Source organism: Fringilla coelebs (genome assembly GCF_963513975.1).
Source record: "Fringilla coelebs genome assembly, chromosome: 26".
NCBI lineage: Eukaryota > Metazoa > Chordata > Aves > Passeriformes > Fringillidae > Fringilla > Fringilla coelebs.
The window spans coordinates 2,716,746-2,860,491 of NC_140052.1; the positions used below are offsets into that span (position 1 = coordinate 2,716,746).

General features: G+C 48.4%; 1 protein-coding gene across 1 annotated transcript; it reads right to left on the reverse strand.

The window, feature by feature from the left end:
* Nucleotides 1-2,872: 2,872 nt before the first annotated feature.
* UNC5D (unc-5 netrin receptor D) lies at nt 2,873-115,390 on the reverse strand (the record flags this gene model as incomplete). Its single annotated transcript, XM_084221806.1, has 16 exons — nt 2,873-3,074; nt 5,214-5,392; nt 7,098-7,262; nt 9,872-10,021; nt 13,558-13,785; nt 14,653-14,821; nt 17,142-17,226; nt 19,675-20,052; nt 22,834-23,019; nt 34,359-34,523; nt 35,436-35,603; nt 36,555-36,735; nt 56,288-56,391; nt 62,154-62,297; nt 71,464-71,682; nt 115,312-115,390. The coding sequence occupies 16 exons, from the start codon at nt 115,388-115,390 to the stop codon at nt 2,873-2,875; spliced, it is 2,802 nt and encodes a 933-aa protein (XP_084077932.1).
* Nucleotides 115,391-143,746: the final 28,356 nt, after the last annotated feature.

The following is a 143,746-nucleotide window of genomic DNA, read 5'->3' on the forward strand; positions in this document are numbered from 1 at the left end:
GGACATTTATTCCCTTTCAGGACACGACCTCCACGGGACTGTGGGTGGAACTGGGATTCTGGGGCAGGGCTTGGTCCCTCTGAGCGGGGTGTGCTGCACTGGGAGCGTCTGCAGAGCCCCAGGGCTGGACAGAACCCGGCGCTCCCCGAGGAAAGGCAGCAGGGGCTGAGCCCACGCGGCTCCTGGGGCTCCCCTGGGCCGTGGGGCAGCTCCCGGGGAGCAGAGCAGGAGGATGCAGCTCCTTTTTATCCCAATTTCCCAAAGCCTCCCTTTTATCCCAATTTCCAGCCACATTTCCCGTCTCTCCTGTTGGGAAGGATGAAAGTTTGACCAGAAATTCTCACAGATACATATGTTTAGCAGAAATATTTTTAAATGTATAATCTGAAGAAGGAATAGAGATGGAAGCAAGTTTTGATAGAGAAGAAAAGAATTGCTGAGCCAGTCTGACTGGGTAACCAAGGAGGCAAAGGGTGTGTGAGTTAGAAGGGGTTTTATGGCTCAGAGCAAAGGGTAAACCCAGCCCAAACAAGATGTTTTTACCAAGCAGGAAGAGAGCACAGGCAAACAAGGCAGCAAATGTGGCAAGGAGAAAAAAGGTCTCAGAATTTTCCACTGCAAGAAAACTGAAAAACAACTTCTAGATTAATGTACTGACTGTTAGTGATTGGAGAGCAGTAACATGAATATGGTAATTATAGCAGCTATGATGGGCTATAGGTAAAAGTTAAGGTATAGATTGGTTCTACTGCATTAAGATGCTCAGCAAAGAAAAGTAAATAATGCATTTGTAGCCAAAATTAAAGGGTCTCCAGGCCTGCCTGCAGCTGGAGCTGACAGCTGTGGGCACAGCTCAGTCACCCACAACCCTGGACTGCTGTAACCTCTTGGATGGAATAAACTCCATTTTTATCAACTGTATTTTGAAGAGCAGCCTGCAGTCCCACATCTCTCATTCAGGCTCTTACACCTGCCCCACCAGCTGAGGCACTTGAGAGGTTCAGCCTTCCCAGAACACCTGATCCCAAAGATTTCCCTCTATGTCTAACCCAGGAATCCCCTGCAGCACCTGGGGCACAGGAGCAGAGCAGCTCCGGGGCGCTGAGAACAAATCCCTGCTGCAGGCAGAGCGGGGCTGGTTTCCCCGACAACGGCAGCTCGCAGACTCTGCTTCTTCCCCGGGTGCCATCATCCCTTGTTTTGTTTTTTTTCCTAATGCCTGACATTTTGTCCAACCGAGAACAGGTTTCTGGAGGAGGACTGGCAGTCAGTGGAGATGGAACTGGAGGAGCATGTGCTGCTGAAAGCAGTGACAGCTTGCAGCCGGTATTTCTGTCTGCCCCGAAACCTGTGCCAGGAGCCTCCTGCCAGGCTGCAGGAGATGCTGAGCTGCAGGAAAGGTTTGCACTGGGCTCAGCATTTCCAAGTCTCAGGATTTCCAAGTCTCAGCCTATTCCTGAGCTGGGCAGGCAGTGACATGGGTGATTTCAGAGCAGCAGGGGCAAGGACAGAGCTGGTGCTGCTGTTGTTGATCTCGTTGTTGTTGTTGTTGTTCAGATTTTCACACTGCAGTCCTGGGTGGAGGAACAGCCCCAGGCTGGACCTGCCCTGCTCTCAGCCCCACACGAGGCTAAAACAGCCCCCAGACCCTTGGTTTGTATTTCCTGCATTTCCACAAAGCTCCCAAAGCCTCATTTCTGTCCCTGTTTCTCCTGCCTGTGCCCTGGCAGCCCCACGGGCTGAGGAGCACCTCGGCTGTGGTGAAGGATGGGAGTGAAAAGAATGGTCAAAAATAATGGTGACATTACCAGCTCCACCAGGCCCTCACTCACAGTGACAGCTCTTTTTTGGTTTGGTTGAGGTCATAAATCATATTTGCATGGAATGGGTAAAAAACGAGGAGAATTCTCCACTTACATCCTGATTTTTGGGGTAAATGCAATTTGTAACTAAACCAAGGGAACACAGCCAGCTCTGGACCCTGTGAAATTCCCAAATTGTGCAACAAAATCCAGGCCAGTGTTGGCAGTGCCGTGTGGGGTTTGTGGTTTCCATCTGAAACCAAACCAAAATGAAGCTGTGCTGATTGCCTTCACCTTCAGCTCAGCCACAGAGAATGAAGTAACAAAAATAAATGTCTCAACTTGCTAAAATAGGGCTGGAAATTTCCCGTGTGTTATTTGGTTATTTAAATCCACCCCCAAAGACAGTTTTTTGACTAAGAAAGTTTGCAGACGTAGAAAATTAGAAAATTCCTCTGGCGTGTGCACACCCCCCGGTCTCAGGGAGAAGGGGTTTGTTCTGGAATTTTGGTAACAGAGCAGGCAGCAAAGCTCTGCAGCAAATGTACATTCATTAAGGGGCTGAATTTTTAAAACAAATTATTTGGAATACACACGATATGAAATAATGATGAGATCTTCTAATTCCTCAAACATCTGAACAGGATAAGGCCAAATTTTCAGTTTTCCTGTAGCAGACATAAAGTGACAACGTGATGAGATTTTTAAACCACTCTCGAAGCGAGAAACCTTTTAACCAGGACCAACCTCCAGTGGCTCGAAATATCCAACGTTATTTGTTGATTTTCACTCGGCAGTACATGAACATGACTGTTCCTAAATACAGAATAACATTTCCCTCTTATGGCTCTGTGTCTCTCTCCCTCCTTCCCCGGCACTGACACCAGTGCAGGCTTGTCTGGGGCACCAAAAGATGGATTTTAAGTGGAGGAGGACAGGGAGGAGCTCGTTTTCCTCATCACCAGAGGGTTTTTAGCTTCTGCTCCTCGCGCTGCCGCTGATGTGGGGTCAGTTCCATCCCTGCAAACCCTGCTGGGCTCAGGGCCGTGTGTCCTGGCAGGACAGAGGGACTAAAGCCCCTTCCTGCTGCAGGGGAATTCGGGCTCCTCCAGCTCGGGCTCTGGCACCTCGGAGAGCTGGGAGTGTGTCCTGCCAATCTCCTCCAGGGCACAGGCCAGCGAGTCCAGGTCCCCGTCGTGCTGGTGCCGCGCCTCCCACAGGTCCAGGATGACGGCGGAGGGGCTGCTCTGGGTGGCAAAGAAGGAGAGATTCCTGCAGGGAAAAAGGGAAAATGGGTGAGGAAGAGGGAGAGATTCCTGCAGGGAAAAAAGGGAAAATGGGGTGAGGAAGAGGAGAGATTCCTGCAGGGAAAAGGGAAAATGGGTGAGGAAGAGGAGAGATTCCTGAAGGGAAAAAGGGAAAATGGGTGAGGAAGAGGAGAGATTCCTGAAGGGAAAAAGGGAAAATGGGTGAGGAAGGAGGAGGGATTCCTGCAGGGAAAGGAGAGATTCCTGCAGGGAAAGGAGGAAAAAAGGGGTGAGGAAGGAGAGATTCCTGCAGGGGGAAAAGGGATAAGGAAGAAGGAGAGATTCCTGCAGGGAAAAGAGGAGAAAAGGAGAGATTCTTGCAGGGAAAAAGGGATGAGGAAGAAGGAGAGATTCCTGCAGGGAAAAAGGGAAAATGGGTGAGGAAGAAGGAGAGATTCCTGCAGGGAAAGGAGAGATTCCTGCAGGGAAAGGAGGAAAAAAGGGGTGAGGAAGAAGGAGAGATTCCTGCAGGGAAAAAGGGAAAATGGGGTGAGGAAGAAGGAGAGATTTCTGCAGGGAAAAGGGAAAATGGGGTGAGGAAGAAGGAGAGATTTCTGCAGGGAAAAAGGGAAAAAGGAGAGATTCCTGCAGGGAAAGGAGGGAAAAATGGGGTGAGGAAGAAGGAGAGATTCCTGCAGGGGAAAAGGGAAAATGGGGCGAGGAAGAAGGAGAGATTCCTGCAGGGAAAAGAGGAAAAAAGGAGAGATTCCTGCAGGGGAAAAGGGAAAAAAGGGGTGAGGAAGAAGGAGAGATTCCTGCAGGGAAAAAGGGAAAATGGGTGAGGAAGGAGGAGAGATTCCTGCAGGGGGAAAAGGGGTGAGGAAGAAGGAGAGATTCCTGCAGGGAAAAAGGGAAAATGGGGTGAGGAAGAAGGAGAGATTCCTGCAGGGAAAAGAGGAGAAAAGGAGAGATTCTTGCAGGGAAAAAGGGATGAGGAAGAAGGAGAGATTCCTGCAGGGAAAGGAGGAAAAAAGGAGAGATTCCTGCAGGGAAAAAGGGAAAAATGGGGTGAGGAAGAAGGAGAGATTCCTGCAGGGAAGGGAGGGAAAAGGGGTGAGAAGCAGCCTCGCTGCAGCTGTGCCCTATGCCAAACATGATCCACATGTTTGGAAAATAAAACCCCTCCAGGGGAGCTGGGGGGATGAGCTGAGGAGCCCCAGGGTGTGGCACTGCCCAGGCTGGCACAGGGACAGTGACCACGAGCCCAGGGTGTGGCACAGGGACAGTGACCACGAGCCCAGGGTGTGGCTCAGGGACAGTGACCACGAGCCCAGGTGTCCCCAGGCCCAGCAGTGCTGCCCCTGGGATGGGCAAACAAATCCCTTCTGGGAATCATCACTGGGAAATACAGCAAGGATGTGACAGGGAGGAATTTACAGCAGCTGATGCTTGGGTTGTGCAAAGACACAACACCTTTTATCTGTGATTTTCTGTTTTGCTAATGTGCTGGTTTTAGGACCCTGCAGGGGTGATTTGCACAGGATTTGGTAAAACAAAGTGTTTATCCAAAACTCTTTTTCCTTTGGCTCAGATGGGGTTTATTGAGGCTCCCACACAAAGCAGGAAGCCAATGGAAAGTTACTTTGCTTGATTTAAGCATTCCTCTGCTCTCCTGGGAACGCATTTATAGAGTTTGTGACAATCAGAAAATATTTTTGTGAGGAAGCTGCCTCCGCCAATTTAATTTAGCCAAGCAGAAAAAGCAAAGTAAGAAGTAAATTGGTTTTTACAGCATCTTTCAGTTTTAATAATCATAATATTATTACTCCTAACAGTAGAGCATGACTGTCTCTTTTAAAGATGTCTTTCCCTTAAAAGAAAAGAATCTGCAGGATTCATTTTGGAATAGGAAAGAGAGAGAGAGCCAAGGGGATTTATCTGGGGGAACGTGCAGCCTCCTGAGGGCTCTGAACAACTCTTCAATGATGGACAAAATCCTGCAGCCTCGGATTCGTGAGAAGGACGAGGAGCTGAAACCAGGAGCGAGCCCCACTCGGCCCCTCATTCCCACCCACACCAGCAGCAAACCAAGCAACCAACAGCCCCTGAGCGGCCCCAAACCCCTCTCCAGGTGCCAGGCGCCGTGCCAGGGCGCTGCCATCACCTGCTGATGCTGTTCTTCTGGGCCAGCAGCTGCCAGTCCTTGCCCTTGGCGCCGGGCGCGTCGAAGGTGGCGCAGATGCGCTGCCGGATGGAGCGCGGGATCTTGAAGGCCTTGGGGCCCAGCTGGGCGGGGAAGGCGCTGTCCTCCTGGCCAAAGAAGGGGATGTTTTCTCTCTCAGCCTGCAGGGAAAGTAGAAACAGCCCTCAGGTTGCTTGAGCTGACAATAGAAAATGGCTGAGAGGTGATTTTGTGAGTTGTGAAAGAGCACCTAGAAGGTGTTGCAGTGTTGCTTCACCGTCATGAGGACTTGTGCATAAAAATCTTTAAAATGCTGATTTTCCCTTCCATGAGTTTTCTTTTTTGGTTATTTTTGTGTTGCAGAGCAGCGCTGGGTTTCTAAATCTTTAATTGCTTAAACCCAAAACATGGGTGCACAAATTCGCGTTTGTTTCTTTCTTTCTTTGGGTTTTCCTAAACACCTGAATTCCTTAAGCACCTCAGCTCTCCCAGACTATCTGGAATCCAGAGAGGATCTGGCCCCTCTTTTCCTGTGGAATCCTTGCGTAACAGAGTCAAATTTCAGTGCATTACTCATCCGAGAGTGACACAGCATCAATATTAACCAGCAGCAACGGCGCAGCCTCCATCCACCATTGGTGACAGGTCCCCAGGGCCAGCCAGGCTCGGCACCCGGCGCTGCAGCTCTGCCCTGGGCTCTGCTCAGGATGCAGAGCAGGAGGAGCTGCTGCCCTGCACGTGTGAGATAAGCACAGCGACCCCGGCGCTGCGGGGATTGTCGCGCACGGAGCGGCTCCGGGGGGGAGTTGTCACTCACAGATTTATTTTGCAGTCAAATTATCCTCCCTCTTCAATCACTGCTGGAGATAGGCATGAGAAAGCCTTCCACAGCAGTAAATCTGCTTGAAGCAGAACGGGAACATGCTCTGGGGACTTGTGTACAGGCAGGGCCCTTAAAAACACAGCAGAGAGGGAGAGCGAGGCAGCAGCAACACGGGCTGGAGACACAGAGAGTGACAGAGGGGTTTTATGAAATAACAATAAAGGAGCAGAAAACAGTTCTGAGGAGTTTTTACACAGGATGATGTTTGTGTGATCTTGTCCAGCTGCTGAACTCCCTGCTCAGAGCCTTTATGGGTGTAGAGCTCTAATCCAGATGTATGAATCTGGATTAATCAACAAAGATGCTCAATAATCCAAAAAAAATGCAGCTGCTGAAGTTCTCATGGCTGTGGGACAGATCAGCAGCTTGCTCAGCTGTAGGTCTGATTTCTTTTAGCCATGAGCAGGGCTCAGTCCCCACAAGACACAGTTTGCACCCCTGTCCCCAACCCTCAGTGCTCTGCAAGGGCTTCTTGCTAGGAAACTGCAGCTGCCAACGCAAACAATAAATTATTAAATTATTGATAAATTATTGTTGGTGCTGCCGAGTCTCTGTGCCTTGATTTCTGCTGGAAATGGGATCTGCGAGGCTGTAAAGACTGCTTCCAGCTTTGAGCAAAAACTGCAGGAGGGAAGGACAAAACTGGGGAGGGAACCGCTGGGCAGAGAGGTGGTGCCCCCTCCCTGGAAGGGTCCAAGGGGTGGGATGGTGCAAGGTGACCCTGCCCATGGCAGGGGTGGCACTGGGTGGGCTTTAAGGCCCTTCCAACCCACCACAACCCAACTCAACCCACCCCAACCCAATTCAACCCAACTCAACTCAACTCAACTCAACTTAACCCAACTCAACCCAACCCAATGCAACTCAACCCAACCCAACTCAACCCAACCCAACTCAACCCAACCCAACCCACCCCACCCCACCCCCCAATTCTGTTCCATGACCACCCTGCCCCACAGACCAGGGGGTGCTGGTGGCCGTACCTCGAGGACGGAGGTCTGGACGTGCAGCAGCTGCTCATGGCCCTGCAGCTGCCTGACGCACACAGTGCAGCACAGCTGGGTGGTGGCGGGGCTGAAGCGCTCCAGGGAGAAGGCGCCGAGCAGGGGCCGGGGGCTGCCGCGCCACACGCGGGAGAATGGCACCTCCTGTGGGACAGGGACACGTCAGGGACGGGGGGCACGGCTGGGGGGACACCCCCAGTGCTGCTCTGCGGGGCTGGGCTCGGTGATGGCCCCTCCAGCTCCGAGCAAAGCCAGAAAATGAGGATTGAGTTGATGGAACTGAGGTGTGGCAGTGACCGAGAGCTCAGAGGAACAAGTAACGGGAGACTGTTAAAAAAGATGCTTAAAGAGACTTCAAAAATATTCATTTCACTTCCTCCCTCCTGCCAGGATCAGGATTCCTCTCTGTGTCTCCTTGGAATCACTTTGTAACCAGAATGCAAGGAGAGAAACTTCACACTGAGAACTGCCAGCCTTCCCTTCTCCATCCCAAAGGAACTTCCTACCAAAAACTACCCTGGCCTTGCCAGCCTTCCTTTCTCCATCCCAAAGGAACTTCCCACCAGAACTTCCCTGGCCCTGCCAGCCTTCCCTTCTCCATCCCAAAGGAACTTCCCACCAGGAACTGCCCTGGCCCTTCCCTCCTGCCCCCATCTCCCTGCCTGTCCCCTGTCCCAGGCTGGATCCCAAGCTGGGAGCAGCAGCAGTAGTAAGATGCTCCCAATGATAAAGGAAACATTAGAAAAGTGTTAGAAGTGGAGCAGCTGTAATTAGATTTTTTTCAGGGTGATGATCTCTGCTTTCACTCGGAGTGGAAGAATCACTCAGCTGAAAGGAGTTGTGTGAAACAAAGCAGAGCAGCAAGGAGTGCTGGAACAATGAGTGGTTGGAGTATTCCAGAGATGCTTTCAGCTCCACTCTGCGTTTATAATTAAGCTCCTTGCAGACAGAGGGGCTGTAAATCATCTCATGGCCCCAGGCAGAGCTGGATCCTCCAGGAGATGCAGGATGGGAGGCGGATTTGAGCAGCCAGAGGTGCCTGCCCAGCTCCTGCCATGCCCATCCCTGCTCTGCCCGCACCACCCACAGCTCGCAGGGATCCCCGGCGGGAAGGGAGCCAAGCCCAGGCCAGGACAAACCCAGGCTCCGAGCAGGATCTGCAGGAATCCTGGTGCCACCTGCCACCAGCTGCCTTCCAGCAGCTCCTCACTGTGATTTATTCATCTGCTCGGCCTCTCTGAGGCCTCATTTCCATAAATCCTCCTCCCCCCGCTGCCCGGGGAGGCTCTGCTGCTGGACCAGAGACATTCCTGGAACAGGCTGTGTTCAGTTGTTCCTGCCAGGCAGCACAAGCAGCTGCTCTCACAGGGTGGGACGTAGGAGAGGAGCCCAGGGAACACTGGAAGAAACTCCACGTGCAAAAATAGATCCTTTTCTCTATAAAGAGGCTGGAAGCAAACCAGAGCTGTCACCAGACTTTTCACTGCGAGGGAAGCACCGAGCCAGGGGAGGTTCTGCAGCTCCTCTGAGGAACAGGGATTGTGTTTCTGAGCTGGCCAAGGCTTCCCAGTTACACCAGTTACAAAATGTGAATTTTCCTCTGGGTCAGGGCAGCCCTGGGTCAGCCCATTCTGGCAGCAGAGGTTTGGCACAGGCTGTTTTCCAGCCCTGAGCTCCTGCTCTGATCAGGCTCTAAGTGGCACTTGGAGGTTGAATTCCACTTATTCTTCGTGTTTGGAGAAGGGATTAGGAGACAATAAAATAATGGAAGTGTGGAGCTCTATAATCTGCTGAGGGCAGAAGTGAATTTGTTGCATTAAGAGGAGACTCCTCTGATTTGATTTTCTTTTGGGCACACACTGGGACATCCTAACCCTCCTTGGTTTGGCTTTTAAAATACAGGTGAGTGAGAAGAACAATCAAAACACCACAAAGCTCTTCGTCCTAAGAAGCTGAAAAGGATTAATTTATTTAATTTCTTAAGCTGTAGCCTGAATTATCCCCACGAGGGATAATTGGGGATTGCTCTGGCTCTGGGTCTGTGTTTATAACTTTCAGAGCCCATTACCCTCTTATGTTTTATGTTTTGGGGAATGTGGCAACACATTTAAAACAGGGTTTTTGCCAAAATTCTGGAGGATGCAAAACTGTGTCTCTGCTTCTGGGAGAAGGGAAATTGTACATTCTAATTGAGTGCTGTATTTAAAAACCAGCCCACTCCATGTGCCAGCACATTCCTTAGGATTTCCAGTCATCAAAATCCGTGGAAATTCTTCTTTTGTTTTGATTTTTTTCCTTTTTGGTTTTCAACAGCCTCTCTAATTAATGGAGAAGAGAAAAACCAATTTGCTGCTCTTCAGTTCTAATGCTTGCTCTCTGCGTGCTGTGATTTGAACTCATGGTTACATTTAAATGTCAGTTTTAGCCATATTTCCATAGTTGTAGCAAAACTGCAATGACAGATATTAGAAACATCTTGAGGAGTGGTTAAGTTTGAGCAGGAATATTTGCCTTCTGTTGGAGGCAACTGAAATGGGGGAAGGCACAAGCATTTCTGTCAAATGACAAATTTACAGCATTCTGGTGTAAACGAAATCTGTGTTTGTCAGAACCAAAAGGCAACATGTTTTTGTTAAATGCTCGGGGGGGTTTAAAGCTTTTTAAATAAAAGGAACCTTGGTTCATTTGGATTTCATTTGGGTTTGATTTGGGCTCTCCTGCAGTGCAGAGGGAAGCCCTGAAATGCCAGGTACCTGACAGGCAGTGAAGGGTTTGATTCTCCACAGGAAGGGAGGCACGTCCAGCACGGAGATCTGGAGGCTGCAGGTGTTGCCTTTAAAATGCAGAAGTTTGGGTTCCTCCAGCAATTGTCCCCCTTGGAGCCTTTCATCCGAAACCACTTCCTGCAAGGGAGGAGGAGAGAATATTTCCAGCATCAGGAACAAACCCCAAATCCAGTGAGAATCCCTCTCTGTGGGGGTCCCAGGATCCCCCACAGCGTTGAATGCACGGTGGAATCTCTCTCGATGGTATTTATAATATAAACATTTATATTGGTAACTATTTGATATTTCCCAGAAGGCTGGGTTTGGGCACTGCCAGCCCCATTTCTGGAAGGATAATGCTGGTTGGATGCTGAATGTTTGGCTGTCTGCATCCTCCAACACCCTCAGTGCAGCCCAGCACAGCTGGGCTCCAGAGCAGCTTTGCTGGGAAACTTCTCTGAGGGCTTTTCAGAGCCCTCAAATGCTTCAGGTGAAATCATTCCCTTCCATTTCCCACCTCTGGGGCCCTTCCAGAATCACTGAACAGGACCCCGAGCAGCGTGAAGGGCAGACTCTGGGCAGGGGTTTGCACTACAGCCCTCCAGAGCTCTGTTCCAAGAGAAATTTTGAAGTAATTCCGTGAATTTAAAACATAATGGCAAAAAAAAAAAATCACCCCTGCCGGTACTTAAGCAATGTTTATTCCTGTGCTGCTGCAGTAAAAACACCAGTGAGGGAGAAAAGGTTGCAAAAGTCTTTAAATATCAGCAGGCGAGCAGTGCTTCCAAATTACCTTTCTCAATCCACATAAATTATATCAAATGTGTGTCCATCGAAGGGGTTTAGTGCTTGTCAGGACCAAAGTCGTGGTTAGAGGAGCTCCTGGAATCACTATGACCTTCTGCAAATTCAATGCTCCAGCTCTCTGAAATTGCACTAATGGATTTCTATTATAAACCAATTTTTTCCAGGCATTTGGGTTGGTTTAACCCCTGGTGGTGTTCCAGAGTGCAAGGCAAGGTGTATTTATTCCATCACCATCTGCATGGCAGCTGGCTCCTGTTCAGGGGCAGTTTTCCTTATCTCTTCCACACCCTGAAACCTCTGAAATTCCCCATATTTCATCCAAAACCAAAATTCCCCATATTTTATCCAAAAATCTCTGTAATTCCCTATATTTTATCCATAAACCTCTGTAATTTGCTATGTTTTATCCAAAAACCTCTGAAATTCCACATATTTCATCCAAAACCAAAATTCCCTAGATTTTATCCAAAAGTCTCCAAAATTCTCCATATTTTACCCAAAAACCTCTGAATTTCCCCATATTTTACCCAAAACCTCTGTAATTTGCCATATTATATCCAAAAACCTCTGAAATTCCCCATATTTCATCCAAAACAGAAATTCCCTATATTTTATCCAAAAATCTCTGAAATTCTCCATATTTTATCCAAATACCTCTGAAATTCCCCATTTTTTATCCAAAACCCTCTGAAATTCCCCATTTTTTCTCCAAAAACCTCTGAAATCCCCCATATTTTCTCCAAAAACCTCTGAAATTCCCCATATTTTGTCCAGAAACCTCTGAAATTCCACATATTTCATCCAAACCAGAAATTCCTCATATTTTATCCAAAAATCTCCAAAATTCTCCATATTTTATCTAAAAACCTCTGAATTTCCCCATATCATCTCCAAAACCCTCTGTAATTCCCTATATTTTATCCAAAAACCTCTGAAATTCCCCATATTTCATCCAAAACTGAAATTCCCCATTTTTTATCCAAAACCCTCTGAAATTCCCCATTTTTTCTCCAAAAACCTCTGAAATCCCCCATATTTTCTCCAAAAACCTCTGAAATTCCCCATATTTTGTCCAGAAACCTCTGAAATTCCACATATTTCATCCAAAACAGAAATTCCCTATATTTTATCCAAAAATCTCTGAAATTCTCCATATTTTATCCAAATACCTCTGAAATTCCCCATTTTTTATCCAAAACCCTCTGAAATTCCCCATATTTTGTCCAGAAACCTCTGAAATTCCACATATTTCATCCAAACCAGAAATTCCCTATATTTTATCCAAAAATATCTGAAATTCTCCATATTTTATCCAAAAACCTCTAAATTTCCCCATATCATCTCCAAAACCCTCTGTAATTCCTCATATTTTCTCCAAAAACCTCTGGAATTCCCCATATTTCATCCGAAACTGAAATTCCCCATTTTTAATCCAAAACCCTCTGAAATTCCCCATATTTCATCCGAAAACCTCTGGAATTTGCCACATTTTATCAAAAAAACCTCTGTAATTCCCCGTGCTCCTCATATTTCCTTGCTTTTAGGCCCGCATCACTCCACGAACGCAGGATTGTCTCACTATCCACACACACCCTGCTCGCTCCTGGCAAGGCAGGGAACTGGTAATTATTCTTCTGATCATTTCCTCCAGACTCATCAGGAAGACACCGGTACCCACTAATTGTCTAAGTGTTATAAAGAGGATAATTAGGCAGCCATTGTGAGCCTCTAACAATCCTTTTGGTGCCTTGGCTTTTATTAGCAGCACAGAGGAGGCAGCAGCTCCACTCAGAGCCCTCTTCCCATCCCTGTGCCCCAGCAAGGGGAAGGAAAAAATTTCATCTCACAACTGTTTGCATTTCAGATCCCCAAAGAACAGCATTTTATCCAAAAACCTCTGAAATTCCCCATATTTCATCCAAAAACCTCTGAAATTCCCCATATTTCATCCAAAAACCTCTGTAATTCCCCATATTATACCCAAAAACCTCTGTAACTCCCTGTATTTTATCCAAAAAACTCTGTAATTTGCCATATTTTATCGAAAAACCTCTGAAATTCCCCCCCAAAAACCTCTGAAATTCCCCATATTTTATCCAAAAACATCAGAAACCCCCATATTATATCCAAAAACCTCTGTAACTCCCTGTATTTTATCTAAAAACCTCTGTAATTTGCCATATTCTATCCAAAAATCTCTGTAATTCCCCATATTTCATCCAAAACCTCTGTAATTTGCCATATTTTATCCAGAAACCTCTGAAATTCCCCTCATTTCACCCAAAAACCTCTGTAGTTTGCCATATTCTATCCAAAAACCTCTGAAATTCCCCATATTCTATCCAAAAACCTCAGAAATTCCCCATATTTTATCCAAAAACCTCAGAAATTCCCCATATTTTATCCAAAAAACCTCTCTAACTCCCCATATTTTATCCAAAAACCTCTGAAATTCCTTTTATTTTGAGCTCCTGAGTGTACCAAAAGCCAGAGAATGTCATTGTTGTGTCCTGGAACACAGTGCAGGAAAATCATTCTCGTCCCAAGTGCCACGTGGGGATTTGGCCTTTTTTTTGGTTTTTTTTTCCAAGAGGAAATGCAGGATAATTGAATTTTTGTAAACCCAGGTCTGAGAATGTGGCAAAAAAAAAAAAAAGAGAGAGCAAAACAAGAGAGTTTGGCTGCCCTAGAGCTCTGAGTGTAAATCCACAACTGCAGGGGAATTGGAGGGATTTATTCAAATAAAAGCAAGTGCTTCAAAAAAAAATCCAGTATTCTCACTGGGTTAAGGCTGGGGACAAAAGGAGCAAAAGGGTTTAAAATGGGAAAACCAAGCAAGGCCAGAGGAGCAAAGTGAAGGCATTTACCTGGAATGCACAAGGGGTGTTATCCACACAATAAACCCTCAGATTGTAATCCAGAGAATTGCAAGACAGGCAGCCAAAAACGGCGACTTTCAGCTGTCGAACGGCGCAGTCTGAGATGGGTTCCCCAATTAGGGCATAAGTTCCAAAGCTGTTTAAGAGAATGTGACAGGCATAAGGATCCAACAGGCAGTAGCAAGAAGTAGTTTCCTCTTCCACAGACATCACTTCCTGCAAAACGAAATTCGGGTTTAAAGAGAATAAAGCGAAGCGGAATCAATAGGCCTCGACAATAGGAGTCATGGCATTAATTCTTTATTTTTATTTGTGTAGAGGGTTGCTGGGAGCCACTCTGGGGGAAGGGGAGAAGGGGGACTGCTTCCCTGAGTAAATATTCCCAGTTTAGCCCTGAGTCAGCAGGAGGATTTATGGCCATGCCCTGCACAGAGCTCGCTGTGTACATACAATAATAATGATGATGCCTAAGCAATTTTAGCAGCTTTTTTCAAGTGCTCTTGACTTTCTGGCTAATTTTTCCCCTCAGTGTCAAGTTAAAAAATTACCTTGAAGGTTAAAGTCAATAAGCAAACCTTGAACAATGGCTGGGCTTTGACTTCCTTCCAGAACACCCATTACAGCCACATTTCCTTTCCTCAGAAACTCCCTCTGCTCTGCCTCTGCTGCTCAGTCCTGCCCTGTGCCCCTCTGCCTCTGTCCTGTGCCCCTCTGTCCGTCTGTCCCTGTGTCCCAGGGTGTGACCCAGGCTGTCTGAGGCCAGCACTGCCGGAGCTGCCCAAGGGCTGAGTAAATGTGAATCATGAAAATGGGACTGGGAATGGTTGGAAACACAGCAAAACCCAGGCGGGGCTCAGAGAGGGACAGGACAGAAGGACAGACTGCAGCCAGGGCATCTATTGTAGCCATAAATTCTGCACATCTTTGGGTGAAACACCCAAAACAAATCCCGCTGCTCCTTCACAAAACACAAAATCGATTTTGCCGCGATTGCTTCTCCCAGGCGTCTCTCTGTGTCTACCCCCGCCAGAACCTCTGCACCACCAAGCCTTAACCCAATTCCATGGATGGGGCTGGGCTTACCTCCCACTTGCCCTGCTGGGTCCTCCTCTTGAGGTGGATGCTCCAGTGCTGGGGGTCGGCGTGGGCGCAGTGTGGGATGCTCAGGGCGCAGGGGGTGCTGACGGCCAGCTCGGGGGGCCCGCAGCTCACCTCGGGCCCCAGCAGCACCTCGGGGCCCTCCGGCTCCAGGCTTGGGGCAGCAAAGACAAGAGTGGCTGTCAGGGGTGAGAATTCACTGAAAAGAGTTCAAATCCAAGCACCTCCCTCATCTGCCTCCGAGTCTCTACGGTCAGGATGACCCTGAGGTGTTATAGAAAATCTCTTTTCCCAGCCTGGCAGCTGGAGAAGAGGACAGGAATTCCTTGGCTCTCGTTCTCAAGATTGTTCATTTTCTCTTTATTCCATTCTTTCTCTGCCCTGCTGAGCTCTGTCCAGCAGGTCGGGTTGTGGCACAGGCCCTGCCCTTGGGGTGCTGTTGGCTTTTTACACTAAGAACTGCCTGTACTTTATTTACAATAATTTCCCAATGCCCATCACCTGTGTCAGACAGTCTGTCTCTGCTCTAAACCAACCCAGAAGTGTCACCAGCCCAGCAGAAGGTGGAGGAGGAGGAGGAGGAGGAGGAGAAGGAGGAGGAGAAGGAGAAGGAGAAGGAGAAGGAGAAGGAGAAGGAGAAGGAGAAGGAGAAGGAGAAGGAGAAGGAGAAGGAGAAGGAGAAGGAGAAGGAGAAGGAGAAGGAGAAGGAGAAGGAGAAGGAGAAGGAGAAGGAGAAGGAGAAGAAGGAGAAGAAGGAGAAGAAGGAGAAGAAGGAGAAGAAGGAGAAGAAGGAGAAGAAGGACAGGACATGCCCAAATTCCTCCATCTCGCCTCTTGAACCCCCATTCTAAATCCCCAAAATTCTACTTTTTCACCCTGTGACAAATTCACTGTCATTCTACTCAAACTCGTGTGGCTTGTAACTCCTCACACAGAGTTGGGAATTGTTTCCATGGGCTAAAATCACAGGCTCAGGTGTTTGTGACTCTGTGCCGAGGTCTCTGAGCCCCCTGCCAGGGTCTGGAGTCCTCCAGGGCAGCCAGAGGAATGTCCTGGGTTCATTTCTGCTCATTTCTGCTCGTTTCACAAGGAAGCAGCAGCTGGAGATGCAACAAACCCATCAGACCCCATCTAACTCCAATCAGAGGCCGGTCAGTTTAGGACTCTGGTATTTAAAACACATTTCAATTTGTTTAACCCAAATCCAGCCCTGAAATTGCTCTGTGCCAGCCAGCCCAGCTCCGAGCACCAGCTGCTCCCGTCCCCACCGTGCTCTGCCTTCAAACGCTGCCATCAACAATATTTTCACAGGAGCGAAGATAAAACAAATTATGGCTTAAAAAACACAGGCTCATAAATTCTCCCAGATTGAGTGTGATCTCCCTGCTTTGAAAACCCATTTGTATTCTGCAGGAGGAGGGAGCTCAGTGACTTCTACAGAACCAGGGACAGGGCTGTGCTTGGAATTGGGGCTGGGCCAGGTGGAGCCGTGGCTGTGGCTCTGGGACAGGTCCCACCTGAGCTCCAGGGATTCACCTGGGCTCAGTTAATGGCTGCATCCTCTGCCTGCTGCCTTCCAGAGATGTGGAATCGTCTTCTCTTCTCTCCCTTTCCAACAAACTGGAGCCACCCCCACCCCAACGTGTTTTCTGTATCTCTTGGAATAAATCCCCAGGCAGGAGCGGTGCCAGAGTGGAGGAGAATCCCTTGGACACTGAACCAGCAATTGGAACCTCTTGCCCTGCTGGTTTTGTTGCTGTTTGGTTGTGTTTTAATCCATTTGGGTGGTGTGATCCCCATGATTGCCTTCCAAATCACTGGGCCTGCAGTTCCCTCTTCAAAGGAAAGCAAATGGTGTTTGCAAGGTGAAAAATGAGAGGAGGAACCTCAACCAAGGCAAAAATTAGGGAAAGGACCTCAACCAAGATAAAAAAATAGAAGATACAAGAATAAAAGCAGGATAGAAAAAGGGGAAAAGCTCAAGGTGCCTTGGGTACCCATGCAGTGCCCGTGCTGACCCCCTGACGTGGAGCTGTAGCTGTGAGTGCCCAGAAATGCCCTTTCCAACCAGCATTCCTGCTCAAGAGAGGCTGGAATGTCCCAAGGCTCCCCTCAGTCTGTGTGTACAAGTGTTGGTGAGAGGGAGACTGCAGGGGAGGAAAAAAAAGACACAACAGGGGAACAAAAAAAGGGCCAATTCCGTTTTTCCCTTTCTCAAGTGCCACGATAACAAATTCTGCTGAAGCCTCGGTGCTTCCAAGTGTCTGTAGGATTCTAAAAAAAAAATCAAAGCACCCCCAGAGCCCGAGGTGCTGAGCTGCTCCTGAGCAGGGAGAGGAGCAGCAGGCACAAGGATTCCACGGGAGCAGCACTCCAAGGGGATTTTTGTGTCCCTCTGGGGTGACAGCAGGGTGGGGACCCCAGCAGTGGGGACAGGAGTGGCTCCTGCAGAGCCATGATCCCGAATCTCTCACCTGGACTCCTTCTGGGTGATGGCCAGGTAGATTTCCCAGGAGCTCTCCTCGGGAATGGCCCCGTGTGGAATCAGCAGACTGACCCCTGGAAAAGAGCAAGGGCAGGGCTGACCCCAGGGAAGGGCTGGGCTGCCAGGGACAGGGAGCAGGGGATGTTCCTCTGCGTTCCTGCTCCTCATGGCAACCTCACCAGATGACAGGAACATCAACTGTCCAAGGAAATAAAGCTGCTGCTTTCCCATCAAAGGAAAAGACATTTCCCAAAAAGCCTCTTGGAGGCTCTTTCCTTTTTGAAATCACACCTGGTCATTGTGGGATCCCAGGGAATCTCCCCATGGAGAGGGGGATCATCCCTTTGTCCCCCTCATCCCTGTTCCCCAGTGATCCCATCCTCCTTGCACACCATCAGAAGGTAACAGGGCAGTTTTCCACTGGGTACCACTGCAATTAAACTGCTTTATCTCAGGAGAGGGGGGATGTGTTTGGCACCTGCCACACGATGCAGAGCCTTGGTGAGGCACCGACTCGATCACCCTGGAATTTACAACTGCTTGGCACAGCTGATCTTACATAAAGGCAGCAAGAATTACATAAATTGCAAGTGGACCAAATACATATTTTAATAATCTAATTGATGGGGCTATCATTACATAAAGTAGCTAAATATACAGTATGAGGGAATTCTTAATTCATGCCTTAACTCCGTGCCTCTGCAATGTTCCTTCCTCAGCACAAAACCAGGCTGTGGAGAAATGAAAACATTCCCCACGTTGTGCATGCCTGGGCTGTCACTGTTATCAATCCTCTCTAAACACAAGCCACGTTTTTTATGGTAACCTTTAAAGCACCCGTTTTGTGGGACATGAAGGATAAAGCTCTAAATCATCCAGTTCAACCAGAGAGCAGCAGATAATCCTGGAGCCACTGCTCAAACGAAAACAGAGCTGAATTTAAAGTGAATAAATATCACTGGAGTTGAAGGGTGATAACACCTGGCTGGCAGTATCTGGCTTTTTGTGCTGCTTTTGGGGGAGAGAAAATACCCAGGCTAAGGGCTGGGATTTGGGGTGATGCAAGCACAGCCCCGGGGTGCAGCTGCAGGGCTGTGACCCTGCCAGGCTCTGATCTGCTGCTCAGCCCCTTCCACAAACAACCCTGAGGTCCGAAACACGCCCCACAAAGGTCACAAAACTCCAAAAGCATCAAAAGCAGAGGGAGCCACAAAGCAGAGGGAGCATCCCAGCCCCCAGCCTGGGACAGGGGCCCTGCTTTGGGAATCTGGGGAGCTTTTTGCTCCAAGAAATGGGGAAAAGAGGCAGGCAGGAGGAGCCTGGTGGGCAGTGGGGCTGTCCCCAGGCCTGGCTGCTGTCCCTGTGTCCCCCCCATGGGGCAGGGGTGTGGGGCTGGAGCTGGTGCTGGAACGTGAGATCCTTACGTAAGAGCCAGCACCGACCCTTCCCGGGGAGCCTCTCCTCTGGAGCAGCATCCAAGCAAGGCACAGCTTTGATTAATGTGACTTTCATGCTGAAGACATCAAGAGAGGCAGTAATTTAAAACAGTTCAAATAGGCATAATGCCTCTTCAGTCCTCAGCCCAGGCTTCCCTCTGATCGCTCGTGTCCTGTGTGGGCAACGTGCCCTACTTCCAAAATTTGCATTAACGGGGCCCCTACTTCTTCTTTCTTGGAGAAAAAAAATTAAATTTTAATTTTTTTCTTTAAATTTAGTTATAAAACACTACATCAGGCAGCCTAAGCTCAAATTCCTCTCTGTGCTTTGCCGAGCAAGGAGCCACCTGTTGTGTTGTGATTTCAGGGTTTACCTCAGAACCTCGGGTCCCTCCCTGATAATTCCCTGCCAGGTGTGTCAGTCCCCTCTCCTTTCCCCTCCCAGCACTGTCTGTCAGTCCTGGCATTCCAGAAGTGATTGGCAGGTTCAAAGGATGCCCTCTACCCCCGGGGGCACTGGGCCATCCAGGTGTCCTCTGTCCCTTGAGCCCTCCCCTCCTGTCCCTGGCTGGTGGCTCCTGCCCCTTCCCTGCCCTCTCCCGGGGTTAAAGGAGCAGCAGCCACGGGCTCAGGAGTTCTGCTGGAGCTGCTGTGGGTTCAGAGGCTGTGGGCCAGAATAAAGCTCTGGATCCAAACCCTCCAGCAGAACCCACTCCTTTCCTTCCCCATGGCCCCAAAGCTTCTCCACAGAGGGAATCCTGAGGAGCGACCCCTGCACGGGAGGAAGCTCCATCCCAGCCCCAGCAGAGCTCCTGCACGCCTGGACTGGTGCCCACGTGCCCAGGGCAGCACCCAGCCAGCCCAAAGTGTCCCTGGGGTGAAACACCACCCAGCCATGGCCAAAAGTGTCCCTGGGGTGAAACACCACCCAGCCATGGCCAAAAGTGTCCCTGGGGTGAAACACCACCCAGCCATGGCCAAAAGTGTCCCTGGGGTGAAACCACAGTTTGGTTCAGCACCAAGGCCAGCCAAGCTCAGGCACGTCCCATCCCCGATATTTTTGCGATTTTTCCGCCTGCCACCCACCTGTGTTGGGGACCACCAGGCGGCCCCCCAGGTGCCCAAACAGGGCTGTGCTCCTCAGCTCGCTGCTGCTGGAGATGGAGGCCAGGTTCTGGATGAACATGGCCTTGTTCCTGGCCTGCAGCGTCCCGAAGGGCCTGGGGCTGCCGTGGGGGAAGGTGCCGGGGTGCGCCTTGCCGTGGTACTCGGCCCTCTCGGTGACGCCCAGGGACACCATGAAGGAGCTCTGCACCTTGACCTTGATGTCGGCCAGGGGGTTGAACAGGGAGGACTCGGTCATCAGCTCCTTGTCCAGGGGGTCCTGCAGGCAGATGGGGCCGCTGTAGGTCCTGCTGACCGTCAGCTCGGGCTGCAGGGACGAGTTCAGGAGCAGGGAGTTACCTGTGGGGACAGCGGCAGGGGTGGACGGTGAGAGACATGGGGGATCTGTGCTTCCAAACCAGCTGTGGGGCTGCTGGGGGATAAAACCAGCACTGGGAGAGAAAAGAAACAATGGGAAGGATTCCACTGATGGGTGAATGGAAAAATATATTTGCTTTTACAAATAAACTTCAGGGTTGCTGATAAATGAAATTAGGCATTGAGAGATGATAGAAACAATGGGGAATAAAAACCCCTAAATTCAGTAAAAATTAAAAATGAAAAGGGAGGGTTATACATTAGAGGGAAATGTTTGGGATCAGGTGTTCTGGGGAGTCTGAGCCTCTCAAGTACCTCAGAAATGGGGAAAACCCTCTAAATTCTGTAAAACTTAAAAATGAAAAGGGAGGGTTATGCATTAGAGGGGAATCTTTGGGATCAGGTGTTCTGGGGAGTCTGAACCTCTCAAGTACCTCAGAAATGGGGAAAGAGAGAAGGGAAATGTGGCTGGAAATTGGGATAAAAGGGAGGGTGGATCCTCCAAAACTTGGAGAGACCCCAGGGGATGCCCCATGGCCTCTGCCTTGATTGGAATAAAGTCAAAGGACTCCTCTGCCTCCTGTTTGGACATAAACCTCACATTTTCCTAACAAGGGCACACCTCAGCAACCCTCCCCCATCCCCTCTGCGACCCTCCCCGAGCTCTCAGAGCCCAAAATCCCCGTTTGATTTTGCAAACATGAAGTGTCAGACCTTGTCCCAGTTCCTCCCAAAACACCGGGCCAGTCAGAGAGCAGAGCTGCTGCCAAGATCTGACACTTGGCGTTTGCCACGCCTCAGGCAGCTCCAGAGCAAAGGAATAATCCAAGGAGGAGCCTCCTTTGGTTTGGATTCAGTCCTTGTGTTTGCCCTTTTGCCTCTCTTGTTGTTTTTTTTCCCTGCATTAAACCCCACTGGGTGACAACATCTTCCTGCAGACCTTTTAAACGCAAACCCACAACTTCATGCCTGAGGGAAACTGGGCTGAAAAGGAGGTGGGACAAGAGTGAAACAGGGAAAGACACCACAATTATTCATTTTGAGGTGTTTTACCTCAAAAAACACTCTGAAAAATGAGGAGTGCATGGATTTAGTCCTCTGGCTGTTGGTTTTGTGGTGGGGTCTTTTTCTTTGCTTGTTTAGTTGGGTATTTTCAGAGCCTCCAGAGTGAAAGGTTTTAAGCATTAAGCCAAGCAAACAATTCCCCAGACTCAAAACAAGATTCAGACTGAACCACAAAGGAAAACGTTCTTGTTTGAGACAGTCATTGAGATTTACACAGCCCTAATTAAAGGTTTGGATTTAGAAATGGATGAATGAACTTCCTTCAAACGTCCTTGTCTGCCAAGCCCTTTTGCCAATTTCTTGCAAGTCATGCTTGGTGAGGAACGTCTCCAGGAAATAAAGAAAGTGTAAAAACAACCCCACAAAACCCCCCCCCAAACAAACTCTGCAACATATTTTCCCTTTTCTGCAGAGAGAACAGAGACATGGGGACACTTTCACACCCAGCCCACGCTCCCACCCACCCACAATCAGGCAGGTCTGAGGTAGAATGGCAGCACAGAATCAATAAACATCCTGCTCCCATCCCCGCTCCTCTCCCTCCCCACCTTCCTGCTCAGAGGGAATAACATTCCTGGAAACCCCAGCGCTGCTTTTAGCAAAGGTTTTGTCCATATTTCATGGCACTGGTGGTGTTTTCTAGAGCTTTAGGGGTCCAGTTTTACACACATCGATTTCCCTCCGTGCCTGTGTTACAGCAGGTTACAAAACACTTCCAGCTGGGGGTCTGGGATTATCAGGAAAAGAATAATTCCTTTTATTGGAGTGAAGGAAAGCTCTGTCACTGAGAGCAGGAGGAGCTCCAGCTGTGCTCTGATTTGGTTGCTTGGCTTTAATTTGAGCTTTTCCTAAATCAGTGTTGGAGCTGGGGATTTTGGAAGGGACTTGGGGATTTTGGATGCTGGACAGCACTCCTGGAGCATCTGGAGCATGGCCAAGGGGGATCCTGTGTTTGTGGGATGGAGCAGAGCCAATTCCAGGTCCCTGTCCCTGGCTGCCCCAAAGCCCCTCCCCAAACACAGGTGAGCCTGAGCAGCAGGAGCTGCTCTGATTTGGTTGCTTTAATTTGAACTTTTCCTAAATCAGTGTTGGAGCTGGGGATTTTGGAAGGGACATGGGGATTTTGGATGCTGGACAGCACTCCTGGAGCATCTGGAGTGTGGCCAAGGGGGATCCTCGATTAGTGGGACAGAGTAGAGCCAATTCCAGGTCCCTGTCCCTGACTTCCCCAAACCCCCTCCCCAAACACAGGTGAGCCTGAGCAGCAGGAGCTGCTCTGAATTGATTGCTTTAATTTGAACTTTTCCAAATCAGTGTTGGAGCTGGGGATTTTGGAAGGGATTTGGGGATTTTGGATGCTGGACAGCACTCCTGGAGCATCTGGAGTGTGGCCAAGGGGGATCCTGTGTTTGTGGGATGGAGCAGAGCCAATTCCAGGTCCCTGTCCCACTCATCCCTGCTCCCCAGTGATCCCATCCTCCTTGCACACCACCAGAAGGTAACGGGGCAGTTTTCCACTGGGTACCACCACAATTAAACTGCTTTATCTCGCTCTCAGGAGAGGGGGGATGTGTTTGGCATCTGCCACACGCTGCAGAGCCCTGGTGAGGCACCGACTCCATCCAACCCCCTCCCCAAACGCAGGCGAGCCTGAGCCGCGGGAGCTCTGCAGAGAAGAAAGGAAATCGCCGCACTAACCTTGTCTGACTGTTTTAAAATTAAAAGTCTGGAAGCCTCCCGTGAGTGCAGAGGAATCAATGACATCCACGCCGTACTCACTCTGACTGCGCCGGTACAGGGTCACCCCCAGCGCCAGCACGGCCACCGCCAGCACCGCCGCCGCCAGCCCCGAGTACAGCGCCACGTCCGCGCCGCGCTCCACGTCTGCGGAGAGAGCGGGGTCAGCGACAGCGCACAGGGGACAGGGGACATGGCGGGGACAAGAGCTGGGTCAGGGACAGCGCACAGGGGGACAGGGGACATGGGGGGGGATGTGGGGGACAAGAGCTGGGTCAGGGACAGCAGACAGGGGGACATGGGGGATGTGGGGGACAAGAGCTGGTTCAGGGACAGCGGACAGGGGACAGGGGACATGGGGGATGTGGGGGATGTGGGGGATGTGGGGGACAAGAGCTGGGTCAGGGACAGCGGACAGCGGACGGGGACATGGGGGATGTGGGGGACAAGAGCTGGGTCAGGGACAGCGGACGGGGGATGGGGACATGGGTGATGTGGGGGACAAGAGCTGGGTCAGGGACAGGAGATATGGGGACATGGGGACATGGGGGATGTGGGGGACAAGAGCTGGGTCAGGGACAGGAGATAGGGGGACGTGGGGACATGGGGGATGTGGGGGATGTGGGGGACAAGAGCTGGGTCAGGGACAGCAGACATGGGGACATGGGGGATGTGGGGGGATGTGGGGGACATGGGGGATGTGGGGGACAAGAGCTGTGTTGGGGACATGGGGGATGTGGGGACATGGGGACATGGGGGATGTGGGGGGAGGTGGGGGATGTGGGGGATGTGGGGGACAAGAGCTGTGTAAGGGACAGGGATATGGGACAGGGGGTCATGGGGATGTGGGGGACAAGAGCTGTGTCAGGGACAGGAGATATGGGGACATGGGGGATGTGGGGGGATGTGGGGGGATGTGGGGACATGGGGCATGTAGGGGACAAGAACTACGTCAGGGACACCAGGACATGGGGACATGGGGGATGTGGAGGATGTGGGGGGACAAGAGCTGTGTCAGGGACAGGGGATATGGGGACATGGGGGACATGGGGGATGTGGAGACATGGGCACACAGGGCATGTGGGGTATGTGGGGTGACAAGAGCTGTGTCGGGGACAGGGGAACCAAGGTGGAGCTGGGCACAGGAGCAGGGGCAGCGCTGGACAACGAGGGCTGAGAGGGTGAGAGGAATTCCCAATGGAGCCCCCCAAAGTGGAGAGCCTGTCTGGGTTTGGGATTGGGTCACCCCAAACTGGAGAGGGTTTGGGATTGGGTCACCCCAAACTGGAGAAGGTTTGGAATTGGGTAACCCCAAAGTGGAGAGCCTGTTTGGGCTCAGGGATGGTTCACCCCAAACTGGAGAGCCTGTCTGGGTTTGGGGAGAAGGAAGTGACTGCTGTGACAGGATTACCCCAAATGCATCCTGCAATATTCCATAAATATCCCATCCCTCTCTCCTCCATCTGCGGGGAATCGTGCGCCATGGAATTCAATCCCTTGGCGTGTCCCCTTGGGGGGTTTCCTGAATTCCCAGCTCCAGGGTGGAGGGAGGGAGCTCAGAGCCCACCCTGGGCAGGGTCTGGGTCCTGCTGGGGGATTGGCAGAGCCCCAGGAACAGAAACTGGATTTGTTCATGGCCAACGAGAGCAACAAAAACCAACTGGGAAATGCAGAGTGCTCCGTGTCAGCGAATGAGCTGCACTGCACAGAAATGGGGTGGAAAGTTAAAATCAGCGTTTAATAAACAGCCAATTACAGAAATTACTTAATTACTGCTTGGGAGGAGGCTTCTGTTGCGCTTTTCTGCTGAAAGTCAGAGAATTTCATTTTAGCTGAGTTTTGAAAACGAACGAGAAACTTCAGAGTGTTGAGATGAAAGGGACAAGCACCTCTGGGCAGCATTTCCTTGGCTCAACGCTTCCTTACCAAAAAGAAGTGTTTGAAAAGTGCCACCAGCCCCAGCTGGATGTCCTGGGAAGGGGCTGGGTGCTCACAGCCCCCTCCCAGCAGGGAAATGGCAGCACCAGGACCCCCCAGTCCCCAAACCCCACTCCACGTGCTGGGACTGAATTTCAGCTCCAATCAAAAGTAAAATCAAAAGTTTGGTTCAAACATCCTTGACAGAAAATATCTCTCATCCCCACCTGCTCCCAGTCAGCCCCAACCACGAGATTCCAGCACCCACTCAACCCAAAAGAGATGTTTGGGTTTCAGTTCTGCCAGCACCAGAACCACTGAACCAAGAAAGCGCTCCTGCAAATATTTCTGCTGTGTTTTCAAGTAATCTGCGAATAAAGAATGGTTCTGCTTTTAACTCATTCCCAACTTGCTGGGAAGGAAAAAGAAAAATCACAATATTTGCCTGGAAATATCAGCTATGGGTAGGAATCCACCTTCTGTGGCAGGCCAGGAAACCACACTAAGCAAACTTGTAAGGTTACAAAACTCAACTTCCTAGAACAATTCACAATTCCATTGCCACACTGTTCCACCAAATCAACCACTAAAAGAGAAAAGTTTGGGGTTTTTTTTCCCTGAAACCCTTTTTTCCCTTTTTTTCCCCATGAGATCCCCTCTTAAAAAATGCCATAAAGAGAATTTTAAGCTCAGTTAGGATTGCAGAGGGCGAGATACTGGCTGACAACGTAACAAGGGGACAGGCCAGACAGAAAAAGCAAAGAAAAAGGGGTCAAAAAGACAAACTGGAAACATCTCAGGTGGGACCAAAACCCCCCAAAACCCCCCAAAACCCCACTCCCCCAGCCCTGTTTTGTTCCCCAGCACCAGGTGCAGAAAGGGAAGCACAGACAATAATTACATTTCTATTTCTTCCAATTTCCTATTCCCAAGCTGCTTTGTTGTTACAGGGAATTAATTACGAATTGCCATTGTCGAGTTAATTTCTGTGGGTAATTAGAGCAGCGAATGAGGCAGGAGGAGGGAGGGGATGGATCTCCAGGAACAATTGGGGGGTTTCCCTTCCCAGGGAGAGCTGGTGGGTTTTGCACCACAAAACATCTGTAACTCTTCCCTTTGGATCGCTGCTTTAAAAAAGGAAAGTGCTGAAAAGGGGAATTCTCCCTCCTGCCCTGCTGGGATGATAAATGATCCAGTCTGAGAGAGGCAGAAATGTCCTGGCAGGAAAAGCAAAGGGGAGGATCCTGGAGCTCTCCTGCCCCCCTCCTCAGGTGCTCTGTACCTGCCAGTTCTGTCCCTAAATCCCCTCAGGTGCTTCAGCATCTCCTTTTCCATCGATTCCCATGCCAGGCAATTCCCCTTCCCCACTTTTACACCGTTTCACATGGCTTAAAGATGAGAGGGAGGGCTCGAAATCCAGAAAAGTGGGAGCGGTTGGACTCGAGCAAAACCCTTCTGAGGAGAAGAATTCTCTTTTCATTGACTCTGAACAATCTCCAGGGCTTGAATTGGAGCCTGGTCTATAAATCTGATGATTAAAACCTCCTGAGGGTCCTTCCCTGGAATGAGCTGGTGGTTGCTGCGTTCCCAGAGCTGCCCCACTGCCAGGAAAACCCTCCCAAACCTCAGGGGAGCAGAGCTCAGAGGATCCTCCTCAGGGTTTAGCGGGGTTTTAAACAGCTTTATGTTTAAAGGGCAAACCCAGAGCGGCTCAGTATTCCTTGAATTATTCCCATGGAGCAACTCCATGAGAAAGGAGCCTTTCTTTTGGGATTTTGGTGTTTCTTTACAAACAACCTGTATGAAAAATCCTTTCCTTAGGATTTTTCCTCCTGAGAAGCTGAGAGGCCTCAGGAACAAAATGATTGTTTGCTGCTGTGGGATGCAACAGGCGGGTCTGGGATTGGTCTCATGTGGTTGTTTCTAATTTATGGCCAATCCCAGCCCGGCTGTGTCAGTCCAAACCTTTGTCATTCATTCCTTTTCTATTCTTAGCCAGCCTTCTGATGAAATCCTTTCTTCTATTCTTTTAGTACAGTTTTAATATAATATATATCATAAAATAATAAATCAGCTTTCTAAACATGGAGTCAACTTTCTCATCTCTTCCCTCATCCTGGGAGCCCTGTGATCACCATCACAACAACCACTGGTTTTTGGTTTTGTTTTTTTTTAAGTAATTTTTACCTCTTTACCTTCTTTTCTTTTCTTTTGGAGAATTCCTTCCACAGGAGATTAGAAATTAAGGGAAGGAGGAAGGAGTGGGAAATCTGGGGGAGCAGGGTGAGGTTCTGCCTTTTTTTTTTTTCCCCCCAGAAAGGAACAAAGTGGAAAGCAACCAAACAAACCAGAAAAGCAAACATTTATAGTCCACCAATTATTCCTTAACGAGCTGTGTCCTCCCGGCCCAGGGGCGGGAGGGACCCTGGCAGGCACCACAAATTTTATCCCTTTCTGCTCCAGGATCCATGTTTGTGGTAATTGCAGCCCATTTTTCACTCCACCTCCTGCCACTGTTACACAACATTTATTGAAAGCACATTTGATGGTAATGAAGTTTCTATTAACTATGATTAAGTTTCATAAAGCACCTGAAGATAATTTAAGATGTGCAGGAGCAGAAAGTGAAACATTTGGTTTAGTGCATTAGGAGAGGTAATTGATTAAATTATCTCATTTCCAAGGAGAGCCTGGCAGGAGCTGTGCAGGGCCCACCTCCCCAGCTCCAGCAGGGAGGGGAGAGCTGGGCAGGAGATCCCAGAGGCTCTTCCCAGGGGTGGGTTCCTCCCAGGGATGGGTTCTTCCCCATCCCTCCCAGAGTCTCTTCTCAGGTTCTTCCCATCCCTCCCAGAGGTTTTTCCCAGGTTCCTCCCAGGTTCTTCCCATCCCTCCCAGAGGTTCCTCCCAGCTTCTTCCCCATCCCTCTCAGAGGTTCTTCCCAGGTTCTTCCCATCCCTCTCCGAGGTTCTTCCCAGGTTCTTCCCATCGCTCCCAGAGGTTCTTCCCAGGTTCTTCCCCATCACTCCCACAGGTTCCTCCCAGGTTCTTCCCATCCCTCTCAGAGGTTCCTCTCAGGTTCTCCCCAGGTTCTTCCCCATCCCTCCCAGAGCTTCTTCCCATCACTCCCAGAAGTTCTCTGCAGGTTCTTCAAATCACTCCCACAGGTTCTTCCCAGGTTTTTCCCCATCCCTCCCAGATGTTCTTCCCAGGTTCTTCCCATCCCTCTCAGAGGTTCTTCCCAGGTTCTTCCTATCACTCCCAGAAGTTCTTCCTAGGTTCTTCCCCATCCCTTCCAGAGGTTCTTCCCAGGTTCTTCCCCATCCCTCTCAGAGGTTCCTCCCAGGTTCTTCCCCATCCCTCCCACAGCCCCAAGTCCTTCTCCTCGCTCTTGGAGCACAAGGATCACCAGTCAGGGGCTCGGGGAAGAGATCCTTCAGTGGAACAGGCTGTCCCTCAGTGATCTTCATCCCTGGCTCTGATTTTGAATCCTGGAGCAGCTCCTGCTCCGTGAGCTCTGTGTCCCTGCCCTGCTGGAACTTCTGCTGCTCACAGAGACCCCGAGGTGTGTCACAAAGTCTCCTTTCCCAGCCCAGCAGTGGAAGAAGGAGTCAGAACTTTTCTATTCTCATTCTCAAGGTTGGTTATTGTTTCTTATCTATAAAATTCTTTCTCTGGCCTGATGAGGTCCATTCAGCAGGTAAGCAGGGTTAAATTCCTGCTGGTGTCCCACCCTGCAATGCCCTACAGCCCTTTCAAGGGGTAAATTCCTGCTGATGTCCAGCCCTGGCACAACTCAGGGCCCTTTCCAGGGGTAAATTCCTGCTGATGTCCCACCCTGGCACAGCTCAGGGCCCTTTCCAGGGTTAAATTCCTGCTGATGTCCAGCCCTGCAATGCCTTAGAGCCCTTTCCAGGGTTAAATTCCTGCTGATGTCCCACCCTGGCAATGCCCTACAGCCCTTTCCAGGGTTAAATTCCTGCTGATGTCCCTCCCTGGCACAGTTCAGGGCTGTCCCCTCTCCTCCTGGCCCTGTCCCCCTGCTCTCCTGCCCTGTTGGGTGCAGGACAGAGCAGCCCTGAGCTGATGCCAGGCACAGAAACACCCTCCAGGTGAGACAGGAGGGAGCCCAGCAGGGCCAGAGCCAGCAGCAGAACCAGATCTGCACCAGGAACCCCAAACTCTTGCAGAAATTCCTTTTTTTTGCCGATTCCAGAGGTTGATCCCGAGCTGAGCATGCCCTGAGCCAGGGGTCCCTGTCAGAAATAAACCTTGGCTCCTCCTTAGCTCCTGAACAAATAACCCAAACAGCAGAAAAGATGAGGGAAATCATATTTACAAGAAAAAAAAAAAAAAAAAAGGACTTTGGGATTTTTTTTCATGAGGAGGTTTTTTATCTGAGAGGGAGAGAGAGAGAAAGTTGCACTTAATAAATTTACATGGAGCATATCTATCTCTTATATTGCTTCTGTCTCACTCTATAAATGAAACATTTTCTCCTCGTTTGCTGACAATATGAATATTTTATGCCGTCCATGTTTTTCTCTTCATCTTCTCTTTTTTTCTTCTTTTTTTTTTTTTCCCCTAAATCCCTCTCAGGAAGTTCCTTTGCAGCAATTTCTCACTTGGTTAATTCAGGTTATTTGTTGGCTCTATTGGATGCTGTTGTTTATTTACACCTCAGCAAGAAGGAAGTTCAATACCTCGCAGTGGATCATTGGCAAAGAGACTCGGGTCAGAATTAATGATTCCTTTGTGTGTTTGATGGATGGGAAAGCTGGTGACAGGCACTGAAATTGGTTACAAGCTATAAAAATGCCCAGTTCATTCACATTTTTGCACCCAATCTCTGTGTGTACACGAAGACACACATCCATGTGCCCCCCAGCAGATGGAAATATGGGATAATATGGGATAAAAGGGGTTTTCTATGGGACTGCAGCTCCCAAAAATGAGCCTGCTCTGCCTCCCTCATGCCAAGCCCTTGAGTCACCATTTATAACCTAAAACCTGCCAAAGCAATCCCTAAAATTGGGAGACTCAGGTGGATTATGAGGCTCCTTCTCTTCATTTTAATGTTTGTGAGGATGCTCAGTTTAGAAATAACCCAGAACATCATTGGATTTTTGGCTCCTCACCCAAAACCTGGTGGGATGAGGTTTTTATTTCCCTGCCCAAGACTGGCTTTGCTTTTGCAGGAAAACCAGGCACAAAAAGACCTGGAGAGGAGGGTGAGACCGGAGCCTGCAGTGGAGCAAACCCTTCCCTGCTGCTGGCAGGGGCTGTCTGCAGAGGGAAAAGCATTTCCCATGGAAATGGAGATTCCTGGATCCAGGGGCCTCCTGGCAACAGCAGCAGCGCTGCTTGGGAAGTGGAAAACAAAATGATTCGTGATTGTGCTGTGATTATTCGGGGTCCATCAGGGAAAACATGTTTGCAGGTCAGTCTTTGTGGCCCTGCTTGTTTGTTTTGGTTTTGGGCACTGGGAGAAGGAATCAATAGGTTTTGAAGTCGGGAGAAATAGCTTTAAAGCAAATAGATAAAAGTAAAACAAAAAGCTCTCAGAAAAAAAAAAAAAGAAAGAAAAAAAAACCCAAATATTTCTTTTATTAAGCAAAGAAAAAGCTTTCACCTCTGCAGGAAAGAGAGAAATCCAGCCTGGCAAAGCATCCAACTGGGAATCCTGGCAGGGAATAAACACTGGGAGAACAAACACACAGGAGAGCAGGGAGGTGCTGGAACTGTCTGGGGCCAAAGTGACCTTTGCATCCCAGGAAATCCATCAGGCAGCCCTGGAAACCTTTCATCCCTGTCAAACCCCACCTGAATCTTCCTCCCTAAGTCTGGATCTACACAAGAGCTGCAAGTCCCAGGAGAAAGAAGAAATTCCCTGAAGGAAAAGTTCTTCCAGCTGCTTCTCAGCAAGGGCTGGACCACTGGGATCCTCCCAGGAAATCCATCAGGCAGCCCTGGAAACCTTGCATCCCTGTCAAACCCCACCTGGATCTTCCTCCTGCATCCAAGTCTGGATCTACACAAGAGCTGCAAGTCCCAGGAGAAATTCCCTGAGGGAAAAGCTCTTCCAGCTGCTCTGGGATCTCCCTCTGTGGTGTCGTGGGGTTATTCCCCAACTCTGCAGTCAGGGAATGAACAAAGAAGCCCAGAGCTGATCCATGTTATCCCTGCTCCATTCTCTCCCAGGGATCAGGGTTTTCCTCCCTGGCACCCTCCATTCCCGTCCTCCCCTTCAGCTCAGCCCTTATTTGTTAACCAAAGGAACGTTGCTATTTTTGCCTCACAGAGGGAGCAAAGTTAACGAGTTGTGCCTGATAAAAAACCTCCAAGAGATTGGTTTGCTGTGGCTCAGGGCTGCATTTCCTGCACAATTCCCCACGGGATGGGAAGCAGAGCAGGAAAGGCACAGACTGGAAGATGAGCAGGGGAGGAGAGATTTATTTAAAAAAAAAAAAATAGGCTAATTGCATCAATTCCTGTTAGCTGAGAAAGCAATTGCAGCCCTAAAAACAACGAGGACACAGGGACAGCTCGGGCCATGGAGGAGGGAGAGGATCACACCTGAGGGACAGGGTCACACCTGAGGGACAGATCACACCTGAAGGACAGGTCACACCTGAGGGACAGGGTCACACCTGAGGGACAGATCACACCTGAGGGACAGATCACACCTGAGGGACAGGATCACACCTGAAGGACAGGATCACACCTGAGGGACAGGGTCACACCTGAGGGACAGATCACACCTGAGGGACAGATCACACCTGAGGGACAGGATCACACCTGGAGGGACAGATCACACCTAAGAGACAGGATCACACCTGAGGGACAGATCACACCTGAAGGACAGGATCACACCTGGAGGGACAGATCACACCTGAAGGACAGGATCACACCTGAGGGACAGGGTCACACCTGAGGGACAGATCACACCTGAGGGACAGATCACACCTGAAGGGACAGGATCACACCTGGAGGGACAGATCACACCTGAAGGGACAGGATCACACCTGAGGGACAGATCACACCTAAGAGACAGGATCACACCTGGAGGGACAGATCACACCTGGAGGGACAGGATCACACCTGAGGGACAGATCACACCTGAAGGAGAGGATCACACCTGAGGGACAGATCACACCTGGAGGGAGAGGATCACACCTGAGGGACAGGATCACACCTGGAGGGACAGATCACACCTGGAGGGACAGGGTCACACCTGAGGGACAGATCACACCTGAGGGACAGGATCAATCTGGAGGGACAGATCACACCTGGAGGGACAGGGTCACACCTGAGGGACAGGATCAACCTGCAGGGAGAGGATCACACCTGGAGGGACAGGATCACACCTGAGGGACAGATCACACCTGAGGGACAGGATCAACCTGCAGGGAGAGGATCACACCTGAGGGACAGATCACACCTGAGGGACAGGATCAGACCTGAAGGACAGGATCACACCTGAGGGACAGATCACACCTGAGGGAGGGGATCAACCTGGAGGGACAGGATCACATCTGAGGGACAAATCACACCTGGAGGGACAGGATCAGACCTGAGGGACACCAGGATGGATTTGGGATTGAGCCTGGGCAGGGACAGGAATTCATCATTGTCAGGGAGGAGAGGCACCCCAGGAAACATCCCAGGATCAGCACAGTCCTCAAGAGCTGAGTGAATGGCACTGCTCCCAGACCCTCTCTGCTTATTCTTTCTTAAAACACAAGGAAGGAAAAAAAAAAAATTAAATTACATTTCTGTCCTTGGATACCTTGGAGCTGTTCTGTAGCCCTGGGAATTTTAAGTGCTGGGATCCACAGCCAGAGTGCTGAGTGTTCCCTTCCTCCAAACCCCAGCAAAATCTGATTGAAGCTCTCAGCTCAGGTATCTCTGAAGCCTGAATAAATACACAGGATGCTCTCTGCCACTGGGAAAGTATTAAAATCCCAGGGCAAAAAAAAAAAAAGAGAGTTCATTTTGTTTATAAGGGAAAAGGCAATGCAGAACCACAGAAACAAGGACAGAGGGCTGGTTAAACACAGCATTACAGAAAACAGACACATCCTTGTTTACATCTCCCAGCCCTGGCACTCCTGATGGCTCCCAGGGCTGCTGTTCCACCTGACGAGGTGACAGCCCCTCCACAGGGACAGGGGAGGGCTCAGGGCAGGGATAAACTCACAAATTCCTCCCGTCTGCGGAGCCTGCGCGGCTCTGGGCTGCTCTGCCCAGCTCCCCGTGCTGGGGAGGGACAGCAGCAGCTTCCCAGTGCCAGATGCTTCCCAGACACTGGTGAAGGGCAAAGCCTTTCCCAGGGAGCTGCAGACCTGCCTGGGTTTAGCTCCTGCTGAAGGCAGCAGAAGGAACAAACTCCGACCTTGACCAGCGCCCGCGCCCGCATCTCTCCGGGGGGCTTTGCAAGGAAAGGCTGAGGAGCACATTTGGTGATGGAGGTTGGAGTTCCACCCTGCAAAGCCCCTGGATTTGGGATTTTAGCATCACCTGATCATTCACGGGCAGAGAACGAGCAACACAAATCCTGGAAAATTTCAAACTCTGCACGGAAAACTGGAAAACCGCGTCTGTTGTGTTGTGGTTTCAAGGTTTGCCTCAGAACCTCGGGTCCCTCCCTGATAATTCCATCCCAGGTGTGTCAGTCCCCTCTCCATTCCCCTCCCAGCACTGTCTGTCAGTCCTGGCATTCCAGAAGTGATTGGCAGGTTCAAAGGATGCCCTCTGCCCCCGGGGGCACTGGGCCATCCAGGTGTCCTCTGTCCCTTGAGCCCTCCCCTCCTGTCCCTGGCTGGTGGCTCCCTGCCCCTTCCCTGCCCTCTCCCGGGGTTAAAGGAGCAGCAGCCACGGGCTCAGGAGTTCTGCTGGAGCTGCTGTGGGTTCAGAGGCTGTGGGCCAGAATAAAGCTCTGGATCCAAACCCTCCAGCAGAACCCACTCCTTTCCTTCCCCATGGCCCCAAAGCTTCTCCACAGAGGGAACCCTGAGGAGCGGCCCCTGCACGGGAGGAAGCTCCATCCCAGCCCCAGCAGAGCTCCTGCACGCCTGGACTTGTGCCCACGTGCCCAGGGCAGCACCCAGCCAGCCCAAAGTGTCCCTGGGGTGAAACACCACCCAGCCATGGCCAAAAGTGTCCCTGGGGTGAAACACCACCCAGCCATGGCCAAAAGTGTCCCTGGGGTGAAACACCACCCAGCCATGGCCAAAAGTGTCTGTGGGGTGAAACACCACCCAGCCATGGCCAAAAGTGTCCCTGGGGTGAAACACCACCCAGCCATGGCCAAAAGTGTCTGTGGGGTGAAACACCACCCAGCCATGGCCAAAAGTGTCCCTGGGGTGAAACACCACAGTGCTGCTGTTTGGTTCAGCACCAAGTGCCAGACAAGCTCAGGCACATCCCATATGGCAATATTGGTGATTATTCCAATACCCGTCCATTTTCACTCCCATTTTCACGGGAGTAGCTCAGACACAGCAGCCCCATCCACACTCCCTGTCCTTCAGCCCACCCCCCAGGCCATCCCAGAGCCCGTGGCAGCTCACCTTGGATGCAGAGCCCCTCGGTGCAGTTCTCGGACTCCTGGCTCAGCCCCTCGCAGTGCTTGCCGCCGTTGCGGGGCGCGGGCGCGGCGCACTCCCGCACGCGCAGGTGCTCGCACTCGGGGCTGCACACCGACCACTCGCTCCACGCCTCCCAGCTGCCGTCCACTGCCCGGGGGAAACACAGTCAGCACCTCCTGCAGCAGCGCTTGTTTCGTCTCCCCTCGCCATGACTCCGTGTCTAATACACTCCTCAGCAAACTTTCGCGGGATAAATAATGGTTTTAACGAAGTTCTCAGCTCAGGTTTCCGTGTTTCTCTTTCTGGTGCTGTTAACATCAGCTCCCCCTCGCTGCACTAACCCCAGATCCCCACACAAGTCTCTGATTTCTCCCTCTGAGCCCTGAGCTGTCCTGGCAGGGTTTTGGGGGTGCCAGGTGAGAGGAAGAGTGGATTTGTGTTTCCAAACCAGCTGTGGGGCTGCTGGGAGATAAAACCAGCACTGGGAGAAAAAAGAAACAATGGGAAGGATTCCACTGATGGATGAATGGAAAAAGAGATTTGGTTTTACAAATAAACTTTTGCTGATGAATGAAATTGGACATTGAGAGATGAAAGTAACAATGGGGAAGAAAAACCCCTAAATTCAGTAAGAATTAAAAATGAAAAGGGAGGGTTATACATTGGAGGAGAATCTTTGGGATCAGGTGTTCTGGGGAGTCTGAACCTCTCAAGTACCTCAGGAATGGGGAAAGAGAGAAGGGAAATGTGGCTGGAAATTGGGATAAAAAGGGAGGGTGGATCCTCCAAAAATCTGAGAGACCCCAGGGGATGCCCCACGGCCTCTGCCCTGATTGGAATGAAGTCAAAGAACTCCTCTGTCTCCTGTTTGGACATAACCCTCTGGTGTTTGTGGGTTAATTTTCCTAGCACAGTAAGATCCAGCCTGCCCACAGGTGCCTGGCTCTGCACCCACACCCACACCCCCACCAGGCTGGGCCAAACACGGCCGCATTTCCCATTCCCTTCCCAACTCCCTGCTGCTGCAGCCCCTGAGGCCCTCCCTGGGCAGGCACTCACCGGGGCAGAGGGAGGTGCAGGTGATTTTCTGCACGGACATGCCCTCGCAGAAGGCTCCCCCGTTGAGGGGCGCGGGGTTGGTGCAGGTGCGCGAGCGTTTCTGCCAGCCCCGGCCGCAGCGCGCGTTGCAGCTGGACCACTCCGTCCACGAGGACCAGCCCCCGTTCACTGCAAAACACCAACACGGGGGGCTGAGGGGCTGGGGGGCTGTGCCAGAGCCCCCCAGAACCAAACCCAAACCCACTCCAGCAGGAAGGGCTTGGCTGGGCGTAGCAGTTGGTCCCCGGGGAGTCCCCTAAGCTGGATGTTCGCTGGTAGCAGCAGGCAGGCAAGGAGACTGCACACGGATTCTGAGGGGGCTAATTAGATGAGGCTGCTAATTATTGGGGGTCCCAGCCCAAGGAGCAGCATGGTTTGTGAGAGAAAAAGGGGGAGAGAGGGAGAGCCTAGGGAGAAAAGGGCCAAGAGAGCGAAGAGCCAAGAGAGATTTTGATCCCTCTGGCACAGTTTAACTGGAAGATTCAAAGCAGGTGCAGAATAAGACTTGGGCCAATGGGATTACAGAGCTGTGATACTTCAGGGGAGGATCACAGCTTGGGAGCAGGGACCAAGCAGCCGTGCTAAATCCAGCCATGCCAAACCTTTCCCTGGACAAAATCCCTGGGAGTGAGTTCCAGCCATGCCAGACCTTTCCCTGGATAAAATCCCTGGGAGTGAGTTCCAGCCATGTCAGACCTTTCTTTGGGCAATATCCTTGGGAGTCAGTTGCAGCCATGCCAGACCTTTTCCAGCCATGCCAAACCCTTCCCTGGACAATATCCCTGGGAGTTCCAGCCCTGCCAAACCTTTCCCTGGACAAAATCCCCTGGATTTTCTTCCCTTTCCCTGTGGTCTAAAGACACAGAACAACCAACTAATCCACTGACTATTCAGTTCCCCTTCTGCAGGGATAAACCCTACATTTTCGAGGGGTGAGACAGAGCAAACTGTTCCACTAAAATAACCCCAAATAACCCCAGCCGGGCGATCCCGCGCGCGCCGGGTTTGAATCGGCGCAGCGCTAGCGGCACAAATCAAAGCAGGGCACAGCCACCCCTGCCCCCCGGCCCTGCCACTGACCATAGACCACCACGGTGGCTGACAGGCTCCTCCTCTTGGCCACGATGTTGGCAGCCATGCAGGTGTAGTTGCCCGAGTCGGAGAGGCGCGCCTGGCGGATGATGAGGTTGTGGTCGGCCCTGGTGTCGATGTTCTCGTCCAGGTTGGAATCGATGGGCTCCTCGTTCTTCAGCCACTCCACCTGGCAGGGAGGGGCACAGGAAAACGTGGAGTGGGCCAAAGGCACCTCGTGACCTCGTTAACTGGGTGGGGAAATGCTTCCTTTGGCTGGTAACTTAGAAAAGCTGATTTTTCCTCAAGGAACATGGAATAAAATCTCAGCCGAGAGAGAATAGGGAATTCTCCCAACAATATTTTTACATATTGCTCCTGCTGCACCACGCACTGGATGTTCAAACACTTGGACAACTACCAGTTCTATAAAACAGATAATAAGCATTATCAATCCCACTTTTTTCGTGAAGAAACAGGAAGATGAAATTGCCTGACACGGCACACAGAGGAAGAGCCGAGTCATCATCACAGATTCCCAGCTGACACAAACACCCTGAGAACAGAGGCCATTAGTGTTTGCTGCCACGGTCCATAAACCCCCTGAAGTGCTGTGTACGATGTGTTCCAATCCATCTTCTCCAGTTCACCACCCAACATCTCTGAGCACGCCCAGGAATCGCCCGCAAGGCGCCTTTCCTCTCGAAACATTAACAGAAAATAGTTAAGGCATGGCAAGCTGCTGTCACAGGAGAGCAAAATTAAAAATAGAAATAAAATCAACGGATTCTATTAAAAGACCAAAGAGCAGGGGGCTGTTTTAACAGCTTTTCTAGATCTGGAGGAGCTCTGGCTGTGCCCTGCAGTCAAACTCCCTTCTCCACTCCATTCAGATGAATAACCTTGTTTAGCAACTTGTGGAAGGACTTGGAACTTTGTGGTAATGAGCTTATGGCTGTGGTAGCTGCAGGCATTCATTAGCACTCAGCTCTGCGCAGATGGGCTGCAATTTGTACATTTTCCAGTTCCTAAACAAATCTGCAAACGCTGACCATCAAAGCCAATTACGTTTGGTGCCAGGCAGCAGATTCCCCTCCACAGCAGCACTCCCGGCTTTGCTGGGACAGGTCCAGCCCTGCACATCCCAGCCAAGGGCTGCAAACTCACCTGGAAAAGGCTTCAGGTCTGGGGCACTTCGCCCCACATGGTGGCTGTGGAATTAAATCATGATTTGACACATCTGTGCAAACGTGAGTTACCCGAGGGCGAGGTCCAGCACCGCGCGTTTCTCACTGAAAACGGGGGAGATTCCAGCCCTGTGATCTCTTTGCCATCTCTCTGTCCTCCTGTACCCAACCCTCCCTCCCAGCCAGGGAACACTTGCCCTGTGCCTGCAGGAGCCTGGGCACAGCCTGGGAGCGGGGACCAAGCAGCCGTGCTATATCCAGCCATGCCAGACCTTTCCCTGGACAAAATCCCTGGGAGTTTCAGCCATGCCAAACCCTTTCCAGCCATGCCAAACCTTTCCCTGGACAAAATCCCTGGGAGTTTCAGCCATGCCAGACCTTTTCCTGGACAAAATTCCTGGGACTGAGTTCCAGCCATGCCAAACCTTTCCTTGGATAAAATCTCTGGGAGTGAGTTCCAGCCATGCCAAACCTTTCTCTGGATAAAATCTCTGGGTGTGAATTCCAGCCATGCCAAACTTCTCCCTGGACAAAATCCCTGGGAGTTTCAGCCATGCCAGACCTTTTCCTGGACAAAATTCCTGGGAGTGAGTTCCAGCCATGCCAAACCTTTCCTTGGATAAAATCTCTGGGAGTGAGTTCCAGCCATGCCAAACCTTTCTCTGGATAAAATCTCTGGGAGTGAGTTCCAGCCATGCCAAACCTTTCTCTGGATAAAATCTCTGGGAGTGAGTTCCAGCCATGCCAAACCTTTCTCTGGATAAAATCTCTGGGAGTGAGTTTCAGCCATGCCAAACTTCTCCCTGGACAAAATCTCTGGGAGTTCCAGCCATGCCAAACCTTTCTCTGGATAAAATCTCTGGGAGTGAGTTTCAGCCATGCCAAACTTCTCCCTGGACAAAATCTCTGGGAGTTCCAGCCATGCCAAACCTTTTCCTGGATAAAATCCCTGGGAGTGAGTTCCAGCCACGCCAGACCTTTTCCACCCATGCCAAACCTCTCCCTGGACAATATCCCTGGGAGTTCCAGCCATGCCAGACCTTTCCTGGACAAAATCCCCTAGATTTTCTTCTCTTTCCCTGTGGTCTAAAGACACAGAACAACCAACTAATCCACTGACTATTCAGTTCTGCAGTTAACCTTAACAGTAATTATCCGAGGGGGTTTCAGCGAAGAAATTAGGAATTCAATTTAAATTATGGAGCAGCCACACGGGCATAAATCAAGTGACAGGAGTTCGATGCCGAGCACACTTTATGTGCAGTGGAATGGGCAGAGAAATGACAAACACAGCCAGCATTCCCCGAGTTCATTATTTCACAAGTGTGTCTGTAAATGTTGACTCTCCTCAGGCCAGGGGATTTCGGGGTGGTGAGAGGGGTTCATGGCCTCGCTCCTGTCAGCCTCGCCCTTGGAGGGAGCAGACGCTGATCCTGTGTGTGCTGAGCCTGGGAGTGTGGGGTTTGATGAGCAGAAAACATTAAAACATTTACATTAAACCACGCATTTCAAAGAATGATGATGCCAGCAAAGGGAGAACATTAAGCAGACAGAACATAAACACCAAAGTGTTGGGACGTGAGATCAAACCCTGATTTGTCAGGGAGGATTGCGCTGCCAATACTCCCCTCGTTCCAGCCCCCCCTTCCCTGAGAAAACCAGGTTTATCCAAGGCCACCCCCTGCTCTGCCTCAGCAGATGGAGGCTCTCAAAGATGGAGAACCAAGGGATGGATTTATGGGATAAAAATACATTTAAAGGAGTCGTGATGACAAAAGATGTTTGTCACTGGCAGGGATGTAACCTTTGGGAAACTTCAGCCCCCGCACAAACACTCACAAAGCAACCAGGGAAAATAAAAGCAGCCAAGAACCTCAAACATCTCCCCACTGGGATGAGTGATGGGGTCTGGACTGCAGCGTCTGAAGAGCAACTCCAAACTCCTCAGAGTTTCACTTCCCCCTCTGTGGAGGTCACAGAGTTGCTTACACCAGAATTAAAATCCTTTTCCTTTTAAGAATTAGTCTGATGATCTGGAACCAGACCTTAAACCTGCTATAAAATGCTGTAAGTTTGTAGAAAAAGATCTGTTTGGTTTTTTTTTTCCCTCTGAAATTCAATCTGCCCGGAATTAACCCCCCTCCCCAGTTTCCAAGGAGGGCTGATCACATCAGGACCTGCAGCTCCAGGGCACCAGGGATTAACTGGGCCCCTCCCTGGGTGGCAGCAGCCCAATTAGCATCATCATAAATTTGTCCCAGTTACAGAAAGCAATTACCACAGACCAGCTTATGGCATTATCAGAGTAAAATCAGCTCAACACCCCAGAGCCTGGGCAGATTATGTTCTCTTAACTCTTCTCCCTGAAAAACAAAGCTTATCCCAACCCATCCACTGAGGGCTCCTCACCAGTCGCTCTGATGGACATTCAAACATCCCAACACCTGGGACTGAATTTTTGGCTCTTTTTGGTGACCTTGTTTGAGATTCCAGCCAGATTTAACACAAGAGGCAGCTCCCAGCCCTTGTGGGCACGGTGATAATTCGGGAGGTCAGCAGAGTGTTTAGTCTGGAGAAGAGGAGGCTCAGAGGTGCCTTTATTGCTCTCTACAACTCCCTGAGGGGAGCTTGCAGACAGGTGGGGTTGGTCTCTGACAGAAACAGAGGACACAGTCTGCAGCTACAGCAGGGAAGGAATCCCAGAATCCCAGAATGATGAGGTTGAAGAGACCTCTGAGATCATCGAGTCCAACCTGTGCCCAACACCTCACCCAGTGCCATGGCCAGTCTGTTTTAAACACACCCAGAGATGGTGATTTCACCACCTCCCTGGGAAGAGCATTCCAGGGCTTTATTATTCTTTGGGTGGAAAATTTCTTCCTCATATCCAACCTACACCTTCCCTGCTGTAGCTGCAGACTGTGTCCTCTGGTTCTGTCAGAGACCGACCCCAGCTGTCTGCAAGCTCCCCTCAGGAAGGTGTAGAGAGCAATAAAGGCACCTCTGAGCCTCCTCTTGTCCAGGCTAAACAGCCCCAGCTCCTCCAAACGTTCCTCACAGGGCTTGTGTTCCAAGCATTCTGCTTTGGCACAAACACAGGCACAGCAAATGATAAGAATTGTTTTTCCTTTCTCTGAGGTTCAGAATCCCAGAACGATGAGGTTGGAAGAGACCTCTGAGATCATCGAGTCCAACCTGTGCCCCAACACCTCACCCAGACTACAGCACCCAGTGCCATGGCCAGTCTGTTTTAAACACACCCAGAGATGGGGATTCCACCGCCTCCCTGGGAAGAGCATTCCAGGGCTTTATTATTCTTTGGGTGGAAAATTTCTTCTTGATATCCAACCTATCCCTTCCCTGCTGTAGCTGCAGACTGTGTCCTCTGGTTCTGTCATTGCTGCCCGGTGGAAGAGACCAAGAGGTTGGATATGAGGAAGAAATTTTCCACCCAAAGAATAATAAAGCCCTGGAATGCTCTTCCCAGGGAGGTGGTGCAATCCCCATCTCTGGATGTGTTTAAAACAGACTGGCCATGGCACTGGGTGCTGTAGTCTGGGTGAGGTGTTGGGCACAGGTTGGACTCGATGATCTCAGGGGTTTCTTCCAACCTCATCATTCTGGGATTTGGGATTCTGTGACAAAGGGCCTCCTGGCCCTGCTTTGGGATTATCCTCTGCTGCCCTTTAAACATGGCCTGTGTGTCCCATGGCCAGTCCCAGACACATCCACACCCCAGAGAAGGCAGTGACAGTGCCAGCTCCTCCTCAGGGGACAACCAATGACTTCCTGACCCTGGGTATGAGTAAAATCTCAGGGTTTGAGATGGGCAAGGTGACTCAGGACAGCACAAAGGGCTCCATGGTGATGTTTTCCTCTCTCTCACAGGTGGAAAAGCAGCAAAAACCTCCTCACCTTCCTCTAACATGGAACTCCCGCTCCTAAAAATTCAGGCTGGAGGAACGTTCCTCGCTGTTGCAGCTGGAATTAGGATGGGGATGGGCAGGGCAAGTCCCCCCTTGCCATGCTTGCATCCCCCTCTCCACCCTGAGACCCAAACCAGGAGGGGAAGCCCCCAGCAGCAGGAGTCTCTGAGGGTTTGACAGGAACACACTCCTCCCTGCCTTTATTACTGTGATTTTATCAACACCATCACAAGCCATTAATCCTGCCCCAGAACCCCTCACAACAGCCTGAGCAGGTCAGCTGCACCTGCTGCATTCTTTTTAAATTAATCCACTGAGGGAACTCTGCTCTTGAATCATTTAATGGCAGCTCTGTCACACCAGGCTGGTAAGCATATTTTTCCTTCATTAGATTGAATATATAATCTCATTACAGGAACCTGACACGCTGACTAACCCATAAATCAGCTGGAGGAGGCTCTGCTCCGAGGGGATGCACTTGGTGGTGGCCACAGGGATCAGCTGAGACCTCCAGTGCTGCCCATGATCATTTCTGGGGGTTTTCCCACTGCAGGGCAGGCAGGGAGGGTTTGCTGCCCAAACCTCCCCCAGCAAGGGGAGAAATCCTCATTTGTGGCCACAGCTCCTCCTTGGAGCTCTGGAAATTTGCCTCTTGTTTTGATAATGCCTGTCTCTGTTGGTTTGTTGGGGTTTTTTTTAAATTTTGTTCTCAATTTCTTATGAAAATAGCAACTCTGCTTTGATTTTAAGGTCTGGATCTGGAAGGTGGGGAGCTGAGCCTGAGCTGTGCAGGGTGCTCAGACTTGCACTGAGGCTTTTGGCACTCCTCAAGTCTGGAGCCTTTGAGCCTCACATGAAAAGCTTCAAATGTTAGCAGGTGCTTGTTAGGAAAATTAATCCACAAACACCAGAGGTTTGTGTCCAAACAGGAGACAGAGGATCCTTTGGCTTTATTCCAATCAAGGCAGAGGCCATGGGGCATCCCCTGGGGTCTCTCCAATTTTTGGAGGATCCACCCTCCCTTTTTATCCCAATTTCCAGCCACATTTCCCTTCTCTCTTTCCCCATTCCTGAGGTACTTGGGAGGCTCAGACTCCCCAAAACACCTGATCCCAAAGATTCCCCTCTAATGTACAACCCTCCCTTTTCATTTTTAATTCTTACAGAATTTAGGGCTTTTTCCCCATTTCTGGGAGGCTCAGACTTCCCAGAACACCTGATCCCAAAGACTCCCCTCCAATGTATAACCCTCCCTTTTCATTTTTAATTCTTACTGAATTTAGGGGTTTTTCTTCCCCATTGTTACTTTCATCTCTCAATATCTAATTTCATTTCTCAGCAAAAGTTTATTTGTAACAGCAAATCTCTTTTTCCATTCACCAATCAGTGGAATCCTCCCCATTGTTTCTTTTCTCTCCCAGTGCTGGTTTTATCTCCCAGCAGCCCCACAGCTGGTTTGGAAACACAAATCCCCCATTCCTCTCATGCTGAAACTCAAACTGAGTCAGGGTTCATTCCCTGAAATCCCAACCGAAGACCCAGAGGAGGGAAAGCAGGCCAGCATGGGAGGGGGTGATTCAAAACTCAATTAAAATCAGGTTTGGGATGGGTAGAAAGGGAGAGGTGACAGCCTGGACGTGTGCATCAATTTATAGTGGGAGAGGTGGGCAAGGAGCTGACTCAGCCAGGCTATTTTGGATCCCTGGGATAAGGAGCCATTGCTAAAAATGCCACTGCTAATGGTACCTTGTCTGCTTGGTGAAGACATCATCAGATCCCAGAGAAGTTTATCTTTATTCCTATTTTTGGCATGTCTGCCGTTAACTGGAGCGCTGTTTTTTACCTCCATGCACAAATGATGAACAAATCAGCATTAATAACCCCAAAGGTCATTAGGAGTGGGAATTCCCTGGTGGGACAGAGCACACACCTGGCCTGACCTCAGTTGTGGGATGGTGAGCAGAGATAAAGGATCCTGTGCAGCTCAAGCCCTGTCCCTGTGTCAGGGACACAGAATCACAGAATGATTTTATTGGGGAGCTCTGGGTGTCGGGGTGCAGACCCAAATCTGATCCTGACACGGTTTAGAGCCAAACATATTTTATATTCTAACACTTCCCAGGGTGTTGGGAAGGATGAAAGTTTGACCAGAAAGTCTCACAGATATGTGTGTTTAGCAGAAATATTTTTAAATGTAGAATCTGAAGAAGGAATAGAGTTGGAAGCAAGTTTTGATAGAGAAGAAAAGAATTGCTGAGCCAGTCTGACTGGGTAACCAAGGAGGCAAAGGGTGTGTGAGTTAGAAGGGGTTTTATGGCTTAGAGCAAAGGATAAACCCACCCCAAACAAGATGATGTTTTTACCAAGCAGGAAGAGAGCACAGGCAAACAAGGCAGCAAATGTGGCAAGGAGAAAAAAGGTCCCAGAATTTTCCATGGCAAGAAAACCAAAAAACAACTTCTAGATTAATGTACTGACTTTCAGTGATTGGAGAACAGTAACATGAATATGGTAATGATAGCAGTTATGATGGGCTATGGATAATAGTTAAGGTATAGATTGGTTCTAGTGCATTAAGAGGCTCAGCAAAGAAAAGTAAATAATGCATTTGTAGCCAAAATTAAAGGGTCTCCAGCCTGCCTGCAGCTGGAGCTGACAGCTGTGGGCACAGCTCTGCCACCCACGACCCTGCACTGCTGTAACCTCTTAGATACAGAAACTGCATTTTGTATACAATAAACTGCATTTTGTATACAATAAACTGCATTTTGGAGAGATGCTTGGAGTCCCCCATCTCTCATTTCAGCTCTTACCAGGGTTTACCAATCTTAACTTTCTTTCTAACTCCCTGAATTTTCTACCATTTTAAAATCTTTTCCTGTCACCCGCCGAGCTCAGCAGGGCAGGTGAGCAGCTGAGCCTCAGCCTTTGTTTTGATAAACGGCCCCGAACTGAAGGAGACAGAGAAACCCAGGGATCTCCTTTGAAGCTGGTTCTCAGTGATATTTGGGCAGTAATTAAAGTGCTGCTGACACTGAGAAGCCCTCTTAGATAAGGCTGTGGTGATGATGTTTGCAGGTTCTGCCTGTCCTGATAGGCAGGATCACATTTATGTAGGAAATGCTTGGAGATAAGGAAAACATCACAGGAAGCTTTCAGTAATTGAAACCAAAGCCTTCCAAGGCTGTAATTTCACTGTTCCCTCGAGTTCTGGGGGATCAGCAGTACCTGACAATGTTCCTTTTTGTTAGCAGCCTTCAGATGGGATAAATTCAAGAACATAACTGTGAGATCTTGTGGGAACGCAGGAAATTCCTCTGGCTGCCCTGGAGGGCTCCAGCCCCTGCCTGGGGGGCTCAGAGACCTTGGCACAGAACCCCAGACCCTGTGCCTTTGATTTAGCCCTTGGAAAAAACAATTACCAACTTTATATGAAGAATGACAAGCCATGAGAGTTTAAGATGAATTTATCATGGGGTGAAAAATTGATTTTTTGGGGATTTTAGAATGGGGGTTCAGGGGGCAAGATGGAGGGATCTGGGTGTGTCCTGCCTTTCTTCTTCTTCTTCTTCTTGGCCTTCATCTTCTGCTGTGATGGTGGCACTTTTGGGTTGGTTTAGAGTAGAAGCTCAGTGTCTGACACAGGTGATGGGTGTTGGGAATTTATGGTAAATATTGTGCATGTAGTTTTTAGTATAAAAAGATAACACCACCCGGGGGCAGGCAGAGTGCCTCTGACTGTCCTGCTGAGCGGACCTCGGCTGGAGAGGAGAAAGAATTTTATAGATAAACAATAAAAAACCTTGAGAACGAGAATAGAAGAGCTCTGACTCCTCCTTCGAGCACTGGGCTGGGAAAAAGAGACTTTGTGACACATCTGGGGGTCACTGCGAGCAGCAGAGACCCCGAGGTCATCTTAGAGGAGTCACAGAACGACCTTGGTTGGGAGGGACGTGAGGGATCATTGAACACTTTTAGATTTGTTAAAGAATCCCGTTTTTGCACACGTTGGGAGCAGTGTTTAACCCCACACCCTACAGAAATTCAATTGTCAGCTAACAAATGTGCGACACTGAGTACTAAATGCAACAGGCACCAGATTCCGGACTTCCTGCTTCCTCTTCTAATGCTGTTTACGATTAAAAGAGGTGTTGATCTCTGTGCCCAGAGGCAGAACATTCCCCCAGCCATGAAAGCATCTCAGTGTCACCCTCCAGCTGCTTCAGTCCCCACCTCCATCGCTGTGAGCTTCCCAAATCCCTGCGGGACTCGCTCACACAATCATCCCCATGATTACAAACACAATGATAAAGTCTCACAACTTCTCCTTTCATGTTCAAGCATTCAAAATTAAAACCATTTCTGGCAACAGGGCCAGAGAAAACAGACAGGGCTGCAAAGCAGCACATCAAACCTAGAGAGGCCCCAGAGCACATGTCTGTATAAAAAGGAATTATCTATTCAGGGGAACTACAAAGTTATCTCCCTTCTTTTTTCTTTTCAGTTTAGCAATCTAATTCAGAAGTGCTTTGCTCCAGCATTTCTATTTCATGACCTCGCTACCTCCTGGCTGTATTGATTTATTCACAAATCTCAGAAGGAAAACAAACATTTTCTTCTGCTGGATGAAAACCCCGTGCACAGCTCCCCTGCCTGCCCTCATCCGAGGGCTGTGTCCAACCAAGGGGAGATGTGCAGGCACTGAAGAGCCCCCGGGGGCTGCAAAATGCACAAAATCAGCAGGAGAGCACCTGGAGATGCTGCTGAGGGGGTGGGAGCAGGGCTGGGAGTGCCACTGAGCGGGGAGACTGGGGCAGGGACAGAGGGGACAAACGGGGGGACAGATTGGACCCATTCAGGAGGACAGGGGAGAGTCCAGAGCGACCAGCAGGGCCCTGGGGTGGCAGTGGAGCAACCCAGGGGTGAGAGGGGAAGGGCTGGGGCAGCTCTGGGCTGGAGGAGCAGTTCTGCCCTCAAGCCTGGGGAGTCCTGGCCATCCTGGAGCTCAAACCTCCCCGAATTCCCAAATTCCCCCGCTGCCAGGAGAAATCCTGTCACTGTCACATCTTCTGGAAAAATCCCCTTGCCCAGGGTTCTTCTCCTGGGAAGCTGAGAAGCTTCAGAGAAAAAGGAAAACAATAATTATCTGATTTGCTTCTCCTGTGTTTTGCTGCTCTGGAATGTGGTTTGGACATTGTTTACCCACAGGTGAGTGTTTGATTGGTTCCATGTGAATTGTTTTTAATTAATGACCAATCCCAGTCCAGCTGTGTCAGACTCTGAGGAGTCAGTCACGAGCCTTCATTATTCATTCTTGTTAAACTTTCTGATGTATCCTTTCCCTTTCTTTACTTTTGACTCTTAGGCCAATCATGGTCAAGCTGTGTCAGACTCTGCAAAGAGTCACAAATTTTCATTATTATCTTTTAGCCTTCTATCTGTATCCTTTCTGTATTCTTTAGTATAATTTAGTATCATATTCTTTAATATAATATAGATCATAAAATAACAAATCAGCCCTCTGAGAACATGGAGTCAGATTCATCATTCCTCCCCACGACAGAAAATCCCACAAAATCCCACAACAGGAACACCTGGAGCAGCGGGTGAGGAAGGGCAAAGTGGGGCTGAAGCTGTAACAGCACACAGAATAAATGGAATTTGGAAATGGAGATGATTTTGTGCTGTCCACAATAGACACCTCAAAAAACCCCAAGTCTTACTGGGGCCAAGTTTTATAGAATCAAGAGGCTGACACATCATTGACACCCTGGTTATAAAATGAGTCCAGACCAGCATGTCCTGTACGAGCCATGACAGCTCTCCATTTTTGCTGAGTGAGAAACTATGAAAGTTACGAATTTGCTCTTAAAAGCAGCTAAAAAATTACAAATTTACCCCTAAAAGATCAATCTAAATATCAGATCAATCACAAATGAGGCACTGCAGATACCCAGGCTGGCTCCTGAGAGTGAAATATCTCCGGTGAGAAATGAATCACATTTCTTGTGCTTGTAACCAAGATCCCTTAAAAGCAAAGCAAATAGCAAATATTGCTATTGCAGACCCATAAGCACCTGGCCAAATGCAGCTGTTTGCACTGAGCAATCCCAGCCCTCCCTGTGACTGCAGCAGGATTCACCAGGGCTGGAACTCTCAGCCTGCTTGGCTGTTTCACTGCAGCCCCATTTTAGTGAAAAATGTGTATTTTATGATTGGCTTTTCACAAATATTCAAATGAATATTATTTGTGTTGTGTTAGAAAGTGATGCTGTATTCATTTTTTTAAGTAGTGTGGTAAATATAGTTTTAGGTCATGACAAAGTGTTAGAATAGAAACTATGCTATGTGGGATACTTTTTATAAGAGAGGACTCCGAGATGGCAGCCACAGGACACCTGAATCTTTCAGAGAAAAAGAATTTATTGCTCCATTATCAGAAGAAATGAACTTTTTCCCGCCTTGCTCAGGCTTGAAGGCACCGTCAGGATTCAGAGGAAGGAGCTGACACTGCCCAGCCAGAATCCTGTGTGTGAATGGAATTGATGCACCATGGATGAGGTGTGTGAATATGCAACAGGCTGGTGCTTTAAGGGTTAATCCTCTGCTAACGTGGGTCCCTTTTGGGCTTATTTTGCCCAGAAAGAGGAACAGGACTGTCTGTAACTCTTTGCTTCTATTGCCTCGTATTGTCCTAATCCAAATTGTCCAAATTATTATTACTCTAATTATATTACTACCTTTATAACCATTTTATTCCTATTAAACTTTTAAAATTTTAAAAACAAGTGATTGTCATTTTTCACAGTGTGCCAGCCCCATAAATCCACAAACCTTTGTAAAACAGGCTCTCACTGTTTCTGGAGTCCTCACAGCTTTTGAATTTTATGTGGGTTTCGTGTTGTGCTGATGTGCTGGCAGTGGAATGCGTGCTGCCCAGAAGAGAAATGATTTTACATTTCCATTAAAAGCCCTGGCTGTAAATAAACCCGTGGAACTCAGGCAGATATTCCTGGGAACATCTACAGCACTCCATTAAAATGTCAGAATCTGTGTTAAACATTTGAAAAAGCAGCGCTGGATACAACACATTTAAATCCTAAATATATGCATATATTATGTGATAAAGATATTTTAGAGTATTTCACAAACCTCTGCAGAGCACTCAACGGTAATAGTGCAGTAACAGTAAACTATCAGCAATCGTTTAGCACAACAGCTGCCCTTTTATTACAAAAGAAACCCAAACCCAAAACAAAAACAAGGCAAACAAAAAGAACCCGGAACTCCTGAGAGCTCTGCCACGAGCAGAGCAGAGAGGAGGTGCAGGGAGAGCTCAAATATCAGCTTTGGTCGGAGTGTTCAGCATGAGAAAGGGATTCAGGGCGGATTTTAGGGCTCGGGTTTGCACCTCGTGCCTCACAACGGGCTTGGCTGCTGCTCCATCCCCAGGTTTCCAGGTGGGAATTGGCTCCTGCTGCTGCTCCCCTCTCCATCCCAAGGTTTCCAGGTGGGAATGGGCTACCCCAGCTCCTGCTCCTGCTTCCATCTCTGTCCCAAGATTTCCAGTTGGGAATTGCCTCCCACAGCTCCTGCTCCTGCTTCCATCTCCATCCCAATGTTTCCAGGTGGGAACTGGCTCCTCCAGGTCCTGCTGCTTTGCCCCTCTCCATCCCCAGGTTTCCAGGTGGGAATTGCCTCCCCCAGCTCCTGCTCCCCTCTCCATCCAAGATCTCCTGGTGGGAATTGGCTCCTGCTGCTTCTCCCCTCTCCATTCCCAGGTTTCCAGTTGGGAATTGCCTCCCCCAGCTCCTGCTCCTGCTTCCATCTCCATCCTCAGGTTTCCAGGTGGGAATTGGCTCCTCCAGCTCCTGCTCCCCTCTCCATCCAAGATCTCCAGGTGGGAATTGGCTCCTGCTGCTGCTCCCCTCTCCAACCCAAGGTTTCCAGCTGGGAATTTGCTCCTGCTGCTGCTCCCCTCTCCATCCCAAGATTTCCAGTTGGGAATTGCCTCCCCCAGCTCCTGCTGCTGCTCCCCTCTCCATCCCCAGGTTTCCAGCTGGGAATTTGCTCCCCCAGCTCCTCCCTGCAGGTCCAAAGGCCCTCAGCGTCATTTAATGAAGATAAGCAGAGTCCAGCAAGCTCATGGTTGGGTTTGGGTTCATTCATTTGAAATCCTGAGGTTTATAATAATTTATCTCTGTTCTCAGGGTTATTTGGCAGTTTAATATCAGGGCAGGGACATTTGCGAGGGACAGGGCAGAGCAGTGGTGACACAATGAACCCCCCCGGGGCAGCTTTAGCCCCATTTCACAGCACCTTCAGTCTCACACCTGCAGATTTCAGGTGTCTCCTTTCCCCATCACACCTGAGGTTTCAGATTTCCCCTTCCCCCATCACGCCTGCAGATTTTGCATGTCCCCTTTCCACATCACACCTGCAGATTTCCCGTTTCCCCACCACACCTGCATATTTCAGATGTCCCCTTTCCACATCACCCCTGCACATTTCAGGTGTCCCCTTTCCATATTCACCCCTGCACATTTCAGCTGTCCCCTTTCTCCATCACTCCTGCACATTTCAGGTGTCCCCTTTCCATATTCACCCCTGCACATTTCAGATTTCCCCTTTCCATATTCACCCCTGCACATTTCAGATTTCCCCTTTCCCCATCACCACTGCACATTTCAGGTGTCCCCTTTCCATATTCACCCCTGCACATTTCAGATTTCCCCTTTCCCATCACCCCCAGGCCTCCAGGAGGTGACATCCTCTCCTGGATCTTCACTCCAGTGCAGGGAATGGCAGCTCCCTGTCCAGTCGAGGGAACATTTTACAAACCCCATTTTCAAGCCCACTGAATGAAAGGGAACAAGCCCTGACAGCTGAGAAATCTGAATCCCATTTGTCACCGATACAGGAGGCAGCAGTGACACTCCCAGCACCCCACCACACCTGCCTGAAGGATTACCAGCCACCTAAACACTCCTTTTTTTTTTGCTGCTGTACCCGACAGAATTAATATTTTACACTCTGAGGCACCAATAAGGCTGAACACACAGCTCAGAGATTATCCCAGCCTTCATTAAATGGGTGTTGACCAAGGATTTTCCAGGTTACAGCTTTGACAGCAGCCCCAGGGCCGGGGGAAGCAGGAGCTGGAAGGAATTACCAGCCAGGAGGGTGGAATGCATTGTGTTTGCCACTGCTGCAGGACCTGTCAGTCACCCTGATTCCTCCTGAGCTGCTCAGGGTGACAGAGCAGAGCTGCCCCTGCTCCTCATCCCAGAAAAATGCTCCTGTCACTGACTCCAGCTCAGCCCAGGGAGAGGAAACCCCTCAGGCAGTGTGGGAATTGCTGGGTCTTTAGGGCAAAGGAGGAAATGATGGATCTGACCCTATGTTCTGAGAAGGTTAATTTATTATTCTATTCTATTCTATTCTATTCTATTCTATTCTATTCTATTCTATTCTATTCTATTCTATTCTATTCTATTCTATTCCATTCCATTCCATTCCATTCCATTCCATTCCATTCCATTCCATTAATATTCTATTCTATTCTGTTATATTTCTATTCTATTCTATTCTACTACATTTGTATTCTATTCTATTCTGTTATATTTCTATTCTATTCTACTACATTTGTATTCTATTCTATTACATTACATTTATATTATATTATATTATATTATATTATATTATATTATATTATATTATATTATATTATATTCTAAAATATCCTTTCTCTAAAATATATACTAAAATACATCCTTTCTCTGTTCTTTATTACAGTTTCAGTATAGCATAGGGGTTACAGCACTCCACACAACCTGGGAGAATCCCAAACCTTCTCACCTTCCAGGGAGGGGTTACAGCACTCCACACAACCTGGGAGCATCCCAGACCCTTCTCACCTGCCAGGGAGGGGTTACAGCACTCCACACAACCCGGGAGCATCCCAAACCTTCTCACCTGCCAGGGAGGGGTTACAGCACTCCACACAACCCAGGAGCATCCCAAACCTTCTCACCTGCCAGGGAGGGGTTACAGCACTCCACACAACCCGGGAGCATCCCAAACCTTCTCACCTGCCAGCAGTGCCAAACACCACCCCAGTGCCTTTTCTTTGTGCCTTCTCCCCCACCCCAAAAATGAAGAGTTTTAAGAAACTCAAGAGGGCACAGGCTGGAGAAAAGCTATTTAAAGAACCAGGGAAAGGTCAGCTAGGAAGATAAGGAAAGAATGTGTCATGAAATTCACTTGAGGAGAGGAACAAAAGAGAAAGGGAAGGAACAAAAGCTCTTTTTCTCCACTGTGCTGTGCAGAATGCAGCAGAGCCCGTGGAAAGGTCAGAATTGATGAGCAGGAAGCAAACCCAAGCCGTGGCCTGAGGTTCTGAGGGTCCTGCCTGCCTGACCCCTGCACAATTGGCCCTTGGTGGGGCTGATCAGGGCTGGGCTGAGCGGAGAGGAGACCCTGGGGAGTGAACAGAGAGAGCTCTGAGCTCTGCTGGGGCTCCCCAGGGCCCCCCTGCTCCCTGTGGGCTCAGCTGAGCTGCAGCTGCCCCTGTCCTGCTGAGCTGAGCCATCCTGGGATCCTATCAAATAGAAAAGAAATGTTGTTCCTGACCCCAAAGCAGCAGTTCCTGTGAGTGACACCATGCTGGGAATCTGCTAAAAGCCACCAGCTCAGGAAATGTGGGAAAGTTTTGAGGGTGGACAAATGCTGGATTCAGTTTATTTGGGCAGCTGGTAGGTGGGTGACGTCTCTGAGGGGCAAAGGAGCTCACAAGATCTGCTCTTCACAAAATTTTCCCCCTCGCAGCCTCCAGGCTGAGCTGAGCCATTCTCAGGGCAGGAGCTGAGCACAGGGGCCGTTCCTGCACACAATTCCTCAATATCTCCCTGAGATATTGCTATCCTAAGTACCTCCCTGAGATATTATTACTATTATTATTATCTTAAATATCTCCCTGAGGGTCTCCCAGGAGCACACCCCGAGCCAAGGACACAATTCCTGCTCACAATTCCTCAATATCTCCCCATGGGGGCTGCTGAGGGACTGGATGAGCACACCCCAAGCCAAGGACACAATTCCTACACACCATTCCCAAATATCTCCCTGAGATATTATTATTATTATCATCATCATCATCCTCCTAAATATCTCACTGAGGATCCCTCAGGAGCACACCCCGAGCCAAGGACACAATTCCTGCTCCCAATTCCTGCCCACAATTCCTGCTCCCAATCTCTGCTCCCAATTCCCGCTCCCAATTCCTCAATATCTCCCTGAGATATTATTAAACTAAATATTTCCCCAAGCCAAGGACACAATTCCTGCTCCCAGTTCCTGCTCCCAATCCCTGCTCCCAGTCCCTGCTCCCAATTCCTGCTCCCAATTCCTGCTCCCAATTCCTGCTCACAATCCCTGCTCCCAATTCCTGCTCCCAATCCCTGCTCCCAGTCCCTGCTCCCAATTCCTGCTCCCAATTCCTGCTCCCAATTCCTGCTCTCAATTCCTGCTCCCAATCCCTGCTCCCAATCCCTGCTCCCAATTCCTGCTCCCAATCCCTGCTTCCAATTCCTGCTCACAATTTCTGCTCCCAGTTTCTGCTCACAATTCCTGCTCCCAATTCCTGCTCACAATTTCTGCTCCCAATCCCTGCTCCCAATTCCAGCTCCCAATTCCTGCCCCCAGTCCCTGCTCCCAGTCCCTGCTCCCAGTCCCTGCTCCCAATTCCTGCCCCCAGTCCCTGCTCCCAGTTCCTGCCCCCAGTTTCTGCTCCCAGTTCCTGTTCCCAGTCCCTGTTTCCAGTTCCCAGTCTCTCCCTGCCGAGGCTGCTGCGGTCCCAGCGCTCCCTCCTGCCCCGTCCAGCTCCCTCAATGGTGAATGAAGGGCTCTGGTCCCACTGAGCCCCTCAATGGTGAATGGAGGGCTCTGGTCCCACTGAGCCCGTGCCAGCAGAGACTCTCCAGAGCTGAATCAACATTTGCCTCAGCGGGGGATTTTCAGCTGCTCTATTTAAATGCTGAATTTTCTTTTTCATTTCGATGCTTAACTCGTAAAAACTGAATTTATTTGGGTTGGGTGCCGCTGGCTGCAAGCACAGCTGCTCACCAGCTCTCTCTGCCTGCTATGTAAATGCGTGAGAAGAGGATTTAAAAGCCTTTTCCAACCTGCCCAGCGCTGGGATTTGGGTTTTCCTCCTCTCTTCCTGCTGTGCTGATGCACCCAGGGTGCCCCAAAGCCTAGCACCCCCCAAAGCAGAGCTGTGGGAAAGATCTCACTCCCTGCTTTGTAGGGAACTCTGAAATGGGAATAACCAAACTCCAACAGCATTCCTAAAGCTCTGAAATTGGAATAACCAGACTCTGACAGCATTCCTGAAGTTCTGGACCTGGAATAACCAAATTCTGACAGCATTCCTCAAGTCCTGCAAGTGGAATAACGAAACTCCAACAGCATTCTTGAAGCTCTGCCCTTGGAATAACCAAACTCTGACAGCATTCCTGAAGTTCTGGACTTGGAATAACCAAACTCCCATATAATTCCTGAAGTTCTGGAGCTGAAATAATCAAACTTCAACAGCATTCTTGAAGTTCTGCACTTGGAATAACCAAACTCTGACAGCGTTCCTGATGTTCTGGACCTGGAATAACCAAACTCTGACAATGTTCCTGAAGTTCTGCACTTGCAATAATCAAATTGGCAGCATTTTTGAAGCTCTGAAATTGGAATAACCAAACTCCAACAGCGTTTCTGAAGCTCTGCCCTTGGAATAACCAAACTCCAACAGTGTTCCTGAAGTTCTGGACCTGGAATAACCAAACTGTGACAGTGTTTGTGAAGCTCTGCCCTTGGAATAACCAAACTTCAACAGCATTTTTGAAGTTCTGCCCTTGGAATAACCAAAGCCTCCCCAGGGAGGGGCTGTGGCAGGAGCAGGGATGGGCTGAGCCTCCTTGCCCCTTGTTTCCAGTTTGGGTTTCACAAACACCAACCATGCCCAGTCACCCACTCTGCATCTCATGAAACACCGGACAAGCTCCTTTGTCCCAGCTCTTCCCAGCCTTACGTTTCCATCCCAACTCGAATGGAATCAATGCTTGGATCAGAACCAGGATTCTCTGCCACCACGGGGGTTTGAAACCCTCAGCACCCACAGAACAAAATAAATCTGGAGATTTCTCAGGGAGCCTTTGTGGCTCAGTTATTGCCCAGCCTGGTTTAATCTGAGCTTTAACTCTGAAATAAAGCTGAGTTTATCACCCCAGCCCAGAGCCAGGCCTGCTCTAACGGGTTTAACCCACTTTCTAAAGACACTGAATTATTTCCAGCAGAATCTTTACCTCGATGAGCCCAGAATTAGCCCGAGCCTTTATGGGACATTTTATTGGCCAAAGCAAATCTGACCTGGTGAGATTTACCAGCTTTATTAGCAGCAATAACAATTTTACTGTCAACAGCAGTAAATCAGGGTTGGTTGGGAACTCCACTACTTTTATCTGGAGCAAGCAATTAAAATGTCAGGTTTTCATTGGACATGATTCCTACCTTCCACAGAAGACAGACTCCCTGTTTAAGTGGGGAATGTAAAACTGCCAGTTCAAAGAAATCTAAAATTCTCAGTGAAATTCAATCAGACTGAGGTTTATTTTGTCCACAAAGCAGATCCATTTTCCAGAGCACACATTTAGCAATCCCGGCAATTCCCTGCAATGCAACATCCATTTCCCTGGTGAGGAGTGAAAATACCAGAGAGCTGAGGAGAAGGTGGGAGCAGAGATTTCCCTGGCAGAGCAAAATCTGGACACAAACCCAGCCTCTCCCTGAGCCCATTTCTGCCTCATTTTCCTCTCCTGGAGCACTCCTGCCTCACTGCTGGTGCCTCTGCATTTCTCCTCTTTATTTCCAGGGACATCTGCTCCAATCCCTTCTCATTAACTAAAATCACACATTTCTCTGGGGTTTATTTTCCTTTTCTTCCCTCAGTCATTACCAAGCCCAGCCACGCTGGGGAGAAGGGGCAAAACCAACTCCTGAGCGATCCAACTGCTCTCGTTCCCCAGAAGGTGCTGCAGAGAACCGCAGGGTGCAATTAAAAATTCAACATTTCCTTGGGTTTTAAGGCCCCTGCAGCAGATTTTTAAGCAGGACCCACTCCAAACCTCTCCCTCCAAGAGCAGCCTGGTTATTGCCATTTTAAGGCATCCCCATGGTTTTCCTGTTAAGCTCCAGCTCTCATCACAAAAAGCCTCTTTAAAGCGAAGCCAAACCCCTCCAAATTATTACTTGCAGCAGATTTTCTCTCCCCAGCAACCATTTATCATAATATTTTTAGGTTTGCCTTTTACTCTGCCTTGTTTTTTTGGAGGAGGAAAGTAATTCCTGGGAAAATGTGCAACAATCTGCTTTCAGTTTGAAAGCACAGGACTCGAAAATTGCCTGAAAAACCAGGATTTCTCAACAAAACAGTCCAGAATTTGGACAAAAACCCACACTTCTGCAAAGGGAATGAATCAAAAAAGGGAACATGAAGTGCTCAGGGGGGGAAGAGCACCAGGAGCAGGACCAGAGCCCTGTCCTTCCCCCATCCCAAAGGTTTTCCTTGCCCCGAGCTCACCTCGGCGGCGGGGACGCCCTCGGGGGGCCGGCAGTGCAGGACGATCATCCCCTCGATGGGAACCTCCTTGCCCTGGGGGTCTTGCTCGAAGTTCTTCCGGAGATCTGCAGGGTTGGAGGAAAGAATTCGTCACTATTGGCAGTCCCTGGATGCAGGAATTCATCACTATTGGCAATCCTTGGATGCAGGAATTCCAGGACTGGCATTCCCTGGATGCAGGAATTCCTCAGGACTGGCATTCCCTGGATGCAGGAATTCCAGGACTGGCATTCCCTGGATGCAGGAATTCCCCAGGACTGGCATTCCCTGGATGCAGGAATTTATCACTATTGACAATCCTTGGATGCAGGAATTCCAGGACTGGCATTCCCTGGATGCAGGAATTCCCCAGGACTGGCATTCCTTGGATGCAGGAATTCCCCAGGACTGGCATTCCCTGGATGCAGGAATTCCAGGACTGGCAATCCCTGGATGCAGGAATTCCCCAGGACTGGCATTCCCTGGATGCAGGAATTCCAGGACTGGCATTCCCTGGGAGCAATTCACAGAATCCCAGAATGGACCAGGTCAGAAAAGAGCTTTGAGATCATCAGGCCTGGGGACAAACGGCTCCACCCCAGACCCCTCTGCCCAGGGGATGATGGAGGTTTGGAAATGTCCCAGAGCTGCTGCAGCACCTGAGGGTGTCTGGGCAGGCAGAATGACACAAAAGGGACCTGGATCCAGCTGGGATCACAGACACACCCAGGAATCCCTTGTGAAAAATGTGAAATTTATGATTGGCTTTTGGCAAATATTCAAGTGAATATTGTATGTGTTGTGTTAGAAAGTTATGATGCATTAATTTTTTTAAGTAGTGTGTTAAATACACTTTTACAGTTTTAGGTTATAACAAAATGTTAAAATGGAAACTATGCTGTGTAAGATACTTTTTTTCTAAAGACAGCACTGGCAGTGAGACAGCAGCCACAGGACACCTGAATCTTTCAGAGAAAAAGAATTTATTGCTCCATTATCAGAAGAAATGAACTTTTTCCCGCCTTGCTCAGGCTTGAAGGCACCGTCAGGATTCAGAGGAAGGAGCTGACACTGCCCAGCTAGAATCCTGTGTGTGAATGGAATTGATGCACCATGGATGAGGTGTGTGAATATGCAACAGGCTGGTGCTTTAAGGGTTAATCCTCTGTTAACCTGGGTCCTTTTTGGGCTTATTTTGCCCAGAAAGAGGAACAGGACTGTCTGTAACTCTTTGTTTTTATTGTCTCGTATTGTCCTAATCCAAACTGTCCAAATTATTATTACTCTAATTATATTACTACTTTGATACCCATTTTATTACTATTAAACTTTTAAAATTTTAAAAACAAGTGATTGGTGTTTTTCACAGCCCAGAAAAAGGTACCTGGACGTCTGTAACTTTGTTTTTATTGTCTCATATTGTCCTAATCACAATTGTCCAAATTATAATTCATCATATTACTATTTTGATAACCATTTTATTATTATTAAACTTTTAAAATTTGAAACAACAAGCAACTGGCGTTTTCCACCCTGCTGGAGGATGTTCCTTCAGGAGCTCTCCTGGTGTTCCCAGCGCCTCAGGTGGGGATTTACTGACTTCATTCCCTGCCTTGCTCACAGCTGATGAAATACAGCCTTGGCTCTGCCTTTTCCAAAGTGCATTCAGAATTATCTGAGCAAGCCTGCACAAAGATGCTCCCAGCGCCTGCCTGCTCCTTTCCATGACTCTTTGTTAATGTTGATTTTTTCCCCCCCTCAGACAACCAATTTCTTTTCCAGGGCTCCCTTTAAGAAGGCAATCATTAACAGCTGGGCTGCGCTCGTGCCTACAAATGCCTTTATTAGGGTGAAAAATGGAGCAGGATCCCTTTGCTCTGCCTTCCCCACTAGCACAAAGAAATACTCACCTGCTTCTTCGGAGATATATAAAGTGCTGCAGCACTGTGGACTTGGCTCACAATTCAGAAACGTTGGGATTTCAGTGCAAAATCAAAATTAAAAAAAAAGGGATGAAATAAAGCGGTCTGTTCCTCAGTGCCCATCCCAGAGGGGCTGAGAGAACATTCTGGGTTCTGCCAGAGACTGGACCTGCAGGGTCTCATCCCATAAATCCCAGCCCAGCGTGTTCCTGCCGTGCCTGAGGAGCCCCTCCAGCTCTGCCCTCTGGAATTGCCGCTTTTCCCACCCAACCGCTCAGCCATGAGCAGGAGCATCCCAGGAAGGGGCAGAGAGGAGCTCAGCGCCCATACAAAACCCCCAGGCACCCCCAGAGCCCTCCAGGCCGAGCTGGAGAGCCCCTCCAGGGCTCTCTGGGGTTCATGGGGTGCTGGGAAGAAGAATTGCTCCCATGGTTGAGAAGCCCCAGCACAGGGCTCCTCCTGCTCCTGCTGAGCCCGGCTCACGTTGCCATTCCGTGGGGCTGGGAAATGGAAAAGTCAATAAAAATTCAATTCAGAGAAAGGTCCTTTCAGCTCGGCAGTGCAGGGGGATTATTGGCTCGGTGTTATGACAGTGAAATAAAAAATTGAATTTACACCTATTTAGACATTCAGACTGAATCAGCCAACAAAAAAAAAAAAAATCTGCTGTTAATGAAATGAAGGTTTTCTTACACTGTCCTTTTGCTTCTGACAAATGTTTGTTTTACCCTGTTAAATGTTTACCCTGGTAAAAGACACCTTTTGATATTGTTCAGGAGCTGCTGGAGCACTCCCTGGAAAGTCTCCCCCCAGGTTCTCCCTTTGCTCCTGCCCTTCTCTCCCAGGGAATGTTCCTCCCAGCTTTTAGCAGGCTGCACCTCCTTTCCCAGGAGAGGAAAGGGAAGATCTGAGCTGGGGGCTCGAAGGAAAAGGGCTCACCACAGGCTGGGGGAGCCATCCCTGAATTCTCTGCTGGCAGGGGCAGTGTCAGGCTCTGGTTCTGCCAGGAAAACATCCCAGGTCTGATTCCAGGATGAGGTCTGGAGCTGCTCCTGGTCACAGCTGTGTCTGGGGTTGTGTCCCTGCTGTCCCTCTGGCTGTGGGGCATTTGGAAAATTTCCCCTTTTGCAGCTCCCAGTGACAGTTTTGTGTTTGGAGTTCTGTCCCTGTGGCTGTGGGGCATTTGGAATATTTCCATTTTTGCAGCTCCCAGTCACAGTTCTGTGTTTGGGGTCATGTATTTGCTGTCCCTCTGGCTGTGGGGCATTTGGAGTATTTCCATTTTTGCAGCTCCCAGGGACAATTTTGTGTTTGGATTTCTGTCCCTGTGGCTGTGGGGCATTTGGAATATTTCCATTTTTGCAGCTCCCAGTCACAGTTCTGTGTTTGGGGTCATGTATTTGCTGTCCCTCTGGCTGTGGGGCATTTGGAGTATTTCCATTTTTGCAGCTCCCAGGGACAGTTTTATGTCTGGGGTTGTGTCCCTGCTGTCCCTCTGGCTGAGGGGCATTTGGAACATTTCCCCTTTTGCAGCTCCCAGGGACAGTTTTGTGTTTGGATTTCTGTCCCTCTGGCTGTGGGGCATTTGGAGCATTTCCATTTCTGCAGCTCCCAGGGACAGTTTTGGAGCATTTCCATTTTTGCAGCTCCCAGTCAAAGTTTTGCATTTGGGGTCATGTATTTGCTGTCCCTCTGGCTGTGGGGCATTTGGAGTGTTTCCATTTCTGCAGCTCCCAGGGACAGTTTTGGGGCATTTCCCTTTTTGCAGCTCCCAGTCACAGTTCTGTGTTTGGAGTTCTGTCCCTGCTGTCCCTCTGGCCATGGGGCATTTGGAGTATTTCCATTTTTGCAGCTCCCAGTGACAGTTCTGTATTTGGAGTCATGTATTTGCTGTCCCTGTGGCTGTGGGGCATTTGGAGTATTTCCATTTTTGCAGCTCCCATGGACAGTTTTATCTTTGGGGTTGTGTCCCTGCTGTCCCTCTGGCTGTGGGGCATTTGAAGTGTTTCCATTTCTGCATCTCCCAGGGACAGTTTTGGAACATTTCCCTTCTTGCAGCTCCCAGTGACAGTTCTGTGTTTGGAGTTCTGTCCCTGTGGCTGTGGGGCATTTGGAGTATTTCCATTTTTGCAGCTCCCATGGACAGTTTTATGTTTGGGGTTGTGTCCCTGCTGTCCCTCTGGCTGAGGGGCATTTGGAACATTTCCCCTTTTGCAGCTCCCAGTGACAGTTTTGTGTTTGGATTTCTGTCCCTGTGGCTGTGGGGCATTTGGAGCATTTCCATTTCTGCAGCTCCCAGGGACAGTTTTGGAGCATTTCCCTTTTTGCAGCTCCCAGGGACAGTTCTGTGTTTGGAGTTCTGTCCCTCTGGCTGTGGGGCATTTGGAACATTCCCCCTTTTTGCAGCTCCAGCAGGGTCTGTGGGTGCTGAGTGATGACCCCACAGCACATGAAGGACACGAGGAAAGGAAGGCCATCCCTGGGCAGCAGCCCCATCATTTGTCCCCAGCTCAGGGCCCTACAGGATTCCCGTGGCAACCTGGCTCTCTTTGGGATGCCTTTATCCCAAGAAAGGAGGGAAGGTGTTTTTTCCTCTGCTGACACCTGTGCTTCCTGCAGGTGTTCAGGCAGCCTGACCACATCCACTGGTATTTCACCCCAAAAGCAGAGTTCCCACCCCTGAAAGCCCCAGAGGAGCAGGGTTTAGGCAGGGTTTACTCACTGCATTTCACCCCAAAAGCAGCGTTCCCACCCCTCAGAGCCCCAGAGGAGTAGGATTTGTGCAGGGTGTACTCACTTTAACCCCAAAGGCAGCATTTCCACCCCTGAAAGCCTCAGAGGAGCAGGGTGTACTCGCTTTATCCCCAAAAGCAGCGTTCCCACCTCTTAGAGCCCCAGAGGAGTAGGATTTCAGCAGGGTATACCCAGTATTTCACCCCAAAGGCAGCGTTCCCACCCCTCAAAGCCCCAGAGGAGCAGGGTTTACTCACTTTAACCCCAAAAGCAGTGCTCTCACCCCTCAGAGCCCCCAAGCAGCAGGGTTCAGCAGGTTTCAGCAGGCTGTACTCACTGTATTTCACCCCAAAGGCAGTGCTCCCACCCCTCAGAGCCCCAGAGGAGCAGGGTGTACTCACTATATTTCACCCCAAAAGCAGCGTTCCCCCCCCTCAGAAACCCTGAGCAGCAGTTTCAGCAGGGTTCAGCAGGGTTCAGCAGGGTTCAGCAGGCTGTACTCACTCTATTTCACCCCAAAAGCAGTGCTCCCACCCCTCAGAAACCCTGAGCAGCAGGTTCAGTAGTTTCAGCAGGCTGTACTCACTGTATTTCACCCCAAAAGCATCATTCCCACCCCTCAGAGCCCCAGAGGAGCTGGGTTCAGCAGGGTTCAGCAGATTGTACTCACTGTATTTCACCCCAAAAGCAGCATTCCCACCCCTCAGAGCCCCCGAGCAGCAGGTTCAGCAGTTTCAGCAGGCTGTACTCACTATATTTCACCCCAAAAACAGTGCTCCCACCCCTCAGAGCCCCCAAGGAGCAGTTTCAGCAAGGTTCAGCAGGGTTCAGCAGTTTCAGCAGGCTGTACTCACTGTATTTCACCCCAAAAGCAGTGCTCCCACCCCTCAGAGCCCCCAAGGAGCAGGTTCAGCAGTTTCACCGGGCTGTACTCGCTGTATTTCACCCCAAAAGCATTATTCCCACCCCTCAGAGCCCCCGAGCAGCAGTTTCAGCAAGGTTCAGCAGGTCTCAGCAGGCTGTACTCACTCTATTTCACCCCAAAAGCAGTGTTCCCACCCCTCAGAAACCCTGAGCAGCAGTTTCAGCAGGTTCAGCAGGCTGTACTCACTGTATTTCACCCCAAAAGCATCATTCCCACCCCTCAGAGCCCCCGAGCAGCAGGTTCAGCAGGTTCACCGGGCTGTACTCACAAGCGATGCGCACCGACGCCTTCCTGCTCTTGGAGGTGCCCAGGTGGCTCCAGGCCACGCACTGGCACCAGTAATCCTCAGGGCCGTGGAAATCCTCCACCTGCTGCCTCGTCACGTTGATGGAGACCTCCCTCACCTTCAGCCCTGAGCGGGGAGAGGCAGAGAGTCAGGTCAACAGGGACACAAACCCGACCTTTAATCAACAGTGCCACCATCACATTCTCTGAAAAACCCTCTCTGCCCAGGATTTTCTCCTGGCAAGCTGAGAAGCCTCAGAGAAAAATTAAAACAATAATTGTCTGATTTGCTTCTCCTGTGTTTTGCTGCTTTGAGATTGTTTCTCCAACATGTTTTAACTTAATGACCAATCATGATCAGGCTGTGTTGGGACTCTGGAAGCAGTCACAAGTTTTCATTTTTCATTTTTTTTAGACTTCTGTCTGTATCTTTTCTCTATTCTTTAATATAATTTTAGTATCGTATTCTTTAGTATAATATAGCATCATAAAATAATAAATCAGCCTTGTAAGAACATGGAGTCAGATTCATCATCAGACCCAGAAATGCCACACCTTTCAATCAGGGCAAAGCCTTAATTACTTGCCCAGTGATGAATTGCCACTAATTAAATTCTGTAAGACGAGCGGGTCATAACGCACTGGGTTCCAGGAATTGCCCCTGTCTCTGGGATATTTTATGAAAAATCCTTTTGTCTGGATTTCTTCTCCTGGCAAGATGAGAACCCTCAGCTTCTCCGTGTTTTGTTCTCCTGGGATGTGGTTTGGTGAATTGTTCACCCACCATGTGAATTGTTTTAACTTAATGACCAATCCCAGTCCAGCTGTGTTGGGACTGGTCAGTCAGGAGTTTTGATTATTTATTTGTGTCCAGATTTCTGATGTCTGCTTTCTTTTTATTTAGCATAGCTTTAGTATATAATTTTAATAATATAATAGAATAGAATACATATAATGTAATATAATGTAATGTAATGTAATGTAATGTAATGTAATGTAATGTAATGTAATATAATATAATACATATTATATTATATATATAATATAATATAATATAATATAATATAATATAATATAATATAATATAATATAATATAATATAATATAATATAATATAATATAATATAATATAATATAATAATAAATTTATTTAGCATAGTTTTAGTATATAATTTTAATAATAGAATAGAATACATGTAATGTAAATATAATGTAATGTAATATAATGTAATGTAATATAATATAATAAATTATAATATAATATAATAGCATAGTTTTGTATATAATTTTAATAATAGAATAGAATAGAATACATATAATGTAATGTAAATAATGTAATGATATGATATGATATGATATGATATGATATGATATGATATGATATGATATGATATAATATAATATAATATAATATAATATAATATAATATAATATAATATAATATAATATAATATAATATAATATAATATAATATAATATAATATAATATAATATAATATAATATAATATATCAGCCTTCTGAGAACCTGGAGTCAATTCTCATCTCTTGCCTCACCCTGGGGACCCTCACAAGACCCCAACATGCCCCCACCATGATCTTTGCAGCTCCTCCCTCAGAATCCTCATCCCTGGTGCCTCCTGCACCCAGGATTTTTGTCTGCATTCAATCAAGCACAATAAAAATCTCTTTAAAGGACATCTCCACGCCCTTGCACACCCCTGGTCCCTCAGAGCAGGAGCATTTCCCCCCAGACAGAGCCCAAAGGTAAATTCCAGACTCCTGCATCCTCCCACACCTTTCCTGTGGTGTTCCCCAGACCTGCAGCCACCTCGGCACGGCAGCCTTGGGAGAGGAAATCCAACCCAAACCTGGCTCTGGGAACCATTTGAAAGAGTCAGAAAAACATTAAATGAAAATGGCAAACGTTCAGGCCTTGTTCTTCCCCCTCTCTCCTCCAGCTCAGTCCCCAGGCAGTTATTTCCCCTCCACTGGAAATGGAGGAAAACCCAATCTCACCGTATTTCATGCCTGTGGAGTTTATAAAGCAGCAAGAATTCTAAACCTGAACTCCATAAAAATTGGCTTCCACTTAATCTCAGGCATCATTAACAGCTGGGCAGCCCCTCCTCAAAAGCACTGGGAAGTTGCTGTGCTCCTCTGGCAAGAGGAGGGACAGGGTTCACTGGGGATGCTCCAAGAGGGGAAGCTCAGACAAGCTTTAAATCCTCTACAAAAATACAGAATATTTGATACTTTTCCAGCAACAAGAAAAGGGGATTTTTGCTTCTTTTCATTAAGCCTGGCTTACAATGAAACCCAAAGACAGAGAAAAACCCTTGACAGCTCCCCAAGTTGTCTCCAGAATCCCTTCAGTGCCTCAAATATTTATTCCCATGCAACAAACAAACACAGGTTTTCTGGCTGCTTTTTGTTTTCCCCCTGTGTTGATGCCATTTTTAACAAAACTGTTTACAAAGCCTCCCTTTATTTCCTGACACGGTGACAACAAACCCTGAGGAACAAAGGCTCTGCCAGAGACCCTGCCAGGAAAATGCACCCCCTGAACGGAACCATCCCTGCTCTGCCAGCCAAAAATCCTTGGATTCTGGCATGGAAACGTTTTGCAGAGTGATCTGTCCAGGTTTAAGGGAAGAGAAGCTCCAGGGAGAGGAGCTGGAGTGCTGGGGACAGAGCAGGGCTGCCCTGGCTGAGGGTTTGGGATCCCATTCCCACCAGGAGCGACTTCCTGGGTGTTATGAGTGAAAAAAGGGTTACCCATTTTTTAAAGGTTGTAGAATTACAAGTTGAGCTGGTTGCTGGCAGAGTTCTTTGTTAGCTCCATGCTGTAATCACCTGTTCAGAGTCTGTGGTTGAGAATTCCCCTCTCTGTCAGTGCCACCCTGCCTGCTCCAGGAGGATGGATGGCCCTTCTGGGACAGGGACAGGAGGGGACATCGGAGGTGGCATGCAAATGACCTCGGAGCCAGCGTGCCATGGGAAAGCCACCCCACCAAACCGAGCAAATAAACCCCTAAAACAAGGAGCCAACCCAGAATTGAGAGATCAGAGCGATGTCTGGACGTGAGGAACAGAGCCCAGAGCCTGCAGAGATGCTGAGACCCTTTGTGCCCCTCACCATAACCTCAAAAGATGTTGGCTGGACAGAGGACCTCAAATGTCAAACTGGAAAATCGGGGATCCCTGGTGCTCTGGTGAGGATGGAACCCCCAACTCTGCCCATGGACCAGTGGACAGAGCTGCACTTTCCTCCTCCTCCAAGCCACTCCTGAGAGCAGCAGCGGAGTGTGGACCCATCAGTTCTCCCCACCTGAGCTGATCACCTTTAATAAAGGCATTAAAAAGGAGAAAGATCCCCTGCCCTGTTTATTTCAGGTACCTCAGCTGATCACTTTTAATAAAGGCATTAAAAAGGACAAAGATCCCCTGCCCTGTTTATTTCAGGTTCTCCCCACCTGAGCTGATCACTTTTAATAAAGGCATTAAAAAGGACAATCTCCTGCCCTGTTTATTTCACCGGGGGAAATCCCTCCCTGCATTATCCAGAGCTGTGCTGACCCCACTCACACTCCCAGCCCTGCTCCCTTCCCTCCTGGGGATTTTGGGAAGCAGCAAAGAGAGGCAGAGGTGTGAGAGCTGCCCCTGCTCACAGCAACAGGATTTTGATACCAAACAAGAAAAAGTCATCACTTGATGATGAATTTTGGAGAAGCTGACGCCGTTTCTTGGCTCCGGGGTGCTGCAAATTTCTGAGCAGGCGTCAGTGAATTCAGGCATTTACAGCTCCAGATTTATTAAGGTGGAATATTCTCCAGCCCAGCTCTTCCTTTCATTGACACGGTGTTTAATTAATCTATAAATCAGCCTGTATTTAATGTGGCAAACAAAGAGCGCACGGTTTGGGGAAGCTGGTGGTTCAGCGTTTTGAGAATGGGCCAGGTAGGAATTCAGGTGCTCTTAAAGGTCTCCCAGTGCACCCATTGACAAAATAAATGCATCCAAAACTGCAGAATCTCGGAATTGTTTGGGCTGGATGGGACCTCTGGAGAACACGGGGTCTTTGGGGGAAGTTGTGCTTTGTTTATGGAGAAAGTGCAGCTATTTCCATTTGTTTTGAGAACAACGACACAGAGCAAACCTACTGGGAGGAGAGGAATATTCTCCATTTATCACCCCCATATTTCACCAGTGTTAGGAAAATTAATCCACAAACACCAGAGGGTTATGTCCAAACAGGAAACAGAGGAGCCCTTTGGCTTTATTCCAATCAAGGCAGAGGCCATGGGGCATCCCCTGGGGTCTCTCAGATTTTTGGAGGATCCACCCTCCCTTTTTATCCCAATTTCCAGCCACATTTCCCTTCTCTCTTTCCCCATTCCTGAGGTACTTGAGAGGCTCAGACTCCCCAGAACACCTGATCTCAAAGATTCCCCTCTAATGTATAACCCTCCCTTTTCATTTTTAATTCTTACTGAATTTAGGGGGTTTTCCCCATTTCTGAGGTACTTGAGAGGTTCAGACTCCCCAGAACACCTGATCCCAAAGTTTCCCCTCTAATGCATAACCCTGCCTTTTAATTCTTAATTCTTACTGAATTTAGGGGTTTTTCTTCCTCACTGTTTCTTTCATCTTTCAATGTCCAATTTAATTTCTCAGCAAACCTAAAGCTTATTTGTAAAAGCAAATATATTTTTCCATCCACCAATCAGTGGAATCCTTCCCATTTGTTTCTTTTCTCTCCCAGCGCTGGTTTTATCCACCACAGCTCGTTTGGAAAGACAAATCCCCCATTCCTCTCACCCAGCAAACACATCCACCTCCCCTCTGCACCTCGGGAACCACCAGGAAAATCCTTCACGGGGAGTGACAGCGGCTGAAAAATCCCCGCAAATCAAAGCGGGCACCTCGTAAAGCACCACCACATTTTACCTGCGCCTCCAATAACTCCAATCAGCACCGCCAGCCCAACCCTTTAAATTATTGTGCAAATTAGAACCATCATCTTTTGTTTTACAGTAGAGCCGTTCGGAATATCAAGTGCTGGCTGTGGCACTGAAATGCTAATGGGCTCCGCTGGATGCTCGAGCTGCACAGACCGGCGCTGGCAGCAGATGAATAATTGCTCTCCGTGTACTAAACACAACGGAGCCGGCAGAGAACTTCGGCATTTGTCAGCTTTATTTGTTTAAATGAGAAAAACACTGACAGCAGTTATTGCTGTAATCCTTCCAGTTATCAGACAAGGAAACTCTGCGAGCGGGGCTGAGCCTCTGCCCGACCCAACCTGAAAGAGCCGGGCGGGTTCTGGAGCGTGCAGGAAATGCGGCAGAGGGAAATTAATCAGCCCCTAATTACCACGCTCTCATCACAGAGCTCGGCTCTCCCTTGATGAGCACAGAGAGAGCACAGCCCCTGCTCTGCCACGCTGGGGAATAAACAGGAAAAGAGGAGGCAGAGCAGCAAAGCCACCTCGGGGACAGCCCAGGCAAAGCCTTCCAGACATCCCGAGAGCCCTGCACAACCCTCGCTGTCCTGCTGCCCCTGCTCACATGGCAGAACCAGGGCAAATGACCTCGGAGCCAGCATGCAATGGGGTAAACCCCCCACCAAACTCAGCAGATAAACCCCTAAAAACAACGAGCCAACCCAGAATTGAGAGATCAGAGCGATGTCTGGATGTGAGGAACAGAACCCAGAGCCTGCAGAGATGCTGAGACCCTTTGTGCCCCTCACCATAACCTAAAAAGATGTTGGCTGGACAGAGGACCTCAAATGTCAAACTGGAAAACTGGGGATCCCTGGTTGCTCTCATGAGGATGGAACCCCCAGCTCTGCCCACGGTTTAGTGGCCAGAGCTGCACTTTCCTCCTCCTCTACACCACTCCTGGGAGCAGCAGTTGCTGCTGTTGGTTCTCCCCACCCGAGCTGATCACTTTTAATAAAAGCATTAAAAAGGACAAAGATCCCCTGCCCTGTTTATTTCAGGCTCTCCCCACCTGAGCTGATCACTTTTAAAAAAGGCATTAAAAAGAAGAAAGATCCCCTGCCCTGTTTATTTCAGGTTCTTCCCCACCTGAGCTGATCACTTTTAATAAAGGCTTTAAAAAGGACAAATATCTCCTGGCCTGTTTATTTCAGAAGGATGCTGAGGGTCAGACCCTGTCAGTGCAGTGAGGGCCCAGAGCCCCTTTAACCAAAATCCCCACTTTTGGCCCCAATCCCAGGGCAGATTTCCCAGCTGGAGCAGATCCAGGCTGTGCCTGGGGACAGGCTCAGCTGTGCCCCAGACTGGACTCCAGAAACTGCACACAAATGCCAAAACCCCCAACAGCTGCTGCTCCCCTGAGGCTGAGAGAGAGTTCCAAAGAATTCCTGGCTGTGGATGGGATCCTGGGGACAGAATTCCCCTCAGTGCTGCCTCTCTCTGCATTTCTGTGCCCCGAGGACCCTTCTGGGAACACCTGGACACTGCCCTGCAGTGGGTTTTGGGTCCAGAGCTTTGAGGCATCTCCAGCCCTGGGCCAAGTCCAGCCCTGCAGCGTTTCCGTGGTCAGAGGATGTGAAAAATGTGTATTTTGTGATTGGCTTTTTGCAAATATTCAAATGAATATTACATGTGTTCTGTTAGAAAGTTATGCTGTGCTGATTTTCTTAAGCAGTGTGTTAAATATAGTTTAGGTTATAACATAATGTTAAAATAGAAACTCTGCTATGCAAGATACTTTTTTTTAAGAGAGGACTCCGAGATAGCAGCCACAGGACACCTGAATCTTTCAGAGAAAAAGAATTTATTGCTCCATTATCAGGAGAAATGAACTTCTTTCTGCCTTGCTCACGTTTGGATTCAGAGGAGGAAGCTGACACTGCCCAGCCAGAATCCTGTGTTGAATGGAATTGATGCACCATGGATGAGGTGTGTGAATGTGCAACAGGCTGGTGCTTTAAGGGTTAATCCTCTGTTAACCTGGGTCCTTTTTGGGCTTATTTTGCCCAGAAAGAGGAACCCAGACTGTCTGTAACTCTTTGTATTGTCTCATATCGTCCTAATCCAAATTGTCCAAATCATTATTACTCTAATTATATTTCTATTTTTATACCCATTTTATTACTATTAAACTTTTAAAATTTAGAAAAACCCAAGTGACTGGTGTTTTTCACAGGGGAGCTGGCCCAGGGGCTGGAACCAGATGAATTTTCTCCCAACCCAAACCCTCCACGGCCCCAGCCCCGCTGCTCCCTGCCTCAAACCCCAACATTACTGATGTCATTTAAACCCCACCTCGTGTTACCAATCTTGGTTTGTTCTGTTATTAACCCAAAGCTTAGAAAACATAATTGCAGCACTCACAGAGAGATTTTCTGTAACCATATGGAAGGAAAGCTTTTAGGGACGACATTTCTCCCATATTGATTCAGCAGTGCCTTTAGAAGTAAAGGTTATGCCTATTAAATTATTTCTGAAAAGGTAACCGCAAAAATTAAAATTCATTCAGATTAGCATTTACAAAAAAAAAAAAAAAACCCTAATATGAAACTTCTTCAGAATGTGTCACTTCAAAAGAATGCCAAGCACTACTTTAAGAGGTGTAACTTCTTTTTAAATGGCATTTTTGCCTCTAAAAAAGGAATTTCTTGTGTTGCTGGAGAAGGTGTTGTACACAGAGCGCTGCTGCCAAGGCTGGGGGTTGCCTAGCAATGCTGGGAGGGGAGAGGGGAGAAAGGAATAACAGCCAGGATTGTGGAGCCACAGCCTCAAACGGGTCTGCAGGAGTCATCAGCTAAATGGGAGCAGCTCCAGGCTCTGCTCCGAGCTGGTCAAATCTCCTGATCGCTCCCAAATCTCTCCCTTCTCCTTCTCTTCCCTTCCACACCCGCTGGGCGCTGTGGATTTCTCCTGCTCGGGTTATTCCCACCCCAGTTCCTGCAAAAAGTGGGGCTGGGGGCAAAGTCCAGGGTTCAACCCAGCAGGAATTCCATAAAAACTGGGACTGGGGATGAACCCAGCAGGAATTCCATAAAAACTGGGGCTGGGGGCAAACTCCAGGGTTCAACCCAGCAGGAATTCCATAAAAACTGGGACTGGGGATGAACCCAGCAGGAATTCCATAAAAACTGGGGCTAGGGGCAAACCCAGCAGGAATTCCATAAAAAACTGGGGCTGGGGGCAAACTCCAGGGTCCAACCCAACAAAAATCCCATAAAAACTGGGGCGGGGAGCAAACCCAGCAGGAATCCCATAAAAACTAGGGCTGGGGGGAGCCCCAAGATCCAACCCAGCAGGAATCCCACAAAAAACTGGGGCTGGGGGAAAACCCAGCAGGAATCCCACAAAAAACTGGGGCTGGGGGCAAACTGCAGGGTTCAACCCAGCAGGAATTCCATAAAAACTGGGGCTGGGGGCAAACCCAGCAGGAATCCCACAAAAACTGGGGCTGGAGGGAACCCAACCCAGTAGGAACCCCATAAAATCTGGGGCTGGGGATGAACCCAGCAGGAATTTCACAAAAATTCCAGTTGTGGGGCTGGAGGGAACCCCAGGGTCCAACCAAGCAGGAATCCCATAAAAACGAGTTTCCAGATTCTCACCTCCTGCTCACCTGGAGCGGCTCCTGCTCACCTGGGGCAGCTCCTGCTCACCTGGGGCAGCTCCTGCTCACCTGGGGCAGCTTGTGCCTCACCTGGGAGCAGCTCCTGCTCACCTGAGAGCAGCTCCTGCTCACCTGGGGCAGCTCCTTCTCACCTGGGGTGGCTCCTGCTCACCTGACATCAGCTCCTGCTCACCTGGGGCGGCTCCTGCTCACCTGACAGCAGCTCCTGCTCACCTGAGAGCAGCTCCTGCTCACCTGGGGCAGCTCCTGCTCACCTGGGGCAGCTCCTGCTCACCTGGAGCAGCTCCTGCCTCACCTGAGAGCAGCTCCTGCTCACCTGGGGGCAGCTCCTGCTCACCTGAGAGCAGCTCCTCTGTCCCAGGAGCAGCTCCTGCTCACCTGGGGCAGCTCGTGCCTCACCTGGGGCAGCTCCTGCCTCACCTGGAGCAGCTCCTGCTCACCTGGGGCAGCTCCTGCTCACCTGAGAGCAGCTCCTGCTCACCTGGAGCAGCTCTTGCTCACCTGGGAGCAGCTACTCTGTCACAGGAGCAGCTCCTGCTTACCTGGAGCATCTCTTGCTCACCTGGGAGCAGCTCCTGCTCACCTGAGAGCAGCTCCTGCTCACCTGACAGCAGCTCCTGCTCACCTGGGGCAGCTCCTGCTCACCTGGGGCGGCTCGTGCTCACCTGTGGCCTCGTCCAGGCTCTCGTGGGACACGTGCTCGTTCTGGTGCACCCACTCTCCGTTGCACTTGAAGAAGATCTGCATGGCGGGCGCGGCGCGGCAGCGCAGCACGATGGGGTTGCTCTTGATGATGTAGGAGTCGTCGGGCTCCTCCAGGAAATGGGGCAGCGTCCCCGGGGCCGAGGGCAGCGACTCGGGCAGGGCCTCGCCGTTCTCATGTCCTGAAAGGCAACCACAGCAAAATCCCATTTCTCGTGGCTCCTCCAGCATCCTGTTTTACTGCTGGAGGCAAAAATCAACTTCGGGTTTTATTTAGGATCAGTTTGTCTTCGGGTTTTATTTAGGATCAGTTTTATTCCAGGTTTATTTAGGATTGGTTTTCCTCAGGATCGGTTTTACTTTGGGTTTTATTTAGGATCAGTTTTATTCCAGGTTTTATTTAGGGTTGGTTTTCTTCAGGATCAGTTTTACTTTGGGTTTTATTTAGGATCAGTTTTATTCCAGGTTTTATTTCGGATTGGTTTTCCTCAGTATCGGTTTTACTTTGGGTTTTATTTAGGATCAGTTTTATTCCAGGTTTATTTAGGATTGGTTTTCCTCAAGATCGGTTTTACTTTGGGTTTTATTTAGGATCAGTTTTATTCCAGGTTTATTTAGGGTTGGTTTTCCTCAAGATCGGTTTTACTTTGGGTTTTATTTAGGATCAGTTTTATTCCAGGTTTTATTTAGGGTTGGTTTTCCTCAAGATCAGTTTTACTTTGGGTTTTATTTAGGATCAGTTTTATTCCAGGTTTTATTTAGGGTTGGTTTTCCTCAAGATTGGTTTTACTTTGGGTTTTATTTAGGATCAGTTTAATTCCAGGTTTTATTTAGGGTTGGTTTTCCTCAGTATCGGTTTTACTTTGGGTTTTATTTAGGATCAGTTTTACTCCAGGTTTATTTAGGATTGGTTTTCCTCAAGATCAGTTTTACTTTGGGTTTTATTTAGGATCAGTTTTACTCCAGGTTTTATTTCGGATTGATTTTCCTCAAGATCGGTTTTACTTTGGGTTTTATTTAGGATCAGTTTAATTCCAGGTTTTATTTAGGGTTGGTTTTCCTCAAGATCGGTTTTACTTTGGGTTTTATATAGGATCAGTTTTATTCCAGGTTTATTTAGGATTGGTTTTCCTCAAGATCGGTTTTACTTTGGGTTTTATTTAGGATCAGTTTTATTCCAGGTTTATTTAGGATTGGTTTTCCTCAAGATCGGTTTTACTTTGGGTTTTATTTAGGATCAGTTTTATTCCAGGTTTATTTAGGGTTGGTTTTCCTCAAGATCGGTTTTACTTTGGGTTTTATTTAGGATCAGTTTTATTCCAGGTTTATTTAGGGTTGGTTTTCCTCAAGATCGGTTTTACTTTGGGTTTTATTTAGGATCAGTTTTATTCCAGGTTTATTTAGGATTGGTTTTCCTCAGGATCAGTTTTACTTCTGATGAAAATTAAATCCTGGGGGACACTGTTTTTTTTCTATTAAATCCTGGGGGACATTGTTTTATTTCTGTTAAATCCTGGGGGACATTGTTTTATTTCTGTTAAATCCTGGGGGACATTGTTTTATTTCTGTTAAATCCTGGGAGCCGTCCCTCAGCACGGAGCTCTGTGTGTGCAAACGCTCCCCGAGCTGTGCTGGGAAATCCCAGCCACCTTCAATGGGAAATCCCAGCCACCTTCAATGGGAAATCCCAGCCACCTTCAATGGGAACTCACAGGATTTCAGCGCCTTCAGCCCCTTCTCAGGGCCCCTTCACAACAAACCACCATCACAACTTCCAGTGTTTTACTCCCCAAACGTTGATGCCAATTTCCATCTCGTCAACCTTCAGCAGCGCTGCGTCCCCGCAGGCTTTATTCAGAGTTTTGTAGGAAAGAATGAAAAATTGTGGTAAGATTTTGGAGAGGCTGGGAACTCCCAGGCTGCCAGCACGGCTCCTGCAGCCCTGGAGTGGAGGGGGAGCAGCAGCCGAGCCCGTGAGGATCCCCCAGCTGGAGAACTCCCGCTGACCCCGAGTTATTCCACTCAATTTGCTATTCAGGGCAAGGCACGGGGGAGGAAATCCCAGCCCCACAAAATCCAGGAGGGATTTCTCCTGGCAGGTTGTGCCTGGAATGTGTGATCTGGATTTATTTTGGGGTGTCAGGGAGATTTTGGGGCTGGGAGTGGCTCCCTCCACATGAAAACCTCTCGTGTGACAGTGATGACAGGGGTCCCAGGATGGGAGGAGAGATGAGAAAGTTGATTTCATGTTCAGAAGGCTGATTTATTATTTTATGATATATATAATATAAAAACTATACTAAAAGAACAGAAGAAAGGGTTTCAGCAGGAGGCTGGCTGAGAATAGAAAAGGAATGAATAACAAAGGTTTGGACTGACACAGCTCTTGTTTTGCATTCTTTTCTGGAGGAGGAGAAATTTGATGGACTGTTGATTTGCCCAGTGTCATTGGAGAGGTGGCACTGTCACCCTCCAATCCACTGTCACTTTTGGAAAGCTATAAATGCTGGAGTCAGAAATTAAACTGCCTTCTTTTTACTTTGGAGGTTCCAGTGTTTGCATCATTTTATTTCGTGTCCTAGAGCGACATCCATGTGAGAGTGTCACTGACATATTTTATGGAAAATCCTTTCCTTAGGGTTTTCCCTCCTGAGGAGCTGAGAGGCCTCAGGAACAAAATGATTGTTTGCTGCTGTGGGATGCAACAGGTGGATCTGGGATTGGTCTCATGTGGTTGTTTCTAATTAATGGCCAATCCCAGCCCAGCTGTGTCAGTCCAAACCTTTGTTATTCATTCCTTTTCTATTCTTAGCCAGCCTTCTGATGAAATCCTTTCTTCTGTTCTTTTAGTATAGTTTTAATATATATCATAAAATAATAAATCAGCCTTCTGAACATGGAGTCAACTTTCTCATCTCTCCCCTCCTCCTGGGACCCCTGTGATCACCATCACAATTCCCCATCCCCTCACACTCACACAGATATTCTGGAATTGCCTGAACTCCTGCTCAGGTGGAGGGTATTATTTATTTATTCCTGGATGAATAACATTTCCCCATTTACCTGCAGGAGCATCTCCCAAAGTGCCCCCAATCCTCAGGATTTTACCTCAGTGCCTCCTCCTCTTGTGATCCCCTCTATTGTGCCCTAACTCGACCTCAGAATTCCCATTCCCTCAGAGCTGATTGCAAATCCCTGAGATTTTCCACATCAGTTTTTTGGGATTCAGGCCCTTCAGAACTATCAAAAAAAAAAAAAAATCAGTTTTTTAGCAGCAGCAAATGACAGAAGAGCAAAGCCTGACACACAATTCTTGTGGGTTTCATTCCTGGAAAATTACCTTTCAGGAAGGGTTTTGTGTTTTATGCTCTGCACGCGAGGCCAAAAGGGACTTTAAATCTTTTTATGACAATAATAGAAATGAAAAAGAAAGGAGGGGGGAAAAAAAAAAGAGTTAGGACCAAACATTAAATTCTTCTCTGAAATAAACACACTGCTGTTGTCAGAACGCATTAGGAGATCTGGACAGCAGCAGACAGGGTTGAGTCAGTATTTCAAAACTGATTAGGATAATTTAGATGTTAAAATGAGATCTTAAAGCAGTGAAAAGCTGTGAGTTCTGAAATATCTTTTTTTTTTTTTCAAATTAAGGATTATTAAAAGTGAGCAGCATTATTCTTTTTGCATTAAAAGAAAAAAAAAAAACAACCCAAAAGTTAAAGCCAAGTAACTCACAATAAAAGCAAATAAATCTGGCAATAAATTGCGCAGAGACTTTTCCCAGGTGTCCAAACACGACTTCCTTTACACTTTGTGGTACCAGAAAAACAAAGCTCTGAAATTCCCAAACGGGGCTGAATTCTCCTCTCTGATCCAGCAGCTGGGATCTGAGGGAGCTCTTTTCCCTCTGCCTGGGGTTTGGGGTTTGGGATTTGGGATTTCCCCCTGTCTGGTGTTTGGGATCTTATCCTCTCTCCCCAGGATTTGGGATTTCCCTCCCTGCCCAGGATTTGGGATTTCTTTCTCTCTGCCTGGGGTTTTGGATTTCTCTCTCTGTCTGGGGTTTGGGATTTCCCTCTCTCTGCCCAGGATTTGGGATTTGGGATTTCCCTCTGGCTGGGGTTTGGGATCTTCTCCTCTCTCCCCAGGATTTGGGATTTCTCTCTCTGCCCAGGATTTGGGACCTTCTTCTCCCTGCCCAGGATTTGGGATTTCTTTCTCTGACCAGGATTTGGGATTTCCCTCTGTCTGGGGTTTGGGATCTTCTCCTCCCTGCTCAGGATTTGGGATTTCCTTCCCTGCGCAGGATTTGGGATTTCTCTCTCTACCTGAGATTTGGGATTTCCCCCTCTCTACCCAAAACTGGGATTTCCCTCTGTCTGGGGTTTGGGATTTCCCTCTCTCTCCCTGAGATTTGGGGTTTCTCTCTCTGTCTGAGGTTTGGGATTTCCCTCTCTCTGCCCATGTTTGGGATTTCCCTGATTTATGGGACTGCCCTGAAGCAATTCCTCCTGCAGGGACACAGGAGCCACTCCCACATAAAAACATTCCCAGTTCCCTCCAACCTCCTTGTCCTGCTCAGGAATTCCTCTCCCTTTGCCTCCTTTTCCGTGAATTTATAAATAATCCTGGCAGCAGCCCTGGGTTATTCTGCTATTTTGGATGATTTTGGATGCTTTTTGGATATTATTTGGATGGTGGACGTTTTTTGGATGGTTTTTGGATGTTTTCTGGATGGTTTGGATGTTGTTTGGATGGTTTTGGGATGGTTTTGGGATGGTTTGGATGCTTTTTGGAAGGTTTGGATGTTGTTTGGATGGGTTTTTGGATGTTTTTTGGGTGCTTTTTGGATATTTGTTGGATGGTGGATGTTTTTTGGATGTTTTTTGGATGGTTTGGATGTTGTTTGGATGGTTTTTGGATGGTTTTTGGGTATTATTTGGATGGTGGATGTTTTTGGATATTATTTGGATGCTTTTTAGATGTTGTTTGGATGGGTTTTTGGATGGTTTTTAGATATCATTTGGATGCTTTTTTGGATATTTTTTGGATGGTGGATGTTTTTTGGATGTTTTTTGGATGTTTTTTGGATGCTTTTTGGATGCTTTTTGGATGTTGTTTGGATGGTTTTTGGATATTTTTTGGATGCTTTTTGGATATTTTTTGGATGGTTTTTGGACGTTTTCTGCCCCAATCCAGAAGGAAAAATCCTTTCCCCAGCTGCACCTATCCCAACCCTTCCTTTGGACAGCTCCATCCAGGAGCAGAACCCCAACTGGAGATGACCAATATTCCAAATATTCCCATTCCTCCCTTCCCGTGTGCCCAGCCCCCTGATCCCTACTGGATTTTAACCCCCTGCAGCCCGGATTTCCTCCAGCACCGAACAAATTCGAGTGTCAGCTTTTCCAGGGAAGGCAGGGGAGGGAACAAATGAAAAGGCTGTTCCAGAACAGAGCATTTCCTCCTGCCTGGAACGGTTTCCACGATGAAATTGGAGTCGTTATTCAGCCAGGAAAGCAGCTCAGCTGAGATTTGCCTACATTTGCTTCATCAGATGACCCCGGCCCCCACGCAGGGCGGGTTTTTTTTTGGAAGGAGCTCAGGAATGGGTGGAAATGGCAGATTTTTGTTGTTCACCGAGGATTGTGAAATCTTTGATTGCCTCTGTTGTTTGCCCTGAGGACAGGGCAGGGTACTTAAAGCCTAAATGGGAGAGCCGGGAACAAATCCCTTCCCCTCCAAAGGGACCTCCCAGCTCATCCCATCCCACCCCTTCCACCACACCAGCTTGCTCATCTCCATCTATTCCCATTTTTTCAATGCTTTTAGCCGAATTCCTGATTTTTTCCTGGCTGCTGTACAGCCCAAAGCCAGATTTAGTTTCATTAATGAACTTTAAATGCCTTTGTTCAACAATACAGTGGATTTTTTTGCTGGATATTGACATTTTCCCTATGGGGAAGAACCCTCAATAAACTGGTGAACCCTCAGTAAATGAATGAAACCTCAATTAATCAGTGAACCTCTCAATTAATCAATGAACCCTTCAATTAATCAGTGAACCTCTCAATTAATCAGTGAGCATCTCAATTAATCAATGAACCCTTCAATAAATCAATGAACCCTTCAATAAATCAATGAACTCTCAGTAAATCAGTGAACCCTCAATAAACCAATGAGCCCTCGATAAATTTATGAATCCTCAATCAATCGGTGAACTCTCAATAAATCATCAAACCCTCAATAAATCAATGAATTCTGAATAAATCTATGAACCCTCCATAGATCAATGACACCCTCAGCAAACCCTCAGCACTTCCAGGGGCAGGTGCTCCTCAGGGAGCTCCTCTGGTGGGGACACAGGGATCTGTAAATTCCCAGCCCTGCTCATCCCTGGGTTCACAAAACTCCTGAATTCCCTGCACAGGTCATTCCTGTGTTCCTGAATTCCCAGCCCAGCTCATCTCTGGGTTCCCAAATTCCCAGCCCAGCTCATCCCTGTGTTTCCCTCACTCCCAAATTCCCAGCCCAGCTCATCTCCATGTTCCCAAAACTCCAGAATTCCAAAATTCCCAGCCCAGTTCATTCCTGTGTTCCCCTCACTCCCAAATTCCCAGCCCAGTTCATTCCTGTGTTCCCATCTCTTCCCAGCCCAGCTCATCCCTGTGTTCCCAAAACTCCCAAATCCCCAGTCTAGCTCATCCCCATATTCCCAAAACTCCAGAATTCCCAGCCCAGCTCATCCCTGTGCTCCCACCACTCCCAAATTCCCAGCCCAGCTCATTCCCATGTTCCCTTCACTCCCAAATTTCCAGCCCAGCTCATCCCTGTATTCCTGAATTCCCAGCCCAGCTCATCCCCCTGTTCCCCTCACTCCCAAATTCCCAGCCCAGCTCATCCCTGTGTTCCCCTCACTCCCAAATTCCCAGCCCAGCTCATCCCTGTGTTCCCAAATTCCCAGCCCAGCTCATTCCTCTGTTCTCCTCACTCCCAAATTCCCAGCCCAGCTCATCTCCATTCCCAAAACTCCAGAACTCCCAGCCCAGTTCCTTCCTGTGTTCCCATCTCTTCCCAGCCCAGCTCACCCCTGTGCTCCTGTCACTCCAGAATTCCCAGCCCCACTCATCCCTGGGTTCCCCTCACTCCCAAATTCCCAGCCCAGCTCATCCCTGTGTTCCTGAATTCCCAGTCCAGCTTATCCCTGTATTCCTGAATTTCCAGCCCAGCTCATCCCCATGTTCCCCTCACTCCCAAATTCCCAGCCCAGCTCATCCCTGGGATCCCATCACTCCAGAATTCCCAGCCCAGTTCATCCCTGTGTTCTCCTCACTCCCAAATTCCCAGCCCAGCTCATCCCTGTGTTCTCCTCACTCCCAAATTCCCAGCCCACTCTGAGATCCACAAGTGCTGCAGCTCCATCTCACCCCTGATATCCCACATTAACTTCTCCAGACTCTCCAGCTTCCCAGGGATATAAAGGATAAACTTCCCGTGGCTCTGCTGTAATCCTCCCCATCAAATATTTGGGCGACAGGTGGAAAATTGTTCTGCCAGCTGAGGAAGACAAAATCCATCCCTGCCGGCAATTTTCCGCAGCGAAAACTCCAAAAAACGAACGTGCAATAAGTTGTGGAAATAAATCTGGACTTTAAAAAGGAGAAGCAAATCCCCCAGCAGCGAGCTGGGGATCTTCAGGTGCAGATGAACCCCTCTGATCTGCGAGCTGAAAATGTCATTGCTCCTGCTGAGTGCCAGGCTGGGACACTCGGGGCTGTCACCTCTGCTGCTGCGGGGCTGGGGAGGGGCTGCTGGGATCATCCCGGGGATTTGGGGGCTCTGAGCACAGCTGGGGACACAGCTGGGGACTCTGAGCACAGCTGGGGGCACAGCTGGGACACTGAGCACACCTGGGACACTGAGCACAGCTGGGACTCTGAGCACAGCTGGGGGTTCTGAGCACACCTGGGGACACAGCTGGGACACTGAGCACAGCTGGGGGCTCTGAGCACAGCTGGGGACACAGCTGGGGACACAGCTGGGGACACTGAGCACACCTGGGGACACTGAGCACACCTGGGGACACAGCTGGGGACACAGCTGGGACACTGAGCACAGCTGGGGACACTGAGCACAGCTGGGGACACAGAGGACAGCTGGGGACACAGAGGACAGCTGGGGACACAGCTGGGGACTCTGAGCACAGCTGGGGACACAGAGGACAGCTGGGGACATTCCCTGTTCCCTGTGGCTCCAGAGCCAGCCTGGAGGTGGCTGTGGGGAAGGGAAAGGGACAAGGACAAGCCGTGCCTGGATCAGGGTGGGGCCCTGAGAGGGACAGGAGGAGCTGGCCCGGCCTTGGCTTCACTGCCAGGCACCGAGGGGAGTCCAGGGGCTGCTCCCGGCTCCTCCTGCCCCTGCCAGGAGCGCAGCCGGCGTCCCTGATGGAGCAGGAACCTTCTCTGTCCCCCAGACATTCCCAATCCTGGCGCTTTCCCCACACAGCCCCTTCCCCCCAGCACAGCCCAAACCCCAGCACAGCCCAAACCCCAGCACAGCCCAAACCCCAGCACAGCCCAAACCCCTGCACAGCCCAAACCCCTGCACAGCCCAAACCCCAGCACAGCCCAAACCCCTGCACAACCCAAACCCCAGCACAGCCCAAACCCCTGCACAGCCCAAACCCCAGCACAGCCCAAACCCCTGCACAACCCAAACCCCAGCACAGCCCAAACCCCTGCACAGCCCAAACCCCTGCTCCCCCAGGACAGAGCTGGGGCTGCCCTGCACGCTCAGAACTGCTCCTCTGCAGGCAGGGCTCCTCTGCAAGGGCTTTCCTGCCTTTCCCCAACCCTCATCTCCTCCTTTCCTCAATCATCTCCTCCTCTGCCTTTCCCCAATCCTCATCTCCTCCTTTCCTTCCTTTCCCCAATCCTCACCTTATCCTTTCCTGCCATTTCCCCAATCCTCATCTCCTCCTTTCCTCACTCCTCACCTCCTCCTTCTCTGTCATTTTCCCAGTCCTCACCTCCTCCTTTCCTTCCTTTCCCCAATCATCTTCTCATTTCCCCAATCCTCATATTCTCTTTTCCTGCCATTTCCCCAATCCTCATCTCTCCTTTCCTGCCATTTCCCCAATCCTTATCTCCTCCTTTCACCAATCCTCCTTTTCTGCCATTCCCCAATCCTCATTTTCTCCTTTCCCCAATCCTCATCTCATCTCCTCCTTCTCTGCCTTTCTCCAATCATCATCTCCTTTCCTGCCATTTCCCCAATCCTCATCTCCTCCTTTCCTCAATCCTTATCTCTTCCTTCTCTGTCATTTTCCCAGTCCTCACCTCCTCCTTTCCTTCCTTTCCCCAATCATCTTCTCATTTCCCCAGTCCTCATATTCTCCTTCTCTGCCATTTCCCCAATCCTTATCTCCTCCTTCTCTGCCATCTCCCCAGTCCTCCTCTCCTCCTTTCCTGCCTTTCCCCAATCCTCCTTTCCTGCCTCCTCTCACAAACCCCAGCCCTCACTCCCTGTGCCCCTGGCCCCCCTCACTCCCACCTTTGTTCCCAGAAGAGAGAAGGAAGTTTATCACATCCCACCTTTGCCCACCAGTTCCAGCCCTCGTTCTCCTCTGTCAGAACCATTCTGAGAATGTCAGACCCATTTTATCAACCTCCAATTCCGTGGAATTCATGAAGGGAATTTCCCCCAGCCACCCCACCCCTGGCTGCAGGAGGGGAGGGCATTTATTTTCCCCAGAGAGGATTAATTTGTTGATAAAACATTGCTGGCCCTTCCTGTGCCACAGAGATGAATGTGCATCCTATTGCAATCCCTTCTGCATCCTGAATTTATTTATATGCCAGCTACACTTATTTATAAAAATGATGTATTACATTTATTAACTATTAAGTGGGTTACAAACTTGAAGAATCTTTCATACATTTATTTAACATCTAGATTTTTTTTTTCCCTTGGAGCAATATAAATCTTTAAAGGGAAGAAGGATCCTCCAGGATCTGTAACTAAAAGTGTCCCAGCACGGGGTGTGGGAGGAATATCAGACTCCTCTCAGTGCCTGACCCGACCTGCTGCCCTCAACAATTCCAGCCAGGAGCCCTGAGCAGTTCATTTCTGTCCAGAGCCATCAAAAATGCCATTTATGGCCCAGCAGAGAGCACAGAGCTCACCCTGAGCCTGCTGAATCCACGCCACAAATTCCTCCCCGTGCTCCAGACTTCCAGGAGAAATGGTTGAGCAAGGCAAGGAGGGGACTGTCCTAATTAGCTCCACCCAAATTAACTTAACTCCACCCAAATTAACTTAACTCCACCCAAATTAACTCCTCTCCTCCTCCCAATTTCGTGTTTCACCTGCTAATTCCTGCCTCGTTCCCAGAGTGGTGTCCGTGATGAGATCTGGGTTCGGTTAATCTTAATTACTGAGACAACGATATGGAAACGCTCATTTGGAAAAAAAAAACAAACCCCAAAAACAACACAACAGGAGCTCAGAGAGAAATTCAGCTTCATTTCAGCCCAGCTGAGAGAGAAACCAGGCTCCAAAAACTTCATTCCAGCGCTGAGAGCTGGGCAATAAAAAATGAGGGAATTACAATTTAGGGACACTCAGTGGCTGAGTGAGACATCACAGGGCAACTCTCAACAACTGAGCCCAAAATCCCCAACGAGCTCATTAAAACTGGACTGAGCAATGCTGCAGCTCCTCCAGGTGACTCTGAATTGCTGAGGAAATTGGGCCCATTAAGTATTAATAGAAATAATTCCAGCATGCAGTGTTGCAATTTAAACAGGAGTTTAGAGGAGGTTTGGAAGCCAGATTCCTGTAAAATCCTGTGCTGGTTCTATTGGCAGGAATTTCCAGTCCTCGCTGCACTTTGCACAAATTGAATTTAATGATGGATCTTCATGATCTGGAATTTTATTTCGTTGTGATTGGGGAAACAAACTTTAGCTGCAGCTAAACAATAAAGTGTGGGATGTAAAATTTTACAATGGTTTTTCTAACAAAACAAATTTGGGATTTCTGCCCGGTTTTTGACGCGTCCAGTGTCCCTGACAAGAGGAGAGATCCAATTAATTGATGTTTTCCACACGTGCAGAGAGACTGAGCCACAGATGTTTTTGATCTCTCTGTAAATTCCATCAAAGCAACAAGTGACATTCAAGGAATATTTCAACGTTGTGTTTGCAGCAGCTGAACACAGCAAACAAGGAGGGGGAGCTGGAGCAGTTTTGGGTTCCACACCCAGCCTGTTCTGGCGGCTCCTTTTGTGCTTTTTCAGGGTATTCAGCCACAAATATTTCCTGAAAGACGACCTCAATTAAAATTAAATAGTTAAGCATGCTGTTAAATAATATTTTTGCAGGCCTTGGATTTATTGATGTTTGTAGCTCCCATCAGGTGTTTTCTGCACTAGGATACGACCAGATTTCAGAATATTTTGCAGTTCTTCTTTCACCCTTCCCTTTGCACTCAGGTAACTTTGGATAGAGCAATGGGATATCCCACAAGGAACAGGAGAGCAAAGCCAACCCCACCCTGCCCTGGTTTGGAAGGGAGAGAAAACCTCACTGCCTGCCCCAGGACAGCCTCACAGCCAGGGCTTCCCCCAAGGGATTTTCTGGAACTTTCCCCCTTTTTTTCCTGCCTAAAGCCAGCCCAGGGTGAGCAGGACGGAGCCACCAGAGACCTCCCAGTTCATCCCCCACCCCAGTCCCATTTCTGTCATAAACCCACCCCAAACCATCCCCCAGGAGCTGTTTTCCCATTTCTCCCACCCCAAACCATCCCCCAGGAGCTGTTTCCCCATTTCTGTGATAAACTCACCCCAAACCATCCCCCAGGAGTTGTTTTCCCATTTCCCAACTCGTTCCTGTTACTCCCCACCCCAGTCCCATTTCTCCCACCCCAAACCATCCCTCAGGAGCTGTTTCCCCATTTCCCAACTCACTCCCATTATCCCCCACCCCAGTCCCATTTCTGTGATAAACCCACCCCAAACCATCCCCCAGGAGCTGTTTCCCCATTTCTCCCACCCCAGCCATCCCCCAGGAGCTGTTTCCCCATTTCTCTCACCCCAAACCATCCCCCAGGAGCTCTTTCCCCATTTCTGTGATAAACCCACCCCAAGCCATCCCCCAGGAGTTGTTTTCCCATTTCTCCCACCCAAACCATCCCCCAGGAGCTGTTTCCCCATTTCTCCCACCCCAAGCCACCCCCCAGGAGCTGTTTCCCCATTTCCCACCCCTTTCCCCTCTCCCCCCACCCCAATTCCCTCTGCAGTGAATCACCGCCCGGGCTGGTGACGCTCCCCTGTCACCACCTCCCCTCCCCTCCCTGTCACTCCTGCTGCCGTCCCCATCAGCATCCTCAGCTGCCTGTTTACTCAGCCCCCCGTGGGGGGGAAGGAACAAAAGAACCCCCCAAAAAAAACAAAGGCAAAGAGAAAAACAGCCCCCAAAAAAGCCCCTTTTGGAAACGCTCTCCCGCAGGAACCTCCCACACCCGCCGCCCCTACAGCTGACGGTTTTGTGCGGCACAAAGATTAATAATTTTCAAAACCTGACATTTTCCATCTGAATCACAAGCTACTTTGTGAGAAATCTTTTCCATATCCTGCTCCATGCTGCTTCTCACGCTGAAGGGCATTTTAGGCTGGTGAAACGCTTTTGTCATGGTAAAGACCCGGCGGATTTCCAGCTGGTGGCTCTGCAGAGGAACGGGTGCTGCCAGCACCAAAGGATCCCAAAGGATCCTCATTTCCTCATTCCCTTCCCTGAGATCCTCGGGAGCACCTTGGACAGCTCCAGCTCACCCACCCTTCCCCACCTCCACTCAAAGCCAAGCCCTTCCCCATTTCCAGCCTTTCTTCGAGCAATTTTACTCAGTATTGCAGTTTCTGATCTTTTATAGAACCCCTACAAGGCTTTTAGGACAGATTCTTTTAGGAATTTTACAAAATTCTTGGGAATTTTTAGGAATTTTACGAAATTCATTTACAGAATGTTCCAGATCTCCATGAAAGGGCCCTGCAGGTGACACCAGCTCTGGGATTTCCAGCATTTGCTGATGGGAAAAATTCCTGCTGTGGGATCAGGGAACACCAGCCCCTTTTGCTTCAGCATTTCAGGAAGGGCCAGCCCAACAACGCCTCCTTTACCCCCTGAGACCAGAGGAAGCTTTGAGAGTGAGATCTTGGGTTCATTTCTTAAGGATTATTTTTGCTTTTCCTTTTTTTTTTTAATTTTTTTGGCCTCCATGAAATCAGAATTTCCCCTGCTATCACTCAGTTAACAACCCCAATTTCTTTTCTGCGTGGGAAAGGGAACACCACGACCCAAACAGCTTTTCCAGCAGATAAAAGGCTCTGAGAAAAAGGGAAGGGAGGGCAGTGATTTTCCTCAGGTCCTGCTCAGGACTGAACTCCTGGCAGAGAACAAAGCCGCCCCTTCAGATCCCAATTCACACTTCAATTTTCCTGAACCTTGTAATACAAGTCATTACATCCTCCGTGACTTATCCTCAAATTGCTGGTAATTTTTATGTTGAACAAGCACCCATTTGCAGGGGTTTTGGTGCCATTAGGAGAGGGAATATTCCAATTTGGAAGTGGAGGCTGATGGCTGGAGAGGCAGCCCAGGGATTGAAAGCAGAATGGCTCAGAAATACAGAGCACAGACCTTGGGGTTGAATGCTGGGGGGTTTTATAGCACCCAGAGCTGGAAACCCGATGAAAATCTGCTTTTTTTTGTCCCTAACAGGGCAGGGGGAGAGGGTGAGCGGCCACCTCTGCGCTCCCACAACTGACCAGCTGCTGTCAGAACAAAAAAGCAGCAACAACATCCCACAACGCTCCCAGCTTTTCTCTCCCCCAGCACTTCAAACATTATGGAGCCTTGTTGGAACCCAGGACATTCCTCTGGCTGCCCTGGAGGACTCCAGACCTCCCTCCAAAAAATAACCAAAAATAACAAAAAAAACCCCAAAAAACACAAAAAAACAAACAAAACCAACAACAAAAAAAAAACCCAGGTGGTGTCAGCAGCCCCCAGCCCCCATTAATCCCTGAGCAGCTCATAAGTCAACGAGGCTGAAGCACCTGCTTGGCTTCAGCTTGTGCTGAGCTCCTTTCCTGCTCTGGATAATCTGGGAATTCCCTCCAGGAGCGCTGGAGGTGTCTGAGCCCCCCAGGATTTGGAACTCTGAGCAGGGCTCAGACACTCGAGGGAGGGCTGGAATTCCCCCCTCCCTGAGCCTGCCCAGCTGTGATGGAGCAGGATCCCCGCAAGGTTTCCACGCTGGAAAACTTCAAATTCCTGCTGCTTCCCAGCTGTGCGCCCCGATCAGCGCGGCAGGGGCTGAGTGAGACCCAGCGGGGCACAGACGCTGCAATCCCAGCGACTCAGGGGAGACAAACCTCCAACAAAGGCAGCAAATCTGCTCTGGGGCTGCCTCCTCGGCGTTTTGTCACCCCTGGGAGCAGCTCTGGCGGAGCAGCTCACGGTGCCACGCTTCGTGTTGGGAGCGGAGAACAGAGAGGAGCGGCGGCGGTGACAATTTGTGATTAATAATGCACAAAGGCCTTCCCCGTCAGCTCAGACAGCCTGGCAGAGACAGAGGCATCCCCAGGCTTTGCTCTGAGGCAGAACAAAGCGCAGAGGGTTTCATCTCACGTCTGAACAAAGTGGAGAGGGTTTTATCTCACTTCTGAACGCCAGCGGATCCTAAAGAGCCTTGGGAATGTCACTGGGGCTGTGCCTTGGACAGCTGGGCAGGAATCCTCACAGACACTCCCTGAGCATCCCAGGAACACTGAAAACTCATCCCAAAGAGCTGCTCCCATCGCTCCCATCTATCCATAACCCATGGATCCACCCATGGATCCATCCATCATCCATCTATCCATCCATGGATCCATGGATCCATCCATCCCTCCATCCATCCATCCATCCATCCATCCATCCATCCATCCATCCATCCATCCATCCCTCATTCACCCCATCCCAGAACTTCCCCTGGATGGAAGCTTGTCCTAAAGAGCCTTGGGAATGTCACTGGGGCTGTGCCTTGGACAGGGACAGGCTCTGAGCAGGAATCCTCACAGACACTCCCTGAGTGTCCCAGGAACACCGAGAACTCATCCCAAAGAGCTGCTCCCATCCATCCATAACCTATGGATCCATCCATGGGTTCATCCACTCATGGATCCATCCATCCATCCATCCATCCATCCATCCATCCATCCATCCATCCATCCATCATCCATCCATCCATCCATCCATCCCTCATCCATCCATCCCTTATCCATCCATCCAGCCATCCATCCATCCCTCATCCATCCATCCCTTATCCATCCATCCATCCATCCATTATCCATCCATCCATCCATCCATCCATCCATCCATCCATCCATCCCCATCCATCCATCCATCCATCCATCCATCCATCCATCCATCCATCCATCCCCATCCATCCATCCATCCATCCATCCATCCATCCATCCATCCATCCATCCCTCATTCACCCCATCCCAGAACTGCCCCTGGATGGAAACCTGCTCCCCTCCACCCCAGCCTGTTCCTCTGACCTTCAGGAGGGGAGGAGAAGCCCCCTGGGACGCGCCAGCCCCCCCAGACCCCGCAGAACCCCCGGGGGAGCAGCACAGAGCCCCAGCTCTGCCCACACACTCCACTCATCTGTCAGCAGAGGCTCTGGAAGAACTGGGAATTATTCAGGAGCCCTGCTCCAGTGCCCTGTGAACAATATCCTTTTCATATCTGCAGCATGATAAAATCACTCCTTACTGCTCGGCTGCCTGAGTCATCCTCTGGCAGCGTTATTAACCCCGCGCTCGCAGCCTGCTCGGGGACTCGGGGCCCTTTTGTTCCAGGACTTGGAGATTTATTTGTCAAGTCTGACAGCTCTGATCTCCTCTTGCGGGGAACAGCAGGGCCCGAGCAGGAATTTATGAAATCACGAGCTGCAGGAAATAGCCAAAATCGCAGCAAGGGTTGATTTGGAAACGAGGAGGAGATAAACAACGTGGAGATAATAATCTGCATTTCCATAAGAAAAGGCTCGCTAAAAAGATCTGAAAGCATCAAGGAACAGGGCAGTGACAGATCTCACGTGCGCTTAACATGTGGTTTATAGAGTTTTAAGAAGATATAAAAACATTTAAACTCCATCCAGGCATCTTTCATTCTGGATCTTGAGAAATCAACAGGTACAAATGAGACACGTTCAGTGTGAAAACGAGATTGTCTTTGCTCTTGCCCACGTGCTAGGATGAGTGGTGTTACCTTAAATACACACGCTTAGAAAACAAGCCCTGGATGCCATTAGCATTATCAGGCCTCATCAGGGCAGTGCTGGGACATTTTAAAGCCATTTTTCATCACAAAACCCCATCACCTCTTGTGAGAAACCCAACCCGGGGGCACAGGTGGCACCATTCCCCACCAGGACCTCACCAAACACAAACACCCCGATGGATCAGGGCCTGCCCACCCCAAAGCCCAGGAGTGCCACGCTCTGGGTGCCCTCAGCCAGCATTTAGGGGGTGTTGGGTATTTGAGCAAAAGCCACAAATGACAGAGATCACAGCCAGCCCCCCTCTGCTGGGAGTTCTGTGTCTTATTTATGCCAGGAACCAAAAACAGATCTTGGGATTTATGGACACCCAGAGCTGGCTCTAGCACTCTGGGTGTTAAACCAGAGCCCAGTGCCCACCCTGAGCCAGCCCTGCCAGGCCTTGGGGTCCCCCTGGGCACCTCCAGCCCCGGCAGGAGCTGCTCTGTCCCTGTGAGGAGAAGGAACCAGCAGAGATGAACCCACCTTCGCCAAAGCCCAGCCTCAGCCCCCCCACCCTCCTGCAGCAGGCAGGGCTCAGGTGGAGAGGAGCAGGAGGGGATAAAAAGTCATCCTGAGCACAGAGACTCCAAGGATGGCCAAGGGATTTTTCCAGAAAATCTCAGGGTGCCACAGCAGTGCCTGGTCCTGGGCTGGCTGGCAGAGCCGAGCCATGAATGGAAAGGTTGTGGAGAACTTTTCATTCCCCACGTGCTCCCCTGCCACGCTCGGCAATGCACAACGCAGCACGGCAGGGAAAAGGGACAAAGGAGCAGCAGGGAAGGAGCAAAAGGAGGAAAAAAACCTGTTCAGCAATCTTTAATGAGGTCCTGCTGGTCTCTGGCTGGAGCTTCTGAGAGCAAGGCAGAGAAATTCCACCTAATTACAACAAAATCCTCGCATACAAACGGGATCCAATCTGGTTTTTAAGGTGACAATGGACTGTTCCTTCTGTGAGTGACTCTGATGTCAAAGAGTGACTGAATAACAAATCTCTTCCTCATTTTTACCCCGTTTCAATTTGAAACTCTGGAATTTAAATCAGTTCTTTTTGGAATAGACACGGCCTCACTCTTGCCTGCTCTTTCTTTGGCTCAAGAACGGGACTTTTCACCTGAGCACAGCTCTGGGGAGTGAGAAAAGTGCTTTTTGAGGAAAAAAAACCATAAAGAGGAGGCCAGAGAGGAGCCTGCTGGTAGCTCCTGGCCGTGTCTGGATAACCTTGCCCCCGGCCTCGAGCAGAGCTTTGTGCTCCAGAGGCAGGAGAGGAGCTGGGGGTGCCAAACCTGACCAAAAAGCAGAAGTGCCCCCCTGTCCCTGCCCTTTGCACCGAGCCTGCCGGGCCATTCCTGCCTGCAAACTCTGATTTGGGAGCTGCAGCCCTGGGCAGGGCCCTGCTCTGCCCCCTGCCCCCTGCCCTGCCCGTGGGAGCTGCTGCAGCTGAACCTGGGCTGTGGTGAATAAACCACGAATTGTGCCGGGGGAACGGGGTTATTCCAGGGCAGGAATAAATTCCAGGGTCGATTCACCTTGTTCCCACTGCAGGAGAGGATCCCTGGAGCTGCACCTGCAGCTCCTGCCATTCCCTTTTCCCTGCCCTTCCCTTTCCCCTGTCCCCTGGACAGCAGTCATTCCCTTTTCCCTGTTTTTCCATTTTTCCTCTCATCCCCTTTTCCCTGTTCTTCCCTGTCCCCTGGACAGCAGTCATTCCCTTTTCCCTCTTTTCCATTTTCCCTGGTTTTCCCTTTCCCCTCTCATTCCCTGTCTCCTGGACAGCAGTCATTCCCTTTTCCCTCTTTTTCCATTTTCCCTGTTTTTCCACTTTCCCTCTCATCCCCTTTTCCCTGTTCTTCCCTGTCCCCTGGACACCAGTCATTCCCTTTTCCCTGTTTTTCCATTTTTCCTCTCATTCCCTTTTCCCTCTTTTTCCATTTTCCCTGTTTTTCCCTTTCCCCTCTCATTCCCTTTCCCCTGTCCCCTGGACAGCAGTCATTCCCTTTTCCCTCTTTTCCCATTTTCCCTGTTTTTCCCTTTCCCCTCTCATTTTCCCCTGTCCCCTGGACAGCAGTCACACTGCCAGCACTTTTTATCTCTTGTTAAAAGCAATATAAAAATTTTATCTCTTCCTCTGTAGCCACATAAACAGGGAAAGCAAAACACGGCCGCCCTGGGGAGAATTTGGATGGCCTGGCCCTGTTTGTTTCCTAAACCTCCCCTTTTATGGCCCCTGCATTGTCCCTGTGAAATATCACCTGTGCTGGTGGCCATAAACCCCCCCTGCTGCCGGGACAGCAGCCAGGGGACAGGGACAGCACTGGCAGCAGGAATTGCTGCCTTTAATATTCATTAGTGCCAAACTGAGGCACATCAAGGCGGTTTTTGCTGCCTCCTGGCCAGCCCTGAGGCACCTGGAACAAAACAATCCTGGAATAATCTGGCTCTGGGGCTGGCATGGCCCCAAACCCAAACCCCAAACCCCCAAAACCCCAAACCCCAAACCCCAAACCCCAAAATCCCAAAACCCAGTGGGTCCAGGGCTCGGCACAAGGCGAATCCCAGCAGGGAAAATGAGCAGCAAAGTTTAGGCTGGCACGGAAAGTTGCTAAAATGATAATTACAGGAAACAAAAATCCCACTGCCTCTCAAAGGAACAGATGATTCAGCCACATTTAGCTGCTTTGGGGGAAAATACCGGCTGGTGGGGTCCCGTTCCCAAAAACGCTCCCGTCGGCACCTCCAGTGTGCCCAGTACAGCACCCCCAGCCTGCCCAGTACAGCAGCTCCAGTCTGCCCAGTGTGCCCAGTACAGCAGCTCCTGTGTGCCCAGTACAGCACCCCCAGTGTCCCCAGTACAGCACCCCCAGTGTGCCCAGTACAGCACCCCCAGCCTGCCCAGTACAGCAACCCCAGCCTGCCCAGTGTGCCCAGTACAGCACCCCCAGTGTGCCCAGTGTGCCCAGTAGAGCAGCTCCCAGCACCTCCAGTCTGCCCAGTACAGCACCCCCAGTGTGCCTGGTACAGCAGCTCCCAGCCTGCCCAGTCTGCCCAGTACAACACCCCCAGTCTGCCCAGTACAGCAGCTCCAGTCTGCCCAGTACAGCCCCCCCAGTGTGCCCAGTACAGCAACCCCAGTCTGCCCAGTACAGCACCCCCAGTGTGCCCAGTACAGCACCCCCAGACTGCCCAGTACAGCAGCTCCCAGCACCTCCAGTCTGCCCAGTACAGCACCCCCAGTCTGCCCAGTACAGCACCCCCAGTCTGCCCAGTACAGCAGCTCCCAGCACCTCCAGTCTGCCCAGTACAACACCCCCAGCCTGCCCAGTCTGCCCAGTACAGCAGCTCCCAGCACCCCCAGTCTGCCCAGTACAGCACCCCCAGTCTGCCCAGTACAGCACCCCCAGTCTGCCCAGTACAGCACCTCCAGTGTGCCCAGTACAGCACCCCCAGCCTGCCCAGTATAACAGCTCCATTGTTCCCAGTTCAGCACACCCAGTGTGCCCAGTACAGCAGCTCCCAGTTGCTCTGGAGCCTCCCTCCTTCAGGCTCACCCTCTCCACCCCCTGGAGCTCCACACCTGGCTCAGGTGAGCGCAGGGAGAGCCGGGATTGAGGGACAAAAATGCCCGAGAGCATCAGGGGATGGAGAGCACAGCTGGGCTGAGGGGACATCCGAGAGGGACTGGCCAGCAACACCTGAAATTGGAACAGGTGATTTGAAAGGAAAAGGCTCCTTATTGTTTGTGGGAATCCAGAACATTCCTCTGGCTGCCCTGGAGGGCTCCAGACCCTGCCAGGGGCTCAGAGACCTCGGCACAGAGTCACAAACACCTGTGCCTTTGGTTTTAGCCATGGAAACAATTCCCAACTGTGTGTGAGGAGTTACAAGCCACAAGAGTTTTAGAATGACAGTGAATTTGTCACAGGGTGAAAAAGTGGAAATTTGGGGATTTAGAATGGGGGTTCAAGAGGAAAGAGGGAGGAATCTGGGTGTGTCCTGTCCTTCTCCTCCTTCTTCTTCTTCTTCTTCTTCTCCTTCTTCTTCTTCTTCTCCTTCTTCTTCTTCTTTTTCTTCTTTTTCTTCTTTTTCTTCTTCTCCTTCTCCTTCTCCTTCTCCTTCTCCTTCTCCTTCTCCTTCTCCTTCTCCTCCTCCACCTTCTGCTGGGTTGGTGACACTTCTGGGTTGGTTTAGAGCAGAGACAGACTGTCTGACACAGGTGATGGGGATTGGGAAATCATTGTAAATAAAGTATTTGTGGTTCTTAGTATAAAAAGCCAACAGCACCCCAAGGGCAGGGCCTGTGCCACAACCCGACCTGCTGGACAGAGCTCAGCAGGGCAGGGAAAGAATGGAATAAAGAGAAAATGAACAACCTTGGAAAGCAGAACTGACCAATCTCCACTTCTTCCTTGGTCGTAGGGCTGGAAAAAAGACTTTTTAACACCTCGGGAGCCATTTCAACCACAGAAACCCGAGAATTGTTGTCTTATTGTGACAACAATTAGCAGGATATCAATTAGCAGGATAACAATCACCGCGGTAACGACCCCGCCCCACCAAAGGCAAAAATCCCATTTTGGGGAAGCCTGCAGGGCTCTGACTGACGGCGCCGTAATTCGCTGTCACCTCCACGTTTCCCACTTCACGGATTTCCAAATGACACCGGAATTGTGTTGTTTGCACTTTTAATCTTGTAAAAAACCTCTCCGGCAGCCACACACGTTCCGTGGGGGAGGATTCCTAATTTATGTAAAGTATTACAGAAAATGATCTATATGACAGTTTGGTGTAAAATGCTAAACGCAAGTCATTACTCACTGAAGATAATTTGAGAGTATTGTGTCAGGGGAGACATTAGATTGCAGAGGATAAAAAGTTGGAATAGGTATTCACATATTTATCCACATTTGCATAATCAACTGCAGGAGGTGGTGGCTGTTCTCCTGGGCCCAACTAACACACAATGAACTCAACAGCAGTTGGGAAACTTTCCATTATTTCCCAAACTATCCACACAATTCCTGGGCTGGGTGGTTTTTCTCTTTTTTAATTTTTTGGGGTTTTTTTGGGGGGGGGATGTTTTTTGGTTTTTGGTTGTTTTTTTTTTTTTTTGTTTGTGTGTTTTGGGTTTTTGTTGTTTTGTTTTGAGTTTTTTTGGTGGTGGTGGTTTGGTTTTGGTTTGGTTTGGTTTGGTTTGGTTTTGGGTTTTGGGGGTTTTTTGTTTTGTTTTGGGTTTTGTTGGTGGTTTTGGTTTGCTTTGGTTTTGGTTTGGTTTTGGTTTGGTTTGGTTTGGTTTTGGTTTGGTTGGGTTTGGTTTTGGTTTGGTTGGGTTTGGTTTGGGTTTGGTTTGGTTTTGGGTTTGGGTTTTTGGGTTTTTTTTTTGTTTTGTTTGGGGTTTTGTTGGTGGTTTTGGTTTGCTTTGGTTTGTTATGGTTTGGTTTGGTTTGGTTTTGCTTTGGTTGGGTTTGGTTTGGTTTGGTTTTGCTTTGGTTTGGTTTTGGGTTTTTTGGGGTTTTTTTTGTTTTGTTTTGGGTTTTGTTGGTGGTTTTGGTTCGGTTTGGTTTGATTTGGTTTTGTTTTGGTTTGGTTTGGTTTTGGTTTGGTTTTGGGGTTTTTTTGGGTTTTTTTTGTTTTGTTTTGGGTTTTGTTGTTTTGTTTCACCCTGTGACAAATTCACTGTCATTCTACTCAGACTCTTGTGGCTTGTAACTCCTCACACAAAGTTGGGAATTGTTTCCATGGGCTAAAATCACAGGCTCAGGTGTTTGTGACTCTGTGCCAAGGTCTCTGAGCCCCTGCCAGGGTCTGGAGCCCTCCAGGGCAGCCAGAGGAATGTTCTGGGCTCTGACACCCTAGGAACGTTCCCTGAGCTGTTTTATTTTCCAGCATCACTCTCATTCCATGGGTATGACAATGGGAAGATGCCAGCAGCTCACATCCCAGGCAGCAGACAAAGAACTCAATGTTACAACTCACTTTAAAAGTTTTTTGCCCAATCACACAAAGCAGAAGCACACTGACAGTATTTATATCTGTACAGTATATATTCTATACTGACAGTGGTTCCATCCAACCACTCTAAGCACAGTTACCTTTGGTTAAAACAATTTTTGCTTATTTCAAATACAACACCTGCTTGTGAGCCTTCAAACACAATGCACAGAGCTCCATTATGAAGCTCAGAACTCCCCAATATCTCACTGGATAAACTTTCCTGCAGCTTGGGGAGTTATTCTAGACGAGCATTAATACACAGACCGTGGTTCTATCTGTCCTTGCTTTTCTACATTTTACATAATTTTTCTGCTGACCAATCTCATGGCTCCTGCTTAGCTCTGATCACAGCTCTGCTGGCTCTGAGGCCTTTTGCAGCTTTCCCAAAACCCTCTGATTTTATGAATTCATCAAATCAGATTTTATGGATTCCCACACCCAGTGCCTGGCTCTGGGACATGGCATCAGCTGCTGCAGGTTTGGGGGGTTCCACACTGGAATCCCCAGATCTGCACGGGGAGCAGCCAGAGCAGAAGCTCTGGGATTTGGTGCCCAACCCCAAGCTGATTCCTGCCCATCCCTGCTGTCAGAGGTGGCTTTGGGGCTTTTCCAGCAGGATTTGCCCTCCCAGCCTCACTCCCCTCGGTCTGCAGGATTCCAGCCTTGGCCAGGCCCTCCCTGCTCCATCCCCCAGCAGACACAGAGCTCCCAGCCAGTCCCTCACAGACATTTTCCCTGCTGGTGGATCCTAAAAGAACACGACAGAGGAGCTGCTCCGATGCTGCGTGGAGGAGTCGTCGTAAATTAAAAATTAAAAAAGTATTCAGCAGCCCCAGAAAGAGTTCAAGCCCATCTGCTGCTGTAAATTACCTTTTGTTCCTTTATCTTCATGGAACCATATGCCAGGGGCTGGGAGCTGGCAGCTGAGGGCTCCTGCCTGCCTGTCTGCTGCTTGGGATCCACAATTAACACCCAGCTTTAATCACCACCTCACACACTCTGCACACCCAGGCAGGGCTGGGGCAGAGCCCTCGGGGTGATCCCAGGGTGTGATCGGGGAAATCTGCAGCTCCTGCAGCTCCTGCACTCCTTCCCTGCAGCTCCCCTTGCTTTGCTGCTCACTGTCATTTATAACAAACAATTTCATGAATCCACAGTGATTAAAGTTCATTTGGAGTCCCTGAAGTTTCCATCACATCCCCATGAACCTCTGCTGGATTCATGGAGCTCCAGCAACTCACCAGGATCATGGAGTGTTTTACCAAAAAACTGAGATGCAATAAATGAAAATTCCTGTTGGATAGGTGGGGAACCTCTTGCTTTGCTGCCTCACTGTCATTTATAACAAATCATTTCATGAATCCACAACAATTAAAGCTCATTTGGAGTCCCTGAAGTTTCCGTGACATCCCCAATGAACCTGTGCTGGGTTCGTGGAGCTCCAGCAGCTCATGAAGACCACGGAGTGTTTTCCCAAAAAACTGAGATGTAATAAATAAAAATTCCTGTTGGATATGTGGGGAACCTCTTGCTTTGTTGAGTCATTGTAATTTATAACATAATTTCATGAATCTACAACAGTTAAAGCTCATTTGGAGTCCCTGAAGTTTCTGTGACATCCCCAATGAACCTGTGCTGGATTCGTGGAGCTCCAGGAGCTCAGCAGGATCATGGAGTGTTTCTAAAGGAACTGAGATGCAATAAATGAAAATTCCTGTTGGATGGGTGGGGAACCTCTTGCTTTGTTGAGTCATTGTTATTTATAACATAATTTCATGAATCTACAACAATTAAAGCTCATTTGGAGTCCCTGAAGTTCCCGTGACATCCCCAATGAACCTGTGCTGGGTTCGTGGAGCTCCGGCAGCTCATGAAGACCATGGAGTGTTTTCCCAAAAAACTGAGATGCAATAAATGAAAATTCCTGTTGGATGGGTGGGGAACCCCTTGCTTTGCTGCCTCACTGTCATTCATAACAAACAATTTCCACAAATCCACAACAATTAAAGCTCATTTGGAGTCCCTGAAATTTCCACAACATCCCCCAATGAACCTGTGCTGGATTCGTGGAGCTCCGGTAGCTCATGAAGACCATGGAGTGTTTTCCCAAAAAACTGAGATGTAATAAATGAAAATTCCTGTTGGATGGGTGGGAACCTCTTACTTTGCTGCCTCACTGTCATTCATAACAAATCATTTCATGAATCCCCAAAAATTAAAGCTCATTTGGAGTCCCTGAAGTTTCTGTGACATCCCCAACGAGCCTGTGCTGGATTCGTGGAACTCCAGCAACTCACCAGGACCATGGAGTGTTTTTTAAAGAACTGAGATGTAATAAATAAAAATTCCTGTTGGATGTGTGGGGAACCCCTTGCTTTGTTGCCTCACTGTCATTTATAACAAACAATTTCCACAAATCCACAACAATTAAAGCTCATTTGGAGTCCCTGAAATTTCCACAACATCCCCCATGAACCTGTGCTGGATTTGTGGAGCTCCAGCAGCTCATGAAGATCACGGAGTGTTTTCCCAATTAACTGAGATGCAATAAATAAAAATTCTTGCTGGATGGGTGGGGAGCCTCTTCATTTGTTGAGTCACTCATTTATAACAAACAATTTCCACGAATCCACAATAATTAAAGTTCATTTGGAGTCCCTGAAGTTTCCATCACATCCCCAATGAACCTCTGCTGGATTCATGGAGCTCCAGGAGCTCACCAGGACCTCGGAGTGTTTCTAAAGGAACTGAGATGCAATAAATGAAAATTCCTGTTGGATGGGTGGGGAACCCCTTGCTTTGTTGAGTCACTCATTTATAACAAATCATTTCATGAATCCCCAACAATTAAAGCTCATTTGGAGTCCCTGAAATTTCCACAACATCCCCAATGAACCTGTGCTGGATTCGTGGAGCTCCAGGAGCTCACCAGGACCTTGGAGTGTTTCTAAAGGAACTGAGATGCAATAAATGAAAATTCCCAGTGGATGGGTGGGAACAGCCCCCAGCTGACCCCCCTGGAGAGGCAGAGATGGGAAATCTCACCCAGGCCCTGCACCAACCCAGACAAATGGGTGCAGGATTTGTGCACAGCCGGGCTCCCAAGGAATTCCAGCATCCCCCTCAGCTCTGACCCCCAGAACCACACCCCAGGCCTGGGTTTAAGAAATAAAACCTAAAGAACTTTCCAAAGAAACCCCAAGGGTTTGACAATCTGGCTGTTTTGCTCGTTTTGTGTCTAAAATCCCACTCAGGAGACACAAAGATGGGCTCAGCCCAAACCGACCCCCCCATTCTCCTCCTGGAGGATGAGCTGCAATCCCGAGTGCTAAAGGCTGGAAATGAGGGGCTGATAAGGGCAGCAAAGCACATCTGCCTCCTTCCCTGCCTCCTTAATCTCCCACCAGGGTTTATCTCATCACAGCCCAGCCAGGCTGCTGAAATCTGCTGGAATTGGGAAATTGTCCCTCTCTGTCCCCTCCCCACCCCTGGCCTGTTTCCAGCCATTATTCACCTTCAAAATGCGACATTTCCCAGCCTCAACAGCACCAAAAATGTCCTGGTTCCAGGCAATATTCACCCTCAAAATGTGACATTTCCCAGCCTTAATGAGCCAACAATATTACAGGAGGAAAAAAGGACAATTAATGTGCAGCCACCCTCAAACCCAAACAGAAGAAAAACAAAGAGATGAACAAAACAACAAAACAAAACCCAAACCAAACCAAACCAAAACAAAAACCCAAACAAACAAACAAAAAACCCAACAACAACAACAACAACAACAACAACAAAAAACCCCAAAAAAACCCCCAGCAAACCAAACAAAAATGTCAAACCCAAAACCTGGGATGAGGATTGACCCCAAAATCCAGGATGAGGATTTACCCCAAACCTGGGATGAGAATTTACCCCAAATCTGGGATGAGGATTTACCCCAAACATGGGATGAGGATTTACCCCAAAATCCAGGATGAGGATTTACCCCAAAACCTGGGATGAGAATTTATCCTAAACCTGGGATGAGGATTTACCCCAAACCTGGGATGAGGATTTACCCCAATCATCAGAACCTTCCCAAAGCCTGAACACACAATTTAAAACCAAAATAAAATTAAAATAATAAAATAAAAATTAATTAAAATTGGATTTTAAAGGAAATCAAGATGAAATGAAAATTAAATAAGAATTAAATTAAAAATAAGTGAAAATTAAATGAAAATGAACCCTCCCCTCCTGTGGGGGACACAAATGTGCCGTTCCAGCAGCAAAGTGACACCTGGGCCACACAGGGATGAGCAGAACCTCTCCTGTTCATTACTACTAATAATAATAATTAATTATAACCTGCTTCTCCAGCAACACCCAGGGATGGAAGGAAATGTGAGGGGGAGCTCTGGGTGTCCACCCTCGCTGTCACCTCCACCACAGAAATTACCAGCTCTGGAATTTTTTGAAGCATTTTACTATTAAAGCCTGAAATATATTCAGAGCACCAAATGACACCTCCACGAAATGTGCTTTTCCAGCCCCTAGCCAAGTTTAAAAATAAACTTTGCATCTGTTAGCATTCCATTTCTGCATAAAAGAGAGCAGAACAAATCCTTATAATTTTAAAGATAAAATATTCCAGTGAAGATAAAGCCAGTGCACCTCTGCTGGAGAATTTCACAGCAGCCAGGGCTCCGTGCAGTAAACCCTTTTATGAGGCTTTAGTGCTTGGAAATGAAACTGTAAATGGGGAAGCACAAATTGCTTTGATTCAGGAAATTGTTGCCGTTAAAGAGTTGACAAAGAAGGCGGTGCTGTCCCCGAGGTGTCGGGGGAAGAGCTCCCAGCTCCTCGGGAAAATCGTTGATATGTCAGGGCTGCAGAAGGAAAAATCCCAGGCAGGTGCCCAGGAGAGAGAGAGAGAGAGCTCAGCTCGGTTCTGATCAGAGAAGAGAAAGGAAAAAAGGAAAAAAGAGAAAATAATGAAAGGGGAAAGGGGAAAGGGGAAAGGGGAAAGGGGAAAGGGGAAAGGGGAAAGGGGAAAGGGGAAAGGGGAAAGGGGAAAGGGGAAAGGGGAAAGGGGAAAGGGGAAAGGGGAAAGGGGAAAGGGGAAAGGGGAAAGGGGAAAGGGGAAAGGGGAAAGGGGAAAGGGGAAAGGGGAAAGGGGAAGAGAAGAGAAGAGAAGAGAAGAGAAGAGAAGAGAAGAGAAGAGAAGAGAAGAGAAGAGAAGAGAAGAGAAGAGAAGAGAAGAGAAGAGAAGAGAAGAGAAGAGAAGAGAAGAGAAGAGAAGAGAAGAGAAGAGAAGAGAAGAGAAGAGAAAGAGAGGGGAGGGAAGGGGAATGAAAGAGAGGGAAAAAGGAAAGAGAAAGGGAAAAGGGAAAGGAAGGGAAGAGGAAGGGAAGAGGAAGGGAAGAGGAAGAGAAAGGAAAGAGAAAGGAAATAGAAAGGAAAGAGAAAGGAAAGAGAAAGGAAAGAGAAAAGAAAGGAAAGGAAAGAGAAAGGGGAAGGGGGAGAGGAAAAAGGAGAGGAAAAAGGAGAGGAAAAAGGAAAAGAAGGAATCTTTATTTGGAGCACGGGTTACTGGGCTCTCCAGTCACTGGAGCAGAGTTCCCAAATCCCTGTGCACATGGAATTATCCCTCTCACTTTGCTCTCTGCCCTGGCCCGGGCAGTTGCAGAGGGACAGAGGCCGAGCAGACGCTCAGGAGTGAAGAGGCACCAGGAGCGGGCTCTGATCCCCTCAACAGCACCAGGAGCGGGCTCTGATCCCCCCAGCAGCACCAGGAGCAGGCTCTGATCCCCTCAACAGCACCAGGAGCGGGCTCTGATCCCCCCAGCAGCACCAGGAGCAGGCTCTGATCCCCTCAACAGCACCAGGAGCGGGCTCGGATCCCCCCAGGAGCACCCAGTGCCCACTCCAGGACACAAAGCCAGGAGTTCAAACCAACTGGAAATTGCTGCTCGCTGGGAAACTCCTGAGCCAGGTGAGACAAATCCCTCCAGGATGCATTCAGGAATCCAAATGAATCAACCTCAGCTCAGCTGAGCTTTAAGTTGTTTTCCAGGCCGTTTCTCCTGGCTGCTGACCTGAGAATTCCCTTTCAGGGGGCACAGAGGGGAGGGAAAAATTGCAGAGCAGCAAGAGAGGGCAAACATGGGGCAGGCAGAGAGCTGGGGTTGGGAACAGGGAAAGGTGGTTTGGGTTTTGGGAGCATTGGGGTTTGGGAACAGGGAAATGCAGTTTGGGTTTTGGGAACATTGGGGTTTGGGAACAGGGAGATGCAGTGTGAAAATGTGTATTTTATGATTGGCTTTTTGCACATGTTCAACTGAATATTATATGTGTTGTGTTAGACAGTTATGTTGTATTAATTCTCTCAAGTAGTGTGTTAAATATCATTTTAGGTTAAAACAAAATGTTAGAATAGAAGCTATGCTGTGTAGGATACCTTTTTTTGAGAGAGGACTCGAAATAGCAGCCACAGGACACCGAAATCTTTCAGAGAAAAAGAATTTATTGCTCCATTATCAGAAGAAATGAACTTTTTCCTGCCTCACTCAGCCCTGCAGGATTCAGAGGAAGGAGCTGACACTGCCCAGCCAGAATCCTGTGTGTGAATGGAATTGATGCACCATGGATGAGGTGTGTGAATATGCAACAGGCTGGTGCTTTAAGGGTTAATCCTCTGTTACCGTGGGGCCTTTTTGGGTTTATTTTGCCCAGAAAGAGGAACAGGACTATCTGTAACTCTTTGTATTGTCTCATATTGTCCTAATCCAAATTGTCCAAATTATTGTTACTCTAATTATATTTCTATTTTTCTAACCATTTTATTACTAATAAACTTTTGAAATTTTAAATAAACAAGTGATTGACGTTTTTCAAATGTAGTTTGGGGTTTGGGTCTTTGGGGTTTGGGAACAGGGGAAATGCAATTTGGGGTTTGGTAACTGGGAGATGCAGTTTAGGGTTTGGGAACACTGGGGTTTGGGAATGGGCAAATGGAATTTTGGGGTTTGGGAAGGGGGAAATGCAGCTTGGGAATAGGGAAAGAAATGGTTTGGGAACAGGGAAATGCAGTTTTGGGGTTTGGGAAATGCAGTTTGGGGTTTGGGAAATGCAGTTTGGGGTTTGGGAACAGGGAAAAGATGGTTTGAGAAGAAGGTTTGGGAACGGGCAGTTTTGGGGTTTGGGAACAGGGAAAAGGTCGTTTAGGAAAAGGGAGATGCACCTTGGGTTTGGGAACAGGGAAATGAAGTTTTGGGATTTGGGAACAGGGAGATGCAGTTTGGGGTTTGGGAACTTTGGGGTTTGGAAATGCAGTTTTGGGGTTTGGGAACTTTGGGGTTTGGGAAATGCAGTTTTGGGGTTTGGGAACAGGGAAAAGATGGTTTGGGAAGAAGGTTTGGGAACGGGCAGTTTTGGGGTTTGGGAACAGGAAAATGCAGATTTGGGATTTGGGAACAGGGAGATGCAGTTTTGGGGTTTGGAAATGCAGTTTTGGGGTTTGGGAACTGTGGGGTTTGGGGTCCCCCCTGGCCCTCCCAGCCCTGCTGCCCCCCAGAGCCCACCTGGGATGCCCCAGGGGAACCAAACCCCCCCACCAGGGACGTTTCAATCAGCAAATTCTTTCCCACTGACTCTGGAATTTCTCCTTTATCTGATCCTTTAATATTAAAATGTTTTTGTAAAGGTGTAAAATCGAGGACTTTGTTTCCAGGCAAAGTCTCCCTGCCAGAACTTGGATCCAGGAGGAAATTTCAATGCTTCACAGGGAGATGCAGTTTGGGTTTTGGAAACAGGAAAATGCAGTTTTGGGGTTTGGGAACTTTGGGGTTTGGGGTCCCCCCTGGCCCTCCCAGCCCTGCTGCCCCCCAGAGCCCACCTGGGATGCCCCAGGGGAACCCAACCCCCCACCAGGGATGTTTTAATCAGCAAATTCTTTCCCACCGACTCTGGAATTTCTCCTTTATCTGATCCTTTAATATTAAAATGTTTTTGTAAAGGTGTAAAATCGAGGACTTCTGGCAAAGTCTCCCTGCCAGAACTTGGATCCAGGAGGAAATTTCAATGCTTCAAGCAGGTTGTTATTTTTTTTTTTAATATCACCATCCATTAACAGAGCTCTGAGACCTAAATATTGATTGCCTTTTGACATGGTATTGATGAAACCACTGCCTCATGCCATTTATTCCCACAGACATCATTCAGATTGAAATCAGGCACGATGATTATTTCAATTATTCAAAATGGAATTATTAGTTAAATTACAAGCAGTGGCAATTTAAATGGTTATGAATAAATAACAATTTAAGAGGTCAACAAGTGTTTTTAATTGGTTTTAATTTGTAGGTGCCAAGCATCCTCTCAGGGTAATGAGAAGAAAATGGATCCAGATCCAGAGGGGAATTTTCAGCTTTTCACTGTTCTGACACTGCCCAGGCCCAACCTCATCTTGAATTAAGTGATTTGCTCCTGGTGCAGATAAAAGGGGCCTGGACAAGCACTCGATTTCCCCTTTTATCTTCTTTAAGGACAAACATTTGTTCTGCATGCAGAACTGAGCTCATCCTCCCCCAGCATCACTGCTTGGAATGGGAGCAGGAGAGAGAAAAAATAAACAAAACCCAGAGTTCAGGGCCAGAGCAGCTGCAGGAATTGGCACTTCCAGGGCTGAGCTCTGAAAGGTTTTGCTCCCTCTGACCATCAATAATTGCTCTGCTCTGGCCCAGCAGCTTGAACCTGAAAATCACCTGGCCCCAGGGTTGGGGATTGGTGTGTGCAGAGGCTTCTGTGCCTGTTATTGACACAAAAATCAGCTTTCAGTGTCTTTTATTGACACAAAAATCAGCTTTCAGTGTCCTTTATTGGCACAAAAATCAGCTTTCTGCGTGTCACATATATGTTTTATAAAAAATCATTTCTTTAGGATTTTTCCTCCTGAGAAGCTGAGAGGCCTCAGGAACAAAATGATTGTTTGCTGCTGTGGGATGCAAGAGGTGGGGCTGGGATTGGTCTCATGTGGTTGTTTCTAATTAATGGCCAATCCCAGCCCAGCTGTCAGTCACAGGATTTTATTGTCATTCCATTCCTTTCTATTTCTTGCCAGCCTTCTGATCAAATTCTTTCTTCTATTCTTTTAGTATAGTTTTAATCTATCATTTTCTTTTAATATATATCATAAAATAATAAATCAGCCTTCTGAAACACAGAGTCAAGGTTCCCATCTCTTCCCTCATCCTGGGACCCTGTGAACACCACCACAACGAGATTTTTCAAAAAATATGACTGTGGCAAGAGTGTGTTGTAATTAGGAAATAATTGGCTTCTGATTGTGATGGTGTGAATTATCCCATCTGCATTGCCTCACCCTTCTCACAAGACTGAAAATGGAATAAAAGTTTGTCACAGATGTATTTTAGAAAAAATCTTTTCCTTATTATTTTTCCTCCTGAGAAGCTGAGAGGCCTCAGGAACAAAATGATTGTTTGCTGCTGTGGGATGGAACAGGTGGGTCTGGGATTGGGCTCATGTGGTTGTTTTTAATTAATGGCCAATCCCAGTCCAGCTGTGTCAGTCCAAACCTTTGTTATCCATTCCTTTTCTATTCTCAGCCAGCCTCCTGCTGAAATCCTTCCTTCTATTCTTTTAGTACAGTTTTAAATATAATATATATCATAAAATAATAAATCAGCCTTCTGAACATGGAGTCAACTTTCTCATCTCTTCCCTCATCCTGGGACCCCTGTGATCACTGTCACATCTGGGCCTTTTATTGACACCAAAATCAGATTTATGTGCCTTTTATTGTCACCAAAATCATCTTTCTGAGCCTTTTATTGACAACAAAATCAAGTTTCTCTATCCTTTAATCACACCAAAATCAGCTTTCTGTGCCTTTCATTGACACCAAAATCAGTTTTCTCTGTCCTTCAATGACACCAAAATCAGATTTCTGTGCCTTTCATTGACACCAAAATCAGATTTATGTGCCTTTTATTGACACCAAAATCAGCTTTTTGTGCCTTTTATTGACACCAAAATCAGTTTTTTGTGCCTTTCATTGACACCAAACCCAGCCCTGGCCCAGGTTCTGGTGGTAACTCCAACACTCAGCCTGCCCCTGACAAACACCCCAGGAAAATCTCACCCTGAATCACCAAATTGCCATTGAAAATCTCACCCTGAATCCCCAAATTGCCATTGAAAATCTCACCCTGAATCCCCAAATTGCCATTGAAAATCTCACCCTGAATCCCCAAATTGCCATTTCCTGCAGGTTTTACTGCCAGAGCTCACCAGGAGCTGCCTGGCTGGCTCAGGACACCTTCCAGGTTAAATAAAGAGTAAAAAAAAATAAATAAAATAAATAAAATAAAAAGCTTGCAGAAACACAGCGTGGCCACCAGCACCCATAAAACATTTTAACTGAGCACTCATTTAAACACAACCTCTGGCACTCCCAGCTCCCTGGAACGCTGCTGGAAAAGCAGATTTAGCCCAGCCTCAGATTTACCTGGCTCACATCCACCCAGGGAAGCCTCTTGCCTGCTCAAAGTTTAAAAAACCAGACCCAAACCTGCTGCATTTCAGCCCAAATGTTCCTTCTGTCAAGTGGCTTTTTCTTGCACTGATTGATTTAAATTTTAATTTTAATTTCAATTTCAATTTCAATTTCAATTTCAATTTTAATTTCAATTTCAATTTTAATTTTAATTTTTATTTTAATTTTTAATTTCAATTTTAATTTCAATTTTAATTTTTTAATTTTAATTTTAATTTTTTTTCAGTAATTAATTTTTCAGGGATTAGCTGAAAATGCCACTTGAAAAGAGGATGAGGAAATCCATGAATGGGGAAAAAAAAAGGAGGAAAGGGAAAGGGAATGGGAACACAGCACAGGAGCTGTGACATTTCCATGGATGCTTGAATCAGAGCTGGACAGCAAAGAAAACACCTCAAAAATCGACCTGGAAGGAAAATATCCTGGAGTAGAAAAAGCAGAAAGGAGCAAATATCCCTAAAGCAAAGGGTTGGGGAGGCAGAGAGGGAGATCCAGACCTGGAAAAGTCCCCTCAGCGCTGGAGTCACTGCTGGCACCCCAAAAGTGTCAAAAATATCAATGTTAGGTTTGATGAGAAATGAAATTGGACATTGAGAGATGAGAGAAACAATGGGGAAGAAAAACCCCTAAATTCAGTAAGGATTAAAAATTAAAAGGGACGGTTGTACATTAGAGGGGAATCTTTGGGATCAGGTGTTCTGGGGAGTCTGAGCCTCCCAAGTACCTCAGGAATGGGGGAAGAGAGAAGGGAAATGGGGATAAAATTGGGATAAATTGGAAATTGGGATAAAAAGGGAGGGTGGATCCTCCAAAAATCTGAGAGACCCCAGGGGATGCCCCATGGCCTTGACTGGAATAAACCCAAGGGCTCCTCTGGTGTCTGTGGGTTAATTTTCCTAACAAAAATAAACTTTAGGGTTGCTGATAAATGAAATTAGACATTGAAAGATGAAGAAACAAGGGGGAAGAAAAACCCCTAAATGCCATAATAATTAATAATTAAAAGGAGGATTATACATTAAGGGGGGAATCCTCACGATCAGGTGTTCTGGGGAGTCTGAACATCCCAAGTACCTCAGAAATGGGGAAGAAAAACCCCTAAATTCAGTAAGAATTAAAAATTAAAAGGGAGGGTTGTACATTAGAGGGGAATCTTTGGGATCAGGTGTTCTGGGGAGTCTGAGCCTCTCAAGTACCTCAGGAATGGGGGAAGAGAGAAGGGAAATGTGGCTGGAAATTGGGATAAAAAGGGAGGATGGATCCTCCAAAACTTGGAGAGACCCCAGGGGATGCCCCATGGCCTCTGCCTTGATTGGAATAAAGCCAAAGGATCCTCTGTCTCCTGTTTGGACACAAACCTCTGGTGTTTGTGGGTTAATTTTCCCAACATTTGCAAAAAGCCAGTCCTAAAATTCGCATTTTCCCGGCAGGCAGAGCACAGGGACAGTGACAGCGATGTCCCCAGCCCGGGGAGGGCTGCAGGGCAGAGGTGGTGGCTGATGAAAGGCACTGACAGCGGCAATCCAGCGGAAAAAACCTCAATTCACATGCAATTAAATCACTCTAAAGGGAAAAAAAAGAAAAAAAACCAACCCAGCAGGACAACTCAAACTCCTCTGGAATTCTCTGTCCTTCCCGAGGGGGAAAAATCCTGTTTGGATCTCGGGGATCCAGCCCTGAACCTGTCCCTGCCACCGCAGGGCCACTCAGGGGGGGAACTCACCAGGGATGCTCACAAAGTTTTCATGAAAAAAAGGAAAAAAGCACCAAAAACCTCCCTGTGCTGCTCAGAGCCACCAGCCCACCCCAGATTCCCTTTGCTGGGATTTTTCTGCTGGGATTTCCCGTTCCAGAGTCCCTGGGTTTGGGGTTTCCCTGTTCCAGAATCCCTGGTTTGGGGTTTTTTTTCCTGTTCCAGAGTCCCTGGGTTTGGGGTTTTTTTCCTGTTCCAGAATCTGTGGGTTTGGGGTTTTTTTTCCTGTTCCAGAGTCCCTGGGTTTGGGGTTTTTTTCCTGTTCCAGAATCTGTGGGTTTGGGGTTTTATTCCTGTTCCAGAATCCCTGGGTTTGGTTTTTAATCCTGTTCCACAATCTGTGGGTTTGGGTTTTTTTCCTGCTGGGTTTTCCTGCTCCAGAGTCGCTGGGTTTGAGTTTTTTCCTGTTCCAGAATCCCTGGTTTTGGGTTTTTTCCTGTCAGGATTTCCCATTCCAGAGTCCCTGGGTTTGGGTTTTTTCTTGTTGAGTTTCCTGTTCCAGAGTCCCTGGGTTTGAGTTATTTCCTGTTCTATAGTCCCTGTTTTTTGTTTCTTTGTTTGTTTTTCCTGCCAGTTTTTCCTCTTCCAGAATTCCTGGTTTGGGTTTTTATTCCTGTTCCATAATCTGTGGGTTTGGGGTTTTTTCCTGCTGGGTTTTCCCATTCCAGAATCCCTGAGTTTGGATTTTTTCCTGTTCCAGAATCCCTGGGTTTGGGTTTTTTCTTGTTGGGCTTCCTGTTCCAGAGTCTCTGGGTTTGGGGTTTTATCCTTCAGGGTTATCCTGTTCCATAGTCCCTGGGTTTGGGGGTTTTTTCCTGCTCCAGAGTCCCTGGTTTGGGTTTTTTCCTGTTGGGCTTTCTGTTCCAGAATCCTTCATTTTGGGTTTTTTCTTGTTGGGTTTCCTGTTCCAGAGTCCCTGGGTTTGAGTTTTTTCCTGTTCCAGAATCCCTGGTTTTGTTTTTTTTTTCCTGTTTCAGAATCCCTGGTTTGGGTTTTTAATCCTGTTCCATAATCTGTGGGTTTGGGTTCTTTTCCTGCTGGGTTTTCCTGCTCCAGAGTCCCTGGTTTGGGGTTTTTTTCCTGTTCCAGAATCCCTGGTTTTGGGGTTTTTCCTGTCAGGATTTCCCATTCCAGAATCCCTGGGTTTGGGTTTTTTCCCATTCCAGAATCCCTGGGTTTGGTTTTTTTCCCATTCCAGAATCCCTGAGTTTGGGTTTTTTCCTGTTCCAGAATCCCTGGGTTTGGGTTTTTTCTTGTTGAGTTTCCTGTTCCAGAGTCCCTGATTTGGGTTTTTAATCCTGTTCCACAGTCTGTGGGTTTGGGGTTTTTTCCTGCTGGGTTTTCCTGCTCCAGAGTCCCTGGCTTTGAGTTTTTTCCATTTTCCAGAATCCCTGGCTTTGAGGTTTTTCCTCTTCCACAATCCCTGGTTTTAGGTTGGGTTTTTTTTTTTTCCTGCCAGTTTTTCCTCTTCCAACTGGTTTTGAGTTTTTTCCTGTTCTATAGTCCCTCTTTTTGTTTGTTTTTTCTGCCAGTTTTTCCTGTTCCAGAATTCCTGATTTGGGTTTTTAATCCTGTTCCATAATCTGTGGGTTTGGGGTTTTTTCCTGCTGGGTTTTCCTGCTCCAGAGTCCCTGGCTTTGAGGTTTTTCCTCTCCCACAATCCCTGGTTTTAGGTTTTTTTTCCTGCCAGTTTTTCCTCTTCCAACTGGTTTTGAGGTTTTCCCTGTTCCAGAATCCCTGGGTTTGGGTTTTTTCCTGTCAGGATTTCCCATTCCAGAATCCCTGGGTTTGGGTTTTTCCTGTCAGGATTTCTCATTCCAGACTCCCTGGGTTTGGGGTTTTTATCCTTCAGGGTTATCCTGTTCCATAGTGCCTGATTTGGGGTTTTTTCCTGTTGGGCTTTCTGTTCCAGAATCCCTCATTTTGGGTTTTTTTCTTGTTGGGTTTCCTGTTCCAGAATCCCTGGTTTTGGGGTTTTTTCCTGTCAGGATTTCTCATTCCAGAGTCTCTGGGTTTGGTTTCTTTTCCTTCAGGGTTATCCTGTTCCATAGTGCCTGGTTTGGTTTTTTTTCCTGCTGGGTTTTTCTGTTCCAGACTCCCTGGGTTTGGGGTTTTTTTCCTGCCAGTTTTTTCCTGTTCCATAATCCATATTTTTGCTTTTTTTCCTGTTGGAATTTCCTGCTCCAGAGTTCCTGGTTTTGATTTTTTCCTGCCAGTCTTTCCTGCTCCAGAATCCCTATTTTTGAGGTTTTTCCTGTTCCATAGTCCCTCTTTTTTTTTTTTTTTTTATTTTTCCTGCCAAGTTTTCCTGCTCCATCATCCCTGGTTTTGATTTTTTTCCTGTTCCAGAGTCCCTGGTTTGGGGTTTTTTTCCTGCCACTTTTTCCTGTTCCACAGTCCCTGATTTTGGTTTTTATCCTGTCCCAGAATCCGTTTTTTGGGGGTTTTTTTCCTGTTCCACAGTCCCTGTTTTTGGTTTTTTCCTGTTCCAGAGTCTCTGTTTTTGGGTTTTTTCCTGTCCCACAGTCACAGTTTTTGGGTTTAATTTGGACAGCAAACCCCAGGCACCCTCCCCCAGCTCCCCCAAATCCCTCAATCCCTGCACACCTGCAGCCAGCACAGGAAAAATCTGATTTTAGGGCTTTCAGGAGAGCTCTGGGAATGGGCAGATCCACCAGGAACAGAAAAATCCAAATAAAAATTTCCCTGCCAGCAAATTTTTCCTGTCCCTCCAGGAATTCTGAGCACTCAGGTGCTCGAGTGGCAAAGGAAAGCTCTGCTCACCCCAAAACTTCTGGGGTTTTGTTTTTTCCACCAAAAAAACCCAATAAAATTAAATTTCTTGGGCTAATTAAAGAGGAGCTGATTGGGTTTAGGTCCCTGGCAGCCCTGAGTGTGTTAATTGTGGAAGGAACCTGCAGCAGGCTGGGTTTATTTATTTATTAATTTTTATTTATTATTTATTATTTATTTCTTATTCTGAGGGGGTGTGAACAAAGCAAACCCCCAGCTCCAGCACCTCCAGGTGAGGCAGCACTGTTGTGCCAATTAGCTAAAGCCTAATTAAGCACAGAGGATTGCTGTCTGTGCAACATTCTGGAAATAAAATTAATAAAGAAAATTTAAAAAAATCTGCTTTTCATCTGGCAAAGCCTCCTGGGGATCAGCAAAATTCCAGTGCCAAGGTGAAAAAGGAGTAGAAACTCCTGGAAAGGGAGGAAAAGGGGGATAAAAACTCCTGGGGAGGGAGGAAAAGAGGGATAAAAATCCCTGGGAAGGGAGAAAAAGTGGAATACAAAGGGATTTATTGGGGGGCTTAGGGGGCAAAAAAAGGGATTTATTGGGGGTGTTAGGGGACAAAAAAAGGGATTTATTGGGGGGGTTAGGGGGCACAAGAAGGGATTTATTGGGAGAGTTAGGGTGCAAAAAAAAGGGATTTACTGGGGGGGCTAAGGGACACCAAAAGGGATTTATTGAGGGGCTTAGGGGACACAAGAAGGGATTTATTGGTGGGAGCTGAGGGGACACTGGCACCAACATGTTTTATGAAAAATCCTTTCCTTGGGATTTTTCCTCCTGAGAAGCTGAGAGGCCTCAGGAACAAAATGATTGTTTGCTGCTGTGGGATGCAACAGGTGGAGCTGGGATTGGTCTCATGTGGTTGTTTCTAATCAATGGCCAATCCCAGCCCGGCTGTGTCAGTCCAAACCTTTGTTATTCATTCCTTTTCTATTCTCAGCCAGCCTCCTGATAAAATCCTTTCTTCTGTTTTTTAGTATCATTTTAATATAATATATATCATAAAATAATCAATCAGCCTTCTGAACAGTGAGTCAACTTTCTCATCTCTCCCCCCATCCTGGCACCCCTGTGATCACCGTCACAGGACACAAAATGAGATTTTTTGGTGGGACTGAGGGGACACAGACCCTCCCCACCCCCCTGCCCTGAGCCCCACGTGGCACAAGCAGAGCATTAAAAGTATAAATAGCAAAGGAAGCATTTCTGTGTTGGAGGCAGATGAATGTGACCATCTGCTCCAGCAGCATCCCCACGCCTCTGAAACAGCAGCCTCTGGTGTCAACATCCTGCTCCTTCCCTCTGCTCCCCTTCCACCAGAAGCAGGGCTAAAAATACAGAAAATTCACAGCCCCAAGGCCTCCATGCTCTGTGGTTTTCCACCTCAGCATAAATCACATTATTTGTGTGTGGAGCACACAGTGCTCCAAGCCAGCCCAGGGCAGATATCCCTGCCCAAAGTCAGGCCTCGCCAGTTTCGCTCTGAATTCTCTCCCAAATTCTGGTGCAGCACCGACACAGAGGAAATCCAGGAGTGAGCAGAACTCCTGGCACAATAATTCCAAACCAGGCACTCCTGACACCCAGCTTTGCTCTCCAGAGCCCCCAAATTCCTGTGGTTTGGAGGGAAAAAAACAAATCCTTGTTGCCTGAGTGCCCAAAAAATCTCCAGCACCTGCAGCACACCCTGGGAGACGAGGAATGGGACCTGAGCCCCGAGAGAAGGGAGCTCATTCCCTGGGAGGTTGAAATGATCACCAAAAAAAATGAAATTCAATAATATAAATATTGATGGGGAAGCCCCCAGGAGGCTCTGCAGGGGGCTGGGAGGACAGCTGGGAGCTGAGCGTGTGGTTGTTGTTTTAATGAAAGTTTCATCCTAACGAGAGCAAAATACAGAATTTCCTGCGGGGAGCAGAGCCAGGAGAGGCTCCAAGAGCTGCCAGGGCCTGCCTGGGTCTGGGTTATCAATACCCAGATGGGCTATTGGGGACACCTGGAGAGGAGATCAATCAATCAGGGATGGTATTGATTATCCTGGGCTACTACTGATATCAGCCTGGGGTATTATTGATACAGAACCTGTGGTGTTATTGATATTAGCTTGTATTATTATTGATATCAGCCTGGGGTATTATTGATACAGAACCTGTGTTATTATTGATATCAGCCTGGGGTATAATTGATACAGAACCTGTGTTATTATTGATATCAGCCTGGGGTATTATTGATACAGAACCTGTGTTATTATTGATATCAGCCTGGGGTATAATTGATACAGAACCTGTGGTGTTATTGATATTAGCTTGTATTATTATTGATATGAGCCTGTGTTGTTGATATCAGCCTGTAATATTATTGATATCAGCCTGTGTTATCATTGATACAGAACCTGTGTTGTTATTGATATTAGCTTGTATTATTATTGATATCAGCCTGTGATATTATTGATACAGAACCTGTGTTATTATTGATATCAGCCTGGGGTATAATTGATACAGAAGCTGTGGTATTATTGATATTAGCTTGTATTATTATTGATATTAGCTTGAATTATTATTGATATCAGCCTGTGTTATTATTGATATCAGCCTCTGTTATCATTGATACAGAACCTGTGTTATTATTGATATCAGCCTGTGATGTTATTGATATCAGCCTGTATTATTATTGATACAGGACCTGTCTTATTATTGCTATTAGCCTGTGATATTATTGATACAGGACCTGTGTTATTATTGCTATTAACCTGTGTTATTATTGGTACAGGACCCATATTATTATTGATATCAGCCTGTGATATTATTGATACAGAACCTGTGTTATTATTGATATTAGCCTGTGTTATTACTGATATTAGCCTGTATTATTATTGATATCAGCCTGTATTATTATTGATACAGAACATGTGTTATTATTGATATCAGCCTGTGTTATCACTGATATTTGCCTGTATTATTATTGATACAGAACCTGTGCTATTACTGATATCAGCCTGTGGTATTATTGATACAAAACCTGTGTTATTTTTGATATTAGCCTGTGATATTAGTGATATTATCCTGTATTATCATTGATACAGGACCTGTGTTATTACTGATATTAGCCTGTATTATTATTGATACAGAACCTGTGATATTATTGGTATTAGCCTCTGTTATTACTGATATTAGCCTGTATTATTATTGATATAGAACCTGTGTTATTTTTGATATCAACCTGTGGTATTATTGGTATTAGCCTGCATTATTATTTATACAGGACCTGTGTTATTATTGGTATTATCCTGCATTATTATTGATACAGAACCTGTTATTATTGATATCAGCCTGTGGTATTACTGATACAGAACCTGTGGTATTATTGATATCAGCCTGTGGTATTATTGGTGTTAGCCTGTATTATTATTGATATTTGCCTGTGATACTATTGATATAGAACCTGTGTTATTATTGGTATTAGCCTGTATTATTATTGATACAGAACCTGTGATATTATTGGTATTAGCCTGTGTTATCATTGATATTTGCCTGTGTTATTATTGATATCAGCCTGTGTTATTATTGATACAGGACTTGTGTTATTATTGATATTAGCTTGTATTATTATTGATACAGGACCTGTGTTATTACTGATATTAGCTTGTGTTATTATTGATACAGGACCCATATTATTATTGATATCAGCCTGTATTATTGGTATTATCCTGTATTATTATTGATATCAGCCTGTGATATTATTGATACAGAACCTGTGTTATTATTGATACAGGACCTGTGCCCTCAGCCGGGGCTGGCACAGCAGCAATGTCCCACCAAGAGCTGCTGATTGTCCCCAAACTGCCCCAAACCAGCAGGAATGGGCACAGCCAAGCAGCAGCAGCCCCCGGAGTGACCCTGCCCCACATCCCAGCCCCGGGCTCATCCAATTCCACCCTTAAATGTGGGACAGAAGGGCCAAACTGGGCACCCAGCCCTGCCCCCACAGCAGCAGAAGTTGCTGGTTTTACCCAAACCCAGACTCGTTTCTCTGGAGAATTTTATATTTCTTTGTCCTGCTGGACAGCACCGCAGAGATCAGAGCTTCTCACGGCCAAAAAAAAGCAATTAAAAACTCCCCAAAGCCACAGGAACGCTCGGAGACCTCTGAGCCACCTCAGTCCTTGGGTGGGGGCACGAAAATCCCCAAACGATGCTCGTTTAGCACCGAACCGAGCAGGAAAATCCCCAAACGATGCTCGTTTAGCACCGAACCCGCTCGGATCTCTGCGATCTGAGCTCGGAGAAGCAGCAGGGAATTCACAGAATTCAGACGTCTCCACTCGGAGATGCGCAGCTCAAAATGAGTTCGGAGGCATCAGTGAGATAATAAATATTAGTGACTCCCTCCTCTATTCACCAGCCTGTCAGGGCAATTTTTTCCTGTAAAAACACAAGCCCAGAGGTGTCCATGTATATTCATTCCAACAGATTTCAAATGCCGTGCCAGGGGTTTCTACACCCGCTCCATTTGTCTTTAATCCCCGCTCGGAACAGAAATCTGAGCGCAATCTGTCTCTGAGGCAGCTTTGAGACAACTTCATCAACCAAAACCTCCCAGCTCCGGGCTTGGAGCTGAGCTCTAACTGCTCCTGCCAGTGACCACCAGGCAGCACTGCCAGCAAAGTGCCCAAAAATCGCTGTTCTGCCTCAAAACCGTGCCCAAAACTCTGCCCCAGCCCAGAACTCCAATTAAAAAGAGCTGGAATTTGTTGCTTGGCAGCGCCAGGAGCATCCTCCAGCCCCGTGGTGTGAAATTCCAGCTCCTGAGCACGCTCCCCCGGAGCAAGAGCTGCCAGAGGTGCCCAGGTGGGAGGCACAGAGGGCAGCGAGCAGCCCCAGCACTGATTTAGGCACACGGTTCCCTCTGCAGGCACCGATGCTTCTCGATCAAAGTATAACAAACCCCAGGAATTCTTATTTTCCATTCCACTCTCGTCATTTATTTCACTGCCCTCTAAGCTGGTGGGGTTCTGGGGGTTGGTTGGGGTTATTTTCCTCCCTCAAAACACCTCCCAAAAGGGCAGATTTTGTCTTTTACACAAAATCCTCTCGGCTTTGCCTCCCTGGAGCCAATTCAGGGAGAGGTCCGGGCAGGTGAGGGGGCAGGGAGGCACAAGCCCGTGGCTACCTGAGGATGGTCTCCCCTACAGAGAGCAGAGCCCAGAAATTCCATCCGAAGGAAAATGGAAGCGCAGACACCCCGGGCGTGCGAAGGGAGAGCTGGGCTGCTGAGGAGCCGCAAAGTGGGATCGCTGCGCCGTGCAGGCAGGAGCGTTTGTGCTGAACATCGCCGAGCTGCTCACAGCAGCAGGCTCCTTCCTCCGAAAGGCAGGACACAGCCCCGCCCGCACATCCCCGCACCTCCAGCGCCGCCAGAAGCCCGGGCAGCCCCGCCGAGGCTGCGGGACCCCGGGCGGTGCGGGCTGCTGGCATCCTCTCCCTGGGTGCCCTGAAGAGGTGACTGCCCTCCGGTGATTTACCAGCGAAAGTTAAATAAAATCACCCAAAAAAAGGATTCGGAGCATCTCCAGCGCCTGCCTGGGCACATTGGAAAGAGATCCACCCGCGTGTGCGCATCGACCGGAGGCGCCCGGGGGAGAGACCGCGCTGCCCGCGGGGTCCCTGAGCCCCCCGAGCCCATCCCGGGACAGCCCGAGCGGGTCCCTGAGCCCCCGGAGCCCGTCCCGGGACAGCCCGAGCGGTGTCCGGGCCCGGAGCCGACCCCGGCCCCGCGGGATGCCCGCGGCTGCTGCACGGCACAGCGCGGAGCGCTCCGAGCGCGGAGCCGCAGCCTGCGGGGATGCGCTGCGCCCCGGGGAGCCGAACGGCCGCGACCACCCCGGGACCACGACCGGGACCACCTCGAGACCACGGCCGCGACCACCTCGGGACCACGGCCTCGACCACCCCGAGGCACGGCCGAGACCATCCCGGGACCACCCCGGGACCCCCAGCGCCGTCGCCCCCGGTGCCCAGGGCGGTGCGGGTGTTTCTCCGGGAGATGGGATGTGGATGTTCCTCGCAGAGGGACGATGCGGGTGTTTCTCCCGGCGCTGGGATAGCGGATGTTTTTCCCAGCGCTGGGATGCGGGATTTCTCCCCGAGCTGGGATGCGGGATGTGCTCCCGGCGCTGGGACAGCGGATGTTTTTCCCGGCGGGTCCCCGCCATCCTCCCGCATCGCGCAGCTCCCGCTCCCCCATCCCCGTTCCGTCATCCTCCGGCGCTCTCCCCGCCCCGGAGCAACCGGTGGGACCCCCGCACCCCACAGCCGCCCTGGGGAGGGCAGGACGAGCCCCGCTTACCTCGCAGCGCGGCCGTCCAGCTGCACAGCCCCAGCAGCAGCAGCAGCAGCCGGTGCAGGCGCGGGGCTCCTCCGCCCATGCTGAGCCCGCAGCGCCGGGGATGGAGCCGGGGATGCGGAGCCGAGGATGGAGCCGGGGATGCGGAGCCCTGGGATATGAAGCCGCGGGATGCGGAGCAAAGGATGGAGCTGCGGGGATGCGGAGCCGAGCTCCAGCCAGGGAATCAGCCGGGGTTTCGGGCGGTTTTGGGGGGTTTTGCCCGTTCCTGTCCCCCGCGCTGTCTCGCTGTCGGGCTCCCGGGGATGCGGCTCTCCGGGGCCGCGGTGCGGGCTCCGCTCCCCGCTCCGGCCGCCGCCGACTCCGGGGCCGCGGCGCGCGCCCGCATCACTAATGAGCCGCCCCTCCCCCCGCAGCCAATTAGGGGCGCGCGGGGCGGGTCCTGCCGGCGGCGCGCGCGCAGGTGCGGGGGGGGTGTGGGGGGGGGGGGATGGGGACACGCGACATTCCCCCCCCCCACCCCCCACCCCCCATCCGGCCCTTCCCCCCAAAGTGCGGCGGGGGAGGGGCACCCAGGTGAGCTGGGACACGCCCAGGTGAGCTGGGACACGCCCAGGTGTGCGGGATGCGGACACGCCCAGGGGCTCTCTCCCCACCGTTCCCCACGCGGGGATGCGGGACCCGCCAGCCCCACCCCGGGAGAAGCAGCCCCGAGGCCACGCTGCGCCACCCGAGCGTGGCCCCGCGCCCTCCCCGCCCCTCTCCACCCTCTAACCTCGCACAAACCCCATAAATCACATCCCTGTGCCCAGGAACAGGAGGAGAAACCCCCCGAGCCCACCCGCCCTGCTCGGGGCTGTTGTTATCAATATTGCAGGGGGCTGTGATCTAAAATTCTGTTTCTTGCCCGCAGCAGCAGCAGCAGTTTCCCTTCCCCAGCTAATTGCACATCAATATTTTTATCACACACCTGATCAGGACACACCTGGAGGGTCCAAGGTCAGGAACTCCTGGCTCTACCCCACGGCTGCTCTGCTCTGGATAAATCCAGCCAGGGAGAGGTTGGGAAGCAGAGGCAGCACCTGGAGGAGAGGGCAGGGCTGGAGGAGGAATTGTGGCCGTGAGGAGCAGCAGCTCTGCCAGGCTCTGGCCTTGGATCCAGCCAGGACACAGAATTTGGGCATTTTGTGGTGTTTTCTTTCCAGTGGGCGGAGGAGGAGAGGAAAGGGGCAAAGCCATGGGGAATCTGGAGTGTCAGAGCTGTGTGGGACACAGACCCTGCAGAAACGGGGCAGGAGAAGGCACAAAATGAGATTTGAGGCTCAGGAGTGGAGATTCCCTCAGCACAGAGCAGGATCAGCCAGGCCCTGTTGGATCGTGGTGCCTGCAGGGAATTCTGGCTGTGGAAGGGGAGCACGGCGGAATTCCTGGCCAGGACATTGCAGTTTTGCATCCATCCCCCTTTTATTTTGGAAACAAACTCCATTTCCACTTCTCTTTTGGAAACCAACTCCATTTCCACTTCCCTTTTGGAAAATAACTCCATTTCCATTAGGGTCCAGCCCAGAGCAGAGCTCAGGGCTCATCCCTCTTTTGGAAATCAACTCCATTTCCATTCCACTTTTGGAAATCAACTCCATTTCCACTTCCCTTTTGGAAATCAACTCCATTTCCATCCTCCTTTTGGAAATTAATTCCATTTCCACTTCCCTTTTGGAAATAAACTCCATTTCCATCAGGTGTTGAGCAGAGTTCAGGGCTCATCCCCTTTCTTTTGGAAACCAACTCCATTTCCATCAGGTGTTGAGCAGAGCCCCTTTCTTTTGGAAATCAACCCCATTTCCACTTCCCTTTTGGAAAACAACTCCATGTCCACCTCCTTTTGGAAATAAACTCCATTTTCATCCTCTTTTGGAAACCAACTCCATTTCCACCCTCCTTTTGGAAACCAACTCCATTTCCATTCCACTTTTGGAAATCAACTCCATTTCCATGGGGGCCCAGGGCAGAGCTCAGGGCTCATCCCCCTTTTGGAAATCAACTCTGTTTCCACTTCCTTTTGGAAATCAACTCTGTTTCCACCTCCTTTTGGAAATGAATTCCATTTCCATCCCCCTTTTGGAAATCAACTCCATTTCCACTTCCCTTTTGGAAATCAACTCCATTTCCACCTCCTTTTGGAAATTAATTCCATTTCCATCCCCCTTTTAGAAACCAACTCCATTTCCACTTCCATTTTGAAAGTAAACTCCATTTCCATCAGGTGTTGAGCAGAGTTCAGGGCTCATCCTCCTTTTGGAAACCAACTCCATTTCCATTCCACTTTTGGAAATCACCTCCATTTCCATCCCCCTTTTGGAAATTAACTCAATTTCCACTTCCTTTTTGGAAATAAACTCCACTTCCACTTCCCTTTTGGAAATAAACTCCATTTCCATCAGGTGTTGAGCAGAGTTCAGGGCTCATTCCCCTTTTGGAAACCAACTCCATTTCCATCCTCCTTTTAGAAACCAACTCCCTTTCCACCTCCTTTTGGAAACCAACTCCATTTCCACCCCATTTTGAGCTCAGGGCTCATCCCCCTTTTGGAAATCAACTCTGTTTCCACCTCCTTTTGGAAATGAATTCCATTTCCATCCCCCTTTTGGAAATGAACTCCATTTCCACTTCCCTTTTGGAAATCAACTCTGTTTCCACCTCCTTTTGGAAACCAACTCCATTTCCATCCTTCTTTTTGGAAACCAACTCCATTTCCACTTTCCAGGGCCAGAGCACCTGGCCCTCCTGCAGGCTGCCTTCGTGCTGCCTTCGGGAGGAAACAAATAATTAAAGCAAAAGGAATTTGTAAACGGAATTTTAAGAGAGAGGGAAGGGGGAAAAATCAATATCTGAGCGCATCACATCAGAAGGTTCCTTCTTCCCTCGCCAGGCTCCAGCTCACAATGAGGAGCAAAGGCATGGAGCAAATATATGAAAAATACATTTTCTTCAACAGCCTTTTAGGTCAATCCTCTGTGTTTGATGCTGCCAGGGAAAATTTTTAAAAAATAACAATAATAATAAAAAAACCAACCCAACAACCCAAACCAAAGGGGCAGAGCTGGACAGATCCATGTGGAAGTTTTCACGTGGCAGAGCATCCTCCCCAGCCTGCCCACGTCAGTGCAGCCACTTCTGCCTCGAGCCCCACTAATTATGGATTTTTGCCTACGCCACGGAGTCTGTGTTTGGTGCTTCAGATAAAAATACCGAGTGCTCAGTTCCTAACGCAGCTCTGATGGGGAAGGAGAGAGCAAAAGTAGAAATAAGGGCAGCAGCTGTGGCTTCAATCAGCGCACTTGGAAATGGAAATAAGCAGAATATTCCACAAAAATAAAATCTCGGGGTGAGGCAGCTCAGGCTGAAGTTATCCGTCCTTCAGGCGCTGCTGCAGAATCAACAGGGATGCAGAATAAATGCAGGGAAATGCAGGAGTGAGGCTCTGTGCACTTCAGGGATTCCAGGAATGGGGCCTGGCCCACGTCCCACATCTGGAGCTGCATTTCCTGCAAACTCCAAGAGCCTGAAGTTGGAGGCAGCTGCATCAAAACCCCACCAAAAAACCCAAAAAAACCAAAAAGCAAAAGGAGAAAGTTGCTTTGGTTTGGCCTTTCCTGACCCAGCAGCCACATCCCAGCTGGAGAAATTCCCTGGGAGGGGCAGGGAGGATCCAGAATCCAAAATTTCTCCCCACAGGAACTCCTGGGCTCCTTTTCCCCCATCTCAGGTTTGTTTTGTGCCCCCCAGCCGGTCACTGAGGAGACTCCTGCAATCCTCAGGAACTCCCTGAACTTCCCAGCTGCAGAGGAAATCTTCGTGCAGATAATAACCCAGATAGCTGCAGGCTGAAATAAAAAATAAAATGAAATAATAAAAATGAAATTAAAAGAAAATAATAAAAATGGAAACAAAATAAAATAATAAAAATAGAATAGAATAGGATAGGATAGGATAGAATAGAATAGAATAGAATAGAATAGAATAGAATAGAATAGAATAGAATAGAATAGAATAGAAAAGGATAGGATAGAAAAGGATAGAATAGAATAGAATAGAATAGAATAGAATAGAATAGAATAGAATAGAATGTAGTATAATATAATGTAATGTAATGTAATATAATGTAATGTAATATAATGTAATATAATATAATGTAATGTAATACAATATAATATAATATAATATAATATAATATAATATAATATAATATAATATAATATAATATAATATAATATAATATAATATAATATAATATAATATAATATAATATAATATAATATAATATAATATAATATAATGTAATATACAACTTAATATATAACATAATATACATTTAAATAAAATAAAATAAAATAAAATAAAATAAAATAAAATAAAATAAAATAAAATAAAATAAAATAAAATAAAATAAAATAAAAATCCAGGAGGCCCAGCAGGATGTTCCAGCCGAGCTTGCAGAGGATCTCTGCCCAGGTGAGCTCCGTGTGCCGGTGTTTGATGGATGCCCTCGGAGCTCCCCGCCTGTGCCGTGCCATAAATCAGGATTTCCATCCCCTGCGTGTCAGAGCGGGGCTGGGCCGCAGATGAAAGGCAGCTGCCTCCTCCTGCTGCTCCGGCAAAGGAAAACATCCCCGCGCCGGCCCTGAGCCGCTCCAGCGTGAGCAAGGATAAAAGAGAACAAACGCACCCGAGCCATTGATGTTCGGCACAGGGAGCGGCTGCAAGCGTTCACACCTGAGCGGCAGGTGAAGAACTCAGAGAGCAGAGCAAGGACAAATCGGGGAATTCCGGGAGTGCCGAGGGGCTCCGACCCAGCCCGGTCACCAGGAGCCGTGTGGAGATCAAAGTGAGGTTCCTCAGGACACCCCAAACTGCTGAAATTCAGCTTTTCCCTCCTCTACCCTGGCGTTCAGGACGCTCCCCAGCTGCCCCTGCTGTCCCAGACTCGCAGAGGTGGAGGAGTTTAGGATCCCCTGGTGTTTGTAGAGCACATTCCCTCATCCCTGCCCCGTTCTGCCAGGCTGGGAATAAAAACAGGTCTTGAGATTAGTTCTGAACACATTTCCTCAACCCTGTGCTGAGCACATTTCCTCATCCCTGCCCTATCCAGGATCCCACTCCAGCAGGCTGGGAATAAAAACAGGTCTTGAGATTAGTTCTGAACACATTTCCTCATCCCTGCCCCGTCCAGGATCCCACTCTGCCAGGCTGGGAATAAAAACAAATATTGGAGATTGGTTCTGAACATTCCCTCATCCCTGTTCTGAAGATGTTCCCTCATCCCTGCCCCATCCAGGATCCCACTCCGGCAGGCTGGGAATAAAAACAGATATTGGAGATTAGTTCTGAACATTCCCTCATCCAGGATCCTGCCCTGCCCGGCTGCAATTAAAACACAGATTGGATGTTTGGATATTCTGTGCAACCCTTTCCCCATCCCTGCCTCTGGAATTCCCTCCTCAGGCCGGGATCCCCCAGCCCAGGGGGTTCTGTGCACTCCCAGCCCCCTCCTGGGACATTCTGCCCCTCCCAGGTGAAATTCCCACAGCTCACACTGCAGGATTTCCAAACTCATAGCACAGAATTTTCAAAATTCACGGCACCAAAGAAAAGTTTTATCAATTTCTTCCCCTCTTGTGCAACTTCCCTCTGGCTCACAGAAGTCTCTGTAAAACCTCTTTCCCACCAAAACACCGTTCCAGGTGAGAGCAGAGAGGGGTCACAGGGCCTCCCTCTCCTCTCCTCTCCTCTCCTCTCCTCTCCTCTCCTCTCCTCTCCTCTCCTCTCCTCTCCTCTCCTCTCCTCTCCTCTCCTCTCCTCTCCTCTCCTCTCCTCTCCTCTCCTCTCCTCTCCTCTCCTCTCCTCTCCTCTCCTCTCCTCTCCTCTCCTCTCCTCTCCTCTCCTCTCCTCTCCTCTCCTCTCCTCTCCTCTCCTCTCCTCTCCTCTCCTCTCCTCTCCTCTCCTCTCCTCTCCTCTCCTCTCCTCTCCTCTCCTCTCCTCTCCTCTCCTCTCCTCTCCTCTCCTCTCCTCTCCTCTCCTCTCCTCTCCTCTCCTCTCCTCTCCTCTCCTCTCCTCTCCTCTCCTCTCCTCTCCTCTCCTCTCCTCTCCTCTCCTCTCCTCTCCTCTCCTCTCCTCTCCTCTCCTCTCCTCCTTTCATTTCAAAGGATAAACTTCATTTTCCTCTTTAAAAACTCTTTTAAAAACCCTCCTGATGTTTCTCTAAACAATTCCCAGCCACTTGCTTTCAAGTGAAGTCCCCATTTGATCTGTCACAAGCCAGCAGCTCTGATGAGCTGAGAATCGATATTATTTTTTAAATCATTAATCCCAGATGAAATAGGATGCAATAATTTGCATTTCCCTGTGTTTGCTCGTTCCAAAGAGCGACAGAGAAGGCTGGGCAAAGTGGATCTGATAAAAAACAAAATGCTGGAGTGGCTGAGCTGAGCTCAGGATGGGGAATGTGCATTTACACACTGGGGAAGGGGGGGTGGAAAATGTCACAGCTGAATTCCACTCGCTGATTTCAGGAATCCTAAGGGGTTTAGGAAATGTCATCATCTTCATACCTGATCTGCCCTTGGGTTTGGAATTTGGGGAAATCAGCCCCACTTGAAATTTCACCTGCAGCATTTCCTCCAGCTGGGAGAGGAAGAATTCTGACTTCAGCACTCATTATTGTTTCATTATTGTGCAATTCCAGCCCCTCTTCATCCTGTCCTGGGTGAATCCACCTGGGGGTGGCACGGAGAGTTCTGGGCTGGGGACAGGGTGGGGATGGGGATCCAGGTGACCTCGGGGGGCTTTTCCACCCTGGGGTTGTGGAAAGGGGCCAATGACAAAATCTGAGCTCCCTCTGGACGCTGCCCTGGGAAGGAGACAGCCACCCCTGAATGAAATTAAATTAAACTGCAAATTTAATTTCACTAGGATTTGAGCAGGGGCACTCCCAGTTCCGCCTCCCTCTGGAAAATCCTGGGCAAAGAGATGTCACAGACACATTTCCTGAAAAATCCTTTCCTTAGGATCTTAGAAGCTTCAGCTTCTCCACGTTTTGCTGCTTTGGAATGGGATCTGGAGAATTGTTTACCCAGCCTGTGAATTGTTTTTACTGGATGACCAATGGCAGCCAGCTGTGTCGAGGCTGTGAGCAGCCACAAGATTTTATTGTCATTCTTTTTTTTTCTTTTTTAGCTTTCTGATGAAATTCTTTCTTCTATTCTTTAGTACAGTTTAAATATAGCATTTACTTTTAATATATATCATAAAATAATAAATCAGTGTTCTGAAACACAGAGTCAAGGTTCCCATCTCTTCCCTCATCCTGGGACCCTGTGAACACCACCACAAAGAGATTTTTCAGAAAAGATGACTGTGGCAAGAGTGTGTTGTAATTAGGAAATAATTGGCTTCTGATTGTGATGGTGTGAATTATCCCATCTGCATTGCCTCACCCTTCTCACGAGACTGAAAATGGAATAAAAGTGTTTTAAAACGCCTCTCAGGTGCCCCATCTGTGGGTCAGGAGAAGGGAATTGTCCGACAGCTCCTGAGCACTTCTGGCTGCGTGCAGCAGAGGGAAGCAGCCGGCCCCGGAACGTGCTCGGCCACCCAATTTAAACATTTATTTAAACATTTAAACATTTCCTCCTGCTCAGCCCGTGCCGAGCTCAGAGCTCGCTGCAGGTGGGATTTCCTCTGGCTTTAGGGAAAACTCCCGGAGCTCAGGAAAAGCACCCAGCAAAGCAGGAGCAGGGTTTTGCTTTGCTCGCCCAGACCTGGCTTCAGGTGTTGGTGCTTTACCAGAAAAACTTACTGCAAATACAAAACTTACTGCAAATACAAAACTTACTGCAAATACAAAACTTACTGCACAGATACAAAATCTGTGCTGCCCCAGTTCCCCTTCCCGCCCCAGTTCCCATTCCTGCCCTATTTCCCATTCCTGCCCAAATTCCCCTTCCTGCCCCAATTCCCCTTCTGGCCCCAGTTCCCATTCCTGCCCCAGTTCCCCTTCCCTCCCCTTCCATCCCCAATTCCCCTTCCAGCCCCAGTTCCCTTTCCCGCCCCAATTCCTCTTCCAACCCAAATTCCCCTTCCGGCTCCAATTCCCCTTCCCTCCCCAGTTCCCCTTCCAGCCCCAGTTCCCCTTCCTGCCCCAATTCCCCTTCCAGCCCCAATTCCCATTCCTGCCCCAGTTCCCCTTCCTGCCCCAATTCCCATTCCTGCCCCAATTCCCATTCCCGCCCCAATTCCCCTTCCAGCCCAAATTCCTCTTCCTTCCCCAATTCCCCTTCCTGCCCCAGTTCCCTTTCCCACCCCAATTCCCCTTCCAGCCCCAATTCCCATTCCTGCTCCATTTCCCCTTCCCGCCCCATTTCCCCTTCCTGCCCCAAGTCCCATTCCCGCCCCAATTCCCCTTCCAGCCCCATTCCTGCCCCAGTTCCCATTCCTGTCCCAATTCCCCTTCCCGCCCCAGTTCCCCTTCCCGCCCCAGTTCCCCTTCCAGCCCCAATTCCCCTTCCCTCCCCATTTCCCATTCCCACCCCTTCCCCTTCCAGCCCCATTCCCGCCCCAGTTCCCATTCCCGCCCCAGTTCCCCTTCCTGCCCCAATTCGCCTTCCCTCCCCATTCCAGCCCCAATTCCCCTTCCTGCTCCAGTTCCCATTCCAGCCCCAATTCCCCTTCCCTCCCCAGTTCCCCTTCCCGCCCTGTGCCCGGGAAGCTGAAGGAGACAATTCCCCGATCCTGCTCTAAAGAAGATTTGTGGGAAGGGAGGCAGAAGGAGACAGCCCAGGTAGGAATAATTATGAAGCTGTTAAAAGCTCAGATCATATGATAAAACCTCAGGACTAAATTGCTTTGAAATACAGATTTCTTCCTTTCCTCACCACTTAAGGTAAAATAATATTGAATAACTGCTGTCTCGGGTTAGATCTAAAGGTTAAAGGCTGGTAATTACTGATTATTTAAAGGGTGGCTGTAATGAACTAAGACAAAGAGACTCACATTTCTAAACTGTATTTTAAGGTGGGAATGTGACTGCCAGGAAATTGCTCCTGGGTCTGGAGCCAAGCTGAGATTTGCAATAAAATCCTCCCAGTCCCAGGAAATGTGCAGGGCTCCAGTTCAGGACACTGCTGCTTTCAGATCAAAATACAGATATTTTTCTTTTTGTAGGGAGCTTGTATTTCCCATGCTGGTAAACACCCAAATTTGATTAAATCCGGGAGTTTTGCAGGGTGAGACACAAACCCAATTCTTCCAGCACAGAGCTGCAAACCGTCCCAGCTCAGTTCCAGCTCCCATTTCATTTCAGCTCTGGGTTTGGGGTGTTTGGGGCTCCATGGGTTCCACACACCTTCCCTTCCCCTACAACCTCCCAGTGAAGTTCCATCCAGCCACAGCTGATTAATGCATCAGCAGAACTCTCCTCTGCCTTCTCCCTCTGCCAGATAAAATCCATTTATTACCCTGTCCCTCTCCAGGCCAGGGAAGCTCACCTGGCTGTCCCATATTGTCATTTTAATTAAAGCCCCGTCCTGGGCATGGCCTGTGCTGCTGAGGCCCTGATAAGGATCCTGTGATCAGTGGATTGGTGATGCTATCTGGGCCAGCCCATGATTACCTGCCAGCACAGAGGGGATGTTATTAAACAGACCCCCATGAAAACCCCACTGGGATCCTTCCTCTCCTCCACGGAGAAAAGGAGGAGCTGCTGCTGCTGCCTCACCCAGGAAAGTTTTGCTGCTCTGCTGCAATTTGTTAGAGGAGAAACACCAACTTTAATATCAATTAACTCCTGGGGGATGATGGCTCCCGAGGGCCTGCCTGGCTGGAATGATGGAGTTTGCTTTCCCAAACCCAGTTCTGCTCCCCTTTGCCAAACAACCCCAGCTCTGGTTTCCAAACCCAGTTCTGCTTTCCCTTCCCCAACCCAGCTCTGCTCCTTTCCCAAACAAACCCAGCTCTGCTTCCCTTCCCCTTCCCAACCCCAGCTCTACTTCCCTTTCTCAAACCCAGCTTTGCCTCTCTTCCCAAACCCAGCTCTGTCTCCCCTTCCCAAACCCAGCTCTGCTTCCCAAACCCAGCTCTGCCTCCTTTTCCCAACCCCAGCTCTGTCTCCCCTTCCCAAACCCAGCTCTGCCTCCCCAGCTCTGCCTCCCTTTCCCAAACAAACCCAGCTCTGCTTCCTAAACCCAGCTCTGCCTCCCCTTCCCAAACCCATCTCTGCTTCCTTTCCCAAACAAACCCAGCTCTGCTTCCCTTCCCCTTCCCAAACTCAGCTCTGCTTCCCAGACCCAGCTCTGCCTCCCTTTGCCAAACAAACCCAGCTCTTCCTCCCTTTCCCAGCCCCAGCTCTTCCTCCCTTTCCCAGACCCAGCTCTTCCTCCCTTTCCCAAACCCAGCTCTGCCTCCCTTTCCCAAACAAACCCAACTCTGGTTTCCAAACCCAGCTCTGTTCCTCTTCCCAGATCCAGCTCTGCTTCCCAAACCCAGCTCTGCCTCCCTTTCCCAAACCCAGCTCTGCCTCCCCTTCCCAAACCCATCTCTGCTTCCCCTTCCCAGCCCCAGCTCTGTTTCTCTCCCAGTTTTGGGTTCCTGATCTCCCCTGGCACAGAAGCCATGGCAGGGAATTCCCACAGCCAGCTTTCCTTGCCTTGATCCCACCCTGGATCCCCAACAGCCCCAGGTGGCTCCCAGCTCTGTGCAGCAGTTCCAGGTGAGGCAGAGCTGTCACAGCCTGAGGTTTCTCCCATTTCAGTATTTTTTCACCAAACCAACCCTTTATTTCTCAGTAACCAGGCCCAGCTTCCAGAAGGAGCTGCTGTTCCTGTCCTTCCCCAAAAACCACCTCAGCTCCTGGGACCTCACAGCCACCAGCAGAATAAAACACCCTCCCACCCCTGCTCAGCCCAGGATGAAGAAACAACCCAAAATTTCTGGGAATCCAGCCCTTCCAAATGAACTTAAAACGTCTCAGACCAGTAATAGTGGTTAAATTCATACTAAAAAATGGACTTGTACAAGGAGGAATTAATTTTCAAACTGCAGCTGTAAGAAAGAAGAGTTTCTGGGCAAATGTCAGAGTCATCAGCAGCTTCTCTAAAATCCATTGTTTTATCTCAAACCCAAAAAAAAATCATGAAAGAAAAGCCACCAAAGGGAGTTGGCAGCTGATAAAAACATTACTCCCAATAAACTCAAGCACTGTAGCAGGTAAAAGATGGAAATTCATCAGAACTTAATGAATTGCTCCTTAAAAAAAACCCTTATCTTGCTCATCCATATGCATTTGGGGGGGCTCACAGTCCCAGCTCCGTTTTAAAGGAGCCCCGAGCCCTCCCAGGAGGGACTTCCCAGGATTTGTGTGCTGCCAGCTCCATCTATTGATGGAGAGCAGGACAGGGAGGGGATCCCGGGGGCCTTGGCGCCCCAGAAGCAGATCCTGAGGAATTGGGGTGCTCTGAGTCTGGTTTACACTCAGGGTAAAATTGGGGTGCTGTGGGTTTGTGTTGAATTGAAGGAATTGGGGTGCTGGAATTGGGGTGCTGTGGGTTTGCTTTGAAGGAATTGGGGTGCTGGAATTGGGGTGCTGTGGGTTGGTTTTAAACTGAGGAATTGGGGTGCTGTGAGTTTATTTTGAATTGAAGGAATTGGGGTGCTCTGGGTCTGTTTTACACTCAAGGAAAAAATGGGGTGCTGTGGGTTTGTTTTGAATTGGAGGAATTGGGGTGCTGGAATTGGGGTGCTGTGGGTTTCTTTTGAAGGAATTGGGGTGCTGTGGCTTTGTGGAGGTGCTGTGGGTTTGTTTTGAAGGAATTGGGGTGCTGGAATTGGGGTGCTCTGGGTCTGTTTTACACTCAGGGTAAAAATTGGGATGCTGTGGGTTTGCTTTGAATTGGAGGAATTGGGGTGCTGGAATTGGGGTGCTGTGGGTCTGTTTTACACTCAGGGAAAAAATGGGGTGCTGTGGGTTTGTGTTGAAGGAATTGGGGGGCTGTGGCTTTGCTTTGAATTGAAGGAATTGGGGTGCTGGAATTGGGGTGCTGTGGGTTTCTTTTGAAGGAATTGGGGTGCTGTGGCTTTGTGGAGGTGCTGTGGGTTTGTTTTGAAGGAATTGGGGTGCTGAGAATTGGGGTGCTGTGGGTTGGTTTTAAACTGAGGAATTGGGGTGCTGTGGGTTTGCTTTGAATTGAAGGAATTGGGGTGCTGGAATTGGGGTTTGTTTTGAATTGAAGGAATTGGGGTGCTAGAATTGGGGTTTGTTTTGAATTGAATATGATCTATTATTATATGATATAATATAATATATTGTGACATGATATGATAAGATATGATATAATATAATATAACAATATAACAACATAGCAACATATAATATATAATAACCATATGTAGTTAATATATATAACTAATATATAATAAATATCTTTTAATAGAATACATAAATACAAATATAAAATAACACTATACATATACATAATATAAATATAAATATAAATATAAATATAAATATAAATATAAATATAAATATAAATATAAATATAAATATAAATAATATAAGTATAAAGCCTTTAATAAAAACCCTTGAATTCTTTTAAGCAGAAGCATTTCAAGACTCCTCAGGCAGCTCAGGGTGTGAGAGCAGAGCGCTGTCACAGTGGCTGTGGGGCAGCCACACATTTATTAAAATAAATTGTGCAGAATTTTCCCTGTGGCCAAAGGCAAGGCAGAGGCCACCCACTGCACATTTTAAAATTTTTGTACATTAAATTTTTGGCAGGCTTCTCCTGTGTTTTGCTGCTTTGGAATGTGGTTGGGACGTTGTTTACCAGCTGGGGATTGTTTGATTGGTTCCATGTGAATTGTTTTTACTTAATGGCCAATCCCTGTCCAGCTGTGTTGGGGCTCTGGAGAATCTCAAGTTTTTAATTAGTATTTTGTTAAGCCTTCTGTCTGTGTCCTTTCTCTGTTCTTTAGTATAGTTCAGTACAGCATTCTTTAATATTATACAATATCATAAAATAATAAATTAGCCTTCTGAGAACATGGAGTCAGATTCATCATTTCCTTCCTGCCACGGGGACCCCGAAAATCCCACAGCTCTGGGATGATCCTTCCCCTTTGCTCTTCTATGGATGGAACTCCCCACCCACCACCAACCTCAGATTTTGCTGATGATTTGCCAAGAAAAGCCGAGGATTTGGGATGGATGATTCCCTCCTGACCCCAAGGTTGGGGATTCAAGGATCCATCCAGCTCCAGCTGAAGGGCAGGACAAAGTGAAGCCCTTGAATGTCACTGAGGAGAGGGACAGGAAACGAGGAGCTCAGAGCTTCAGGAATTCCAGTTTTAGGATCTGTGTCTATATTGGATGGATGATGTAACACACACACACACATATATATATATATATATATATATTTATATATTGCAAAATCTTCTGTTTGATGCCTCAGCACTCAGGGCTTTGCTCATTTGGTACAGAGCATTTTGTGCCAGTAAAAAATGCGGTTTGTGTTTAAATTTCCCATGGAGTGCAGATGTGAGGCTGCAAAAGGAACGAACCCAAAGGGGCGTAGAGCAATTCCCCCTGCCCACTTCCCAGCGCCTCCCCCTCCCCAAAATCATTTTATTTCTGTTCCCTTCTGTTGTTATGAGAACAAAAGAATTAAAAACAACTCCAAGGATCACCCCGTTATCTCGTGGCAATAATTCAGTTAAAGTTGCCAACACCAGGCCAGGCACCCCAAAGTGCACACAGGAGTTTTGGGTCATTCCTGCTGCAGCAAGGAACATTTTTTTCCCTTTTCCACATGAATGCCTGAAACCCCCTTGGGGAATGTCTGACCCTGTCAAAACAAAGGCAGGGAGATTTTTAAGGAACAGTTGTGTGAACAAGTAGGACAAAATCCACGAAGAGTGAGCAGGAGAGAGGGAAATGCAGTTTGAGTCTCAAAATGGAGCCAGAAGAGCCCTGGATTCAGGAATGTGTGGGCATGGATGCACATCCCCATCTCCCTGTGGGCCAGAATTCCCACTCTGCTTCCTGCCCTTCCCACTGCTCTCACTGGTCTGGGAGCTCCTGGATGTGCTCATTCCCCCCCCTCCAAAAAAGCAGGGAAGGATAAACACCCCCAAACCACCCAAATCAACCCAAACCTACCCAAACCAACAAAAAAAACCAGGAGTGGATAAACACCCCCAAACCAACCCAAACCAAACCAACCCAAAACAACCCAGACCAACCAAAAAAAACAGGAATGGATAAACACCCCCAGACCAACCCAAACCAACCCAAACCAACTCAAACCAACCCCCCAAACCAACCCAAAAAAACAGGAATGGATAAACACCCCCAAACCACCCAAATCAACCCAAACCTACCCAAACCAACCCCCCAACCAACCCAAAAACCAGGAATGGATAAACACCCCCCAAACCAACCCAAACCAACCCAAACCAACCCAGACCAACCCAAACCAACCCAAACCAACTCAAAAACCAGGAATGGATAAACACCCCCCAAACCAACCCAAACCAACCCAAAAAACCAACCCAAACCAACCCAAACCTACCCAAACCTACCCAAAAACCAGGAATGGATAAGCACCCCCCAAACCAACCCAAAACAACCCAAAAAATCAACCCAAACCAACCCAAACCAACGCAAAAACCCAACCCAAACCTACCCAAAGCTACCCAAACCAACCCAAAAAACCAGGAATGGATAAACACCCCCCAAACCAACCCAAACCAATGCAAAAACCCAACCCAAACCTACCCAAACCTACCCAAACCTACCCAAACCAACCCAAACCAACCCAAACCAAACAAACCTACCCAAACCTACCCAAAACAACCCAAACCAGCCCAAACCAACCCAAAAAACCAGGAATGTATAAACACCCCCCAAACCAACCCAAACCAACCCAAAAAACCAGGAATGTATAAACACCCCCCAAACCAGCCCAAACCAACCCAAAAACCCAGGAATGGATAAACACCCCCCAAACCAACCCAAAGCAGCGGCACAGCATCACCCAGGGCACTGTAAAGTGCTTTTCTTTGCCTTCAATGAGAGCTAAAAGCAGAGAGATTTCACCCCAACTCCTGGCAGGACGTTTCCCTGCCACCCCCAAAGCTCCACGAGGCAGCAGCCAAAGCTTCTCCAGGAATTTTTCAGCGGCTATCACTGAAATGGAAAGCCCTGTGAGGTCACTGGGGGAGGCAGGGCAGCCTGATTTTGTGATATTTCTCTTTTTCCCCGCCTGAAGCAGCGGCGCCGGGGAGCTCTGCAGGCAGGATTCCAGCTGTGGCTGGCACAGGTGTGAAATAGGAATGCACAGGATGCTCTCCCCACCTCAGAATTGGGAATTTACCCCATCCTGAGAGCCTCTAAACACCTGGAGATATTTATGTGTCATTTTTAGTCGGGCATGGGCCCAGGATTCATTCCTCAGCAGTTTCTTTCACCAGATCCTTCTCAGAAAGGAGGAAATTTGTCTCTTTTTTTGGACATTCTGCCCGTTACAGAATGCAGAAATCTGGTAGTTAAATTCCTCCTGCCTTGTACTGCTTTGCCTCCATAACTTTTAAACCCCTGAAAGAACATAAAGTTAAAATTTTAATGGCATTTCAGCAGAACCCCTTTGAATTTTGTATTAGATCTCAATTTAGCCTCCAGTAAAGCCTTCAGGAAAAAAAAAAAAAATCCGATGCTTAAAAATGTAATAATCATACAGGAACCTTCCAAAGGCAGCATCAAATAGAATAAAATATATTTTATTAATGAGACAATTCATAAAATTACCAGCCCTGCCACTCTGTGCCTGCAGGAGAGACATCCTGGGCTGGGCTGGTTCTGAATTCACCCTGACTGCTGGGGGTGCTCCATGGGCTGGGGGAAACCAGGGGAATTGGCCATTTCAGGGATTTTTGTCAGGAAATCCCAGCTCTAAGAGTAATAAAAAATCAAAAGTGTTTTAGGAGCACTCCATCGGGGTTTTGTTTCTGCAGGGAAGGGTGTGGAGCCATCAAAAAGGTCGCTGTGAAGCTCTGGATTCCCAATGAAATTGGGAATTGGCTCCTTGCTCTGGGAAATGGCTGAGCTGAGCCCTGAAATCCCAATAAAACCCTGGGAATTGACTCCTTGCTCAGGGAAATGACTGAGCAGAACCCTGAATTCCCAATAAAAGTGGGAATTCACTCCTTGCTCAGGGAAATGGCTGAGCAGAGCCCTGAATTCCCTATAAAACCCTGGGAATTCACTCCTTGCTTGAGGAAATGGCTGAGCAGAGCCCTGAATTCCCAATAAAACCCTGGGAATTGACTCCTTACTTGGGGAAGTCACTTAGCAGGACCCTGAATTCCCAATAAAACTGGGAATTGACTCCTTAGTTGGGGAAATAACTGAGCACAGCCCTGAATTCCCAATAAAACTGGGAATTAACTCCTCGCTCAGGGAAATGAGCGACCAGAACCCTGAATTCGCTATAAAACCCTGGGAATCCACTCCTTGCTCAGAGAAATGAGGGACCAGAGCCCTGAATTCCTAATAAAACCCTGGGAATTGACTCCTTGCTCAGGGATATGATTGAGCAGAGCTCTGAATTCCCAATAAAACTGGGAATAAACTCCTTGCTTGGGAAAATGAGTGACCAGAGCCCTGAATTCCCAATAAAACCCTGGGAATTCACTCCTTGCTTGGGAAATGACTGAGCAGAGCCCTGAATTCCCAATAAAACTGGGAACTGACTCCTTAGTTGGGGAAATGAGTGACCAGAGCCCTGAATTCCCAATAAAACTCTGGGAATTGACTCCTTGCTCAGAGAAATGACTGAGCAGAACTCTGAATTCCCAGTAAAACTGGGAATTGACTCCTTGCTCAGGGAAATGAGTGACCAGAACCCTGAATTCCCACCAAAAAAAAAATTCCTCAACGGATCCACCTTGGGCAGCACAAGAGCCCAGCCAGGGCTGCACCCAAGATGAACCAAAATGGCCCCAAAATGAACCCAAGATGAACCAAAATGGTCCCAAAATGAACCCAAGATGAACCAAAATGGCACAAAATGAACCCAAGATGAACCAAAATGGTCCCAAAATGCACAACCAGTCAAGGGGTCCCTCATTTTCTTAAGTTCTGCTCCGTTTGCATATTGGAGTTAATTGTCCAATTCCAGCTTTAGGTGATGAAGTCCCATCCTGCTTGTTTTCCTCTCTTCAATTCACCATTTTTTAGACTTTTTGGGCCTGAAATTTGGGTCATTTGTCCTCTGTCCCCAGCCAGAGAAGGAATTGTTTTGTCTCTGTGGAGAGAGCTCGCCAACACTTCATGTGAAGCTCAGAGCTGCACACTAAAGCAGCAAAAAATGTGGAAATATAAAAGTTAAACCTGAGGCACCAGGAGGGCTGAGAGCTTCACTGATTATTGGTCATTCCTGCCCGGCAAACCCCAACAGCAAAGGCAGGGAATTGTCGTTTTTCATTGGGAATTCCTGCCAGAACTGGGACAGGAGCTGCCAACCTCACCCCAGGGCTCCAGAGGCAGCTCCAGCCTGGGAGTTCTGAGCAGCAAAAACACAGCCTGAGCCCTAAAACCCCAAACCACCCCACACAGACAGAGCTCAACATCCCAAAACGCTTCTGGGATAATTCCAGCCCGGATATCCCACAGGCTGGAACACCCCAAGTTTTCCCCACAAGTCTGGAAGAGCCAGAGCTGTGAGGGGAGGGATTTTCTGAGCTGTTCTCACCCTGCAAACCTTCCCAGCGCAAACAGACGGAAAAACAGCAAATAATTAGGGGAGGAAGAGGCAGATTTGCAAATATTTGCGCTCTGAATGTCAAACCTGAAGGAATGAGGGAGGCTTTTCTCTCCCCCACGGACAGCAATTACACACAAGTGCAGTTTACAAGATCCCTTTCATTGTCTATTTGCTCATTTGTCGCTTTCTGGGTTTGTAAACAGCGCCTCGAACCCGAATTGAAGGAGCTGTAAAGTTGGGGAATAATTTATCACTGAAAATCTGCCAAAAAATCCAATTAGGAGAATTTGTTCTTCATTTAAAGCATGGCTGGCTCGGCAGGGAATGTGCAGCCCTGATTTCCAGCTCTCCCAGGGGCCTCCACAGGGCTGGGAAGTGTCTGCTGGAGCAAAGGCAGGGATTCATCCAAAAATTCCTTTGGAGGCGCCTGTTGTGGTGTTGAGGGTCCCCAGGACGAGGTGAGAGGTGAGAATTGACTCCAAGTGCTCAGAAGGCTGATGTATATTAATTATATTATATTATATTATATTATATTATATTATATTATATTATATTACATATTACATTACATTATATTACATTATATTACATTACATTATATTACATTACATTATATTACATTATATTATATTGATATACTCAAACTATACCAAAGAAAGAAAAAGGAGACATCAGAAGGCTAGAAAAAAAATGAATAATAAAAATCTGTCACTGACCAAAGAGTCCAACACAGCTGGACTGCAATTGGCCATTAATTAAAAACAATTCACATGGAACCAATCCAAGATCATATCATATTGTAATGATACACTAAAACTATACTAAAAAAAACAGAAAGGAGACATCAGAAGGCTAGAAAAAGAATGAATAATAAAAACTTGTGACAGACTCAGAGTCCGACACAGCTGGACTGGGGTTGGCCATTCATTAAAAACAGTTCACACGGAACCAATCAAAGATGCAGCTGTTGGTGAGCAACCTCCAGAGCACATTCCCAGCAATCGGATAATTATTGTTTACAGTCCTTTTCTGAGGCTTCTCACCTTCTCAGGAGAAGAATCCTGGCGAAGGGGTTTTTCAGAAAATGTGACAGTGACAGGCACCTGAGGATTGGCCCTGGCTCCAATCCCTGCCCGGAGCAGGAGCAGGTGGGGCTGAAGGGAACGTGCAGCCCTGAGTTCCAGCTGCCCAGGACCTGCAGAGGGCTGGGATGAAGGGAACGTGCAGCCCTGATTTCCAGCTGCCCCAGGACCCCCAGAGGGCTGGGAAGTGTCTGCCGGACCCAAGGCAGGGATTCACCCAACAATTCCTTGGGAGGCACCTGTGGATCGGCCCTGGCTCCAATCCCTGCCCGGAGCAGGAGCAGGTGGGGCTGAAGGGAACGTGCAGCCCTGATTTCCAGCTCTCCCAGGGACCTCCAGAGGGCTGGGAAGTGTCTGCTGGATGGACCCAAGGCAGGGATTCACCCAACAATTCCTTGGGAAGCACCTCAGGATCGGCCCTTGCCCCAATCCCTGCCCGGAGCAGGACCGGCTGGGGCTGGGTGCTGAGGGCAGGGCGTCACCTCCAGACACAGAAATCTGGTGCTGAATTTTACGCTTTCCTTACAACTCCAAGATGCAAAGCACTTGATGAATTCTAGGGAAAGTCCGGGAGGCATTTGCTGTGCTGGCACACTTTCTCCTTCCTAGACAGAGTGGAAAAGCTTTTCCCTGCCATGTAGGCGACAAGAGACGCATTAGACGGGGATCCGGAGCTGTCCGAAGGTCAGCGCCTGTTCCCGGCCTCTTTCGGCACAAGCCCCTGTGTCCCTGCAGATCCCCACGAGCTGATTTGTTGCTCCAGGCTCTGAACGGCTCTGCTGGGAGGAACAGCTGAGATTCCCCTTTTCCCTCTGCAGCAAATCCCAGAGGAGCAACGGCAGAGCAGGATCCAGGCAGGGGAATTTAAATCCTCTGGGATGGACGGGGCAGCTCCTTCCTGCTGGCCCAGGCACAGAGGGCAGGCTGGAGAGACCCAGGGGCTTTATTAATAATAATAATGATTAATTAATCATTATCATTATTATTATAAGCTGATTATCAACAGCTTATCTTCAACAGGAAGAGCTGTTGAAAGCCTGGCAGTAAATAGGAAGATGAATAATTACTGTTATTCTATTTATAGAATTACTATCATTTGTTATTATTGCTATTATTTATAGAGTTACTATTATTATAATTACTATTACATGAACAATGTAATAGAACAACCCTGGAGCTGGGGAACACCTTGGGGCTGGAATTAAGTTGGAACCTCCACATAATGCAAAGATAGCTCAGACTGACAGATCTCAGATATCAGCTCATGTTCTGAGCCCCGTTTATTTTGATTTGAGTATTTACCACCATCCCTTTGAAAAGCTGCTACATTCAGCTGCTTGTAGCACATCTGGAGGGTTTTGCTCTTTCGAGCCCTTTCCCATCCCATATCGATGATCAGAGAGCATTTCACATTATCATTCTGCCAAGTTTCCACCCAGCTGAATCATAAATCCCCCCATCGATCCCTGGAATGATTGAATCACCAGCCTGGACCCCCAGGCCTGGAGCAGAACTCAGGGAGAGCAGCAGAGAGAGGGCTTTAATTAGGCTGATTGGGCCTGGAGCTCCATCAAAAAGCAGACACAGGCTTTGTTCCTCCTCCCTGTTTTCTCTCCTTAAAACCACTGGTGACCCGAGGGGCATGGTAACAAATGGGTAACAAATCCATTTTCTGGGGACTCCTGTGCCTGATTCCGGGGATGGAGGGGTTCAGGACGCTCCAGGTGTGGTGTTTGTGAGGGTCCCCGGGAGGAGGGAAAAGATGAGAATCTGACTCCTTGTTCTCAGGAGGCTGATTTATTATTTGATGATATTATATTTTAAAAATGCTGTACTAAAACTACACTAAAGAAAAAGAAAGGTCACACCGGAAGGTTTAAATGAAAACCTGTGACTGACTCCTCAGAGTCTGACACAGCTGATGGTGACTGGTCATTAATTAATAACAATTCACATGGAACAAATCAAACATTTACCTGTGGGTAAACAATGTCCAAGCCACATTCCAAAGCAGCAATCAGATAATTGTTGTTCTCATTGGGCAAAGAGATTTTTCAGAAAATATCCTGGTGACATGGGGAGGGATGGGTCTGCGCATCAAATCCACCAGTCTCCTCCATATTTCATTATTTCACACCTTGGCAATCATTTCAGCCCGAGGAGGAGCCCAACGCTGCCCAGAAACAGCTCCTCACTTTTCATAGTTTAGGAAGGTTTATTAAACCTTATCAAAAATACAACAGGAGACTGAATAAAGAAGAAAGGTTACAGTGCTGGGAGCAAAAGATTTTCCCTGCCATGTGCTCAGCCCCCTCCCAATGGAGGTTTTCCCTTTTTAACCCTTTAACCCCTCCCAAAGCTCTGTCCATCAGCCCCTTCTTTGCTGTCCAGGGGTGGAGATCTCTTCCTCAAACCCTGACTGGAGCTCAGGTGTTCCACAGTGACAGCCAGCCCTCCCAGCTGTCCCCTGATAACCACAGGAGGGGTACAACAGAACTATAAACCTATAAAACTTTTCTAAACCTATGATTCAGATAGCAAGGCAAGGTGTATTTATTCTGTTCACCATCTGCATGGCAGCTGGCTCCTGTTCAGGGGCAGTTTTCCTTATCTCTCCCACACCCAATCCTCTCTCAGGGTAGACATCTGCTGATAAGAGGCCATTGAATGTCCCTGCAGGGCTGATAAGAGCTGCAGCATCCCATTGGGAGATGTGAGCCCAGGGGGAGGAGCCAAGCATTCCTACCCGGGTAGAATCTGGAGATTCTGGAACACCAGCACGGCTTCTCCCCTGCATTCCCAGAGGAGCAGCAGCTGCCTCTGCCCCTGGATCTCCAGAGGATTCTGCCCCCTGCTCCAGGATCCTGCTCCAGCAGAACCACCCCTGGCCCTGCAGGAGGGCTGAGCCACAATTCCAATGGCCCTGCTGCAGCACCCTGACCCACAGGGTGTCAGGCTGTGCTCTGGCTCTGGCACTGTTGGTTTGGTTCGCTGCATTGTTCATTTTATCCTTTTCTTCCCTAATAAAGAACTGTTATTCCTATTCCCATAATTTTTGTTGCCTAAGAGCCCCTTAATTTAAAATTTATAACAATTTGGAGGGGGTTCATTTTCTCCATTGCAGGGGAGGCTCCTGCCTTCCTCAACAGGCTTTCCAAACCAACACAACCGACATAAATGACATTTGTCCGTTAATTGTGAGAGTCAATCGTGGCATTCCTGGCTTTGCAAAGCCAGGCCCAGCAGCAGCCCAGCTCTGTCCCAGTGAAGGACAGAGCTTTCCTGCCATTCTCCTCCCTCCCCAGACACCAGCCGAGGTCTCCTTGGCTGCTCAGCTAATCCTTCCTCTGTCTTGGAGAAGAGATATGTTTTTGTCACTTCCTCCTGCTGATAAGACTTGTATCAAAGCTGGGGGGGGAGTGAATTGCAATTTTTCAATTTAAAAGCCTGCTGGTATCAGCCGGAGCCTTGGTTAAACAAATCCCTGGGGAGACAAGAGATAAGAGGAACATTTTTGTGTATTAAATGGGAGATGTTTCCCCTGCTATAGGCAGCAAATAAATATCTGAGAATTCCTTCTCCGCTCATTGATAATGACGGACTAAATAGCGCAATTAATGAGATAGCAGCCAATTAGCTGTGCTCTGCTCTGGCTGCTGGGGGGAGCTGACAAAGACATCTCCAGAACGATCTGGGAGCTTTTCCCTGCTCTGTGGCACTCAGCTGGCAGGGCCTGGCAGGTCCTGGAAGGACAGACAGACAGACACAGAGGCAGTGCCAGCACCACGGGGGAAATGGAATTCCTGCTGCTGCCTGGGTTATCCTGGGGTTTCCTAATTAACCAATGGTGAGGGTGTTTTAATTAAAAGACTAATCAAGTACACCTGTATCATGACTGTCTATAACAGAACAATGGGTTTCTTAATAAAGATTATTATTGATCAGCCTTCTGTCATCCATGGAGTATTATTAGCAATATACTATTGGTAATAATATTTTACCAATATTATTATACTATAATATACTAGATCAAATTATTAGCAATAATATTGGAATAGTATATTATAGTATATTAATACTGGTATAATGTTATTTTATCTATAACTATATATAAAACCATACATATAATTATATAAAAATAGAAATAGAAATAACTATACCAATATTTTTACTAACATAATATTGGTCTAGTCTATTATAGTATAATAATATTGGTATAATATTATTTTATATAAATCTCTACACATAACTATATAGAACTAGAAATAGAAATACGTATAAACCAATACCAATATTATTACCAATATAATATTGGTCTAGTATATTATAGTATAATATTATTGGTATAATATTATATTATATAAAACTATATATAAATATAGATATAAATATAATTATACCGATATTATTACCAATGTATAATGGTATAATATTATTTTATATAAATATGAATATACCAATATAATTACCAATATAATACAGGTAAATACCAATTATTACCCAGTTTACAATGACAGAGCAGCACAGCCCAGGAGGCCCAGCCAGGCAGGATGGGAACATTCATTCCCCCATAATTCCCACATCCTCCCCCCATCATTTCTCCATCATTCCCCCAAAATTCCCACATCCTTCCCCCATCATTCCCACATTCATTCCCCCATTCATTCCCACATTCATTCCCACATCATTCCTCCATCATTCCCCCATAATTCCCACATCCTTCCCCCATCATTCCTCCATCATTCCCCATCATTCCCCCATCATTCCCCCATCCTTCCCCCATCATTCCCCCATCATTCCCACATCATTCCCCCATCATTCCCACATCCCTCCCCCATCATTCCCCCATCATTCCCCCATCATTCCCCCATCATTCCCCCATCATTCCCACATCATTCCCACATCATTCCCACATCATTCCCACATCATTCCCACATCATTCCCACATCATTCCCCCATCATTCCCACATCATTCCCCCATCATTCCCCCATCATTCCCCCATCCTTCCCCCGGGATTGCTCATGGACCATTTCATTTTACCCCCCTGCTGACGGGTCCCTGCACACCCAGGGGTTTGCCTGGCTCAGCATCAGAACCTGATCAATAATCAAAGCAGCCGCGGGCGATTGGGAGCTCGGAGGGTTCGCCTTCTCCCAGCCCAGAAATTCCAGAAAAACACAGCTCAGGCTCCCTCCCTGCTCCCTTTCCAGGGAGAATCTGCCCATTTTCATTGCTGTCAGCACTCTGCTCCAGCTGAGTGCCAATTCTGGGAATGTTCCCAGCCCAGAGCTGCCCCTCCTGCCCCGCCAGCCCCGAGGAGTTTGTTGTTATTTTTATGGAGTTATTCTGCTGGGCCTGGATTTATTCGTTTCAATGACTGCTGGCTTCTTGAAGGGCCGGATTATTTCGTGGAGCCTTCCACTTTATGTTCTTTACAAATGAAATCTTTCACAGTTACACGGTGTTATTTTTATTTATATTTTATTCTCTCTTCCTGGCTATTTAGAATAAACTGCTTGCCACAGCCCCGGGAGAAAAATCCTTCAAAGCTAATGACCTTGTTAAAGGTTCACTCATCACGGTAAAATGTCAAACAAGGTACTTTAAGGTAGCAGAACTGGATGGCAAATGTAGCTTTACATTATTATTTAGGGGGAAAAAAGCTGCAGCAAACCCACACCTAGAGGTAGGGCTGTCGATTCCATGCATTTAAATGTCATTCTTGGCCATTTCTTGGCATTTTCTGTCAGGTTGAATATAACAGGGACTCCACCAACATCAGTTAACGGAGCTGCTTCTGCCACTAAACATTGCTCTGCCCTGGAAAAAGGCACAAATGAGGATTTTGCAGGGAAAAAGGTCCGCAGGATTAAGGGTTTAATTTATTTTTAGGTAGGCGCTGCTGTCCCAGGGGAGGCAGCTGCTGCAATCCTGAGTGCTCCCTCCTCACCAGGCAGCCCCACAAACCCAGGTCCTAAAACCTTCACAAGGGCCTGACAGGAACTAACCCTGCAGCTCTGGGCTGGAAAATGGGCTGGGAAATGGGCTGGAAACCCCAAATCCTGCCCCACCTCCAGGGGATTCCTGGAATCCGTGGAAGAGCTGGATTTTAATCCTAAGGAGACGTCGGGGGCTCAGCCAAAGGTGGAACACCCAGGAAGGGCTTGGGGGACACGCAGAGGGGGAGGCTTGAGGGCACCTGGGCTGGGAGGGAAGGACAGAAATCCCTCTGTGGCCTGGCAAATTCCAAATGTGTGGCTGCCACCAGGGTGCCAGCTGGGATTTCTGTGCTGGTGGCGCTCAGCAAGTTCCAGATTTCACATTTCCATCGTGATGGCCCCCAGAAATGTCCAGATTTCACATTTCTGTACTGGTGGCACCCAGAAATTTCCAGATGTCTCATTTCTGTGCTGATGGCACCCAGAAATGCCCAGATTTCACATTTCTGTGCTGATGGCACCCAGAAATTTCCAGATTTCACATTTCCATGGTGATGGCACAGAAATTTCCAGATTTCACACAGGGATTTCTGTGCTGATGCCCCCCAGAAATTCCCAGATTTCTCATTTCTGTACTGGTGGCACCCAGAAATGTCCAAATTTCACATTTCTGTGCTGATGGCACCCAGAAATGTCCAAATTTCACATTTCTGTGCTGATTTCCTCCCAGAAATTTTCAGATTTCTCATTTCTGTGCTGGTGGCCCCAGAAATGTCCAAATTTCTCATTTCTGTGCTGATCCCCCCCCCCCCCCCCCCCGAAATGTCCAAATTTCACATTTCTGTTCTGAATTCCCCCAGAAATTTCCAGATTTCATATTTCTGTGCTGATTTCCCCCCAGAAATGTCCAGATTTCTCATTTCTGTGCTGGTGGCATCAGAAATTTCCAGATTTCACATTCCATGGTGATAGCACCCAGAAATGCCCAGACTTTACATTTCTGTGCTGATGGCACCAGAAATGTCCAAATTTCACAGTTCTGTGCTGGTGGCACTGAGAAATTCCCAGATTTCACATTTCTGTTCTGATTTCCCCCCAGAAATGTCCAGATTTCTCATTTCTGTTCTGATCTCCCCCCCGAAATTTCCAGATTTCACAGTTCTGTGCTGATGGCACTGAGAAATTCCCAGATTTCTCATTTCTGTGCTGGTGGCACCAGAAATTCCCAGATTTCACCCCAATTTTCCGCTTCACTCCACAAGTGCCGAGCCCCTCCCTCCCAACCTCGTGCCCAGATTTTATTCCAGGCTCTCCTGGAGGAGATGAGATTCCCAAACCCTTTCCCACCTGCACCCTGCCACGTCCCAGAGCTGGAGCTGGGCAGTAATTAAATCCCTGGCATTGCACACCAGGGTAAGGTGTTAATAAAAAAGGAATTGCAGCTCCATTGTTTCTGCAGGTTTGGGTAATTTTGTGGCGTTTCCATCCCCCTGAACTCACTCCCAGCAAGGGCTCCCCGCACCATCTGCTGATATTTAATTAATTTATGCTAAATGTCCTGCTCTATTATTAAATCTCATTTTAGAAGCGTCCTCAGCTCGGTGCAGGGCTGCCCACATTGCAGGGACCTCACCTTTTTTCAATAATTCAGATTAAAAAAGGCTCATTAATGAGAGAGAGGTGATATCTCCCCCCCTAAAAACGAGCAAAAAGGGGAGGACAATTATTCCTGAAATAGCTGGAGATTTCCCAGAGGTAAAATTTATCTGGAAATCCTTAAGCAGTGCCAGCTCTGAGAGTCCTGGCTGAGGAGAGGCAGCTCCAGGAGCTGCAGATTCCCTCTGGGAATTCAGGAATCCCTCTGGGAATTCAGGAATCCCTCTGGCTGTCCTGGATTGCTCCAGCCCCTGCCAATGGAAAAAGTTACCAACCTTACATGAGGATCTGCAAGCCACAAAAGTCAAAGCAGGATAATAATTAGTTTGTCATAGGGTGAGAAAAATAGATTTTTGGGGGGGATTTTAGAATGGGGGTTCAGGGGGCAAAAAATAGAATGAAGATGTAATTTCATTTATGAGGATTTTGGGCAGTGCCTGGGTGCCCACAGCCCACAGAGGTCCGTGCAGAAATGAAAAGATAATTTGGTTTATGAGCCATGGGCAGTGCTTGGGCCCAGAGCCCCCAAGTGTCCCAAAAGCCCCCAAAGTTGCAGGATCCTGTCCAGGACAGACCTCCTCCCCTATTTCACTGACTTTGAGGGAACACTTAAAAATAATAATTTGATTTAATTAGCTAATATGAAGGAAGAGACGAGGATCAGCAGCTGATTAAAACGCTTGCAGAAAACAGTTATGATAAAGTGAATTAATCCTCCCAGAAAGCCAAACTGCAGCAGGTAAATCCTGCTCTGGAGCCCAGGGCTCAGCAGGCTCCTCGTGCTCTGAGGAGGCTCCTCAAGAGCCCAAATTTATCCAGAAATCCAGAGGGATTCCCACAAAACCGCAGCCGGGGCAGGATCCATCCCCCAGCTCTTATCCCATGTCAGAGTGTGGCATCGAAGAGCTGCAATTGCAGGGATTTCCAGGGATCTTGAGGAATTAATCTGAATTTCTGTCTCCCTGAGCAGCCTGTTCCTCTCTGGCAGATTCACAGAGTTATTGGAAATTGAACGTTTCCTCCTGCCCTTGGCCTGGGGATGCAGGAGGGGAATATTGCCCGGCAGGTCCCTGGGGAGTTCGGCAGGATTGCAGCAGGATTGCAGGATTCATTCAGCAGGATTGCAGAATTAATTCAGCAGGATTGCAGAATTAATTCAGCAGGATTATTTCAGCAGGATTGCAGGATTATTTCAGCAGGATTGCAGGATTAATTCAGCAGGATTGCAGAATTAATTCAGCAGGATTGCAGGATTATTTCAGTCTGATTTCAGCAGGATTGCAGGATTATTTCAGCAGGATTTCAGCAGGATTATTTCAGCAGGATTGCAGGATTAATTCAGTCTGATTTCAGCAGGATTGCAGGAATAATTCAGCAAGATTGCAGGATTATTTCAGCAGGATTGCAGGATTATTTCAGCAGGATTGCAGGATTATTTCAGCCTGATTTCAGCAGGATTTCAGCAAGATTTCAGCCTGAATTCAGCAGGATTCCAGGATTATTTCAGCAGGATTGCAGGATTAATTCAACAGGATTGCAGGATTATTTCAGCCTGATTTCATCAGGATTGCAGGATTAATTCAGCCTGATTTCAGCAGGATTTCAGAATTAATTCAGCAAGATTGCAGGATTATTTCAGCAGGATTGCAGGATTAATTAAAGTGAAATTTGGGATTAATTCCCTCTGGACATTCCCAAGCCAGGCCAGGAGTGGGGAGCAGCTTCCCAGGGGAGATTTGGGATCAGTTTTGGGATCAGTTTTGGGATCAGTTTTGGATCAGTTTGGGATCAGTTTTGGGATCAGTTTGGGGTCAGTTTGGGATCAGTTTTGGGATCAGTTTGGGGTCAGTTTTAGGATCAGTTTTGGGGTCAGTTTGGGGTCAGTTTTGGGATCAGTTTTGGTATCAGGGTGTGGGCACAGCCCCCAGGGAAGATTTGGGGTCAGTT